Here is a 144,179-nt window from a genome sequence, read left to right as displayed (position 1 = left end):
GCAGGGATGGGTTCATAAGTGATACAGCTTAGAAGTAATATAAATAAAAATTGTTCTTCATTCTTTAAAATGGAGAAGCAAATTTTGGGTAAATTGTTAGGATGTCGTCCAGAACACCTGAGTCAATAAAATAGTTACACAGTTGGTGGTACAAGAGGCCAGGAGGTCTAAAGTCCTTTACGGTTTCACATTCATCAATATAGTGTTCTAGTGAATGCATTAAAGGCTTATCACAGAGTTTACAATCTGAGTATTCTGGAACAAATCCACAAGGACCGTGACGAGGATTCGAATATGCATCACGTTATTGTGATCTCTGTGTGCGAGTATTCTGGTAGTGGCTCAGCCTCACTAACCTGCCAGATGTGTCTATAGCCAAGGTGAATTCGTGCAATGACTACATCACATTGCCTGGTTCGGTTACTGTGCTGACCATACAAATACATATTATTACAAAACTTGTCATAACTTTTAATACGGCAGCTTTCAGGTCTCTGGGCATTTCTTAGTTCTTCTAAATCTGAATTAATTTCTTTAATTTGTTTGTTTCTAATAACTGCATTAGATAGTCCAAAGTCATAATCAATGTTTTCTTTCCTGCAAGCCTCATTGGCCAATCGATCTACAAAGTCATGTTTCCAACTCCAACATGGGATGGGATCCACACAAATTGTATACAAGAGTTATTATCATTGGCAAAAATTACATTCCATTTAATATTACAAGCTACTTCCGACATACATTACCACTGAACTACATGTCTATAACACATCTCTAACCCTGACCATGGGCAAGGGAAGAAAATGTATATATGCTGGTTACCGTTGTAAATGTGCGCCCACGTCTCTGGTGGAAACTAATAAAGTAAACTCTCCTCCCCCTCTCCTATCCCTCTTCCCTCCTCTCTCTCTGTGATGTTGTTTCAATGTGCAGATTTGGAACCAGTCCCTCTAATATTTCCCAAGTGTAAATTATCATCTGTTGTGTTGGTGGTGAGGGTGTTTGGCCTGGGGCTGCTGCTGGTGCCTCTTGTTTACCTGGAGAAGGCTGGGCGGCCGCTCCCTGGTCCCTGACCCAGGCCTAAATGATGGGGGCTGCTCATTACCCCAGGGGTGGACCTATATGTGGTCCACTGGTCCTCCTGGCTCACCACCACAACCACCATCTCCCTCCTCACACAGCCACTCAGCATCCTCCTTCTTCCCCGCTTGATCATTCTCAGTTGTACCTCTGAATTGGCTCTTACAGGTCGCTTGGATGGCGACATCTTTTGTATAACTTAATCTCTCTCTTTGGTTTGGGTTTTTCACTCTGCAGGCGAGGAGTCACAATAACGTGGCTAAAGTATGTTGACCAGACCACACACTAGAAGGTGAAGGGACGACGACTTTTCAGTCCGTCCTGGACCATTCTCAAGTCGTTATTTTCACTCTGCCTAATTTGTCTTGGGTTTATTTTGCACATTTTACCCATAGGTGTTGTCGGGTGTTGGGAACACCTTGGCTAACCCTAGCTGAGGCGCTGCGTCAGAGGCCGTGGCACCTTTACCAAGCTACATGTGGCAGGGCCGGCGTCACACACTGGGATGTCGCTAGGGAATAATGGCCAAGCTCCACAGTCACCGTTAATGTATTTGTCGCACTCTTCCTCTTGTATTGTATCAAACAAATTCACTTATATCGTCGGGAATTTGAAGTCTGGTCTGAAGGATGCGAAACGTCTCAGAAGTGTTTTAACTAGTGCTTACGTGAGACTTCAAACATTTTTCCAGACCACCAATATGGTATTTGGTAGCAATTATTCTTGATTTAGTGTATATATGTGTGTGTGTGTGTGTGTGTGTGTACTCACCTAGTTGTGTTTGCGGGGGTTGAGCTCTGGCTCTTTGGTCCCGCCTCTCAACCGTCAATCAACAGGTGTACAGATTCATGAGCCTATCGGGCTCTGTCATATCTACACTTGAAACTGTGTATGGAGTCAGCCTCCACCACATCACTTCCTAATGCATTCCATTTGTCAACCACTCTGACACTAAAAAAGTTCTTTCTAATATCTCTGTGGCTCATTTGGGCACTCAGTTTCCACCTGTGTCCCCTTGTGCGTGTTCCCCTTGTGTTAAATAGACTGTCTTTATCTACCCTATCAATCCCCTTCAGAATCTTGAATGTGGTGATCATGTCCCCCCTAACTCTTCTGTCTTCCAGCGAAGTGAGGTTTAATTCCCGTAGTCTCTCCTCGTAGCTCATACCTCTCAGCTCGGGTATTAGTCTGGTGGCAAACCTTTGAACCTTTTCCAGTTGGTGTGTGTGTGTGTGTGTGTGTGTGTGTGTGTGTGTGTGTGTGTGTGTGTGTGTGTGTGTGTGTGTGTGTGTGTGTTGTATATGTAGAGGTGGCTGTATATATGGTGCGTTGCGGCCACTACTTCCGGTGTCTTTGGGTACAAAGCCAGTAGGGGGGAAGGTGAGATGGGGGATGGGAGGAGAGCATAGCAACAGCTCTGAGATGGGTGTTTGGTGGTGTGTGGTGGGTCTAATGCTCCTGGGTGTAGTAGCGGCAAGTGTATGGGTGATGGTCTCTCAGGTGAGGAAGGACCCTTGCCTTCTCCCTGGCCTCCAGGTATCCCACCTCCACCCTCCGTGTCCTCCCATATACTGGCCCACACCTCTATACACTGCTCCGCTCCACAAACATGGAGGACACCGAGCAAGAAGAGAGGCGGGTCTCCCGAGAGCAGTGGGGGTGAGAGCCCAGGAAATATTGATTGTGGTGTGGGATGCGTGTTGCTGATGAGTCCCATTGATCACCTTGTGAGGAGGAGCAGTGTTGTTCTCCGCCCACACCACGCTCCTCTCCTCACTCCTCTTCACACTCCTACAACACCACTCTACCACAACACCCACCAACGGGGCCTTGTAGCCTGGTGGATAGCGCGCTGGACTCGTAATTCTGTGGCGCGGGTTCGATTCCCGCACGAGGCAGAAACAAATGGGCAAAGTTTCTTTCACCCTGAATGCCCCTGTTACCTAGCAGTAAATAGGTACCTGGGAGTTAGTCAGCTGTCACGGGCTGCTTCCTGGGGGTGGAGGCCTGGTCGAGGACCGGGCCGCGGGGACACTAAAGCCCCGAAATCATCTCAAGATAACCTCAAGAAGGTCACAATATTCCCGGGTCATAACCCACTAAGGTCACAATATCCCGGGTGATAACCCACCAAGATCACAATATCCCGGGTGATAACCCACCAAGATCACAATATCCCGGGTGATAACCCACCAAGATCACAATATCCCGGGTGATAACCCACCAAGATCACAATATCCCGGGTGATAACCCACCAAGATCACAATATCCCGGGTGATAACCCACCAAGATCACAATATCCCGGGGTATAACCCACTAAGGTCTTTTCAGAACACCATAAAGTAGCGGTCACAACTGCAAGAAAAGTGACAGGTTGGATAACAATGACCTTCCAAACAAGGGATGCCATACCAATGGTGATGCTTTTTAGTCACTAGTGCTCTCTAGGGTGGAGTATTGTTGCACTCTAACAGCAGCATTCAGAGCCGGAGAAGTTGCTGACCTAGCGAGCGTGAAAGATCCTTTACCGCTAGAATCCACTCTATAGGTCATCTTAATTATTGAGACTGAATAAAAGTTCTAAATCTGTATTCTCTAAAGCGCAGGGGAGAGAAGTACATAATAATCTACACGTGGAAGATATTAGAGGGGACTGGTCCCAAACCTGAACACAGAAATAACATCACATAAGACAAGTAAGCATGGCAGGATGCTGTTCAACGTCCTCCCAGCGAGCACAAGAAATATTGCCGGAACAACCGTGGACATCTTCAAGAGGAAACTAGACCATTTTCTCAAAGGAGTGCCGGACCAACCGGGCTGTGGTGGATATGTGGGCCTGCTGGCCGCTCCAAGGAACAGCCTGGTGGACCAAACTCTCACAAGTCTGGCCTTGGGCCGGGCTTGGGGAGTAGAACTGCTCCCAGAACCCCATCAAGCAATTCCTCCAAGTAGTGCCGGACCAACCGGGCTGTGGTGGATATGTGGGCCTGCGGGCCGCTCCAAGCAACAGCCTGGTGGACCAAACTCTCACAAGTCAAGCCTGGCCTCGGGCCGGGCTTGGGGAGTAGAAGAACTCCCAGAACCCCATCAAGCAGGTATCAACCAGGTAAGCAGGTAACCGTACTTGTCCAAGTGAGCCAAGTACTGGCCCCAGTGGTGGTGCATATGGCAGCAGCCTCCACTCATGTACTGACTCACCACAATACTTAGGTCATTATCAAGGTGCTTGTTCTTCTTCTTGGTCTTCAGGTACATCCATCAGCAGGACACGTGGCCGCCTCTCCCGTGTCTCCCTTGATTTGTCCTCAACACTTTTCTCTTCATAATGTTAACCATTTTTCCTTGTTCTTTTCAGGAAACTGTGAACCATGTCTTTCTGGTGATGGAGGTGAGTAGAGCTGTGTTTGGTGGCAGAGTTGTGGAGTGTGGCAGAGTTGTGGAGTGTGGCAGAGTCGTGGAGCATGGCAGAGTTATAGGTAGTGGCCATACAAGACCCAATATATGTATAAGTTGTATTAACACCAAATTATCGGATACAACCTACGCTTCCTCAAGGCTGATAACAGTGTATACATCACCTTGAGGAAGGATGGAGCTTACATCTGAAAATTTGGTTTTAATACACTATTGCGTCCTTGCTTCACCTTCAAGCACTAGGGTATTGTAGTGTGTCCATCATGAGGTGGTGTGGTGTCTGGGTATGTGGTGTTGATATAATACAAGTACTGTACATTGCATATAGGCATCATGTGTGGTGATAGATGGAGTGTATTGTGTGGTGTGATGCATCTGGTGCTACTGGCATGGTACACATGCACTCCCACCACCTTTACATTTATAATATTTTATCTTGTCATTACCTTTATGTATTTAATTGTATTGTAATTATAGTTATGAAGATTTGTATAATGTTTTAACAAACTGACTCTTACATTAGGTTTTTTGTAAGAGTTTGGTGGTTCAGAGAAGCTTGAGGGTGTAAAGCACTGACTCATCTGTGGTATCTTTACAGTACTGTAACGGGGGCGACCTGGCCGACTACCTTCATGGTGAGTACCCCACACTCCGCCCCCCCCCCCTCTCCCTCCATCCTCTTAACCTCCACTAACTTACATCATATATAACTCTTCTTTCCCAGAAGCTTCTTGTGTTGAGTCGACTCTCAGAGGAATTAGCCGGGTCAGACTAGCGCTCCTCGACGTCCGTCCTCTTAAAAATAACGTTGCCTCTCGCTCGTATGTGCGCTATGGCCAAAACTGGCCGGAATTTTAAATAAAATCGGCTCACGAAAGTGATGTACTGTCCCGTTTTCTGTTTGAGTCCTCTTGCGTACTCGGAAAGGTTAGGAGAGGAAACTTTCAATTAACATTTTTCATGACGTTTTTGAAACCTAATGAGAATTTCCTGTCCCCCTAACCTACCAGAGGACCCTTACCTTACTGTTTTGGAAAAAAATCCAAAATTTATTTTCAATTTCTTTTTATTTTCTAATTTCGTCCAGTTTCGGCCATACGGGCAAACGGCCAAACGGCCAATTCAGCCGTAATTGGTAAGAGGACAGGTTGGGTGGTGGTAGTATACCCTTCACTAGTGTGTGGGTGAGAGTACTAATTAATGCCAAAATATGTTTGCTGGGTCAAAAGCTCTTGATCACCACGTGTATAATTTTCACATTTAGTAATCCCTGGTGTACTTACCTAGTTGTGCTTTCGGGGGTTGAGCTTCGGTTCTTTGGTCCCACCTTTCAACTGTCAATCATCTGAGGTACCAGAAGATCCAGGCTCATTATAACTTAGTGTTTATGGCATAGATATTTTGTATGGAGAGTTGTGGCGATGACTGATGACTCTTGTGATGTCTGAGGGCCAGATTCACCAAGCAGTTACACAAGTACTTTACCAACGTGTACATCTTTCCTCAATCTCTGACGGCTTTGGTTACATTTATTACACAGTTTACAAGCATGAAAACTTCCCAATCAACTGCTATTATTGTTATAAACAGCCTCCTGGTGCTTCGGAGCTCATTAAATGTTTAATAATTGTAAACAAAGCCGCCAAAATTGAGAAAAGATGTACAGGTTCGTAAGTGCTTGCGTAACTGCTTCGTAAATCCGACCCCGAGGTCTCAGACCTTGCGTCAACACGCACCCTCACTTATAATTACAGTCTTAATACTATCATCATATTGCAGTAATGATACACGAGGTTGTTACACATTATTATCTTTATTATAGCTATATTCTTTTGTTTGGTCCGCAGCAATGGGCACGCTGAACGAGGGCACCATATGTCTCTTCCTAATCCAGATGGGTGAGTACCACCACCTGGGGACACCGGGCACCACCTGAGTAACTATATCTAAAGAGAGAGAGAGAGAGAGAGAGAGAGAGAGAGAGAGAGAGAGAGAGAGAGAGAGAGAGAGAGAGAGAGAGAGAGAGAGACAGACGGAGAGAGAGAGCCAGAGAGAGAGAGCCAGAGAGAGAGAGAGAGAGCCAGAGAGAGAGAGAGCCAGAGAGAGAGAGAGCCAGAGAGAGAGAGAGCCAGAGAGAGAGAGAGCCAGAGAGAGAGAGCCAGAGAGAGAGAGAAAGAGGTGCAGATATAAAGTAAAGAAAGTAACTGATATTGTTGGTGGTTGTACAGCGGAGTCGATGCGAGCGTTGTACGGGAAGGGCATCGTTCACCGCGACCTCAAGCCCCAGAACATCCTCTTGTCTCATGATGGCAAGCCTAACCCACCACCTGATAAAATCACTCTCAAAATCGGTAAGTAAAGACCTATAGTCATTATGGAGATACATTAGGTGTGTGACTGCCTGCCATGCTTACATCTCCCACTCTTGACCAGACCACACACTAGAAGGTGAAGGACGACGACGTTTCGGTCCGTCCTGGACCATTCTCAATCGACTTGAGAATGGTCCAAGACGGACCGAAACGTCGTCGTCCCTTCATCTTCTAGTGTGTGGTCTGGTCAACTTACTTATTGTGACACATCGCCTGCACTTGAGCATTGGTATTTGTACATTGTCAAACACTGAGAGAGCTGTTGTCATCTTGCCTGTGTATTTAGAACGTTGGGGCTGAAAGTCTTTAAGAGATCATGTAAAGGACTAGTCTCTTCCAAGGCATTCAGTTTTGTGTGCGAAGAGTTCTTAATAAGTTGGCGGTATTCTTGCTCTTGTAATATATATATTTGGAGAGCGAGAGTAGGTTCGAACCCTCATCACGGCCCTTGTGGATTTGTTCATTTATATGAAGAGCTCTTATCTTTTGTTTAGCATTGGTGACGCTTCTATAGGTTTGTCTTCCTGGGGCCAGATTCACGAAGCAGTTACGCAAGTACTTACGGACGTGTACATCTTTCCTCAATCTTTGACGGCTTTGGTTATATTTATTAAACAGTTTACAAGCATGAAAACTTCCCAATCAACTGTTGTTATTGTTATAAACAGCCTCCTGGTGCTTCGGAGGTCATTAACTGTTTAATAATGGTAAACAAAGCCGCCAAAGATTGAGATGTACAGGTTCGTAACTGCTTTGTGAATCTGGCTCCTGGACTCTGGTCCGTCTTGTGGCCATTATATTAGAGGCGGGACAGGTTGAGTAGCAGAGGCACCTCTCCCCAGGGTGCAGTCGCACCTCCACAGATCTCCAGTATCAGCTAATGATACTGGTAATGGCTCAAAAGGGCCACCACTTACGGTCTATTCATGCCCGTGCCACCTTTTGGGTGGCTTAATCTTCATCAATCAATGGGTTGAGTAGTGTAGCATCAGTGTCATCTGCCCTTTAATAACCGCTCACCGGAAAAGTATGAAATCGTTAGTCTAACAACGAGAACAAGATGCCCACAATTAACGGCAAAAATATTACTTATTATTTAATTAATATCGTTTGAATTTTGCACACGTTTTGAGAATTAATAGGCATATTTGGATGGGGTAAGGACGCTAGGATAGTTTTGGTTCAAAATACCCAAAATTCTTGTGTTGAATTTATCTTTAAAATGCATAAGAAAGGAAAAATTAAAAACTTTTTTTTTATGTAGCAAGAGGATAGGTTGGTGATGAGGTGTAGAGTAATATGGTCCACGTGCCATGAGGTTATAAGCGATACGCTGGGATATATGGATGAAGGTGGATTAAATATTCGGGTAGAAGAGGAACTTCACTTCCATCCTTGAAGAAACTCCTAAGACCTATGCCACAATAGAAATTCCAATAGAACACTGTTATTAGGCTGTCAGAACATGGTAAACAATCTTGTTACCCAAGTGTTAAGGGGTCAGGAGTTTCCCAATAGGACAAAGAAATAGGGGAAGGACTTTGGAAGGTTTCAACGAGTTGCGGAAAATTTAAGAAATTAAAACCTCTCTTGCATCCTATGTAGCCACTATTAACTCTTAAGCCCTAGTAAAAATATATATTATTTAATTTTTTACATGAGAAATATAGTGATTGGCAGGCAGTAGATGTGTGTGGTGGCAGAGCCTCATGCCAAATCAGTTTTTATTGGTAATGAGCACAGTAGGAGAACGTGTTCCTTTATGTATGTCATGGAAGATTTCTACACGCGGTTTGAATATGTATAAAAAAAATCAAACCTCTAGGATTAAAACAAATCGTTTAGATTGGTGGGTTGAGGGCCCTTAACACTTGATAGAGAAGATCCCTAATTGTATGGTTTCATATCCTGTGTGAATGAGGTCAGGGGGTAACTTAAAGTTATGGGTGGTGGGCGCGCCCTTGAGCGGTAACAAGGGCGAGGAGAGGCGGTGCAAGTCTGTGCAGAATTGCATCACTGGTGTGGCCAGCCAGGAGCAGGCTCGGCTGATGTCACCTCCGAGTGAAACTTGTGAGAACGGGTGAAAGCTTGGCGCATTGGAAAGTTGACTCAAATGAGTAAGAATACAGGTTTTAAGTGCGTATTACTTGTGTATCTGATGCCATTGTGATTATTACGAATTTTTGCGAATGTACAGCTGTGTTTGATTGCTTCTGACCCACCAAAATGTATCTCAACTAGTTGTGGAAAAAGACTAATCATTGAGGGAGACGGAGATACTGAGGGAGCGAGTGTGGTGCCAAGCTGTCTGGCGGGTCCAAACTGGTTCTTCTAACCAAGCTCCGTATTCTCAGTCTGTTGTTTGTTCCCTAACTAGTGCTACTCTACCCAACAATAACACGTGTCATGTTGTTGTATATAGCTACACAGTAGTACATTGTGTAAAGTTATGACCATGGCAGTATTCGTGTTCACCTTAATTGTTCACTAGAAAGATAACAGCATACAATATACTGACGGCTAATGTCATCAACAAATTCTGTCGAGGGGATAAATTAATTGAATTTAATGGAATGAAATTTGTTAATATAGATTGAGAGAGAGAAAGATATTATTAGAGGTGAATAGTGGCAAGGTGTGTGTGAGAGGTGCTGGGTGGGTGGCACTTGTGGCACTGGCGCAGTGTGGTGCAGGTGGGTGCCGGGGCCGCTCGCTCACGCTCCTCCACACTACACTAAACCTTCCTCCTTATAACAAGAATAGAAAGCAGTCTGTGCAGAAATATATATATATATATACACCTGAGGATATTGTGTTAAACTAGAAATTGCGTGATATTGGCACAAATGGTTAATACGGTAAGTACAGTATATGCATCTTATTAGTGGGGGACACTAGTTCAGTATTTATTTTATTTATTTATTTATATACAAGAACGTACATTGGGGGTTAAGAGAGTACATAGTAATGATGATTTTACAGTCCTTTAAAGCCTCTAGCACCCATAGTGTTTCCAACTTATCTTTAATCTAACAGGTAATTTTAAGTAGATAATTTCCAACAAAATTGACAAATAATGTTTACAGGTACATTGTTAGACATTTTGGCACAATAAACAAAGAATAGATTAATACACAATAATGACAATACTGTACACTATAATTACAAAGATGACTAGGTACATTTAAGTAAAATTTGAGGGTATCATTTGGTTCATTGTAGCACAATTTAAGGATCATTTCAAGGAATAATGCAGTAAAATATGTACTCAATATAACAACTATGATATCAGATGATATCAATGATTACAATGGAAAAGTTATAGCAAGCCATCCTCCAAATTGACAGTACGTTATAATACTAAGTGTAATAAGTACATTTCCTGACTGTCATACATAGTACATAATTGCACCTATGGGGCTGTTACATTTACCTCCCCATTTAATTCTCCTCGTTTTCTGTTAAGACACTCGGAATTTTAGGATGAAGTTTTAAAGTTCAGTTTGCTATACACAAGTTTTAAATATCAGAATTTTTTTTTCAGTTATATCAAACAATAGAGATTTTATATAAAATTTGAAAATATCCTGAGTTACTTTACAAATTATTAACATACTTTAGTTTTGTTTTATTTGTTTTATAAAACTGTAATATCAATATAGTTATAGGTTAAGTAGTAATTGTAATTAATTAAGAAGCAATAAAATGCTTATCTTCAAAAACTAAGACGGATAGGTGAGGTCGTGTTTTTTTAGTCAGCTTTTCAGGTAAACTCAAATATTCACAATATATTTGACAGTACTATTTAATACTAAGTGTAAATAAGTACAATTCATGACTTTCATACATAGTACATAATTGCACTTATGGGGCTGTTACATTTCCCTCCCCTTTTTGGAGGATGGGCTGGGCTTAGGTACATATATTGGGGGATTGGATAGCACTAGATACAGTGCGAGTTTAAAGCACTAGGTAGGAAAACTATGAAGATGAAATTAGGTACGTTTTGTTTTTGTTTTTAAATAAGGCAAAAGTTGGACAGCTTTTCAATTCGTTAGGGAGTAAGTTCCATAGACTAGATTAAAAGTATTATTAAAAGCCACGTCAGACTGTCGTTTGGGTGCTTGTCTATATATTCTAATGATTTGACAAATTATTCACTGTTGTTGAAATCTTGTATATCCTACCTACCTTGTGTAGCTTCCGGGGGATCAATGGCCCTGTGGCCCGGTCTCCAATTTAGGCCTCCTGGTTGGTCGTCTGGTCAACCAGGCTGTTGGATGCTGCTGCTCGCAGCCTGATGTATCAAGCATAGCTTGGTTGTGCTGTGTTTATGTCCTGGTATATAATGAAATATAATTTTATCAAGAATCATAAATGTCATAGTAGTACCATACCAGAGATCACATGTTAAAAATAGTAGTAATGTATATACTGTACTGTAGTTCATTACCTGATGATTACTTCATGAAAGCCATGAGGTAAGATCAATAAATTCAATGACAAGTTTTTAATTGCCAATATTGTAGATGCCATATTCCATCAGGTTGTGGTGGGTGTGCTGTTAGAAGAAGGGGTTGGATTCTGTTGTAGGAACATGTAAAGGTGATTGATGAAGATTAAACCACCCAAGAGGTGGCACAGGCATGAATAGATTTTTTTCTATTCCTTATAAAACAGAATGTTTTTATTTCTTACTAATAATAATGAATAGAGTAGTAAGTGGTAGAATTTATTTTTTTTGAGCGAATGAATACTGTGTGTAGAGGTTGCATTTAAATCGTCAGGCAGCTATCGTAGGGAAGGACACTGCTTGACAGTATTTATGAGGGTGTCCAGCTGCAGGACACACTTTTTTTGACCAGAACAGTGGCAGTGTTGATGGCTTCGGCTGGTTCCTGCAAGATTCAGGGACTTAAAGCTCTTCTAAGATCATTGGTTGTTTGACATTCTAGGACATAGTGAAGTAGTGTGTGAAAGTGAAACTGTTATATGGTGGGTGTGTGAGGTGTGTCCATGAGAAGTGTTGCACCAGGTGTGGTGGTGCAATGCAACAAGTGTTGTTCCCTTGCCAGTGTTGTGCAGTACGCTAGGGTGCCACACACATTTCACATGCTCCACCTGCTACCTGCCTCATATATTTCCTATCAACAAGGTCAAACTGTAAACCAAGGTTACTGCACACCTGTTTCTCAGTGATCAAGATAGAGTTTGTTCGAAATCCTGATTGAATTTTTGAATAGTACATGTACTTGGTGTTCTAGACATTAAATGTATCTCGCACGGACATCACTTGCACACACCATAATACAGTACGAGTAAATTCAATCCTGCAACTTGCTATAAAGTCATTTGACATGAACGAAGATGGAAATTTTAGCACTTTACAGTTAAGTGACATGTTTTATTACCTTCTAATATACCTATTTATACAAGAACATACGTCTAGATTCTTGTTACAGGTCATTTCTTAATCATAAAATACTTGTGCTCCTGGTACAAGTTGTATAAAGGGATGGAACAGGTTGTCATAAAAATGTCATACGATTCAGTACATACAATTTTCCCTAAACCAAACCAAACATTACTTTTTTAAATTCAAAATATTGAATTGTCAATTTTTGTTTGTAAGCTATTTAAAGTTAATAATGTTGGCATTTATGATGATTATTTCTGAGAAAATCAACTGATTTTCTCATTGATATCATATAATAAATTGATAAGCTATTTAAAGTTTGCTAACATCATTAGACAGATTGTTCTGGTAACCAATATACTCAGTAAGACATAGAGTACATACTGTACTACACTTCCTTACTTGATTCAACAAGACTTAAGTATTCTGTGGTATTTTATTTATATTTTATGTGCTCATATGTTGCCCTCCTGTTATTTGGCTGTAGGGTAAAAACAATTGCTTATTTTGCATTATGAAAAATAAAATCTAATCTTTTAATTTTCACCGATCAGCTGACTTTGGCTTTGCAAGATTTCTCCAAGATGGAGTAATGGCAGCCACATTATGCGGTTCTCCTATGTATATGGCTCCAGAGGTTATCATGTCAATACAGTACGATGCCAAGGCCGATCTCTGGTCATTAGGCACCATTGTGTTCCAGTGTCTTGTTGGCAAGGCACCATTTCATGCCCAAACTCCACAGGCTCTGAAGCAGTTTTATGAAAAGAATGCCGATTTAGCACCAAGGTTAGTGTTAGAATTTATGATATACAGTATATAGCATTCATTTATCCTCATACAGTATTAAAATTTATTAAGGAGTACTTATCAATAATACTTTCTGTAAAGGTTTATTATTTACTGTAAAAATATGATTTAAATTTTAGTTATAAGACAGTGATAGTGTGTGTGCTCTATTTTCTTTGGTATTATACATATAGAAGGATGTAGTAGTTTAAAGATATGAAGCAAACTAAAACAACTACTGTACAGTACTATTTTTAATTTACCAGAATACCTGCTGGAACGTCACCAGAATTAATAGATCTTCTCATGGGGCTTCTAAAGAGAAATGCAAAAGATCGAATGGACTTTGAAACATTTTTTAATCATCCATTTATGCTTCTGAAAAGAAATGAAAAGAAAAGTACTGATGAGAAGGCAGCCTCGAGTAGTGGCTCATCTTCTGTGCCTATGCCCACAACCTTACCCACACCTGCAGCTACACCAAAGCCTGTTAAACGTGGTGGAACACACACACAACACACACAGCCAGCTCCAAGCCCACCTATTGGTAAGTTTTCTAGATTCACTTATTTATCTTTTGCAAAGCAGTAACATTTAAATTTTTCTTCTTTCACAGAGATGGGTTCCAAATAGCCAAAATAATGTAGTACTGTATATTCACCAAATTTATTCTGTATTAATGTTATTATTTTGTTATCGTAGGTCAAATTCTTGCGTATTTTGTTGATATTAATTTCTTAACATTGATTTTCAATAAACAGGTAACCTTCCCCCATCACCAGAGGAACTTCGAATGAGCATTGACCAACGAAGTGGGAATGATCTTCCTTCAGCATCTCCTGTAGTTGCCACCAATATACCAAAACCCACGCCTGTACCCAGAACTGCAAGTACACAATTGCAAGAGGAAACAGAAGACTTTGTTATGGTTCCTACTCATATCCCTAATGAGCCAGAAGCATCAAGAGTTCCACAAGGGTAAGTTGATGTTTTTTTAATTAATGTCAGGAATAAAGATAATATTTAGTTAGTGCTTGAAATCTATTGTTTCTGTTTGACCGTATGTATGCATGCATGTATGCTAGCTGCAGTATAAGGAAGTTCAAGTAATTGAGTTGAAAGGATATAATACATAATGAATATAAAGGAAAAATACATGTCCCTGCAGTACATAAATTTTCACTATCCAGTACGACATTAACACTTTGACTTGTTTTGCTTTTTAACACTTTGATTACTGTTTTGCTTTTGTAGTTTAAGCGAGTTGCAAATATTTGATAATGGATAACCATCTAGAAAAAAATAGTAATTATGATCTACCAGAATAATTAACTATTCTCATGTACAATGCATAACTGGGGAAGCATGAATAGATTTATATTTACGAAAGCACTTGACCTGCTACACGTACTTACTTAATTTTTCCTTTGTAGTTATGTTTTTTAATTATCCATCTCATGTGATAAAAATTATTATGTTGTATATCAGCATTGTGTGCTAAGACATAAAAGGCAATTACAGTATGTAGAAAATCCGATCCTAAAACATGAAAAAACACCGTCTCTATGTAGATGAAAACTGGTGTGTGACACTGATTGCAGTGACAGTTTAGCCGAGTGTACACCATTATGTATGCGTAGTGTTGTTTAATGTGTAAATAACAGCTTAAATATAAAATGAAGATTAACTGAAGTGTAAGAGCTTCGCGTTCATTATTATCTACTTCTAGGTGGGGTGGACGTGTTCTGGCCAAACCAGGAGGGGTGGTTTACCAGAAAAATCCTCCACAGTATGGTCCCCTCACACCCCAAGTCCCTACATCTCCCAGACCTTCTCATCTTCCAGTCCAAGGTAATATTCCTTATGTTTAGAATTCCATGTCTTATCTGAATGGTTTAGAAGTCATATGTCATTCAGAAAACCTTGAAACCTTGAAAACCATGCTCCTTGTGGATTATCTGATATTGATTATTTGGTAATACTGTAAAAGATACATGTACCTGTATGTATTTGGCTACCAGAAATAGTAACAATGCATTCCAGGTATCCACATATTAGAAGCAGAGGATGCATGCTTGTGTGTGTAATTATTCTGTTCATTGCTAATTACATTTGTAATTGTAATTCATAACTAAGTAGTTGAATCAATTGTTGCATAGGTGGTAGCAGTGGTAGCACACACTCCAGCAGTAGTAGTGAATCTTGTCGATCCGGAGAGCCTGTCCCTGTTCCATCCCAGCGAGCTACGTTTCAGCAGATGACCTCTTCTGGCTCTTCAGATCAGATATCTGCCACACTCCAACCCGAGTCTCCTAGACATCAGGGAATGTCGAGTAATCGACCCTCGCCTCCACCTCGCTCACAACCAATTAACATGCGTAGAGTGTCTGATCACAAAGCACCTGATGTTGCTTCATTGTCACCTCCTGCTGTAAGTCTTATTCATTTGTGTATATTATTTTATTTCTAATCATATAACAAAAAAAAATTTGCCTAATATTCATAAGATTTTCTTGTTATTATTTAGAGTTTTTCCATTTACCTTTCTTACAGGTTCAGTTCACCATTGGTGATCCTCCTATGGGAGGGCGGCGAAGGTCAACATCAGGGAGTTCATATTCAACAACACCACCGACGACTGTCGGGGTTACTGGTAATGATTTGTTTATTTTGTGTACAGCTTTAATACACTGGTAATTGTAAGCTAACAGGTACCCTCATGTGGTATTTGATTAATGCACATTCACTTGTTTGTCCTCACTATATTACTTTCAGAGTATTGTTGTTTGATTTTGAACTGTTGTATCATTCAGAGCAAGATTTTACTGCTAATATTTACTCTTAATTTACTCTATAAATTAATCATTGTAAAACTCAAAGGAATCTCAAGTTAGTAACTTCTAATATATGTATGCTTCATTGCTAATTTATTCTGTATTGGAATTTTTGCCATGAAATCACCATTTAATATTCTGTATTAAAGTTTATCTTGAATTCACCTCGCCTACCAGCTCTTAGATCACAATTCATGTATGGAATATAAATATTTTAATATACTGTAGAGCAGTACAGTGCTTTTAAGCAGTATCAGACGGCTATTATTGTGTAGATAATGTATTCTTCTGCTGCATTAACATGCAAGACTGACATTTAAGAGGCCTAGTGTTGTTCTATCATGTGATAGTGTTGCATCACTATCAATGTGTTGCAACACTATCACTCTCTTGCAGTTGTACAGTACATCACTTTATTGGTACGATACCATTTGATGCCATCTATCTTGCATTAATGTACATTTTGGTGAAACTTGCATTTTCAACTAAAATTAAGTATGATATCAGTAAACACTAGAAAATATTAGATTTATTAAAATTATTGCCTAAAGTTTCCTAAGAAACTGAATATCATTTTCATTATAATAGTACAGTACATACATTATATGAGTGAAAGGTGAATTTGGTTCCACCCCAACATTATGACACTCACTTGATACATGTTATCGTACATAAATTTCCAGAATTTAATATACTGTGACAATGTCAGACCACGGAGGAAAATTGAAACAGGAATTTGATCAAGTACTTTCGTATATTAATACATCTTCAGAAGGACTCCTTCTGAAGATGTATTAATATACGAAAGTACTTGAGGAAATTCCTGTTTAAATTTTCCTCCGTGGTCTGACACTGTCACATTTTTAATCATGTGTTTATTTTCGTGATATACACAATGAATATACTGTATATTAACAGAGTGGGAAAATATGCAAAGAAATCATATTAACATGGTGTATGTATCAATGAGAAAATTAGTAGGAGCCATGAGGAGGAGGAGGACCCACTCACTGGATACTCCCAAGCACGTGCTAGACTGTGATATGGTACAAAAGTAATGCAATCTGGAATTCAACTGAATATTCTAGGGGCCCCCGAGGCTTCCACTAAAACCAAGTCAGTGTTATAAATTACCCGCATACACCTGCACACAGCCAGAGTGTATGCGAGTGATACGTTAAAACTCTGGCTTGGTTTCAATGGAAGCATTAGGTCTGTAGTATATTTTGGTTCTAGTGGTATAGGGCATGAACCTTCATACCCAGTATGAAGGTTCAAATCCTCCTCATGGCTTCTATTAATTTTCTCAGTGTGAAATTTAAAAAATGTTTAATGTTTAAAATGTTTTAAAAAGTAGTGCTGTCCTTAATTAATATGCTGATGTGGGTTAAGTACTGGTGTTGGCAATGTTAAGATAGATATTAACACTGTATTGGTTATACACAGAAATCACAATAGCGTGATGCATCAAATGAACAAATCCACAAGGGCCGAGTTTTAGTTTTAACCATATCGTAGCGCAGTCGATTGAGGCAGCGTCTGGGATGCTCTCAGACGTAGGTTCGAACCCTCGTCACAGCCCTTGTGGATGTGTTCACTGTATTAGTGTATTATATGGTGTGTCTCTTGCTTGTTACTATGCCACTAGTAAATTAATAAGGTTCATTGGGAGTAACGTATGATTAGATCATTTATGATTATGTCCTGTATTAACAAACCAAAATTCTTAGTGCATTTACTATTTATTAATTAAATTTAAATAATGATTTTTTTTACAGGGCAAGCATAATTTACACCTGCTTTTGTGATGTTTGTGTTGGGAAAGTTGTCTTATTCAGCTGTATTATTCGAACCCATATATTATTATTCCTACCATATTGTAGGTAGTAATATGACATAGTAACAAGGGCTTTGTTGTACCGCAGGTAACACCCAGGTAATCCCAGGAGGTCGTCTCACTCCCACCAACTCACCTTTACGTCAGTCTGGCCGTCGTACACCTCCTTACGTGCCTCCCCAACTTTTCTCAGCTCCCCCTGTGCTGCCCCCTATCCTTGGCTCTCCCACAAAATTAGGTTTTGGCCAAGATAACCCTGCTGGTGACATCTGTGGCAACACCACCAACCTGCCTCACACAGCCCCACATCGTGCTATTACACTTCCTGAGATGACCTCTGTATCACGTGACCTCTTTATGGGTCAGTAAGAGTTTGCTCCAGTAGAAGTCAATTGCTTCACTTTGTTTTGTGTATTGTTAGTGCATAAATGTGAAATTATGTTCAATGTAAATATTTTTTGTACAAGTAGAAGTTCTGTATTGAATTTTGTATGTCATTTTCCTTGTGGGTATTGCTTATCTGCCTATGTAGGTTTTTGTAAACAGTTAAACTAACTTGCTAAATAACACCATCACTAACTTTTTACATCTGATTTTGCCATAGGTGGTGCACAAGATATGAGTGTAGATAGTAGTGGACTTCAGCGATCGCGAACAGAGTCTCATCTCTTGGAATGGCAAGCTCGTGCTACGAGTCCACCTAATCCTGGGAGACAACTTGTACAATATGGCCAGTCTGCACCAGCATTCCTTTTGCAGGGTACACCATTTAGTCAAGCGGACGGACAAGATACTGTAGCTTTCTATGCACCCCCTCTTCATCAAGAAACTCTAATGGAGGTATTTATACAAAAATTGAGTAAATTGCAAATATTATGTCTGGCATTTTAAACCTGCTGATATTGGTGATATATATTGCACGTTACATACAAGCACCCTTTCATAAAGATTTATTAATTATTATTATTATAAATTATAATGAATTATTTAGTTTCTTGATACATTTTGCTACATCTTTTGATGTTTTTAACTTGATAAATAATTCTCTTTTCTTTTCTCTGACTAGCGTGAACACAATGAAACATTAGCCAAGCTAAACTTTGTGCTTGCATTGGTAGACTGTATCCTAGAATTGGCTCGCTCTCGAGCAGCACCAATCACAGCCTTACGACAAAATACTACCATGAGAGAATCGGTATCTGGAGGTTAGTATACTGTCTGGAGCATTCGTTCTGAAATTTATCATTGTTATTAGCCTATTTTCGGTGTTCGTGGTGTGGCCTGGTGTGTTCAGGATGAGGAGAGGAAGGCCAGGGAGATGGTGGCTTGCAGAGTGATTGCCTGTGGATGATTCTTAAAAGTTGTACTCTAGCAGCCTGGTATGAGGACAACATTTTTCATGGAGAATAAGTGTGAGTAAGTGGAGATTTAGTGTGGACGATTTACAGGATAGGGTAAGGGACAAGGTTGGGTGGAAGAGGTTTATAAGATTATTTGTATGTATTGTGCTCAATATGACAAGAGGTGGGATGCTACTGCAATGCAGTGATTCTTATTTATCTGTGATTTAATATCTATAACCTTCTTTTATGATATTCACCTTATACTCTGCTGATGCCTTCCCCCCACTCTGTAAAAATTGGAAATATTAAGTCCATTAACTCTCGAGACTGACTTGCCAAAATGACTTTACATGTAAAGTGATTGTTTTTCTTGGTTGGCTGCTCTGGCTCTTTCACAGTATTCTTTATTTAATGTAGTTGACAGTGTATGTCAAATATATTAAGTGTTCCTACTTTTTCAAATAGCTTTTTTGTTAGATTACTGTAAAACTAATTTTGCAGGTTCACCTAGAGATTCTGATGGTTCTATAATGGCAGCCCCCCCACCTGAGTGGCAGCGAAGAGCAGAGCAGCTGGTACTCTACGTCAGAGCCTTGCAATTGCTGTCTTCTGCACTCACTCTAGCAAAACACGAGAAATCAACCAGTAGACTACAGCCCTCAAATGCTGTGAAGAATGGTAAATTTAACATCCTGTATACAGTACAAGTATTGCACTTCAAGATGATTTCAAAATTTTCTCAAGTACTGTAGAAATAATCTTAATTTGTTACAAATGTTCACTCACTATGTACAGAGCTTATTAATTATAATTATCATGTTTTAATATCATATCTATTCCATTTCTGAGTAGGATAGCAAATCCAACCTCTCTCATTTATGCTTATGCCCCTGCAAGTTTACACACAGGCTCCATACCATGCTTTCATATGATAACCTGACTTTTTACTTTCGTGTCTTGTAATTTGCTTTCAGTCTGATACATCATGTTAGTGTTATTACTCTCTGTGTAAAGATATATACTTCATGGAATACACTCCTCAAGGGTCTTCACATGCCAGAGGTTCAAACTCTATGACCCCCCACTGTTACACCAGTTCCTATAATTATCTTCCCCTTGTGGTGTAGCATCTTTAACAGCAAAGTGTCTGCACACTATTTGAGTTTGTCTAGGTCTTTCTGCTGTACTTAGTTACAGCAGAAAGGATGTACGTACATCCTAACTTAGTTTTGTGTCATCTGCAAACATAGACATATACCAACATGTTCCCTTGGGTAAGTCATTCACATAGATTAGGAACAGAATGGGCCTAGGACTGATCATTGGAATACTCACTTGATATATCCCTCCAGTTTGATTTTTCTTGAGCTGTGTTTAATGTGTGTCAGGTATTCCCTTAAGCAGTTCGATGTCTTTCCAGTTATTCCAGCTTGCGTCTACCATTTCATATTCATGTCTTTTAGGGAGAACAATATCAATTAATTGCCGACTGTTCAGAAACAAACATAGGCAACGTAGTTTTATTTATCTTGTTGTATCTTACTGACCCTGGCACAAAACTTTTATAGTTTCATCACATGATTTTTCCCTCTCAAAATAATACTGGCGCTCTACTACAATTTTTGTCCTTTCCAGGTGTTCCACCATTCTCCAGTATTTTCCATTGATAACTTTTAGTGACAAAATTTTAGTTTGATGCTTCCTGTCTGGCCACTTTCTTGTATATAGGAACTATGTTTTCCCTTTTCTATATTTCTGGAAGTTCTGCAGTCTCTAGTGTTTTACTGAATATGGTGAAGATATAACTGTGGGTAACATTGTTGTGTGGTGATGCTGGGTAAGGATTCTGTTTTGCGTAGTATCAGTGAAAGGGTACCATGCTGTCTTCAGTATTTATAACCAAGTTTTTCTATACAGTATTACTATATTCATGTCTTCTTTGGACGAGGGCATCTCCACTAAGCAATGATAGTGGTATTAATGAATGCTTTACTGTATTGCAGTTGTGGGTGTGCTAAATGACAGATTTCGTCAAGCATTGAGTATCTGCAAGGAATTGAACAGTTCTGGAGCAGTGACAGCAGTAGATCCTAAAACATCCACTATAACAGCTGACAAATTAATTTACAATTATGCTATTGAAATGGTGAGTATTATAATTTTCTACCTCTAGACTATGAGTAGGGTTTGTACAGTTCACCAGCCCATCTGCTCTCCATAAGATTGCTTTGCATGCACAAATACTTTTTTGGACATCCAGGGTTATACAGAAAACTCTTGATTTTTAATGGTGAAATTTAATGTGGTATGCTTTATGTTAGACATGTTTCTGTGCAGAACCCATCAGTGGCTTTCCGTAGCTAAAGACACCAATTCATTAAAGCCACTAGTAACAATTAGGCTTCTGATGACTTTTGAATGCCTATCAAACACACAGGAAATTTTTGATGCTCTGGTTTGGAGGGTAGCTTCTAAAGTGTCCCTGTCATACTGTTTCAATGTAAAGGGTATCAATGAAACAAGAGATTGGCCCAGTGCTTGTAAACAAATCATGATGATCCCTCCATAAACACACATTTATTGTAATCCTGAACATTAATAGATGCCAGACCTGTTTACTGTCTTAACAGAATCAAGTTAATGAATATAATGTAGTTGTATTTGTGCATTTCTACACATTGATTCCTGTTGAGAAAATTATATGCAGAAAAGCGGACAATAACTCGAAACAATTAAACTGTACACAGCATGGGGCCTGACAGACAGCTGGATGGACAGCGCTTCGGATTCGTAGTCCTGAGGTTCCGGGTAGAAGGAAATAAAGGGAATTTCAAAATTACCCTTGAAATAGAGGGAATACAGAGAACATATACGGCACGCATAGACATGATAAAGCACCTAAATTATTGAGATCGTCTCAAAGCTCTCCAAGTGTACTCACTAGAAAGGAGACGAGAGATACCAAATAATATACGTACACATGGAAAATACTGGAGGGACAGGTCCCAAATCTACACAGTAAAATAACAACATACTGGAGTGAATGATTTGGAAGAAAATGCAGAATAAAACCAGTGAAGAGCAGAGGTGCCATAAACACAATCAGAGAACACTGTATACACATCAGAGGTCCGTGGTTGTTCAACGTCCTCCCAGCGAGCATAAGAAATATTACCGGAACAACCATGGACATCTTCAAGAGGAAACTAGATTGTTTCCTCCAAGGAGTGCAGGACCAACCGGGCCGTGGTGGGTATGTGGGCCTGCGGGCCGCTCCAAGCAACAGCCTAGTGGACCAAACTCTCATAAGTCAAGCCTGGCCTCGGGCCAGGCTTGGGGAGTTGAACAACTCCCAGAACCCCATCAAGCAGGTATCAAGTAGGGTTCGATCCCCGGTGGAGGCAGAGTCAAATGGGCAAAATGTTTCTTTCACCCTGTTGCCCCTGTTACCTAGTAGTAAATAGGTACCTGGGAATTAGACAGCTGCTACGGGCTGCTTCCTGGGGGGGGTAACAAAACGAGGCCTGGTCAAGGACCGGGCTGCGGGGACGTTAAACCCCCGAAATCATCTCAAGATAACCTCAAGAAGCTTGCTGAGTGGACAGCGCTCGGGATTCATAGTCCTGAGGATGGGGATGCTAAGCCCTGAAATCATTTAAAGATAACCTCAAGATAATCAGCACAATAGGGTTTTAAAGACTTGTAATATATTCTCCTGTTAGGAAAAAGTAAAATAAGACCTTTTATTTTTAAACTTTATTCCCCCCCCCCCAAAAAAAAATTGACGAAAGTTGTGTGTATCTTGTGAGATGAAATATAAGAAACAAGTGGATTGTATTGCCACTGTCAAGAGAACTGTCAGCAGGGTGTGATGTGTTGACTTACCCAGATCAGGACAATCTCGGCCACAGGAAATTAAATCCACTTTGAATATGGTTTTGAAAAAGTATTACTACTCTCGATATAGTTTTTCAACATTAAGATTTTAACTGTTTGTTAGAAATATTAATTTGGTTTAAATTATATTCAAATTTAAAGAAAATATAACTTTGAGTTTATGACTTTGGAATGGTAAAATCACCAGTATTTATTAACATTACATTTTTGTCCATTTTTCATTACTAAAATATATAACAAATATTGAGTTTGTTTATTTGATCAATTATATTAATCTCTATATATCTTTCATAGTGCCAGAGTGCGGCACTAGATGAACTCTTTGGAAAACCAGAGGAATGCTTCCGACGATACCAAACTGCACAAATCCTCCTTCATGCTCTGGCTCAGCAAGTAGCACACGACTCTGACCGTGATCTTCTCACACGCTACAAGCAGGCCGTCGAAAGACGATTATTTCTTCTTCATGAGCAGGGAGTTGTGCATGCATATAATACAAATGAAGCATAGTAAACTGGAAACAGGTGTGTGTGTGTGTATTTGTAAATAATTCACTCTCTCACACACACACACACACACACACACACACACACACACACACACACACACACACACACACACACACACACACACACATTATTATTATTATTATTATTATAATATATATATATATATATATATATATATATATATATATATATATATATATATATATATATAATATTATATATAATAATATAATGAATTTTGTTTTTGTTTTTTGTGTGTGACACTACTACAGCTTACATTTTTTTTTTTTTAGAAAACTGCTTCCACTACAGAGACTTTAAACAAATTAAAAATCATTGGAGGAAAATAATGACTTTTTTGGCAGGATTGACTTTAAGGGATGTAATGCTGAAATAAGTTCCGTTTGACATTTTCAGTGCATTCATTGTTAATACAAAATGGGAAAAACCTCAAAATTGTTACAGGGCCACAGTTTATTTTTTTATAATATGGAATTGCCAGCTTTATCATGCCCATTGATGATAAGTTTTTAAGGGTTGATAGGTGGGTGGTATTAATTTTTAAAGGAATTTATTCCCAGATGTTGAAGTATACACAGGGATGCTTTAATTTATGACCAGTATACATTAGAAAATATTGTATTATTAACATGAAGTTGAAAAAAAATGCTTCCTAATTTCTCAATGTATGTAGGAATACTGTCAGTTTAATAATACAAAATAATATGATGTTTGTGCATTGCCAATTTGAAAATTGTTTGAGGCTGATGATACACTAGTTACGAAATGGTATGGCACATAATAATGACTTGTGTAATTAGCAATGTTCTGTGTGCTTTATATATACATCCCTGTACATGAATATTATCACTCAAATAAGCTTTGACTGAAACTAGCATATATATATATATATATATATATATATATATATATATATATATATATATATATATATATATATATATATATATATATATATATATATATATATATATATATATATATACATATATATTACACACAGTATATATAACACACATGCATATGTACGTGTATACACACTGTATAACCTCACTTAGCTGGACTATTTGGGAAGGACCTCTCACTGGATAATCCAGAATTCTGGTTTATCTGGTGAGGATAATTCTGGACTAGAAGAATTCTTACCGGGGAAGTCCAAAAACGACCATATTCACAATTTTTTTTCTATAACCAACATAATTTGAATTTCCTCACATACTATAAATGAAAATTAAAATTTAAAACAGAAACTTAAGCTTCCCTTATTGTTGTTCATCATCTTATTTGATAAAGTAGATCTTGAAATGTAGAAAGGAGACGAGGGAAGTATCAAATAATATATATATATGGAAAATACGGGAGGAACAGGTCCCAAATTAACACAGTAAAATAACAACATACTGGAGTGAACGAAAAGGAAGGAAACAAAGAATAGAGCCAGTGAAAAACAGAGGTGCCATAGATACAATGAGAACACTGCATTAACATCAGAGGTCCACAGTTCAACATCCTGCAAGCGAGCCTCAGAAATATAGCCAGGACAAACGTGGATATACTTAAGAGAAAACTAGATAGTTTTCTTTTAAGAAATGGCCGGACTAACCGGGCTGCAGTGGATATGTGGGCCTGCGGGCCGTGCTAAGCAACAGCCTGTTGGGCCAAACTTTCAGAAGTTAAGCCTGGCCCCGGGCCAAGCTTGGGGAGTAGAACTACTCCCAGAAGCCCACCGAGATACTGTATAGTTTTTAAACATTTACGTATCCCAGTCTTCGGTTATCCAAATTTCTGTCCAAATTTGGCGAAGTTTTGCCAAAAAATTATCCAGATGTGATTTGGGCCAGATAACGCAAATATTTGATTCAGGCGGCTTTGGATAACCGAGCTTATACAGTATGTATGTATGTCGTATCTCATAGCCAGAAATGAATTACTTGGCTTAGTATGCAAAGGCCCAATTTGCCTAACAGGCAGAGTGATTTTTGTTTTCAAATACTGAATTTCTTTCTAAATTGGTTTATTCCAGGTAATGTTATTATATTAAGCACATGGATTATTGTTTGTTAGGTAATAAATAGGGTAGGAAGGTTAGATAACGTTTGATCAAATTTCATGATTTTACATCCAAATAAAAAAATATTAAAATCATGTATAATATAGTGGAAATTTTTATTATTCCATGATAAAAAATTTGGAAAAGTGTAATTCAGTTTTTTTTTTATATACTGTATGTATATATGTATGTATGTGTGTGTATATATATATATATATATATATATATATATATATATATATATATATATATATATATATATATATATATATATAATATTTTATATATATATATATATTATAAAATAATATATAAAGTCAAAACTAACAAATTTTATGAAACCTAACGAACCTAACCTTTTCTAACCTAAATCAGTATCAGTAATTCATGTTCCTAATATAATATATATTAATATTGCTAGGAAAGAACCAATTTAGAAAGAAATATTTGAAAATAATGAAGATCATTGTTCCCGTTAGGCAAGTTTATATATATATATATATATATATATATATATATGTCGTACCTAGTAGCCAGAACGCACTTTTCAGCCTACTATGCATGGCCCGATTTGCCTAATAAGCCAAGTTTTACTGAATTAATATATTTTCTCTATTTTTTTTCTTATGTAATGATAAAGCTACCCATTTCATTATGTATGAGGTCAATTTTTTTTTATTGGAGTTAAAATTAACGTAGATATATGACCAAACCTAACCAACCCTACCTAACCTAACCTAACCTATCTTTATAGGTTAGGTTAGGTTAGGTAGCCGAAAACGTTAGGTTAGGTTAGGTTAGGTAGGTTAGGTAGTCGAAAAAACATTAATTCATAAAAACTAGGCTTATTAGGCAAATCGGGCCTTGCATAGTAAGCTGAGAAGTGCGTTCTGGCTATTAGGTACGACATATATATATATATATATATATATATATAAATATATATAAATATATATAAATTAACACACTCCCTAATATAAAGCAACTAATACCTCTTTGTTTGTAGCCTTGTTCTATACAACAATTGTTACCTTGAGAATTTCTTGGTACAAATATTTTTTCAGCGGAATAAATGAGGATACACATTGAGCTGTACCATGTGTGATTGGTATAACATCAGTTTGTTTGAGACTATTATTCCTAGCATGTATATTATGTGGAAAGATGAGGAACATTACTTAACAAATCATTCCTCTTGTCAGCTTGTATCTGATATCATGGGCTGACATGACTGATGTTAACTGTAACTTGTGTGAACTAAATACAGTAATGGCAGTGTTTGAATTAATAGCAAAGATACCATAATCTAGAATACAAGAATTATTTCAAATATGGAATAATATATAATATTTTATTTTTTTCATAAAAAAAAATTAAGGTTTCGGTGATTACAAAATACTGTAGCAATTTTTGCCTTAGTTAAAAATAATGCAGTAGTTTACAAAGAATGTAAAGCAAATATGAGAGTGATATCATGCTCGTATATAGTAAGTTAGGTAAGAGTTTAGCAGTGTGTAGCAGTTACACACCAATGCTGAAGTTATCCACACCTGTAAACCAAACATTTCTCTGTCCTTGGTTTGAAGTTTACCATAATACTTTTTTTTTTTTACTTGTTGTTAAATTAAATATTGCTTCAAGTTGATAGAGAAGCATAATGTAAGAAACAGCTCATCCTTTATACAGTAGTTAGACTATTTATTTGTGAATTTCCTTATACTATATAATGCATTGGAATTTGATTATCACCTAATTAGATAGTATGGAATTTGTCTTTATTTTTGTGCTATTATGTGTCATACCCAAAAATTCTAAACAAAATGTGATAGGGTGGTTTGTGAATAATAATAGTATTGGTGTCCTTATACTGAGGGGTAGTGAATGTATCAAGTGCGTATGGATCATACTATACTCCTGATGCTGTGCTCACCTTCACTTTCTTTCATGGCCAAGAGGAAAGTGTTCGTTATGTTTACTTTATCATGTCGGTATTATTTGTTGAAAGTTCTTTTTAAGAATTTGTTCTGTGTGTACATCATCTGTAATAATTCATTGATTCCTGTGCTGCCAAGGAGGTATATGGCATACTAGCAGGCTGCAAAATTGGAAACTGGCAGTTGATGAGCATTTAGGTGTCTGGAAGCATTGCTCTATTGCATTAAAAGTAGCTGGTTTATTAAATTTTCTTCCCAGTAATGTTACTTGCAGTGTCATTTACAAACATATGCTGAGTGAGGAGTTTAAAGCATTGCATAGGATGCCATTAAAATTTTGAAGATGTCAATAAGAAGAATTTTCATAATATTTTTGGATATCTTCTCATTAGTTTAACTTTCTCTTTGAGAAGGCATGTAAATAATTTTATATCAACTTAGTTAACATGTGACTTGACAAATCTGAATTTATTTTACTTTATTTTGTCTTTCAAATTTATATACAATTACTCAGGAAAAAATAGCTTAAGATTCAATTGCCACAAAGTCTTTTGTTCTACAAGTATGTGTATACATGTATATGTGAGTGCGAGCGTTTCATTTAAATAATTATCAATTGTGTTACTTGCTTGCGAAGCTTTGTTTTGTGCATATGTATTTTTATATTATAGCAAGATGAAAAATAAGTAGCAACAATATATACTTTTTTTTTTTTAGCTCCCCACCTCAAGTTACATTGTTAGTGTAATTTTGCAGAATATGTAGCAGTAATATATGTATAACCTGGTAAGTGATTGACAGCCGTGAACAGATCCTTCTTATTGGCCTGATAATTACAGTCGTCTCCAGAACGGTGAAAGTAAGCTTGGACTAGATCATTTTTCTGGTTATATATATTTTCACTTTTGGTCGGCACAGAATATAAAACATTGCTCGATATAAATATTTATCTGCATATTTTGTATTCCTGGAGTCACAACAAGAAACCTCGGTGTTTTAGTAATAGTGACTTTCTCCAGAGACTTATGGAAAAATCACTTGTAAAAGAAACGATGTGATGCCCATGAGATTTGAATCTAGCCCTGTAACACTTAGCCAAGGAAGATTTTATATATATATATATAAAATATGTATGGTTGTCAGTATTTTGCTATTAAGCTATATATAAAATACTTCGTGAGATGTATCTTGAGGAGGTGTTCATTTATTTGTAAAATGAACTGAAAGGAGTATGAAAACCTTATTAATGAAGTAATGGTATAACTATGATTTACATAATTTCCATTTGGCGAATGAGGACATGAATCAATCAAGAGTATTTGAGTAAATGTATTTTGTTTTGTGAAGAATCAATTCCCATGTTAGTATGAGAATGGTTAGTTTTTTAATTTAAAGTTTTTCTAGTCGATTAATTTGTATGTGGGCATTTTGGGTGGGTATGCATTGATCATGGTGTCATACATGAAGACACTAGCTCTGCCAGCCCAAATAATTTTAAGGGACATGTGTCTCTCAAGATCTCGTGCTTAGTTCATAGTTTGTTAATAGTACATAGGTAAAGAGTTCACGACAAAGGAGTGCATTTTATAATATGCATGCAAATTACGTGTATGTATATTTATGTAACACACATACTACATTTATCATGTATACACACATACACTTGCATACCTAAATCCAATCTACCTTGGGTAATTACTGCAATCCAGTCTACATTAAATAGGCTTTGTTCTCTGTAATTTTCAGACTTAACATGACTTCAGTTGCATGTATTGGAACAATGAATGTTAAAATTTCATAGTTCCTGTCAGTCATTTTGTGACCTATTAATTTTAATTGTGCAACCAGTCGTGAGCAAATTGCCATCCGAGCAAGACATGCCAATGTCATCAACCTATACCGACTCAAAATATAGGTAGTGGCAGTGGCTGTTGCAGTGGTGCCTGCCAACCACAGCATCTGTGATCTGTTTGTTTTTACGTTAGTGAGATTTTTTACAAGACGACTCATTGCATAACTGTAAGAGCTGCAAGAGCAAAATACTGTGTTATGAAATGGTGTCTGTACGAGAAATATATATTTCTTGTTATAATGCTGCTCTGCCTGTGTTTATTTCTGTGCCTATTATTTAATTCAGGAATATAAGAAGACTTGAGTAGTCAGTGTGATGGCTGACTTTGTTAAGTTAATGAAAAGAGTGGAAGTTATGTGTGGATGACTCTGATGGGGTATTTGATAATCCCAGATGTAGACTAGTTGTTTGTCATCAGAGTTGCCCTGCCTTTGTAGCAAGTATGATGGCACACTGCAGTATTACAAGACCCAAAATAAATATTCTTACACATTCTGTCAGGTTTGCAGAGGATTAGCAAGTTTGTTACTTGGTCAAGACATGAATACAGTTAATGGTCTCTGTTCCTGTTTAACCAGTTGCAAATTTTGCAGTTAAGTGTACAGATTATAGCTGAAAAATTATTTTAAAAAATTATAAAATATCAAAATAACCAAAAAGAATACTGCTATGTTTGGCTGGCATAGCAGCAGGGCATAATGCAGGTCCTGTTATGCACTAGATGCCTTTATGTACATGTGAAGCAAATAAACAGCATTGTGTAGAGTATCTTACCTATTATAGGCAAGTTTTGGGTGGGGTACAACCATCTCCTATTAGCTCCTAGTCATGTTGATATACAGTAATGAGTCTTTAAGGAGCAGATGGCCACCAGAGATAGGGTTATGGATGTACAGGCTACCCTTAAAACCTGTATTTGTGTACATATTTGATGAGGATGCAGGTAAACATTATTTACTCTTGCAACTAGTACAATGCCCTCCATGGGCTGTCATTTTATATTCTTATTATAAACACAATAGAGCAAAAAAGAAAAGTCAAATAAAAACAAAATCTCATTTGTCTTTTATTTTCCTTAATAAAAAGATTGCTTGCATATTTTCAAGTTTTGTATTTGATGTAATAATAAGGAAACTTAAGTACAGTTTGTAATATTTTTAATGAGCCTTTGTAAAAATAAATGCATCTATTCATAGTGTGGTGCAGTGGATGATGAGTGTTTCTCAGTCACTTGGTTAGTGTAATTGGTGTGGTCAGTAACTGGTAGTCGATTGTGCAGAAGGTCTCGTCCATAACAGGCTTCCTGTTCCCATCTGTTAGCCTGAAACTAACTTCCATTTTCAATGGGGAGAGGATGTAAATAACCTTTCAAACAAATCAAATACCTTCTAGTTTTAAATACTGTACTTGACACCACCTAAGGAAAGAGAGAAATCAAAATGTAGGGCTGAACACGTAGTGCATTGTACTAAAATGATTTCAAAATTGTATAAATTGCCAGGGAGGAAGGAAAGGCAAGAGTGACATGGAGGCTGCAAAAGATTTTTGAAAAAAATTATTAATAGGTACAATACAATGCATGTGTGATGATGCAATGCTCAACATGGCTCGTTAACTTCCTATTTGAACATGCGAGTACTGTATTTGTGGAAAATGAAGCTAAGGGAATGTGGCGAGTGGCTAAATTGGAAAAATTAAGGGGCAAAGAGAAGAAAAAAATTTGGGTAATGGTATCCGTGGGTCACGGACAGGTCCTGATTCAGCAAACAGCAATGACACCCGATTGGCAACACTGTTCTAACCCCTGACCTTCCCCATTAACCAATATTATCCCAGAACAAAAAAAAAAAAAAAAAGTTTGATTTTTTTTTCTTTTTTCTTTTTTTTCTCTTCTTCGTCTTCGTCGTCTTCTTCTTTTCTCTTCTCTTCTCTTCTTTCTTCTTTCTTCCTTTTTCTTTTTTCTTTTTTCTTTTTTCTTTTTTTTAAGAACATGTTGAACCCTATTTGCCTTCACATGCAGACCACACACCAGTGGCAATGAACAGTATGCAAGTAATGTATACTAATGCAGATATAATGACCAAGGTAATGAGCTTCCAAGAGATGGTACTGCACATCACTGCATTTGCAGAAACTACACTTATGTAAGCAGTGAAGAAATTGGTTTAGGGAAGTAGCACTGCAATTGACTATACAAATGTTGATTTGAGAAAAAAATGTTCATTGTAGAAATGTTAATCTAAAGGACTTAACTAGATGAGCAATCTCCAACTAAAAGTAGGATGGCCTAGAAAGAACACAAATAGGGGGATAGGAAATGGATTGATAGGTAACACAGACAGGTCACTTGATGATTTTGATTGTTTGCAAGGACGTTAATGGAAATGAAAGACCTACACGGAGGAGTTGGTGCACTACTATAAAGGTGTTTCCGGAAATGGCACACAAAGTAACAGAAATGTTAGACATTGTATTGTCACAGACGAAGAGGATAGAATATGAGGAGTTGCTTGGGGGACCGTACCACAGTTACTAATAAGCATGTTATCAGATTAATATTTCTTTGGGATTTAGCTTTTGGAACTTTTGTTTACTTAAAAAGTACAATTTTTTTTTAACTTGTTTTGCTAGTTGTTTAAACAAATATTTTAGCAAAGACATTTGTTTGGTATTAGTAGAAAACCAAAGATATAAATACAGCAGTTACTAGTAAAAATATTAATATATATTTCAAATAAAAAATAATGAAATTTGGTCTTTTTTCATAATTTAACACTATGAAGCTTTATAAAGTAATATTATATTCATAAAAATCTAATTGCAAGAACTTTATTGACAATATACTGTTTAAAATATGAACTTGTGTATACATTAGATTATTAAAATTCTTATTCCGATACAGTGCTGTACTTTGGTTTGAGACTTAAATTTCAAAACATATATTACCAACCATTAGAGATGACGTGTATATTGGCAAAGAATAAACTCTGAAGAATGAATATACAATTTTACATATGAGACTTACAGATCAAATTAATATGATTTGCTAAAAATCTAGCACAGTTTCTGAAGCTTTAAGCATTCTGGATTACATAGTGAAGCTAAAAAGGTATGAGCAGAATTTTAAACAAATAGGCAAAACTATAGGATATAAGACTTCATATTAGAAATCCAGTGGCATAGCAAAGCTAGAGGCAAGGATAATAAAAGGACTGACTGGAGGCAGGAGTTAAAATAAGTATGTACTATCACAAAAATGGAACAAAAAAGCAGTGTAAAGGGAAAAGTATTATGTGCAGAAATAAGTACAGTATGCTATAACAGGGTCAAGATGGAACAGAGAGACAGTTTGAAAATAACATTGTGGCTACAGCAAAAGAACCATGAGTATTATACAGCCATGTAAAGAAGAGCTTGATAGAAAGAGAATTGGCACAAGTGATGATGAAAGAGGGGACACCATTATTTATGATACGATACAATGAACTAAATGAGGAGGTAACAAACACCTAGAAGAATTAGATGAAAATAAAACAGTAGGATCCTATCAAATTTTGCCTTCGACATTGAAAGACAGCAGAGATACTAAGCAACCCTCTAAGGGTCTAATATATCATCAGCTAATGGAAAACTGCAAATGTGGTGTCGACACTCTAGAAAGGAGTCGATACACATGAGGTCTTACATAACTATTACAGCCCATTATCACTTGACATGCATCCCATTTTTAATATTGGAAAAGATGATCAGAAAGACAATAATCGAACATTTATAGAGACAAACTTTGTTCCCGAGTCATTATATAGTTTCAGAAGGTAATTGAAAGATATGCTTGCCAAACCTGATAATAATAAGAACAATAATAGTAATTGATGATGATTGAGTTCTGTGACAAGGTAATGATATACTGTATCCCACAAAATTATACCTCACAATTGAGGAATCCAGATTTGGTCCCCTGCATGAGAAAGAAATGGTTAGGCACATTTGCTTTCACCTGATTACGCTGTTCACCTATCCGTAAATGTGTATCTGGGAGTTAGGCAACTGCTGTAAGGATGCATTTTGGGGAGAGTCAGCAGTTCAACCTTGAGGTGATCTCGATGCAAGCCTAAAGCACTGTACAGACATGTACATGTTTACTCTCCTCAATAGAAATAATTCATTGTGTGATACATATAAGGAAAGGTCGGTAATTGGCCCGGGTAGACCTAGATAAATCTAATAGACTCCTCTAGAGCTAGATTCCTCTGTTCCTGACTATATTACCTGAATTTACCCGAGTCACTAACACTTGTGGTCTTAAAAAGGACAGGAAGCCAGCGACTTATTGAAGGTTCCCCATTTCTTTGATATTTTCCAGTACATATAGTACAGAACATGTACTATACAGTACTGTACTATACTAGTACAGTACAATAAAGGCGCCGGAGAAAATTTGTGTGCAAGGACTAGGCTATAGGAACGTTGCGCTTAGCGAGCGCTTTGGCCTGGGTTCGTATCCTGGTCGGGGAGGATTGACTGGGCGACAATCCTTGAATAATTTGATTTCTGCAAATGAAATTTATCTGAGGGGTCACTGACATATATTGATCTCGACGAAAGAAAGGATTAGTAGAAATTCTAAGAGAGAATCAAATAGTTTCCGACTTTCATATTATTTCACCTGTCAGCTAATGATATTAGGTGAACATGCTTGTGCTTTAATTTTATTTAGTAGCCCCTCATATATAATATGGTATTAGTAGTAGAAGTAGTACATTGTACTACCTAAGCTTTTAATCAAAACAAAATGCATAAATTCATTCAAAATGATCTGCTACCAGAAATTTTAGCCAAATATCCCCAGTTTGCTAACTGTAGGTAGTAACTAAGTGATTGTAACCTATCCACCGCTGCCCACTGGATGGGGGGCGGTGTGCAGGACAAACATATAACTTGTGACACTATCTCTCCACATATGTCAGTTGCTTAATTTAGAACCTGTACTTGAGGTCGATCTCGAATCCATTGTTGATGTGATGACTTATATTGAATTTTGTAACTAGCTCATCAAGATTGTAACTTGCTTAGCTAAATGAATTGTGGGGTTCAGTCCCTGAGCCCATTATGTGCCTCTGTAACCCTTTCCACTACCGCCCACAAGATGGGTATGGGGTGCATAATAAATGAACTAAACTAAAAATTCACTACACAATTGAGGTTCTTATTTGCGTCTTATTTCATTGTAAAAGGAGTTAATTTCCAAACAGGGTTGTATAAATAAATCTTATCTTATCTTAGCATTCAATTTTGTACGGTAATTTTTCAAACTTAAAATGTAAATAGCTATATATATATACCCCCTCTAAATGAAAAATGGCCTAATTTAACATATGTGCTAAAAATATTAACATAAATAATTCGTTTGTTAGATAACAAGATATTCATAGCAATAAGGTTTCTTGGAATGGCCTATAATGCACGCAAATACTAGTTTACGCACTTTTCGGGTAGTACGCCTGGAATTTCAAAATGGCGTTCAAACGGCGGTTGGTCGTTGAAGGTTCAGCTGGTCAGTACAGTCGCTGCCGCCAAAGCGACAACATGTACCGCTGATTTCCGACATCAACAACATTGCTCCAGGTAAGAGTGATAATTCTTTTTGACATATTTATATCTTATATATACACAGTATATAGAATTATATAATATAATGGGGTTTTGTGTATGGAGTTTGCTTCGAACAATGCCTATCAATGTTTTTTTTTTTTTTTTTTTTGAGATATATACAAGAGTTGTTACATTCTTGTACAGCCACTAGTACGCGTAGCGTTTCGGGCAAGTCCTTAATCCTATGATCCCTGGAATACGATCCCCTGCCGCGAAGAATCGTTTTTTCATCCAAGTACACATTTTACTGTTGCGTTAAACAGAGGCTACAGTTAAGGATTTGCGCCCAGTAAATCCTCCCCGGCCAGGATACGAACCCATGACATAGCGCTCGTGGAACGCCAGGCGAGTGTCTTACCACTACACCACGGAGACTGCGGAGAGATGTTAGTTTAGTTCGTTTATTATGCACCCCATACCCATCTTGTGGGCTACCTTGAGGTGTCCCCGCGACCTGGTCGTCGACCAGGCCTCCTGGTTGCTGGACTGATCAACCAGGCTGTTGGACGCGGCTGCTCGCAGCCTGACGTATGCGTCACAGCTTGGTTGATCAGGTATCCTTTGGAGGTGCTTATCCAGTTCTCTCTTGAACACTGTGAGGGGTCGGCCAGTTATGCCCCTTATGTGTAGTGGAAGCGTGTTGAACAGTCTCGGGACTCTGATGTTGATAGTTCTCTCTGAGTACCTGTTGTACCTCTGCTGGGCGGTAGTGGAAAGGGTTACAGAGGCACATAATGGGCTCAGGGACTGAACCCCACAATTCATTTAGCTAAGCAAGTTACAATCTTGATGAGCTAGTTACAAAATTCAATATAAGTCGCCACATCAACAATGGGTTCGAGATCGACCTCAAGTACAGGTTCTAAATTAAGCACCTGACATATGTGGAGAGCTAGTGTCACAATTTATGTTTGTCCTGCACACCGCCCCCCCCATCCAGTGGGCAGCGGTGGATAGGTTACAATCACTCGGTTACTACCTACAGTTAGCAGACTGGGGATATTTGGCTAAAATTTCTGGTAGCAGATCAGGTCCCCCATTTGTTCCGATTTTTTTTCAAATTGGATTTTACAATTCAAGTGTTATGTTATTTACTGCTTTAGCAGATAGGCGGTTCCATGGGTTTATAACCCTGTAGGTGAAAATATAGCTTATGTTTTCAGTCCTACACTGCGGCTTGTTGGACTTGAAACCGTTGTTCCTTGTTTGTGTTCCATCTGACCTTTTGAAGTTGTTCTCTGGATCCATATCTTCGAAACTGTTCAATATTTTAATAGGCAGGCGATGAGTCACAGTAACGTGGCTGAAGTATGTTGACCAGACCACACACTAGAAGTTGAAGGGACGACGAGTTTCGGTCCGTCCTGGACCATTCTCAAGTCGATTCAAGTCGATATTTTAATAGTTTCGGTGAGATCCATCCTGGCATGCCTAGTTTGCAGTGTTGTTATCCCTGTGACCCTCAACCGTTCATGGTATGAAACTAGACCTCATTCTGCAATTATTTTTGTCGCCTGGTGTTCAATTTTCTCCATGAAAGGTTGGGCGCGGGGTGGGTTCTCTGTCGGGCTCCAAGTGGGTTCTCTGTCGGGCTCCAAGTGGGTTCTCTGTCGGGCTCCAAGTGGGTTCTCTGTCGGGCTCCAAGTGGGTTCTCTGTCGGGCTCCAAGTGGGTTCTCTGTCGGGCTCCAAGTGGGTTCTCTGTCGGGCTCCAAGTGGGTTCTCTGTCGGGCTCCAAGTGGGTTCTCTGTCGGGCTCCAAGTGGGTTCTCTGTCGGGCTCCAAGTGGGTTCTCTGTCGGGCTCCAAGTGGGTTCTCTGTCGGGCTCCAAGTGGGTTCTCTGTCGGGCTCCAAGTGGGTTCTCTGTCGGGCCCCAAGTGGGTTCTCTGTCGGGCCCCAAGTGGGTTCTCTGTCGGGCCCCAAGTGGGTTCTCTGTCGGGCCCCAAGTGGGTTCTCTGTCGGGCCCCAAGTGGGTTCTCTGTCGGGCCCCAAGTGGGTTCTCTGTCGGGCCCCAAGTGGGTTCTCTGTCGGGGCTCCGGGGTGGGTTGTCGGTCGGGGCTCCGGGGTGGGTTGTCGGTCGGGGCTCCGGGGTGGGTTGTCGGTCGGGGCTCCGGGGTGGGTTGTCGGTCGGGGCTCCGGGGTGGGTTGTCGGTCGGGGCTCCGGGGTGGGTTGTCGGTCGGGGCTCCGGGGTGGGTTGTCGGTCGGGGCTCCGGGGTGGGTTGTCGGTCGGGGCTCCGGGGTGGGTTGTCGGTCGGGGCTCCGGGGTGGGTTGTCGGTCGGGGCTCCGGGGTGGGTTGTCGGTCGGGGCTCCGGGGTGGGTTGTCGATCGGGGCTCCGGGGTGGGTTGTCGGTCGGGGCTCCGGGCAGGCTTTAGGTACTCAACTGGCGGGCTCCAGGTGGGTGTCTGTCCGGCTTCGGGTGGGTTCTTGGTAGGGCTTGGGGGGGGGGGGGTGTGGGTACTTGCTAGGACTTGGGAGGGTGTGGGTACTTGGTAGGGCTTGGGGGGGTGTGGGTTCTTGGTAGGGCTTGGGGGGGTGTGGGTTCTTGGTAGGACTTGGGGGGGGGGGGTTCTTGGTAGGACTTGGGGGGGGGGTGTGGGTTCTTGGTAGGGCTTGGGGGGGGTGTGGGTTCTTGGTAGGGCTTGGGGGGTGTGGGTTCTTGGTAGGGCTTGGGGGGGTGTGGGTTCTTGGTAGGGCTTGGGGGGGTGTGGGTTCTTGGTAGGACTTGGGGGGGGGGGGTTCTTGGTAGGACTTGGGGGGGAGTGTGGGTTCTTGGTAGGGCTTGGGGGGGGTGTGGGTTCTTGGTAGGGCTTGGGGGGGGTGTGGGTTCTTGGTAGGGCTTGGGGGGGTGTGGGTTCTTGGTAGGGCTTGGGGGGGTGTGGGTTCTTGGTAGGGCTTGGGGAGGGGGGTGTGGGTTCTTGGTAGGGCTCGGGGGGTGTGGGTTCTTGGTAGGGCTCGGGGGGGGGGGTGTGGGTTCTTGGTAGGGCTCGGGGGGGGGGGGTTCTTGGTAGGGCTCGGGGGGGTGTGGGTTCTTGGTAGGGCTCGGGGAGGTGTGGGTTCTTGGTAGGTCTTGGGGGGGGGTGTGGGTTCTTGGTTGGGCTCGGGGGGTGTGGATTCTTGGTAGGGCTCGGGGGGGGTGTGGGTTCTTGGTAGGGCTCGGGGGGGTTGGGTTCTCTGTAGGGCTCGGGGTGGGTTCTTGGTAGGGCTCGGGGTGGGTTCTCGGTAGGGCTCGGGGCGGGCTCCAGGTACTCAACTGACGGGTTCCAGTTCACTCAACTGGCGGGCTCCGGTTCATTCAACTGGCGGGCTCCGGTTTATTAAACTGGCGGGCTCCGGGTGTTTGACTGGTCGGGCTCCGGGTGGGTGACTGTTCGGGCTCCAGGTGGGTGTCTGTCCGGCTTCGGGTATGTTCTTAGTAGGGCTTCGGGGTGGGTTCTTGGTAGGACTTAGGGTTGGCTCCCGGTCAGGCTCAGGGTGGGCTCTTTCGGGTTCGGGATGGGCTCTCGGGCTTGGGGTACCTCTGTAGGGCTCGGGGTAGGTTCTTGGTCGGGCCCAGGGTGGGTTCTCTGTAGGGCTCAGGGTGTTTTCATGGTAGGACTAGGGGTGGGTTCTCTGTAGGGATCAGGGTGGGTTCTCTGTAGGGATCAGGGTGGGTTCTCGGTAGGGCTCTGGGTGGGTTCTCGGTCGGGCTCGGGGCAGGCTCCAGGTACTCAACTGACGGGTTCCAGTTCACACAACTGGCGGGCTCCGGTTCACTCAACTGGCGGGCTCCGGTTTACTAAACTGGCGGGCTCCGGGTGTTTGACTGGTCGGGCTCCGGGTGGGTGACTGTTAGGGCTCCAGGTGGGTGTCTGTCCGGCTTCGGGTGGGTTCTCGGTAGGGCTTGGGGGTGGGTTCTCGGTAGGGCTTGGGGGTGGGTTCTCGGTAGGGCTTGGAGCTGAGTTCTCGGTAGGGCTTGGGGCTGAGTTCTCAGTAGGGCTTGGGGCTGGGTTCTCGGTAGGGCGTGGGGCTGGGTTCTCGGTAGGGCTTGGGGCTGGGTTCTCGGTAGGGCTTGGGGCTGGGTTCTCGGTAGGGCTTGGGTTCTCGGTAGGGCTTGGGGGGTGGGTTCATGGTAGGGCTTGGGGGGTGGGTTCTCGGTAGGGCTCGGGGTGGGCTCTTTCGGGATCGGGATAGGCTCTCGGGCTAGGGGAACCTCTGTAGGGCTCGGGGTAGGTTCTTGGTCGGGCTCAGGGTGGGTTCTCGGTAGGGCTCGGGGCGGGCTCCAGGTACTCAACTGACGGGTTCCAGTTCACTCAACTGGCGGGCTCCGGTTTACTAAACTGGCGGGCTCCGGGTGTTTGACTGGTCGGGCTCCGGGTGGGTGACTGTTCGGGCTCCAGGTGGGTGTCTGTCCAGCTTCGGGTGGGTTCTTGGTAGGGCTTGGGGTGGGTTCTTGGTAGATATTAGGGCAGGGTTCTTGGTAGGGCTTGGGGGTGGGATCTTGGTAGGGCTTGGGGGTGGGTTCTTGGTAGGGCTTGGGGGTGGGTTCTTGGTAGGGCTTGGGGGTGGGTTCTTGGTAGGGTTTGGGGTTGGCTCCCGGTCAGGCTTGGGGTGGGCTCTTTCGGGATCGGGATAGGCTCTCGGGCTTGGGGAACCTCTGTAGGGCTCGGGGTAGGTTCTTGGTCGGGCTCAGGGTGGGTTCTCGGTAGGGCTCGGGGCGGGCTCCAGGTACTCAACTGACGGGTTCCAGTTCACTCAACTGGCGGGCTCCGGTTCACTCAACTGGCGGGCTCCGGTTTACTAAACTGGCGGGCTCCGGGTGTTTGACTGGTCGGGCTCCGGGTGGGTGACTGTTCGGGCTCCAGGTGGGTGTCTGTCCAGCTTCAGGTGGGTTCTTGGTAGGGCTTGGGGTGGATTCTTGGTAGGTATTAGGGCTGGGTTCTTGGTAGGGCTTGGGGTTGGGTTTTGGTAGGGCTTGGGGGGGTGGGTTCTCGGTAGGGCTTGGGGGGTGGGTTCTCGGTAGGGCTTGGGGGGTGGGTTCTCGGTAGGGCTCGGGGTGGGCTCTTTCGGGATCAGGATAGGCTCTCAGGCTTGGGGAACCTCTGTAGGGCTCGGGGTAGGTTCTTGGTCGGGCTCAGGGTGGGTTCTCGGTAGGGCTCGGGGCGGGCTCCAGGTACTCAACTGACGGGTTCCAGTTCACTCAACTGGCGGGCTCCGGTTCACTCAACTGGCGGGCTCCGGTTTACTAAACTGGCGGGCTCCGGGTGTTTGACTGGTCGGGCTCCGGGTGGGTGACTGTTCGGGCTCCAGGTGGGTAGGGCTTGGGGTGGGTTCTTGGTAGGTATTAGGGCTGGGTTCTTGGTAGGGCTTGGGGGTGGGTTTTGGTAGGGCTTGGGGGGGTGGGTTCTCGGTAGGGCTTGGGGGGTGGGTTCTCGGTAGGGCTTGGGGGGTGGGTTCTCGGTAGGGCTCGGGGTGGGCTCTTTCGGGATCGGGATAGGCTCTCGGGCTTGGGGAACCTTTGTAGGGCTCGGGGTAGGTTCTTGGTCGGGCTCAGGGTGGGTTCTCGGTAGGGCTCGGGGCGGGCTCCAGGTACTCAACTGACGGGTTCCAGTTCACTCAACTGGCGGGCTCCGGTTCACTCAACTGGCGGGCTCCGGTTTACTAAACTGGCGGGCTCCGGGTGTTTGACTGGTCGGGCTCCGGGTGGGTGACTGTTCGGGCTCCAGGTGGGTGTCTGTCCAGCTTCGGGTGGGTTCTTGGTAGGGCTTGGGGTGGGTTCTTGGTAGGTATTAGGGCTGGGTTCTTGGTAGGGCTTGGGGGTGGGTTCTTGGTAGGGCTTGGGGGTGGGTTCTTGGTAGGGCTTGGGGGTGGGTTCTTGGTAGGGTTTGGGGTTGGCTCCCGGTCAGGCTTGGGGTGGGCTCTTTCGGGATCGGGATAGGCTCTCGGGCTTGGGGAACCTCTGTAGGGCTCAGGGTAGGTTCTTGGTCGGGCTCAGGGTGGGTTCTCGGTAGGGCTCGGGGCGGGCTCCAGGTACTCAACTGACGGGTTCCAGTTCACTCAACTGGCGGGCTCCGGTTCACTCAACTGGCGGGCTCCGGTTTACTAAACTGGCGGGCTCCGGGTGTTTGACTGGTCGGGCTCCGGGTGGGTGACTGTTCGGGCTCCAGGTGGGTGTCTGTCCGGCTTCGGGTGGGTTCTTGTTAGGGCTTGGGGTGGGTTCTTGGTAGGTATTAGGGCTGGGTTCTTGGTAGGGCTTGGGGGTGGGTTCTTGGTAGGGCTTGGGGGTGGGTTCTTGGTAGGGCTTGGGGGTGGGTTCTTGGTAGGGTTTGGGGTTGGCTCCCGGTCAGGCTCGGGGTGGGCTCTTTCGGGATCGGGATAGGCTCTCGGGCTTGGGGAACCTCTGTAGGGCTCGGGGTAGGTTCTTGGTCGGGCTCAGGGTGGGTTCTCGGTAGGGCTCGGGGCGGGCTCCAGGTACTCAACTGACGGGTTCCAGTTCACTCAACTGGCGGGCTCCGGTTCACTCAACTGGCGGGCTCCGGTTTACTAAACTGGCGGGCTCCGGGTGTTTGACTGGTCGGGCTCCGGGTGGGTGACTGTTCGGGCTCCAGGTGGGTGTCTGTCCGGCTTCGGGTGGGTTCTTGTTAGGGCTTGGGGTGGGTTCTTGGTAGGTATTAGGGCTGGGTTCTTGGTAGGGCTTGGGGGTGGGTTCTTGGTAGGGCTTGGGGGTGGGTTCTTGGTAGGGCTTGGGGGTGGGTTCTTGGTAGGGTTTGGGGTTGGCTCCCGGTCAGGCTCGGGGTGGGCTCTTTCGGGATCGGGATAGGCTCTCGGGCTTGGGGAACCTCTGTAGGGCTCGGGGTAGGTTCTTGGTCGGGCTCAGGGTGGGTTCTCGGTAGGGCTCGGGGCGGGCTCCAGGTACTCAACTGACGGGTTCCAGTTCACTCAACTGGCGGGCTCCGGTTCACTCAACTGGCGGGCTCCGGTTTACTAAACTGGCGGGCTCCGGGTGTTTGACTGGTCGGGCTCCGGGTGGGTGACTGTTCGGGCTCCAGGTGGGTGTCTGTCCAGCTTCGGGTGGGTTCTTGGTAGGGCTTGGGGTGGGTTCTTGGTAGGTATTCGGGCAGGGTTCTTGGTAGGGCTTGGGGGTGGGATCTTGGTAGGGCTTGGGGGGGGTGGGTTCTTGGTAGGGCTTGGGGGTGGGTTCTTGATAGGGCTTGGGGGTGGGTTCTTGGTAGGGTTTGGGGTTGGCTCCCGGTCAGGCTTGGGGTGGGCTCTTTCGGGATCGGGATAGGCTCTCGGGCTTGGGGAACCTCTGTAGGGCTCGGGGTAGGTTCTTGGTCGGGCTCAGGGTGGGTTCTCGGTAGGGCTCGGGGCGGGCTCCAGGTACTCAACTGACGGGTTCCAGTTCACTCAACTGGCGGGCTCCGGTTCACTCAACTGGCGGGCTCCGGTTTACTAAACTGGCGGGCTCCGGGTGTTTGACTGGTCGGGCTCCGGGTGGGTGACTGTTCGGGCTCCAGGTGGGTGTCTGTCTGGCTTCGGGTGGGTTCTTGGTAGGGCTTGTGGTGGGTTCTTGGTAGGTATTGGGGCTGGGTTCTCGGTAGGGCTTTGGGCTGGGTTCTCGGTAGGGCTTGGGTTCTCGGTAAGGGCTTGGGGCTGGGTTCTCGGTAGGGCTTGGGGGGTGGGTTCTCGGTAGGGCTTGGGGGGTGGGTTCTCGGTAGGGCTTTGGGGGTGGGTTCTCGGTAGGGCTCGGGGTGGGCTCTTTCGGGATCGGTTTAGGCTCTCGGGCTTGGGGAACCTCTGTAGGGCTCGGGGTAGGTTCTTGGTCGGGCTCAGGGTGGGTTCTCGGTAGGGCTCGGGGCGGGCTCCAGGTACTCAACTGACGGGTTCCAGTTCACTCAACTGGCGGGCTCCGGTTCACTCAACTGGCGGGCTCCGGTTTACTAAACTGGCGGGCTCCGGGTGTTTGACTGGTCGGGCTCCGGGTGGGTGACTGTTCGGGCTCCAGGTGGGTGTCTGTCCGGCTTCGGGTGGGTTCTTGTTAGGGCTTGGGGTGGGTTCTTGGTAGGTATTAGGGCTGGGTTCTTGGTAGGGCTTGGGGGTGGGTTCTTGGTAGGGCTTGGGGGTGGGTTCTTGGTAGGGCTTGGGGGTGGGTTCTTGGTAGGGTTTGGGGTTGGCTCCCGGTCAGGCTCGGGGTGGGCTCTTTCGGGATCGGGATAGGCTCTCGGGCTTGGGGAACCTCTGTAGGGCTCGGGGTAGGTTCTTGGTCGGGCTCAGGGTGGGTTCTCGGTAGGGCTCGGGGCGGGCTCCAGGTACTCAACTGACGGGTTCCAGTTCACTCAACTGGCGGGCTCCGGTTCACTCAACTGGCGGGCTCCGGTTTACTAAACTGGCGGGCTCCGGGTGTTTGACTGGTCGGGCTCCGGGTGGGTGACTGTTCGGGCTCCAGGTGGGTGTCTGTCCGGCTTCGGGTGGGTTCTTGGTAGGGCTTGTGGTGGGTTCTTGGTAGGTATTGGGGCTGGGTTCTTGGTAGGGCTTTGGGCTGGGTTCTCGGTAGGGCTTGGGTTCTCGGTAAGGGCTTGGGGCTGGGTTCTCGGTAGGGCTTGGGGGGTGGGTTCTCGGTAGGGCTTGGGGGGTGGGTTCTCGGTAGGACTTTGGGGGTGGGTTCTCGGTAGGGCTCGGGGTGGGCTCTTTCGGGATCGGTTTAGGCTCTCGGGCTTGGGGAACCTCTGTAGGGCTCGGGGTAGGTTCTTGGTCGGGCTCAGGGTGGGTTCTCGGTAGGGCTTGGGGCGGGCTCCAGGTACTCAACTGACGGGTTCCAGTTCACTCAACTGGCGGGCTCCGGTTCACTCAACTGGCGGGCTCCGGTTCACTAAACTGGCGGGCTCCGGGTGTTTGACTGGTCGGGCTCCGGGTGGGTGACTGTTCGGGCTCCAGGTGGGTGTCTGTCCAGCTTCGGGTGGGTTCTTGGTAGGGCTTGGGGTGGGTTCTTGGTAGGTATTAGGGCAGGGTTCTTGGTAGGGCTTGGGGGTGGGTTCTTGGTAGGGCTTGGGGGTGGGCTCTTGGTAGGGCTTGGGGGTGGGTTCTTGGTAGGGTTTGGGGTTGGCTCCCGGTCAGGCTCGGGGTGGGCTCTTTCGGGATGGGGATAGGCTCTCGGGCTTGGGGAATCTCTGTAGGGCTCGGGGTAGGTTCGTGGTCGGGCTCAGGGTGGGTTTTCGGTAGGGCTCGGGGCAGGCTCCAGGTACTCAACTGACGGGTTCCAGTTCACTCAACTGGCGGGCTCCGGTTCACTCAACTGGCGGGCTCCGGTTTACTAAACTGGCGGGCTCCGGGTGTTTGACTGGTCGGGCTCCGGGTGGGTGACTGTTCGGGCTCCAGGTGGGTGTCTGTCCAGCTTCGGGTGGGTCCTTGGTAGGGCTTGGGATGGGTTCTTGGTAGGTATTGGGGCTGGGTTCTCGGTAGTGCTTTGGGCTGGGTTCTCGGTAGGGCTTGGGGGGGTGGGTTCTCGGTAGGGTTTGGGGGGTGGGTTCTCGGTAGGGCTTGGGGGGGTGGGTTCTCGGTAGGGCTTGGGGGGTGGGTTCTCGGTAGGACTTTGGGGGTGGGGGTTCTCGGTAGGGCTCGGGGTGGGCTCTTTCGGGATCGGTTTAGGCTCTCGGGCTTGGGGAACCTCTGTAGGGTTCGGGGTAGGTTCTTGGTCGGGCTCAGGGTGGGTTCTCGGTAGGGCTTGGGGCGGGCTCCAGGTACTCAACTGACGGGTTCCAGTTCACTCAACTGGCGGGCTCCGGTTCACTCAACTGGCGGGCTCCGGTTCACTCAACTGGCGGGCTCCGGTTCACTAAACTGGCGGGCTCCGGGTGTTTGACTGGTCGGGCTCCGGGTGGGTGACTGTTCGGGCTCCAGGTGGGTGTCTGTCCAGCTTCGGGTGGGTTCTTGGTAGGGCTTGGGGTGGGTTCTTGGTAGGGCTTGGGGGTGGGTTCTTGGTAGGGCTTGGGGGTGGGCTCTTGGTAGGGCTTGGGGGTGGGTTCTTGGTAGGGTTTGGGGTTGGCTCCCGGTCAGGCTCGGGGTGGGCTCTTTCGGGATGGGGATAGGCTCTCGGGCTTGGGGAATCTCTGTAGGGCTCGGGGTAGGTTCTTGGTCGGGCTCAGGGTGGGTTTTCGGTAGGGCTCGGGGCAGGCTCCAGGTACTCAACTGACGGGTTCCAGTTCACTCAACTGGCGGGCTCCGGTTCACTCAACTGGCGGGCTCCGGTTTACTAAACTGGCGGGCTCCGGGTGTTTGACTGGTCGGGCTCCGGGTGGGTGACTGTTCGGGCTCCAGGTGGGTGTCTGTCCAGCTTCGGGTGGGTCCTTGGTAGGGCTTGGGATGGGTTCTTGGTAGGTATTGGGGCTGGGTTCTCGGTAGTGCTTTGGGCTGGGTTCTCGGTAGGGCTTGGGGGGGTGGGTTCTCGGTAGGGTTTGGGGGGGTGGGTTCTCGGTAGGGCTTGGGGGGGTGGGTTCTCGGTAGGGCTTGGGGGAGTGGGTTCTCGGTAGGGCTTGGGGGGGGGTTCTCGGTAGGGCTTGGGGGGGTGGGTTCTCGGTAGGGCTTGGGGGGGGTGGGTTCTCGGTAGGGCTTGGGGGGGGGTTCTCGGTAGGGCTTGGGGGGGGTGGGTTCTCGGTAGGGCATGGGGGGGGGTGGGTTCTCGGTAGGGCTTGGGGGGGTGGGTTCTCGGTAGGGCTTGGGGGGGTGGGTTCTCGGTAGGGCTTGGGGGGGTGGGTTCTCGGTAGGGGTCGGGGTGGGCTCTTTCGGGATCGGGATAGGCTCTCGGGCTTGGGGAACCTCTGTAGGGCTCGGGGTAGGTTCTTGGTCGGGCTCAGGGTGGGTTCTCGGTAGGGCTCGGGGCGGGCTCCAGGTACTCAACTGACGGGTTCCAGTTCACTCAACTGGCGGGCTCCGGTTCACTCAACTGGCGGGCTCCGGGTGTTTGACTGGTCGGGCTCCGGGTGGGAGTCTGTCCGGCTTCGGGTGGGTTCTTGGTAGGGCTTGGGGTGGGTTCTTGGTAAGTATTGGGGCTGGGTTCTTGGTAGGGCTTTGGGCTGGGTTCTCGGAGGGGCTTGGGGCTGGGTTCTCGGAGGGGCTTGGGGCTGGGTTCTCGGTAGGGCTTGGGGGGTGGGTTCTCGGTAGGGCTTGGGGGGTGGGTTCTCGGTAGGGCTTGGGGGGTGGGTTCTCGGTAGGGCTTGGGGGGTGGGTTCTCGGTAGGGCTTGGGGGGTGGGTTCTCGGTAGGGCTTGGGGGGTGGGTTCTCGGTAGGGCTTGGGGGGTGGGTTCTCGGTAGGGCTTGGGGGGGTGGGTTCTCGGTAGGGCTTGGGGGGGTGGGTTCTCGGTTGGGCTTGGGGGGGTGGGTTCTCGGTAGGGCTTGGGGGGGTGGGTTCTCGGTAGGGCTTGGGGGGGTGGGTTCTCGGTAGGGCTTGGGGGGGTGGGTTCTCGGTAGGGCTTGGGGGGGTGGGTTCTCGGTAGGGCTTGGGGGGGTGGGTTCTCGGTAGGGGTCGGGGTGGGCTCTTTCGGGATCGGGATAGGCTCTCGGGCTTGGGGAACCTCTGTAGGGCTCGGGGTAGGTTCTTGGTCGGGCTCAGGGTGGGTTCTCGGTAGGGCTCGGGGCGGGCTCCAGGTACTCAACTGACGGGTTCCAGTTCACTCAACTGGCGGGCTCCGGTTCACTCAACTGGCGGGCTCCGGGTGTTTGACTGGTCGGGCTCCGGGTGGGAGTCTGTCCGGCTTCGGGTGGGTTCTTGGTAGGGCTTGGGGTGGGTTCTTGGTAGGTATTGGGGCTGGGTTCTTGGTAGGGCTTTGGGCTGGGTTCTCGGAGGGGCTTGGGGCTGGGTTCTCGGAGGGGCTTGGGGCTGGGTTCTCGGTAGGGCTTGGGGGGTGGGTTCTCGGTAGGGCTTGGGGGGTGGGTTCTCAGTAGGGCTTGGGGGGTGGGTTCTCGGTAGGGCTTGGGGGGTGGGTTCTCGGTAGGGCTTGGGGGGTGGGTTCTCGGTAGGGCTTGGGGGGTGGGTTCTCGGTAGGGCTTGGGGGGTGGGTTCTCGGTAGGGCTTGGGGGGGTGGGTTCTCGGTAGGGCTTGGGGGGGTGGGTTCTCGGTTGGGCTTGGGGGGGTGGGTTCTCGGTAGGGCTTGGGGGGGTGGGTTCTCGGTAGGGCTTGGGGGGGTGGGTTCTCGGTAGGGCTTGGGGGGGTGGGTTCTCGGTAGGGCTTGGGGGGGTGGGTTCTCGGTAGGGCTTGGGGGGTGGGTTCTCGGTAGGGCTTGGGGGGTGGGTTCTCGGTAGGGCTTGGGGGGTGGGTTCTCGGTAGGGCTTGGAGGGTGGGTTCTCGGTAGAGCTCGGGGTGGGCTCTTTCGGGATCAGGATAGGCTCTCGGGCTTGGGGAACCTCTGTAGGGCTCGGGGTAGGTTCTTGGTCGGGCTCAGGGTGGGTTCTCGGTAGGGCTCGGGGCGGGCTCCAGGTACTCAACTGATGGGTTCCAGTTCACTCAACTGGCGGGCTCCGGTTCACTCAACTGGCGGGCTCCGGTTTACTAAACTGGCGGGCTCCGGGTGTTTGACTGGTCGGGCTCCGGGTGGGTGACTGTTCGGTCTCCAGATGGGTGTCTGTCCGGCTTCGGGTGGGTTCTTGGTAGGGCTTGGGGGTGGGTTCTTGATAGGACATGGGGTGGGTTCTCTGTAGGGATCAGGGTAGGTTCTCGGTAGGGCTCTGGGTGGGTTCTCGGTCGGGCTCGGGGCAGGCTCCAGGTACTCAACTGACGGGTTCCAGTTCACACAACTGGCGGGCTCCGGTTCACTCAACTGGCGGGCTCCGGTTTACTAAACTGGCGGGCTCCGGGTGTTTGACTGGTCGGGCTCCGGGTGGGTGACTGTTCGGTCTCCAGATGGGTGTCTGTCCGGCTTCGGGTGGGTTCTTGGTAGGGCTTGGGGGTGGGTTCTTGATAGGACACAGGGTGGGTTCTCTGTAGGGATCAGGGTAGGTTCTCGGTAGGGCTCTGGGTGGGTTCTCAGTCGGGCTCGGGGCAGGCTCCAGGTACTCAACTGACGGGTTCCAGTTCACACAACTGGCGGGCTCCGGTTCACTCAACTGGCGGGCTCCGGTTTACTAAACTGGCGGGCTCCGGATGTTTGACTGGTCGGGCTCCGGGTGGGTGACTGTTCGGGCTCCAGGTGGGTGTCTGTCCGGCTTCGGGTGGGTTCTTGGTAGGGCTTGCGGTGGGTTCTTGGTAGGTATTGGGGCTGGGTTCTTGGTAGGGCTTGAGGGTGGGTTCTTGGTAGGGCTTGGGGGTGGGTTCTTGGTAGGGCTTGGGGGTGGGTTCTTGGTAGGGCTTGGGGGTGGGTTCTTGGTAGGGCTTGGGGGTGGGTTCTTGGGGGTGGGTTCTTGGTAGGGTTTGGGGTTGGCTCCCGGTCAGGCTCGGGGTGGGCTCTTTCGGGATCGGGATAGGCTCTCGGGCTTGGGGAACCTCTGTACGGCTCGGGGTAGGTTCTTGGTTGGGCTTAGGGTGGGTTCTCTGTAGGGCTCAGGGTGGGTTCTTGGTAGGGCCCAGGGCAGGTTCTCTGTAGGGATCGGGATGGGTTCTCGGTCGGGCTCGGGGCGGGCTCCAGGTACTCAACTGACGGGTTCCAGTTCACTCAACTGGCGGGCTCCGGTTCACTCAACTGGCGGGCTCCGGTTTACTAAACTGGCGGGCTCCGGTTTACTAAACTGGCGGGCTCCAGGTGGGTGACTGTTTGGGCTCCAGGTGGGTGTCTGTCCGGCTTCGGAAGGGTTCTTGGTAGGGCTTGGGGGTGGGTTCTTGGTAGGGCTTGGGGGTGGGTTCTTGGTAGGGCTTGGGTTCTTGGTAGGGCTTGGGGGTGGGTTCTTGGTAGGGCTTAGGGTTGGCTCTCGGTCAGGCTCGGGGTGGGCTCTTTCGGGTTCGGGATGGACTCTCGGGCTTGGGTTACCTCTGTAGGGCTCAGGGTAGGTTCTTGGTCAGGCTCAGGGTGGGCTCTCTGTAGGGCTCAGAGTGGGTTCTTGATAGGACTCGGGGTGGGTTCTCGGTAGGGCTCTGGGTGGGTTCTCGGTCGGGCTCGGGGCAGACTCCAGGTACTCAACTGACGGGTTCCAGTTCACACAACTGGCGGGCTCCGGTTCACTCAACTGGCGGGCTCTGGGTGGGTGACTGTTCGGGCTCCAGGAGGGTGTCTGTCCGGCTTCGGGTGGGTTCTTGGTAGGGCTTGGGGGTGGGTTCTTGGTAGGGCTTGGGGGTGGGTTCTTGGTAGGGCTTGGGGGTGGGTTCTTGGTAGGGCTTGGGGGTGGGTTCTTGGTAGGGCTTGGGGGTGGGGTCTTGGTAGGGCTTGGGGGTGGGGTCTTGGTAGGGCTTGGGGGGTGGGGTCTTGGTAGGGCTTGGGGGTGGGGTCTTGGTAGGGCTTGGGGGTGGGGTCTTGGTAGGGCTTGGGGGTGGGGTCTTGGTAGGGCTTGGGGGTGGGGTCTTGGTAGGGCTTGCACATGTTGGTGAACAGCGTTGTTTAAAAAATAGCAAGACATGGGTTGACATTTAGGAGGTAAGTTAGGTTACATGGAGTTAATTTGGCAGTACTTGGTTTAACTCTTAAACTGGTTGAGAGAGGTACAGCCTTTGACTTGATTCGGGAGGTCATTCCACATTCTGGGTCCCTTGATTTGTAGAGCACTTCTAGTTTGGTTACACACAGCCAAATTGAGTAACAGGAAGAGGTCTTGGACACAAATTTGTTCCATGCTAAATGTAGAGGAATCAGCTGAGTATTCCTCAAATAAAATAACTTGCCTCAGCTTATAAGGTAAATAAAATAAGCATTTCTCAAATAAGTAGCTGCCTCACCTCACTGCTACATAGCCTTCCCGGCATGGTGCCTTCTTTTGATAATTACTTGTTCCACACCCAAATTGTATAACAGGAAGAGGTCTTGGACCCCTACTTCCCTCTCTCTTTTTTAATAATCTATATAGTCATAATTACAGCTTTAAGTATTCAATGAATAAAGTTTTTGACATTTTTACCCTTTTCCTTACCTAACATCATTTGTGCAGCATATTTTTATTTTATGTCTCACCCAGATTTAATTTCAAAACAAAACCAAACTAAATAAATTAGAAATGGGTATGTATAGCTAAGGTACACCCTTACTACTAGGTGAACAGGGGCATTTGGTGATAGTAAATGATCCCATCAGGCAGGGCTCATCACCTTCTCTCATATTTCATGTTCACCAGTGTTTATTTACTTAATAACTACTGGTATAATATCTTGCTATTATAAAACTAATTCTACTATCATCAAACACATATTTACTTCAAGTTTCAAGCAGAGAATGCATATATAACTAACACGAAGGATTCCTCTTCACTAGATTCACCAGCTATAATATTTTGGTCATGTTCCAATATCATAAATCGATCCCAGTGTTATGTAGTAGAGAAAAAATGACTTATATCCAGCTTACGTAAAGCTACGAGTGGTCGAAACCACACTTAAATCCCGGAATGAACTTACAAGGTTTTTCCACTTAGGGTAGTTAATTGAATACGGACGTAGCCGCCACGAAGGCGCTAAGACGGAAAACGCTCTTAGCTAAGAGGAAAAACCTTCGTAAGTACCTTCCTGAATCCGGCCCCTTAACTATAGCCTCTGTTCACTCAGCAGTGAATGGGTACCGTTGTTAAACGATTTGGCGGGTCGTATTCCGGGGAAAACTAGGATAAGGACCTGCCCGAAACGCTATGCGTACTAGTGGCTGTACAAGAATGACACAACTCTTGTATATATAAATAAATACAATATAAATAAATAAATATAATAAATACAAAAAAATATTGCCTGAAATGCTGTGGGTATTAGTGGCTTAAGGCATAATATGTACTATAGCTCTATCTAGAAATCCAACATTCTCTTATGTAACTCATCTTGTATGTATATACTTTTACCAGAATAACCATTTATTTATTTATTTATTTCAAAGTGTGTTGAAAGAGAACCATGCGGGAAGCTCTGTAGTGTTTACATGTCAGTTGTTGTGGTGACTCCTGGAGGAGGCGGCCGTGGCCTCGTCACTCTTCCTCCCACACCACCACGCTCCTCTCTCCCTCTTGCTGCATTTTGCCTCTGGATAATATTTCCAGTTAGTTGCTCATATTTTCGGGAGGATTTGTTGACTAAATGAGGTTCCTCGAGTTGAATATATCCCCAGATATGCTGAAAGTAGACTTTGGTACGGTAACTAAAGGAAAAATTTTAGTTTATAAATTTAAACTTACGTTACAGTATTTTACATGAGGGCCACTAACACTAGTGGCCTTGACGACGACAGGAAGCCGGCTTCTATAACACACTATACTATGACACTTATGTTATACTATAACACTATGACCTTCTATAACACACTATATAAAAATGTGTGTTTAGTAATCCTAAATGGTTATGCTAATACAAATTTATCCTCTATTTACCTAGTGGCTGTACAGTTATCCTGGTCATTAAAAAACATTGAACTTGAATACAGCATTTGAATTTTTATTACACCTTTGTATTAATTAATTAATTCTTTTAATTTTCAGGTTTAGAAAGCTCTCATGTAGTGTATTGACATTTTCATAACTCTACAAAAGTGTTAACTAGAGTATGGCTGAAGCTGATGAGGATTCGACAGAAATATTGAAAGATTTAGAAAATGAGAGAGATAATGAAGATGAGAATGGTAAACGAGAACATCTTGTGACAGATATAAAATACACTGAAAAGGAACTTGTAGAAAGTTATCAGATTACAGCTGAAAGTCTTACGGAAGAAATAAATAGTGATGATAAAGTAGTTTTAAATGTGTCTGGATTGGCAGAAAGTAAAGATCCACCAGATAATAATCCAAAGTTAAGCTCTAAGAATCTGTGTGATGATAGTAAAATAACTTTTCCTGAGAAATTATGGGTCCATGATACAAGTCAGAGTGTCTCATTTACGAGCGTTAAAGATAATATTTGTAAAGTCAATTTTGGAAATGAAGATGGCGATATTCAAGAATTACGAGATGTTGAAAGGGAAATATCACCAGAATTGACTAAATCTAGTGAAAAGAATCAAATTCATGACACAACCGTGGAGAAGAGCGTCATAATCCAAAACGGTGAATGTAAACATCCAGTAGAGATAAAAGTTGGAAATAATGACTTTTCAGATTTAAAAAAGTTATCAGAAGAAAAATCTGCTAGCACAACTTGTTCACCTACACAAGATGACAATGAAGACAGTAAAAAAGAAAGTGAGGAAAATGAGGATTTTGAAACGGAGGGAGAGGAAGAGGACTCTGAAGATTCACCATTGGTGCACACGAGGAGAGAAACAGAGACCGAAACTGAAGACTCTGATCATGATTTTCCCACTGAAGGATTACTGAAGGAACTACATTTTCTTAATGCCAGGTTAGTTTTTATTGTGTGGGGTGTTAATATTTGGATAGAAGAGAGTGTGATAAGTTCTTCCTTTAATGCATTCCACTTACTGATCACCGGTACAGAATACAAGAATTACTGTACATGTTCAAGATTTAATTGTATATCCAGTTTGCACTAATGTCTTCTTGTCATATGTCCCTTAAATTTAATATGCTGCCCTTGTCCACACTGTATATATCCCTCAGAATCTTGTATGTTGTGATCATGTCTCCTCATAGCTGAGTCCTCACATATCTGGTTGTAGGTTGGGGTTGCTGCCAAATTACTAACCAGAAATTTAACAGAGTAATATTTGGTAGTTTTTCTCTTTGAAGTGAAGTACGGTTCAGTACAGTATTGCATGGAGGAGTTATTTTGAGTGTTCTGTATTGTAGTTGAATGAACCTTTTGATGATCATTCTGGGTTGGATTGAGATCTTCAGTGTGTCTTATTTTATGCATACCAGGTTGGAACTACTTGAAAAAATGTCACCTCTATTCTGAGGAGAGCTGAACACTTGTCTAAGGATGCAACATATTGACTTGCTCAGAAAGGAGTTTGTTTTTTATCTATGCTCAGACCTTTTTTTGTTTTTCATGACAGCTGCGAAAGACCATTAGCTGAAAATAATGCTGCACTACAAACTCATAAAACACCAAAGAAGCAAAGAAAATTAGATTTTGGGAATGTATTAGAAGATGATACTCCGACAAATATTGTAAACCAAAGGGTGTCTCCAAGAAAAAGAAATAGAAGTAGCACTCCATCTCCTGATAAGTCCCTCAAGTTGGTGGCAGGTTTGTCTTCTTTTATATATTTAATGTTTTATTTTAGTAGTTTTAGTCACATTAAGAAGCAGATCATAGATTAATTGAGCACAAAAAAATGATTGATATGTAACCACTGCCTGGTAAATTTAGCTTTGATTACAGACAATAATGGTTATAGAGCTGTGGCCTTAAAGCTTCAACTTCAACAAACCATAATGTAGGACAGAAAATAGATGATTTTTTGTTTTGATGAACTCGATATACATGTATGGGGCATACATGTATGTACGGGCCGGTGGCTAAGTGGACAGCACGCTTGATACGTAGCCATGTGGCCCGGGTTCGATTCCTGGGGCTGGCATAAACAAATGGGCAGAGTTTCTTTCACCCTGATGCTACTGTTACCTAGCAGTAAATAGGTACCTGGCAGTTAGACAGCTGTTACTGGCTGCTTCTTGGGGGTTGGGGGTGGAAAAAAATAGTAATTGTTGATTGAGTGGCGGGCCGAAAGAGCAGAGCTCAACCCCCTCAAGCAAAAAAAAAAAAAAAAAAAAAAAAAAAACTAGGTGAATACATACATACAGAGGAACCTCGGGTGACGAGCAGCCCCATCTACGAGTATCTCGTGGAAAATTTGTCTCGATTGACGAGCTTCTGCTCGGTTAACAAGAAAACTATGTGGTGCGGTTCTTGCAAATTCTTGGGCAAATTCATTTGTACGTTTCGAGTACAATTGAAAACAGTAAAACAAAACATTTATAATAATTACATGTATTATAATTACGTTATAAAAATGTCATATTGATGCTTTTCGGGGGTTGAACGGATTAATTTTATTTCATTAATTTTAAATGGGGCAAATTCGTTTCACTAGATTAGCATTTCACATGACGAGCTCAGTGCCGGAACGGATTAAATTCGTTAACTGAGGCTCCTCTGTATGTATATATGCGAACAAGCTTGAATGGTCCCCAAGCCAATATGCAACCAAAAATTCTTCACCCCTGAAGGATTCGAACCCAGACAACCAGGGCTCCATGCATTTTAATGTATCCAGTACTTAACCCGCTAAACCACACTGTTCAAAAGAATTGGAAGTCGTCAGACCCTAAACCCAATCCTTGACAGCACTTGGTGGTCAATTTTTGGGACAGATATTTCATTGAATCACCTTGCATGTTAGTACTGTCGGGTAGATCATCCAAGTTCCTCTAATGATCATCTATAAAAATGAGAACATGACTTGGTGATTTCATGGGACAGAAGTCGGAAAATGCAATTAGCAATAGAGAAGTTCAATGGCAGTCAGGCGATTGCTTTCCTTCTTTGCTAAGTTGGGAACAGCACATAAACTTCCACACGGCTTTGCTGCCAATTTCAGAATGGCGATCATCGCACCAGCATCATGGGTGGTTAGCTCTTCTCTTTATGTAGCATACTCAGAGATGCATACACTAATGAATTGACAGATATCATAATGAGATAGAACCAGTAAAGAGCAGGGGTATGGCACAATCAGAGAACACTGCATAAACATCAGAGGTCCACGGTTGTTCAGCATCCTCCCAGCAAGTATAAGTAATATTGGCAGAACAGCCATGGACATATTTAAGAATAAACTAGATAGTTTTCTTCAAGAAAACTATCTTGCCGGACCGGACCAACCGGGCTGTGGTGGATTTCTGGACCTGTGGGTCTCTCCAAGCAACAGTGATGGACCAAACTCTCACAAGTCAAGCCTGGCCTTGGGCCAGGATTGGGGAGTAGATGAACTCCCAGAACCCTATCAAGCATGTATCAAGCAGGTAAACCAATAACAGAGCAGCTCTTGATATGCTTAGGGAGAGTGGAACTTCCCCAAACTGGTAAAAAGTTTAAAATATTCCAGAAACTAGGGAACAGTGTATGAACTGATGCTTGGTGTACTGACCTGACCTCTACTCTCAGGCAATCCCTTGAAAGATACTCTCAGTATCTCTAGGGATTGCCTGAGGGAATACCTAGAGAGATACTAGGTAGTAATGAGAATCAGTACCACCAGACTACATCTTCCCCCCCATCATTCTCTTCCTCACAGCTAAATACATGTGTGGTAAGATAGCTGATCTTCTTCCTCTTGTAGCATATCCTAGCAATGACGTAAGACAGCCACCATAGTATTGCTGAACTGCTCACATTGTGCCGTATCTGTAGATAGTAAACACAACAGTCCTAGCTGCAGGCAAAGCAGCTTGAGGACCTGTGCACAAAGTGCACAAGACAGCAAATCCACTCCATTGCCTTGTCATGCACAACCCTTGCACTCTTCAAGGCAATGAGAATTCCACATCTCTCACACCCTCCTACAGAGATTACTAGCCTCTGTTCTCCTCCACCCCTGGCAAGTGCTCTTTTTTATTTTTGTTCTCTATGGTGAGATTGTAATGGAGAGCCACTGATGAAGCACTCCCAGAACACTAGTGTTGAATGTACTGAATTACCTCTTTCTGATGGGTCTGAAGTGGCTTCCTAGATCCTCCCTTCCTCTTTTAGGTGTGTCGATTTTTGCTCTTAGTCATTTAATGACTTGACGAGTTGCACTGGATGGTCTGAGGGCTTCCGGTGCTACTACTTGGCAGTGGTCAGTTGATACTAGCAGGTGAACACCCTAACAACTGTGTGCTTCATTTTCAGAGTTGTTTAGATTTGATTTACCTTACATCCCCTGCTCTCTGCACCTCTCTGCTGGAGCCAAGTTTTGGCCTCTGGTCTCCAGTACGCTGTATGTCTAATGATATCCCTGGAAGGCCTGGTGTGATGATGTGTGTAGAGTTACACAGGTGGCTATCAACTTGGAGTCACCTTGAACTCACTAGAAAGAAGTGTTTCATTACATTTAATGCTGTTTCTGTTAATTTACAGGTTCTAATTGCAAAAAGTTCAAAATTCCCAGCACAACACCCTTCAAGTTTCAAAAGTCACAAGAAAAAGTTAATGTTGTCACAAAGCAGTGTGATGGAGAAACTAGTGATGAAGAGTCGGATGATGATGGAGGCCTTACTATTGTGGCACACGAAGATATACCACAGAAGAGAAAAGGCATGACTTCCCCAGCCAGGTCAAAGAAAAAAGTGTGAGTATTCTTTATATGGATTTATGGGCATGAAACATTTTATTGCAGGTTCTGTATCTTATGCTATTTTTCCCAGTACAATGTATATCCTTGCCACCTATTATTACACATCCTTTCTAATTACAACAGTACTTCAGATATGGCTTTAATTGCACTGCTATGTACTACACAGTTTGCCAGTATTGTACTTGTATATAGGCTTTATGTCCTGCGTTTCTATAGCACATTATCACTAGCTGCTTAATTTTGAATAGCACATATGACTCTTAAATTGTTCATGCTACTTTTGAGCAATTTGACTTAAAGTGTTGTCTTTTGACATAGCTTATAAGATTTTTATCCTCAGAGCATTCAGATCTTAAAAACCTTGCTGATTTTGTTTCATAAGAGCAGCTTAGAAAGCTGACATTTGTGATTAGCCCAAGGTGAGGCTCTCCACCCTGGTGGCCAGGCCTTTCAGGAGTCAACTCCCAAATACTCTATAGAAGATTACTCTGTGCAAGGGCAGCATTAACGGGTACTAAGTGAAGAAAATTCCTGAGCGCATGCAACCCAAAACACAACAAAATCCAAGCCCACTCAACAAGCTAGATTGAAAACACACATGTGAAACTAACACTAAAATAAAGAACAGTACCAAAAGCAAATGGCCACTGCAGGACAAACAAAGTCCAAGGATGGCTGGCACTTAGCTTGAAGCAAAGAGGGCTTGCCCATGATTAGCAGACAAGAACACCTTGGGTAGAACTATTGTTCACTACATCATCAACAGAACTGAAATGGGGAGCCAACTGAGGACTGGGGATGGGCCACCTGGTGGTGGTAGTCGATACCAATGCATTTTGAACTAGTTTGAGTGAATCCCTTGTCCTGTGTAAACTGTTTGCAGAGTTGTTTATCAGTTTTGAGGCTTTGTTTTCTGTGAACCCTACAGTTTTCTGTAAAGCTTCTCTGACTTTCTGGAGTCATTTTCTGGTGGGGTGTCAAATTGTCACTTGCTCCCTACACTTCTATGAGGAGGCTATGTTCTGGCTCTGATCTCTGGCAGGCTAAGCACAACTTTCACAACTGATGTGGCCTTTTAGTATGGAGTAATCTTAGCAAGATAGCCTTCTGGAATCTACCAGGGCTCCTCCAGTAAGAAGCATTTCATTATATCTGATGCTGGGTTTTTAAATATTTCACAAAATTTATACTTGAGTATACAGTAAGTGATACAATACAGTTAGATTGTGAAATTTTTGAAGAAGTTGTTCTGTGCTGCCACACCATTTTGTTTTCTTCCTCTGCTGGTAATTTGCCCAGGGATTTGTATTTATTTTTATATTATATTTAGTGTTTGAAAGTTGAAAAAATATCTGCTAAGAGTAAACATTTGTGTACTACTACAAAATGTCTGCTTCCTCTGGCAAGACCAACCAGAGGACGAAAAGGTATGAGAGTGAGCTGGTCTTTTGGGGGTGGATAGAGAATTCTCCATTATCTTCCCTCCTTAGTTTACATTGCAGTACCATTAACAAAGATGTAACAATGAGAGAGCAGGTTGACAGATCTTGGCATGTTCTGTGGTCTGGGTCAACTATGTGGGTACAATACTATATTCAGAAAACAAAGCAGGGACTGCTCAGACAGTAGTTTAAAGATTTTCAATACCCTAATGTTTGTTTTTTCCAGACGTGGTGTGGAGGGAGATGTTCCACAAGAAGTTATAGAGTTAATACAGTCCGGTATTGATGAAGTCCTTGAAGAAAAAGCTGAACGGACACACCTTACTGCTATCCATGTAAAAAATATCATAAAGGTATTATGGTTTTGTCACGTTTGATTAATTTTCATATCTTAAAGATAACAAAAAAGTAAATAAAAATTTTTGTGAATAAAAATGTTTAAATTCAGAGTTAGTGTATGAATATTTATTTTCCTCAAAGTACAATATACTGTATTGTTAGGTTATTTATATTTTATGACAGTAACAGTTTAGTATACTGAAACTAATATATCACTAATGCTCTGTTCAGTTCTTATATGAGTAAATTTAGTTTTCAGAAACCATTTGTATGTTGTTAATGATTTGTATTTTTGCAGAATGTGATGACCGATGAGAATGTATTAGCTATGGTTCGTAACACAATATTGGGCATTCACGGTAAAGGCGCGGAAACATCTGCAGTATATGAGCAGACACTAACAAGAGCCAAAACAAAGTAATACGGTCTTACTGACATTTGAGTTAATAGATAGATAATAAATCATTAGCTCTTGGTTTTCCCTATAGAAACACTAAGAATTGTTAGACATATTTTGTATGTAAATATATATATAGTGCTCCCTCTAAAATCAGCTCAAATTATTCCGGACCCGATTTGTGTTGATTTGAAATTCAGATTTCGAAAAAGTTACATTGTAGTACAGTATTTGAATATTTATCACAAAATTTCCATATGTAATGGATGTTTTAATGTAAAACTTAAAATGAAAATGAACCATAAAATTGTTGTAATTATGCATAATAGGTACCCATTGCACAAATTATTTGTGTTAATGTTGCAATTATCTAGAAATGTCATGGGAACATTATTAAAAGAATTGTTATTCATATCAAAATGTTTAAAACATGTTCAAAACACTCTTTATCTCAAGATTTTCTATGGAATATCTTGGGAACTAATTCAAATAAATGACTAAGAAGGTATGATTTATTGACAAACCCAAAATTTCCAGGGAGATATGGCAAGTGAATTTGACCCAGTGTTTAGTCGTATTCATTATATTGTTGTCCAGATTTTCGAGGGAGCACTAACTTTATTTTCCAGATAATTTGGTACAGTAGTAACATTGAGGTGATAATTTAGTCATTTATATATTTCTTCATAACTAATATACTGTATTGTGTTGTCTGTAGGTAGAAGTACACATTTTGCACAGTAAATGAACAGTATCACTAGTTAAATCATTTGGAGCTTGGATATTATAAGGTCATCAATATACTTGCTTACATGATTTGTGGTTCTTTCTGGAGTGATTTTAGTTCTGCACAAGTACTCATAGAGAGACCTGTACACTATATGTAAGATGTCATTTGCTATATAGTCATTCTATACAATTTAATTTATCAGTTATTGCAATTATTTTTTGTTCTATTCCTTAATGAAACATGTGGCAATTGCTTTACATAAGTATCAGACACATTCATACCCTGTTTAATGTCACCCTCACAGTGTTGATTCATTGTAATGCTATATACATGTAACTTGAGTGTTAAAAAAATCTTAGTGTAAGTAATGTTGAATATGTTAGTACAGATATGAATGTGGACTGTGTGTACTTTGTGTTTGTGGAGTGGAAGTGTAGTTGATTAGGAGAATGTTGTCTCTTCCCATAATGTTTTACGATACTTTGTCATAATACTGTAAAATATATTGTAGTTGTTCATTGTACTTATATGAATGTAGGTTACTGTATGTTGGTCTTCCCTCTTAAATTATTACAAAAAACTCAATCTCAATGTGTAGTGTCTTCATAAATCAAATCAAATGTGTGGTTCACATTAGAAAAGATTATTGTAAAGATTAACATCATCCATCACTGTCAAGTCCTCCTTCCTGCCTAAAGATAGGGAGAGAGTAACAGCTTTTCAAATGATCTTGCCATCTAGCTAGGAAGGAAAATGAGATGTTTAGCGCCATACCAAGGAGATGTCTTGCTATGGCAACAAGAAGTACAACCGTAACAGTCGTCTCGTAGCTCTAGCCTACCCCTATGACAGATTTCAAAATTTAAACTATATTTAATGTAGAAAAGTAAAACTAAATTTTAATGTAGAAAATTCATTTAACTGTGTTAGCAGTTAAGTTCTAGTATGCCTTTGACCTTGGCAGAGAACTGATGGAGCAGCAAGCAGCAGGAGTTGGAAGTGGAAACATATGGGCAGGACTCTCAAACAGCAGTGCCGGTGGGAGCACCTCCCTTAACCCTGAGACTCAGGCACTAGCCACAACGGATTTTCCAGAAGAGGATGAAGATGAGGAATACCGACCAGATGTTGATGAACATGTAAGTAAGTCTTGGATTTTTTAACTGGCCATTGGACAAATAAATTTACTCTTGAAGCTGGTAAATTACTATATAGTACTGTATGATATAAATTAAAATGTTTTCAGGCAAACAGGATGTTGGACTTTATTTCTAGAAGTGGTAGCAATAAGACAACTATAAAAATTAACACAATTCATTTGAATGAGTACAGATAAGGATGACAATGTTAATCCCAGGAATTAAAAATCTCCCATATGAAAAGATATAGAGAAAAGTTAAATTATATTCTCCAGAAAGGCAAAGAGTTAAGAGTAATATGCTAGAAGTATACACACACAGTAGAAGGAAGAGTATAACAAATGGTATATTAATACGGTGTTATATATATAAATACAAATAGATTATGAAATATTGGATAAGTTTAGATTCAGTAGAAACCTGGGTAAATACTAGCTTGGAAATGGGTGATTATTTCACAGAACAAATTACCTGGTAATGTAATAGACACGGGATAGTTTCATTGTTTCAAGAGTAGGTTAGACAGGTATACGAATATATACTACCTTACATGGGCCAGTAGGCCTTTTGTAGTTTTCATTATTTTAATGTCATGTACACACTGATGCTTCTAATTAACTGGGTTGTTTTGGCAGTAGTCAGCACTTGTTTGAAAAAGTACACCAAATTACCATACCTAACCCAATCAAACAAGTTTATCCTATCTATCTCGTGATGAACGAAGTAAAATGAAAAAATAACAATGTTCATTAATGTGAGAACTGTTTTTGAGCACATGTGAGGTAACAGTTTTGATGATAGCCACTTGTTAAGGGTTATGGAGCAACCAAGTAAGTCTGATTAGTAATGTAGTGCTCGTGTTCTCAAAGCCTATATTTTTGTTAATTCAGCAACCAAAAGGTTAAATAAATTATATTCAACATATTTGACACTGAAACTGATTTATTAACTGTGGTTTGGTGCATTCACATGTGGAAATATATTAACAAAACTGAAGAAATCCACAGCAATACAATGAATAAATTATGAGGAAAGATTAAAGCATGTTCATGCTCTGGGCATGTTCACACTGGAAGACAAAAGCAAGAAAGGCAATACAATAAGCATAAACAAATTTGCGAGAGAAAAAAATAACTTAAAAGTAGAGTTTTTGAAACCAGAAATAAGTAGAACTGGGAGTCATGGGTCATGGTTGTATTCTCCACAAGATGAAAAAAAAGAGGCAATTTTTTTTTTTTTTTTTTTCTAATACAGTACTGTAGAGGGGATTGGGTGGCGGAGGTTAGAATAAATTCCAAGAGAAGTTTGTGAATGCTAAAGTCAATGGAACATTCACAAATTATTGTGTTTTACGACACATACAAGGAAGACAGAACTCTGAGACCTGTACATCTCTCTTATCTCTTACTAATTCAGTAATGGGTAACAAGAAATAGGTCGAGTAATAATATACCTGTATATACAAAAGAAAGATCTGAAGATAATTTTAATATAATATAAGAAAGTTTACCTTGAGAAAATCGCTGCAGCAGAGTTGGGAATTGAGCCAGCATTCTGGCGAGTGTCAGGATGCTGACTCAGTCGCCACTATGCTTCAGTGATTTTCTCATTGATACATCGTGCTCTTGTTATTTCCTTGTGTAACTGTTTACATTGTTGTGTTTTCCTTTCAGTTCTTCAGTGATGATGAGAGTTTGGTATCCACTGGTGTTGGTAGTGAGACTGGGTCACCAATGACTCCATGCACGCCTTCCTCTTATGTGCATACAACTCCAGGTTCTTTTAATTCTCTCAATACACCACACTCTTCCAGGTGAATACAGTATATTGAGTCATCATTGGTTTGTTACTGCAAGTTTTGCAGATAAAGTTCTACAGTTTTGCTTCATCTGTTTTTATTATTTACTGTAAACTTTTGGTTTTGAACAGGCAACTTTTCCACGAGACCACATGTCAGACCAAACCATGTAATATTTGCAGGGGAAACTCGCTCTAATGAGCCAAGCTCTAAAGAATTCCTGGATGTCCAGACAGATTGTGTTCAGTGCAAATTGTTCAGTGGAACAAACACATCTTCAATTAAGTTAGGATTTATCATCCAAGCCATGGCGGAGATCAAGCATTGGGACGAGGCTGTGTAAACAGTATCTGTGATTCACTTAAACTATTTTACAGTGCTTAAAAGCTTTTAATCAAACATAAATATAAAATAATATTGACAAAAAATACAATTATATGTCATAATCTTGCCTCACAGGTTTAATAGCTATGACTAGGTGGCACAGATTAAGCATGAAGGAAAAAGTGTGTAGACTGTATTTTTTCAGACTGTTTTCTCAGCCTACTTCCTGTTGTTTTAGATAACCAGATCATCTTCCCTAATTATAGATGAGCCCAAACTCATTTAACTCGTCTAGTAAAAGAGCGTTGGCTTATGCTAATGCCCTTTGTCCATTTTATTTCTGAGTAGTTGTAATAAAGTCAGCCACACTTTTCACTTGCCTGTTCTAAGTTTCATCTCTGGTGTTGTTACAGCATGTATATATGTTGCTACAGCATGTATATATGTTGCTACAGCATGTATATATGTTGCTACAGCATGTATTAATTATATGTTGAGTAATCATGATGAAGTCACCAGTGCATATTATTGTATTTTTCAAATGACTAGTAGCACAGTACTGAGTATTGTCATATTTTCATAATTTGTGTGATGAATATATTTTATGGAAACTTTTATTGGTAAGGTATTTAATGTGCTGCATTTCATCAAGAAACTATTAAGTTTATGCCAAAAATGTCAGTTCTTCTAAATATGACTTATAATATGAATTTTCTTGTTACTTATCTCTTATGTTTTCTATCAGAATGAGCACACCAAGAAATCAGCGATTAATGGTCTTAAAGACGCCGAGTGTGCAAAAGAAAAACGTTCAGAGGATCCTTGATTTTGATACTGTGAAAAGTAAAGAGGTTTGTTACCATTTTAGTATGGTTTTCATATTTAAAGGAGCTGTGTATTAGTAATATATCTAACTTTTTACCCAACAAGGTGTTAAATAAAAATTAAATGAATATAATAATTTGTGCTACATTCATTTTACTTTGTATTTGAATTTTTTTTTTATTTTCTAAATTTACATAAAATTCAAGTATTGTGTGAATATGAAAAGTCTCTTTTTAACCAAGTTACTTGAATGCTTCTTTAAGAAGATGGGTTCTGGTTACATTCAAAGTAGATCATAAGAGTATGAACAGGGTGACATTCTGCTCCTTCACAACAGCGATCCTTTCAAATGTTGTTGGGTCATCCTAGTGTTAGGGAAGGTATGGAAGAAAATGTCATTTGACATGAAAACATTCTTTTGAAGCCCTGATAGGAATCACAAAGACCACCAAGTAGCATCTCACTAATACAGTACTAGTTAGCTCTTCTGTTTTTTTCTCTGGCTGACACCAGATGGCAACACCCACATAAACACCCAGTCCTTCCCTGTACCTTGAGCTTAATCACAGTCTAACTTTCACAAGGAAAATATCTGTATTCAGGGAAACCAGGAATTCCAGCTGAGCTAGTGCAGAGCCATGTCTCTCCTGACTCGGTTACAAGGTAACCAGAACACATCTTGAAATAAAGTGCATCCAAGTAGAATGGCTCATAAATGTAAGTGTGCTCTTTGAGAGATTAGATATTGCATTACTTTCATGATGGGAATACGAGTAAAAAAAAATCCAACATGGCCAGTGCAACATAAATAGTTCTTATCCATTATTGTGAATGCACAGGAGATATGTATTAAATGATATTAATTAATCTAGTGCTTTTGTGTTAAAAATATTTTTTAGTAAAAAATGGAGATGCAGCACTGAATGATGTTCTAGTTCTAGGGCCAAGATAAAAACTTTTAATAATTGTAATTGATTAATAAATTTTTCTAATATATTAACAATGTCATTGGTGCCAGATGATGATAGTATGTGATAATATTGTAAATTATAATATTCACTTTTCAGGAAGTTGTAAGCCAGAGAACAAGATCCAAGTTGCCATTGACAGAAACTCCACTAGAGTGTTTAGAAATGGCATTTAAACCCCCTGATGTCACAAATGACATGTATGAAACTGAAGTTGATAATGATGATTGGAAGACATTCCTCATTGACTTCATTCATCCACTAAGTATGAAATGTTTATATTCAATATGATTTTGCAAAGTAGTCTACTTGCACTTCACGTAATATACTTCACGTATATTCCACGTACTGTAGTTGTGGACTTGACACCTTTTGTTTTATATGTTAAGTCTTTCTATTATTAATGTGAGGCATTTTGTTCTCCACATTAGACTTTCCTGCTCATCAGGCATTTGCTGGTATTGAGCTTAATAATTAATATAAGTTTAATTAATTTATTATTACATTTTTGTTATGACAGAGAACCCAGAAGCTGGTGAGGATGAGGAAGCTGACCCGGAGTACAACATATTGGAAGATAAGGAGGATGCGTTGGATTTGAAAGAGGAAATGAGAGGAGATAGAGCTGTTCAGATTTCAAAGAAGGAAATTAATGAGCTCATGATCGAGCTTTTTGACACACTTGGCAAAAGTGAAGGCACAGATGCTCTTCGAGTGCACCTTTCTCAAAATAACAGCCAGAAGGAAGCCAAAAAGTCTCAGTTTAAAACATCTCAGGCATGTCAACCAGATGAGAATAAGGTAGGTGATGTACATCCTTAGAATGTGCATACATAGAATGAAACAAGTGGTTTATTATAAAAACACATTCTTATGTACTGGTATTTGTGTATTTTATGTAAAGATTTACACCAATCTTTCACAATCTCTTGAGTGCTTTATCAGGGTGTGAGTACATGGTTAGGACGAGACTTACATCTCGGCGGCTAATATGGTTGCTACCCATCATTCAGTTCTCTTGTCCTACTTGACCTCCTGATCGCGTAACCTCTATTCCCGACTGCCGATGTACTCGCGGAGATGTCTTCTATGGATTTAAAGTCGGTTTTCCTTTCCATCATCCTGATATTGCTTGGGTACTCCCTTATCCAGTGGAGCACCTTCTTTGTTACTCTTGCCTGTTTCTTCAACTTAAGTAGTAGTCTCTTATGGGTCACTTAAGTGAAACACTTTGTCAATCCAAAAATATGCAGTATGCCCATCACTCTCATTCTTGTCTAATTTTTTTCCCCTTGGTCATAGAATTATTTTAAACCTGTGAGGCAAGATTTACCTTTCCTGAACCTGTGTTGATGTTATTCTATTTTTTTTTTCTCGCAATCTTCTCCATACATCCATACAAGTTAGGAATTCTGACCAATAGTTTAATGTTTCCTATCTGTCTCACTCCTTGTATATAGGGACTACATTAGCTGTCTTCCAACTTTATGGTAGTTCTCCTGTTACCAGTGACTTCTTATATACCATGGAGAGTGAGAAGCATAGTTCTTCTGTTCCCTCTTTTAGTATCAATGGTAAGTTTCCAACTGGACCAACAGCCTTTGTCCAGTTCCAGCAAATGCTTCCTTACCATACCATTGGTAATTTCAAAGTTCTCCAGTGATGCCTGATTTAATGCCCTCTCTTACTTCAGGAACTTCTTGCTCTATTGTGAAGACCTGCTAGAATATTTGTTGAGTTCCTTCCACACCCCTCTTGTCATTCTCAGTGAACCTGTCTGCCCCTATCCTCAGATTTATTACCTATTCTTTTACTCTTGTTTCCCCTCCTGATGTGGGTGTGAAGCAGTTTGGGATGGGTCTGTGCTTTAATTGCTATGTCATTTCATTCTCTGCTTCTCTTCTCACACTGAAGAACTTATTCCTGACCCTCTGGTATCTGCCTCTACTCTCTTGTGTTGTTATTCTTGTAGTTTCTCCATGCCTTTGTTCTTAATTGCTCTGCATCCTTGCATACTTCTGTATTACACAAGTATATTTAATTTATTAGGTCTGATTCACATTAATTTTGTGGTGAATTTGTCTGAAAAGTGAAGGAAGTATTAAATATTAATTTATAAGGTATTTTAATGCTTAAACTGTGGGGAAAAAGTTTCTCAAGTGTGTCTGAAACATATTCTTAGATTTTTATATAGCATAAAATTAGGCTTGAGTCAGTTTTCTATTAAAGTTTTCCCCATGGAATTGAAGGGCTTCCTGTATTAGAAATCACACATGTTTCAGGATGATGCATCTTCTGGAGCCATCTGGGTGGATGTTCTCACAGCAGAATTTACCAAGGCCCAACTACAAATTCTTCAGTGTCAAATGATTCAGCATGTTCAACTCCTGGCTACGTCATCACTACTGTGTTATGGCACCTCACCTCTGACCTATGTGGCTAATGGTTGCCTAGAGCTCCTGGTTAGTTCCATGTATTTGAATTATATTATATTGGATGAATAGGAGCAAAGCTAGAAAATGTGAGAATGTGAATGTTTGTTGAGTGAGTACAACAGTTAATTTCTGATAATTTGTGTAGTCATCGAAACTCTCCAGAACATAGTTTATTTATAGTTGTATATTATCATCAGTATTCCTCATTATCATCATCATCCCAGCTTCAATTTCCATGGAAAAAGAGGCATCAGCCCAGGGAGAAAGGAACAGTATAGTAAAACAAGGTTTTATGTACGGAATACACAAAATACATCACTCATTAATTAACTATATCCCTCCCACAATGGCATCACAATAAACAAGCATAATAGGATTGAATCTCGTAAGAACTGTTAAGCTTGGGTTACTGTTCGGTATGGATTTCCATGCCACATTTTCTAACCATGATGGATATAACAGGTCATGTGTGCAAATCTGTACAAGTCATATTAATTCATTTTGTTGGGGATAGAAAACACATATACGGGGACAGGAAACACATGTACGGGGACAGGAAGCCTATGTATATTTATGTATGTATATACCTTATGCCTGTAACACGATCCCCCCAAGGTCGAAGTACTGATCTATTCCTACAAGCAACCCCACAACTGTGGCCTTACTCCCAGTTAGCTATTTACTGCTAGGTGAAAGGAAACGTGCCCAACCATTTCTGTCCCTCCCAAGAATTGAACCCGGGATCCCCGATTATGAATCGAGAACAAAGCCAACTGTACTAAGATGACCCTTATTGAAAGGAGACTGTATGTAAACTTCCCTTCCTAGCTAGAAAAGTATGTAGATATAATCTGAGCCTTCCCTCCAACCCTTTGAACTGGTCCAACTATTAAGAGATAAAAATGTAAACTAGGAGATTTGGGTTTCTTGGTGGCTTGGTTGATTTCAACATGGGTTGAATTGTTATTGAAAATTTCAAATTGAATCTTTACTCTGTCTATTCCTTTCATACTTATCATGATTAGTGCCAATTTTATTTTGAAATTTGCTGGAAATTTCCCAGTCAGAAAATGGTAATTCTTCCACAAAAAGTATTTTAATAACCTTATAAGTTCAAGATGTTATTTCAGAAGAGCAGTCTATATATTTTCCAAGACATGTTATTGTTCCTTTATTATATTATAGGAAGATCTAAAGAAGAATGCAGAGGAGAGTGAATTCAAGGAATCCTTCTTTCGTCCATTTAACCTAGAGCCAGCCCTAGAAACCCTAAAGAACATACAGATGAAGACAGCAGATAATCCTATCAGTGACGTACAACCGTATGTTCTATGCACTTTCTTTTTTTTATGATCATATTCAAGAAATGACAGATAATGAAGGTCTTATATGAGGCATCTAGTTACCTCATTATTTTAGCTGTATGTTCCTTAAAAATATTTTAATTTTGATATGTATGACTCATGTTTAGATGATCACATTGATATACAGTAGTTGTAGATGAATTCAGGCTGTCTATATCATTGGGTAACTGTTTTGCAAATACTGTAATGCAAAATAAATAAGAACAAATTATTGAATAGAATACTGCAAAGGAAATTATAAAATTTTACATGAGTAAAAATGTAGATATGAAATGGAAGAAATCAATTTGGAAGTGTGAATGTTTGTCATTATTTGGTTGCAAGGGATAACAAAGAGGGAATCATACAGATGATTTGTGATGAAGACTGTCACATGTATTGGGCATGGATAAGAAATGTTTTATGATAGCTTGAACTAATTGATGGGTAAAATGATTATAAGGAAAGCTCAAGGAAAGGAGGAGGAAAGAGGCTACAGTGATGGAAGGAGAACAAATGTTTTGTAAGGAGTAAAGTTGAGAATGCATATGGAAGATCACAAAATTTTATATGTAATGAAATGTGACTTTTTTGTTTTTATTTTATTGATATATACAAGAGTTCTTACATTCTTGAACATCCGCTAGCATGCATTGCATTTCAGGCAGGTCCTTAATCCTAATTTTCACACACACATACATACATTCCCAGAAAGCAGCCCGTAGCAGTTGTCTAACTATTAGATACCTATTTACTGTTAGGTGAACAGGGGCATCAGGGTAAAAGAAACTCTGCCCATTTGTTTCTGCCTCCGCCGGGGATCGAACCCAGACCTACGAACCTTGAGCGCTGTCCACTCGGCCGTCAGGTCCCCTGTAGATGTGGAAAAAATATATGTGAAAAATTGCATAAAAACCTCTCAAAGTTTTATTTCAGTATATACCTGCCACAAGAAACTAGGTGTCAATAGTGAAAAATAGTGAAATAGTCCAAGAAATCAGTTCTGTGGAAAATTGAAGGGATACACTAAATTTGAGCAGGGAAAATAAAGTATACAGTATAAATTATTTATTTATTACTGTCATACACATTTGTTTTTGTTTTTTGTTATTGAATGATTGGCTGTATAATCTATAATGCCAAGTAACCATTTACTCAACTTTTATTACAGAGAGAGTTGTACAGCAGATTTGAATCCAATAGTAATTGAAGCAATATTGGAATCATCAGCTTTTCCATATCCTCGCTTGCTCCCGATTCGTATGTTCAAGCTCCAAAACACTCGTGGATTTAAGAAAGCAGTTTTTGTCAAATCTGAAGATATGTGAGTACTGTACTTTCAAGTAATTATTCGGTTTCCTACAAGTCTTATATCTACTGCTAACTGTGGATTAAATTGGTGATTTAATGATCTATTTTAATGATCCCATGATTTATTTTGTTCTGAATATTCCTCAGGTAAGGCTCATATTTATGTACAGTTTTCAGTTGTATCGTTGCTATACTGTGGTATAAGAAAATATGTTTGTATTTGTTACTGATTTTTGGATAACACTCATAATTTGTTGTATATCCAATTTAGATGTCACGTAGAATGTTTTGTATATGGCTTAAATAGTTTTTTTTCAGTCTGACTATTCTTTTAGAAATAGTGTAAAGATTGGTTTTAATCTTTCAGGTTAATTGCATTAGGTTTGGAACGTTATTTGGACCCCAAATATCACCAAGAAAAGTGTAGAAAAAGTCAACCCCATCAACTTTTGCAGGCTCTTTCAATGACAGTGGAAAATATTTTAGTGGGTAAAACCTTGAGCCAAGCTACAAATAGGATTAAGAATATTCGATGTCGTGCAAATGTTGCTCCTAATAATCCTGTATTGGTAAGTATTGGTCCTGTCATCTTTATTGTTACAATGATAACTGTCATCATGTTGACAAAACCACACTCTAAAAGATGAAGATGACGACGACGTTTCGTCGTCACAATCGACTTGATAATTGTCCAGGACTGACCAAAAAGTCATTCTCTCTTCATCTTCTAGTGTGCGGTTTGGTCAACACATCGACAGCCACGTTATTGTGATTCATCATCTGCAACTGTCATCATGTCTAAGCATATTTGTTCTTTCACATCATGCCTGTAGTTTTATTTATATCTATACAGTGTGTACATCTGAAAGCTAATTTTCTCTGTAACATCCTTAATAGGGAGGAAATGAATATTGGCTTAACCTGGCAACTGAGACTGGGCTGGGGTGGAGTGCCAACTCATGTAGTGGTACCTGTGACTCATTTTAGATCTTGAGGTAAATTTGCAAATAAAGACACTACATATTTTGGCATAGTTAATATTATTTATTTGACTTTACAAGTTAAATGTCTTGTACAAATGTTGTTTTACTTACTGTATCCCATTATATGTTAGGTTATTTTCATATTTTATTATCCAGTTATAAGATTAATCATATGATCAGAGCTGACTCATATACTATACCTTTATCATTTGTTTACAGTTTGCAGCTGGCTGTGTTCTTGACTTATAACAAATCCAACTTCTTAATAGGAAAAAGGTTAAACAATATAGCTTTCAGAATACAATTTTATTACATTTGAAACAAAATTACTAGATAGGAAAAAACAAATTTTGCAGATGCAGAATAAGGACAGTGTTATGACAATGACAATTGGCAATGTCAATGACAATTTATTTATTACTGTCCTAAACATTTGTTTAGGATTAAACAAAATTAATTGGGGGCTGAATAAATCAATTCACAATAGAACGTGAAATAATGGTTATACTTTGGAGAAGTTTAAGTCAGAAAATACTTGAATAAATTTTGGTTTAAAAATGTTTGATTAATTTATGGAACATGTTGTCGGGTAGTATAATAGATGGGGCGAGGAAGTAGGGAGGGTCTCACAATATCAGTTCCAACTGAGATACCAAGTAGACAAATAAATTAGTGGAATTGATTATAAATACAAGCTGCCTCACTTGGGCCAATTGGCCTTCTATAGATTCCTTTATTTTCATGTTGTTAAACAGTAGATAGAAAAATTATGGTTGTTGGTTTGGGTATTTTATTGTTTTTATTAATAAAGTTATTCTCTACTGTATTTTGTAACAGAAATATCTTGAAACTGGTCACTTGGATCTACCACCAGCAGAAATAGAATCATCACTGCCTTGTGTTCCTTGTCCTGTTCAGAACTTTCCAGAGGCATCCTTGAAAGAACCATACCGAAAGATGTTACAAAAACGTAATGCTGCTCTAAAACGTATGATTCAAGAAGTATCTCTGAAAGCGGCAATGGCACTAGAGAGAGAAGAAAGAGAAGCAAAGTTTCGTGGTGCTACAACTTTACCAAAATCGGTATGAGATTATTCAGTGTACAGTACAATATATATATATTAATTAATGTGTGTGTGTGTGTATTTTTAGTTAATTTCTTTAATAGCATAAGGGAATCCTCTTTTTCAGACTTTATTTACCCTTTCTCAGTTGGCAGTAGAAAGCTGAGATGAGACGTGTCATATATTATGTTGGTGCTGTTAAGGGAGCAAACTTCCATATAACTCAACATATATAATAACTAGTTATTGATCTAAAATTTATTCTTTTGCATTGCTGGCTTTTTTAGCTATTGGTGTTTTGAAATGAGTATCACACCAGAAGTTAAATAATTCCCATATAAAGTAAATTGTTATTGTGCATCAGAATGATTTGAGCCTAACTAGTAATCTTATTTGAAACATTACATCTAAGCAGTGTTTTTTTACACAAGTGGGTACAAGAGTTGATGACTTCTGTCTTATCGGAACAGGCTTATAGCTCTTGCTTTCCATATATGATATTAAACTTTACTAGTTTTCCCTAGATCAATTTTTTGATGGGTTTAAAACCCATCAATTGGTTTAAAACCAGGTCCTCAGTTACTGCTGGATGAACAGGGGTAAACAGTTTAGGACTGTGATCCTTACCAGTTAAACTAATATTCATATATAGAACTTTAATCTTCATATCAATTAAAATACATAAATCAGTATTTTGTATATGAGAGTTAGCAAAAGGGTTCCGAATATTTTAAGTATTGGGGCAGTGATGGAGAATACTTAGTCAATTGTAAGCATTGATTTTTATTACAACTCATGATAAGATATTGTCTTGTTTTACAGATCCAAAACATTTTGATAATTCAGTCTGGTGGTAGTGGTGGTGGTGGTGGAGGTCAGCAAATGCCAGAGTCAGCAGCTACAGCACAGCCATTCACCGCCTACAGCTGCATTGTTGATTCAAGTGTTATTCATGACTCTCCATCTGTTAATCTCTCACAAATACAAGTTGTAAGGATGCCAAATTTGCCATCATCAAAGTGCAAGGCACAGACTGATAGTCTAAAGCAGCGTGGTTATCCTAGTCATAGCAATCAGTCTACTCCAGGTGATAGTTGTAAACCAAATGGTACTGGTGATCAGTCCTCTGTCAGGACACTCAAGGACAATACTGAAAATGACTCTACTAATTTAGTGCCTTCTAACTCTGAATCGACTGTAGTGTCATATAATGATCAAGAATCAAGTGTAGTGTTTGTGGATAGTGTGCAAGATGAAGAATGCAACAGAAAGAATATTGGAGAAGCAAGCCCTCCCTCGCCTATGAAGACTTCAGAATTGGAAAGTAAACCATTAAAATCAAATGTTGAATTGAACGATAAGAACCATGATATCACACAGTGTATATCAGAGGATGGTGAGAATCGTGTTTATGATAAAGCATTTAATGTAGACAAAGAGGAAGATGTTAGTCAGAAACCTGGAGATGACCTTGATAGTGGTATAACAAGTGACAATGAATCTTTACCAGATTTAAATGAAAGACCAAAAGAAAGTGAAACTTTTGGTGAAATTAGGAAGAAAAATTACAAACCTTCATGTTCATCATCAGTGGAGAGGATAGAAAGTGGAGGTTTGGAGAGTGTTGCTAGAACCCCACCAAGAGCACACTATAGTACACCACCTGATACCCCATCTTCATATGATATGCCTTCCTTTCTAACTACTCCAGGTAAGTCAGATGAAAATGATGGTTTTGTCTCATCACTCCATACTCCAGTTATCTCAACTTCACCAAGTCAATCTCTCACCACACCTGTAAAGGTAATACGAGAAATTAAACAAACGGATCTTTCCTCCATTCTTGGAAAAAGTGAAGTGGAGTTAACAAATCTTTCTTATGATAATGGAAATAACTCTGCACCTGCAGCCTCCCATACATCATCTGCATCACCGTGTGACACCAGAGGCTCACTTGAGTCAAGTATTCTAGTGCCCCTAAGAGAGGGAAATAAAAGAACAAAGTACAATGAAAAAGATAATCTTAAAGATGATGGTAAAACTTCCTTCCCGGGAAAATGTAATTTAGTCATCCAAAACACTGCATTACAAGATCAAATTGGGACACAAGAAAGGGTATCTACACTATCCCAGGACCAAGCTTCCACCCAGAGCAGCAGTATAACTCTTGTAACATCAGTTTACCAAAGCCCAATATTCTCCGCTGGGGTAGATGAAGTCAGTCCACTGAATTTAATTCACATCTCTCCACAAAAAACAAAGGCATCTTATAGAAAGATTTCACCTGCAAAAAATTTTAGGTCACCAATTAAAACCTCGCCTCTAAAGCAGGTTTCACCCATTTTACGTAAATATCACAAATATTCCAAAAAGAAGAGACGCCTAATGTCAAACAAAAAGCTTTCTCCAATTCTTCCTAAAATATCGGTGAGTTGACATTATTTTGTGGGTTTTTAGATAACTGTTGGATTTCATATAAATTACCCTAAATATTGCCTAAACAATGCAATGTATTACTTACTGTGATCACTTACTGATTATTAATGGCCATAATGATGTATATATTAAGGCTACATTGTTATGCTGTTATATATATCCAGGCTACACTGTTATGCTCAAATCCACAAGGGCCGTGACAAGGATTCGAACCTACGTCTGATGTGCACTGTTATGCTGTTATATATATCCAGGCTACATTATTAAATACCATTTTATGGCTGCATTATTATATACAGTATATCAAGACTGTTATAAAGATTTGTGATAATATGTTCATTTTTATGAATCCCTGTATACTCGCTTAGTTGTGCTTGCGGGGGTTGAGCTCTGGCTCTTTGGTCCGTTGGTATGTATATATATAACATATACATACATACATACATATATATATATATATATATATATATTTATTTATTTATTTATTTATTTATATTGCAGGATAAGTCAAACACTGAGAAGAGAAGATTGGCACCCAAAGTTTCCAAAGCTTCAATTGTCCACGATAGCATCAGAGGAAGACATCCTAGAAGAGCTACAGGGTAACCCATTACATGTAGTTTGTCTTGGCATTTGTGTCTATATAATTTCCTTGCAGCTCGATCAAAGAACAACTGTGCAAAAATACAATTTTAATAGCCTTACACAAAAGATACTAAGATGCCACAGGTCCTAACTGAGACACTTAAGGTTAAAGTTGCTATCATCCAGCATTTCTGAAGTGTGTATTCAATACTCAACTCATCCTTCTATTTAGATAGTTGTTTTTGTAACTATGTGCACCATAGTACAAACATTGGCGTACTAAGCAATTAATTGGTAGAATTTGGTACTATTCACTTTATAAAGTCCAAAAAAATGTAGATAAAAAACAAGCTTAAATATGCCTAGGGCCTAGTATAGCACACACATTCATATTATATTAGGCCTCAGATAGCATGTATTAGGCCTAGGAAGGTTAGGTTAGGTTGTCTTGGCAACATAAATACAAACCCTCTTCTGGTTTGTCCAAATTCACTAGTACAGATTTCTACTTTTTAATTCTGTTGTACGTCAATATGTGTACTACTATGGTCCTCATAATTACTATAAGTACAATACTACCAAAACAGGAGGATGGACTGCCTAACGACAGTACTGCACATGGAATTATTTGGCAACAATGATCATGTACAGTATTTGCTGGCTAGAATATGCATATAATTTACAAGGATGTTTTGTGGCAAGAACAATTTTAGTATGTATTGTCATACATTTATTGAAAGTTACTTTAAGGGGATTTGTGTGGGAAAACACGATTTTGGGCATGTAAATACAATACTCTATATATATTCGGTTGGTGGAGAACTAAAAACATTCATCCTATTTACTGGAAATATGGTATTTCCCAACATGCTAGTGTGTAATCTATCTTATTCTGCTGCTCCCTAAGTGTACGACTAGCAGCAGAATTAGAAACTTTGAACCTGTCTCTGCAGGGTCATTGATGTGTTATTGGTTAGTTCAGTCCGAAAACACTGGTGGCACAGTAGTTCATCCATTAATTCAATGCCCTTCCAAACTCTTTCCTGGCATCACAAGTAATTGCTACAGACACACTTTGGATAACTATCATTTGGCCTACTTTGGTACCTACATCAACCACCACCACCAGGTGGCATACTTGGATACCTAGACCAACCACCAGGTGGCATACTTGGATACCTAGACCAGCCACCAGGTGGCATACTTGGATACCTAGACCAGCCACCAGGTGGCATACTTGGATACCTAGACCAGCCACCATGTGACGTTTTGAATATCTAGATCAGCCACCAGGTGACGTACTTGGATACCTAGACCAGCCACCAGCTGACGTACTTGTATACCTAGACCAGCTACCAGATGGTGTAGTTGGATACCTAGACCAGCCACCAGGTGACATATTTGGATATTTAGACTAGCCACCAGGTGGCATACTTGGATACCTAGACCAGCCACCAAGTGACGTACTTGGATACCTAGACCAGCCACCAGGTGGCCTACTTAGGTGCCTATACCAACCATCAGGTGGCAGTACCAGTCACTATTACACTCTTCTGGGGTTAATTCACATACAACATTTCCTGACTGTTACATGCAAGTTGTCAGGTTTTTTCCATTTTCACTAGGACAATTGTTGATATCTGTGCTGAAAGCTTGCCTAGTCTATAGTACCTAGTGAGTATGCTTTACAGGTCTCTAAATGCTCCTGAATGGGTTTCTGAGCCACTGCTGATGATGCACATACGTGGCTTTGCTTTGTGAGTCTATATTACCTCAAAAAGATTTGTTCTAGTTGGGAATCTAGGTATATAGTGTGCCCTAATTAAGGTCTCCATTGGTTCAGCAGTGTACGTGGGAACACAAACCAACTTGTGTACCCCTCGGATCTTGCTGTGGTTATGGTCATGACCGTGTTCACTAGGGTCTTTTGCCCTTTCCTGTCTGTAAGTTGGATTTGATTTGGGCAATTTTTACTTTGAGATTCTCGTTATGTAGGTAGTGAAGAGCACAAAGTATTGACATCAATGTAGAGGAACATCAAGAAAAACATGAACTTTAATAGTAGTTACAAGGGCTTTGTTTGCCAGATGTATTCTTGAAGATGTGGATGAAAAATGGTTTCCAGTACTTCTTTCAGTGTTTCTTCCACCTGTTTACCATTCTTACTGTGTGTGTGCTTTTGTACTTTACTTTAATCTAATTGCATTTCCAAATTCTTCTGATATGCTCAACTGGAAAAGATTGTCTGTGTCCACCTGTCTGTTGTTTGCAAGAATAATCAAAATTGCACCCATCTTGTACACAAAGCCATTTCCTTTGTTTATGAAGTTTTATATTAGAATAATTTTTAAAATATATTTTGTGTGTTTCCAGACCAGAGAGTTTTCTTCGTGGAAGCAAAGTCACAGGCGATGGGGATCTTCTTCAGCTGGACGATGAACTCATGGATGGTAATACCTCGCTCGGCTCCGCCTCTAACTTATCTCGGCCATCTACACATGTTCATCAGAGTGAAGAAGAATTTGAAGAATATTCTTTGGAGGATGAGGATGAAGAAGATGAAGATGAAGAAGAGGAAGATGAGGAAGAGGAAGATTTAGAAGCTGCACAAGTTGGTTAATTGTTATTTGCCAATTTAAACTGATTTAAATTACCTGTAGTTACTTAGCACTTATTAGGTACCCCCGGTACATTATGAATTCTCTAACAAACAACATGATAGCATTTTTCATCACCATATAATATGATTATGAAAATTTATGAGATAGAGAGAATGAGTGAGTAGATAGTACTTACTGCATTAATTATGAAGATGAATGCAATGGTCATTAAAAATATTTTACTGAATGCTTGATTAATATTTCTTGTTTGATTAGGATTTTAAAGCTCAATGATTACAGCAGAAATCAATATTTGTTAAATAAAATAAATATAACGTTTGATAATACATTTTTTAGCAAAGAGAAGAGCATCTGGCTGCCCTGTTAAAGGCCTCATCCACTATAACATTAAGAAGAGGTGGTGGTGGTGGTGATGGATTTGATAAAAGATTGAGTTCTGTTGAAGATTTGGGCCAGGGGGAGAGAAAACTTACAAAACAACAGCGAAGACTTCAGGCACGCATCACTGCCCTTTCTAATGTTCCAGATACTGTCAGCCAAGATAAGTGTAAGTAATTTGCTTTTCTTATTGCTTAAGTTTTAAGTATAGTAAGCAATTTGTATGGCAAGAGTACACAAAATATTGTATCTTAAGAAATTGTTTTATGACGAGCAAGATGGGTTCCGTGCTTCAAGGGATTCAAGTGCCATGCCTCATTTGCCATTGACAATTCTAGTACTGTACTGTAGAGAATTTGTGTACAAGAAATATTGTATGGTTTACATTTATGAATTCTGAGTAAGCATATGCCAAAATGAAAAGAAAATGGCTATAGAATGAGGAGTGTGTCGGTTATTGAATGCTATGAAGATTCTTTATGAAGGATGTCCAGCATGTGTTAGAGGTAATGGTATAATGAGTTACCAAATTTTATATTGATGTAAGAATATGTCAGAGTTATGTAGTGTTTGTGGGGGAAGCCCCTTTGGCTCCCCGGAGCTATCCAGGCTGATATGTATATTATTAGACTTTGGCATCAGTCAGGGTGAATGGAGTTCTAGGCCTACTGGGGACCACGAGGCAGAACCTGGCCCTCAGAGAGGCACGAGGAGCAATGGCCTATAGCAGAGTCTTGGTTTCAGGCGCTGCTTGCTCGGTGTCCGAACCCGGAAGTTTTTCTGCAGCTTCGCCTCTTTCAGCAGATTGGTCTGGTCCGTTACGAGACTGGTTCGATCTTCTCCTTGAGTCTTTGCGTTTGATCTTTTTGGCTTGAGTCTATCACCATCTGTATTATTCACCATCTGTATACTGGGGTGCCGAAGGGGCTTACCCCAGAAAACCAGCGTTGAATGTAATGAAATGCCATTTTCTAGGTGCGATTCGAAGGCTCCCGGGCAACCCTCCCTTCCCCAAATCAGCGTTTTTTGCGTGTTTTTGACATCCAGCCTCGAACTGGGGGTGTGGATAGACTTCGTGAGTGGTCTGGGGGTTCCCCATTTCCCCCTCCCGGGAAGGGGGGAGCTGCACAGACAAGTAGCATTGCACGTGTGACGTCATGCTTATTTGATCGTTTTCATTTGGGGAGTTCTGTCCACTTGTTAGTCTTCTGTAGTAGTTTTAACCAGAATAGCGGTTTGTTTTGAAGCGCTTACCTTTCTGGGTGCCTGACCCGGTCGATGGTAGAGATAGACTGCTCCAAATCACATGTGCACTTCTATAGGCCATTGCTCCTCGTGCCTCTCTGAGGGGGCCAGGTTCATGCTCGTGGTCCCCGGTAGGCCTAGAACTCCATTCACACGATGCCAAAGTCTAATGATATACATATCAGTCTGGATAGCTCCGGGGAGCCTCTGGGTATCACCCAGAAAAGGGTGTTTCATTACATTCAACGCTAGTTTTTTGTAGTTGTTCAATATATAATAGGAATTAAAAGTGAATTTAAAATTTAATCTGTGTATATCTGCTAGTGGAGAACAATATGGATGTATTTACACATGGATTAGTTAAGACTTGTTGGCATGTGTGGGAAAAGGATGCTATAATAAATATGGACAAAAGTAAAATAAGTTTTCAGCTCTAGAACTGTTTAACTGATAGGCACTGAGGTCGACAAGTAATCGTAGTGTGTGAAAACTGTAATACACTGGTTTTCAGTTGACATTATTTATTACATCATTTATGTCTAATCAAATTTCTGATGTTTTCAATCAGTATCTAAGTTGATTTTTAACTTACAAAATCTTGAAGGCAAAAGAGATGATTTTAATTTTCATTTGCAATTACAATACTGTATATGAAGTATGCTCTTTGTTAATTTTTTGTCAACTGAGAGATTTCATGTTGTTGGGCTCATTTAACTATTTTGCAGACCCCTCGCAGTCCTCAAAATTATTATCTGTAGGTTGTATTTGTGGGGAAGAATGTAATGATTTAAGTTATATGCTTTATTTCAGTTATGGCACAAAGTTACCTAATGCGAGTTCGAGAAGCATTAATGGGGAAAGATCCTGTAGCTTTCAAAGAGTTCTTGTGTATGCTTAATGAGTTCACAGAGACTCCAGGCAAGAGTCCCATCCAACTTTATACTCAGCTGTGTGAGGTATGTTTTAATGAGATGTTTATCCTACCTTCACCTCACAGTTGTCCACACTCCAGAACTGATCTTGACCTATTATCTTGAGGTTATCTTGAGATGATTTCGGGGCTTTAGTATCCCCGCGGCCCGGTCCTCGACCAGGCCTCCACCCCTAGGAAGCAGCCCGTGACGGCTGACTAACACCCAGATACCTATTTTACTGCTAGGTAACAGGGGCATAGGGTGAAAGAAACTCTGCCCATTGTTTCTCGCCAGTGCCCGGGATCGAACCCAGGACCACAGGATCACAAGTCCAGTGTGCTGTCTGCTCGGTCGACCGGCTCCCCTGTAACCATTATCTTTACCCTGCTTTCTGTTTTAACCACCATCAGTTTCATCAGTGCTGGCTCTCATGTTTAGAAGAGCTTTTGTCAGTAAATAGAAGAGAAAATTGCATATATAGCATATGTCCTTGCTAGAAACTTTTGCCATGGTGAAGAGTTTTAAGTCAATAGGAGCTTTGTTTATTTGGCAAGTGAAATATTTTGAACTTCCAAGCACCAGTCAAGAGGATATCAGCAGTAACCTGTGTAAAGATTTATCCTTAGTGAAACACGTTGAACTGTTTTCTTATTTTGTAAAGTACGTAGTTTTTATACATGACCTGCCTGCAACTACATGTGATGGCAAGTGTAGGTTTCTATATTTGTGTGATATGAGTACGGTAAATAAAAAATTTAAGCATATGAAAAATAGGGATAATTTTATGAACCAAAAACTACATATAAGATAATAATTAATTCAGTATCATTTCTCACTTCCATCGTGAGATGGTATCAGCCCAGGAAAGAATGGGAAATGATAAATTGAAAATAGTTAGATATACTGTACATGACTTGTCCATTGCTTTTATCATCCACACTATAGCATGGCAGATAAACAAGTACCACCACACTCCAGTAGCATCCCACTAGTTCATAAGACTAGGTGTACGAGCTCCTCATGTAAGGTCAGAGTCAAGTCAATATCCTTTGACCATTTAAAAAAGTTACTGTATTGTTACTGTATTACTGTTATTGTAAGTGAAGTAAAAAAAATACCATTACAGTATTAAGTTCATTAAAAGTTCAATGGTATAATGTGAAAGGTTAGATACTCATCTTTAAATGGCATCACACTTAAATGCAATACTTACCTAGATATTGACACGCCTTTCAGCACTATTGTACAACATTCCTATAATATCGTACATGGTGTCCACAGTCCAAATGGTCAATAACTGGCATCAACTATGAAAATGTTCAGTTTCTTGTTTTGTGATAGTCACTGATATTAATGAGCAAGGTAGTATAATATCAAGTGTGCTTTGGTTCAAGTTGACTCATTGGTTTGCAAGATAACACACCTGCACTCAAGACATACAACACTGCATTACAAAGGATGAGTGTGCGTAACTTAGGCAAGGCATTCCGCATCATCAAAGCCTAATCCAAAATTCACCACTAGGGACACAAGCTCAAGAAGTAACTGAGCAGAGAGTAGCTAGCTCCTGGGTGGCCAGATTACAGATGGTATTCACCACTTTAATAAATTCTACTAAATAAATTCCTTTATGCCAGTGCAATTTGATGTCCATTATCATTGTAAAGACATATTAGAAAGCGAGCATTTGACCAGCAATTGAAGGTTGTTTTACCGATATAGTTATGAGCCAATTTAATACACAAATACTATGCCGTAATTGTTATTTTATTTTGCAGGTTTTAAAAGATTATCCAAATCTCACTGAAGAATTTGTGTCCTTCCTTCTTCCCCAACAAGCAATGACACTTGGCAAATTTGCTCAGTATTGTGCTATTCATCGAATGAGAGACTTTCTTGAAAAGTTGGAGGTTTGTATTATTTTATAAGTGTTGAAACTTTTCTAATTCAGTTATAAAATTAGAATTTGTGGTACTGATTAATGTAAACAAACTAAGTAGTTTTATTTTTGTTTGAAATCTACTATTCTGAATTTTGCCAATGGGATTTTGATGCAATACTCCATCAAAATACTGTACTGTCCATACTGTTAATCCAAATCATATGGATCCCACCTCCATATAAGTTAGCCAGATTTGTGAGTTAGCCAACTTTTTTACTGGAAAAGTTAAAAAGATCATATTCATGTATTGTTTTAATGTAATCTGTTATGAACGTAGGTCACCACATTTCATTCAGTAGCCAAGCAACAAAATTGAAGGAATCCAAGTTGGCTTTGAGTTGCGGAGTAAAACACTCGAATTTAAATTTATTCAGGTTTCTTGTCTAGCAAAAATCAGTTACTCAAATTGGCTTTGAGTTATCGAGTAAACACTTGAATTCAAAACTGTACTGTATACAGTATTCTGGTTTCTCATCTGGCAGAAATCATGGGAACCTGAATCTCCCCTTGGGTTAAAAGGACTAAACAAAAGTAATAAAAAAGTTCAAAGTGAAATATTGTAGCTTAAGATTTAGGTTACAGAACTGCAACTTACCGAGCACTTACTGTATTGAAAAAAGTATTATCTATTTTTGCAATATTAAAAACAATGTTTCCAGTAAAAACTGACAAAAAACTGACGGTTGTTTCTTGAACTAATCGTTCCATTTGAGAGAGATTTTACTGTACGGTATTAGTATGTATAAAGTACTGTAGTATCTATAATATGAGTTAGAAAGCCAGATTTGGGATACTACTTTGAGTGATGTATGAAGTTTCATGAAAGGAAATTTGTCCTAACCATTTATCAAAGTGTGTTACTCTTGAGGTAATAGACCAGTGACCACTGTCAGCAGCCAGTGGAAGCAGGACATGGAGAAAGTAATATTACAAATATATTTAATTTCCCATAGATGCCAACAATCTTCAGTATATTATTGCCATAATATGCATATTTACATATGTTAGTGAAGTAATTATTAGAATGAGCAGTAAAACTACATGGCTACCTGCAGGAGTCGAGGTGGCCAGTCTCTTGGCATGTACAAAAACTTTGGCCACTGACATCATATTATTAATATCCCTGTAAGTACTGCAGCTAGAGACTAGATAAGTCACTTTAAAATTAAACCTTTTTACCTAACATGATTATCTGTAAAGGTAATTCTTTAAAAGGCATTTTGTATTCCATCTGGAAAGTGATTACAGTAATTTATTTAAGTGGCTAAGAACTGGCAATCTTACTCATTTTAAATATAAATCTACTGTTCAGTTACAGTTCTGCAAACAACCAAAGTACATTCAAAAAATTATACGGCTACTCCAGTCCATGCATAGTGATCCTAAGCTGAATATTGAAGAAGTGAAAGCTGCAATGACGCCTCTTCTCAAGTATCCACATCTAGTAGAGTGTTTTACTCAGTGTTTTCCTTCACAGCCTCCACCTCCAAGGTTAGTGTACACAAAATTGAAATAACTACACATTCTGGAATTTCTTTGCTTTATTAATGAAAAAATAGTAACTAGGTCTTATTTTGCATTTGATATGCAGGGTTCGGAAATACAGTACTGTAACTGTTAAGGCAAATTTGATTTAAGTTAGACTGCTGAGTTTTAGTTAAAACTGTGGCATTTTTGTATCATTTATTGAATTAAATATATCCAGCAGTACATACACAACAAATTCTTAAACCTTTACTTGTTTGACCGTTCAAAGGAATGTCAAACTGGAAAATTTAATATAAAACAATATTGGAAATGAAATCATAGAATTGAGCGAATGGTCTCTGTAATGACATTGAAATATATAGCCGCGTATCTTCATTTAAATGAATTTTTCAACGTAGGTTTGTACGTACAAGTAATATAAAGTATAAATGATGAATCTTGGATGTAAAAATAGTAAAAATGATAAAAACTAATTTTGAGCAAGTATGCTATCGTTGTCTTCTCTAGCCAAGAGCCTGAGTGCACCCAGAACACTGCTCACCACTTCACTCCCATACTTTCTCAATGATATTTAATTAAGAATGCATATAGCTCATCATTACCTAGAGCCTTTCCACATTTCAATGTCTTGATGGATGATTTTTAAATTCTTTTCAGCTTACAAAGTGATTTTGAAGATATATCATTAGAAAATCCAGGAACTCCTGATAGTATGGAAAGGTTGGTTCTACACGATGAAGACAGTCACACCTCTCCCAACCAGTGTGTGTGCCCTTGTCATGTTTCAGTCTCCAGCCCACCCACTAGTAATGTAGTGGCTCAGAGTACTGCAGCAAACTCTGGACATCACAATCACTGTCGTTCATGTGCATTGAGGGTTAGTATTCACTGCTTTTAACCATTTCAAATACCATCTTTATTTCTGGACAATTCTTATATTGTACCATGCTATTCACAGATCTCTCATCAGTTTCAGTCTAATTGACTATTATGATTTTCATGAGTGTTTGATGGTTAAGTCCTATTATTGTATGTATACACATATCTTGTGAATTTAATTCACATCTGTACATAGTTTTGAGAATGGAATTTTTCCGTCTTGAATATTTCTGCCGGGGAAATGCCATAGTCCTCTTGTGACTGCTTAGTCTGTTTTTCCACCTTCCACCATCTCTTTCTCATCTTTCTTTGTAGTAAGCATTAATTACTACATATATTTTAAATGTAAAGGATAATCTTTTATATTTTTCTATAATTTATATTTACTTAATTTATAAAGATTTATAATTAGACATTAGCCTACTGAAAATAATAGCACATTATATAGGAAATTTGATAATAGCAGTAATACTGTATAGTAAAAAAGTTATACTGTACCTGGTAGATATTAAAAAAGTGAGTTTTTTTTTATTTTTTTTACTGGGAAGTCCATCCTGTTGCCCCATCTTTATAACTTGAGAAAAGTAAGGTTGATTGCCTTACATATTAGTGTGGCAACACCACAAAGTCTTTCTTATTACAATTTGTATTGCTGGCATAAAAATGAATGATAATACTGTATACTATTGAACAAAAATGATAACATCTTTTTCACACACAGGTAGTAATAAATTTCCAGGTGTGCTTTATACTAGTTAGAATTTTTTTTCAGTTTTCTGAGGGTCGGATTTATCTACAATGTGGTAAAACTCTCCGCCCTGCTAAGGTAACTTATCAAGCAGAAGATGTTAAAAAGGAGGAAGTTGATGAAAAATCTAGCCATGGTCAAGCAACTGGAGGAAATGTTCAGACTGGAATTGACTGCAGTGAAACATCCACAAAGGTCAAAAGTTTAGGGAAGGGAAAAAGCTCTCATTCTAAGGATCCCAGTGACAATGTACATGTAAGGAGCAAAGAAAATTCAAATAAAATGGTATCTAACAGTAGTTCAAACAACACGGTACATGTAAACAATACTAGCACGTTAAAGAGCAGAACAGTTGTTTTAAGTGAAGAAAGATATGCAAAGGAGGATATCTGTAGTCAAGGTGAAAAGATAGATATCGCTGTTAGAATCAGAGGTGATAATGTAGACAGTGTTACAGAAATAGTTAGCAGCAAAAATATTGATAATACATGTTGTAAAAATGACTGCATCTTGGAGGGGAAAAATCATAATGTAAAGAAAACCTGCGTTAATAGAAGTTATGAGAAAACGGAAGATAATTTGTGCACAGACCCAACTTATGCAAAGTCGGCCAGTCACAGTAGAACAGGTTTGTGCCAAACAAATATGAGGCTTTTAAAGGGAAAAGTTAACACTGACAGCACTAGTAATTCTTTCGGGAGTAAAGAATTGTCATATCTTTCCAGTTCCACTCCAAAAGAAGTTGTAAACAAAAATCCTGTATTGCGATCTTGCTCAAACATAAACAATCTTCAGCATTTTTGTACAGTAGGTGAACTTCTTGATCAGCATGTGAATGTGATAGATGAACGTAATAAGCCCAATACCAATGCGATGATTATAACAGACAAAGCTCAGCTTCAAAACGAACATAAGGCTACATTTTGCCACGTACCAATCAAAATATCGTGTGAAACAGAAACTCAACAGAATTTAAATTCAAATTTTATACTGAATAAAGAACCATCATCTGTGCTCTATTCCGGAGGCAATAAAAACTCATGCAGGACATACTTGAAACATTGTAATTTATCGAGAGATTCCAAATCATCCTCAGATAGCACAAGCTGCTCTTCTTCAGCATCATTTGCAAAAGCTTTAGTAAACCAATGCACCTCTAATACAGAAGCAAAACGGCTATATAGAAACTTTTCAGAAAGTTTGGACTCTTCACCGGGAAAATTATCCTCAGGGAGTGTATCAAGTGTTCCTGCTACACTCACAACCTCCTCATCTTGTAACTCTGTCAGCTGGACTAAAGAGGAAGACCGAATGATCCTGACTGTAATACAACAAAAGGGTGTTAATGACGTTGCATTTCAAGAAATTGCTGATGCTCTTCCTTCAAGAGACTATAATGAGGTTAGTGAGAATACTTGATGTACATTTGAACCACTTTAATGATCTTTAAGCAATTTCATTCAAAATTCTTATTTATTAATTCATAGTAAAATTTTGTCATTTGACTAAATCATATTGTTCATTAGAGCATCATGAATTGGCATAAGATATCTTTTTTTTTTTTTTTTTTTTAATTTTCTCTCTTGTATAATCCTAAATAAATAGTATATCAGTTCTGCCTTCTATATGTTACGATACAATTTCAAATTTATTTTGTTGATTATAAGTTTCCTTTAAATGTTTTACCTGAAATATTACAACTTTTAGATGACTTCACTGGTGCACATTCACTTTGGGATGATCCCATTGCTTTCACCATCTGTTGGAACCCTTCTTTTTGTTGTCCTTGTCAATTTTAAATATTGACAAGACTTGTAATCTCTTAAATTACCACATCATGCTTGTATTGATCTTTCTTTCTGCACATCTTCCATTTACCTTGAGCTAGATTAACAGGTCTTTGGTGACTTCCACAACAGCAACAGTTTTCCCATATCCTTATCCCACAATTTTTTTTACATGACCTGCCCCTTTCCACAGATGGCATTTGACAGAACAGACTGGAAATTCTTTACAATCTTTTTATTCACTGCACAATAATTCTTTCTGTTGTGATCTATGCTCTTATAGATAATCTTGCTTGATGCTGCCCTCTCCTCCACCTCATTATACCTCTTGCAGTTGAAAAAAATTCATTCCTGAGTGGATTTTGCCCATGCTGCCTGCTTTTAACATGCAGACTCCTGCAGATATCAGATATTTATAATTGTTAAACAAAACTGGTGCTTTAACCTGCAGGGTTATTTGTCAGGCTAAAAAGGAGAGTTGGAAATTTTGTTTCCACTTAACACCGTATTCGAAAGATTTGAAAGATTATGGTACACTTATTTGTTTCTGATGAAGCAACTATCGTTCATGTTATTGATTCCGCTATTACCAACTAGTGTTGTGAATAAGCTTGGATCCCTGTTCTCAGCCATTAATAAAGATTCCCACCTCCCTCATGTATGTTTCGCTATAATTTCCCATTTTGAATAAAACCCTTTTAACTTTAATTTCGAAAATTTCTTTTAGTCTTTCTGATCTTCAGTCTTCTGTCATTTGGCCACACCTTGGCAATAAGCTCTGATTTTATTCACTAAAAGATGCTCCTCCATTCCCCTTCCCATATCTTAGAATGTACATAAGAGACTGATCCGTCCCCCGACGACTGGCGCAATAGACTTGTCCTCCCCCAATAAGAAACCCAATACACTGGGTACTTTACCCAAAAAATTTTGTCCATTGCCCTAACCAGTTGTGTCTGAAACTTGTTTAACTCTTAGGCAGAAGTTATAGTCAAATGGTAATGCGGTTACAGTATCATCATGAAGATTTAAAAAATTATTGTCTGGGTTTTATATGTATGATGCAAATATGCTTATAATGGTCTATGTGGATGTAGTGGAGTTTACCTTGACCCATGAAAAAACCTGCTATCTGATATCAACCTGATATCAACCTTTCTGGTTGATATCAGCAGCAATTAAAAGTTCTCCCAAAAGTGGAAACTTTTTCTACATCTTCCTCTTATATGCGTCTATCCCAAAAAGCCAGCTTCATTTGGAATGCATCCTTTTTATTTCTTAGTGTAAAAATATTTATACAAAACTCCTGAGGAGAAATATTAAATTCGTTAAGAAGTCTAAATGTGTCCGCCATATACGAAAGCTTAGCCATGCATTCCTCATTCAATAAAGGCTCTGCTAGGTCAGTTTTTGCTCTCGCATTAACTGCTTTACTTCTTCCCTCAGTTCGCAAAAGTGTGCAAGAACCCTTCCTCTTGGTAACTACCTCACTTCTGCGTGGAGAAGACATTGGTGGTGTGATACTCTCACACTGACCCTCTGTGTTGAGAGAGTATCACCACATCAACACTGTAGCACCCAAATCATGTAGCAGCTACATGATTCGGCCAAAATTTTCATGGACCACCAGGAAATTTCAGTGAACCGGAGCTGTTCTGCGGACCTCAGGTTGAAGAACAGGGACCTAAAGCAAGTGTATGACTCGACCTGGAAATATACATGTTCAATTGGATTCTTTTGACCTCTGAGAGCAATTTGTCACTCTTCACTCAAAGCTTTCCCTCAAGCCTGACCACTATCTTTGCCTCTTATTTCCTCTCCTCTAATTCCTGTATTTAAAAAAAAAATCTTTAACAAATGTGTTGGAATACATATTGCACATGTCAAGCTTATAAATTTATTTTTTCTCTTTCAGGTATTTGATCGCTTTAATGTACTAGTGAGGTTAATGATGGATGAAACAGATGTAGATGATTCTATGTCCGTCAGCAGTGAAGATAGTACAATATAAATTTATATGTACAGTATTTCAAATGTGTTCCAGTTATATATTTTTAACCAAAAAATTTTATACATTAAATTATTTCTCAAGGATGGTTGTTTCAATAAGTGTCCATATCTTTCTGATTATGTACATTTGGTACATAATCAGTTAAGTAATCCTAAATTACATAGTTTGGTAGAAACAGTAGTACAGTACTACTATATTGGCAGTACAGTACTAGCTACGCTTGATAATCCAGATTATGTGGGGGCCCCACCCCCATTTGAGTTAGCCAAATTTTTATCTGGAAAGTTCGAAATTAAAAAGAATTTAATTTATTCAGGTGTTCACCAGAAATCTTGGTAACCTGAATTTTTATTTGAGTTGATCTGTCAAAAACTTCCACTCAAATTTATTCGGATTACTCAAAGATTCGGATTGCTGGAATTCAGATTACCAAGCTCATGCAGTAGTTTCTTTTGATAATTACTTGCTTATTGGTAGTAATAGTAGTTTTTGTACGAAACTGCTTAATCTATGTGTTGTAGTTTGGTAAGTCTTGATCAGTGAAGATGCCATGAAAGTGGATTCTTGTGTTTGTCTTGCTGATCCACTGAACTACCAGGCCCTTAATGTCACAGTATCTATACTATGTGTAACACAAATGCTGACACATACATATGCTGTATATATGCGGAAAAACAATATGTGAAGAATAGAGAATGCTAAACGCGTTTTCAGATTAATTCGCCTTCATCAGAGCAAGGTAGAATGATGAAATGACTGTTTCAGCTCAGTTCAATTCAGAGGTATGCCACTAGGCTAGTCCCAGAACTAAGAGGCATGAATTATGAGGAAAGACTGCATGGACTGCACCTCACGTCGCTGGAAGACAGGAGAGCTCAGGGAGACATGATCACTACCTACAAAATTTTGAGGAATTGGCAGGGGCATATAAAGATAAACTGTTTAATATGGGTTGTACGTGAACAAGATGGGACAGGTGGAAACTGCCCAAATGAGTCACCGGGAAGTTAGAAAAAACTTTTTCAGTGGCAGATGGAATGCATTAGGCAGTGTTGTGGTGAAGGCAAACTCCATACAGTTTCAAATGTAGATATGATAGAGTAGTAGTAGTCCTACAGTAGGCTCAGGAATTTGTATACCAGTTGATTGACAGTTGAGAGGCGGACCAAACAGCCAGAGATCCACCTTCCACCCCCCAAGCACAACTAGGTAAATACACAGCTGTGAGGCGGGCATGGTCACTGGGGTTTGTTGTTGCCTCCAGGAAAGCTGTGACTACTTCGTCTATGATATGATACAGATATCCCAGCTGGAGTGTTTGATTGAAGACAGGAAAGGTGGGACACCAAAGCCACCAAGTCTGACTGGAAGACTGGCCTGCTTCCACTGGGTGAGTGGCCTCGATGAGGACAAGAAGTCGGAGGCTTGTCAAAGACTCCCCTGTTTGTCATGATTTTATCGAGATAGATATTGAAATTCAATTTATTTTTGGCAGGTAGGCAGTTCCATGAGTTTATAACCCTATGGGTTTCCAAATATCTGTTTTCTGTCCTACACTGTGGCTTGTTGAGCTAGAAACTGTTGCTCCTTGTATGTGTTGCATTTGACTTTCTAATGAAGCTCACTATGAACTCTTTGACTCCTTGAGGATTCGAACCTGGGTGGCTAGTGGTTACCCCACTGGCTATCCAGTACTAATACCACTCCACCATTGATTGTCTATGTTCTGCAACCCACAGGCTTCCACATGGGTTCCATCACCATCCATCACTCTGCAACGCTCAAGGTGTTGTGTACATATTGGGTACAGTTTATCAGTGGATCATTGAGAATGCTGGGATCGTGCCAAGTCCACATTTATCTGAATTTACCTGTCACTATCTCACAGTGGCCTCGATAAGGACAGGTTGCCGGCAACTTGTCTAAGGTCACCCCACATTTGTATTGATGATTTTGTCAAGCTGGATGTTACAATTCAACTGTGTTTTGGCATTTATGGCCTCAGCGGTAGGTGGTTCCACGGTTTTATAACTATGGGTGAAAAAGCATCTCCTGTTTTCTGACCTACATTGTGGCTTGTTGAGCTTGAAACCGTTACTCCTTGTTTAATGTTACATCTGACCTTTTGAAGAAGTTGCTTGGATCAGTATCCTCCAAACTGTTCAGTATTTAACAAGTTTCGATGAGATTCGCCCTGTCATGCCTGGTTTGCAGTACTCACCTAGTTGTGCTTGCAGGGGTTGAGCTCTGGCTCTTTGGTCCAAGTCTTTGGCTCTTTTGCCCTGTGGCCCTTAACCATTCTTGATATGAATACTTAATTCTGGAATAATTTTTGTTGCCCAGTGTAGAACTTTCTCTAGAGCAGCAGTCTTTCTGAAAATGAGGTCTCCATGCTTGAATACAATAATCTAAGTAGAGCTCACTAGAGTTGCGTTCTACTGGAATATACAGTTGAATAACAACCACCTTTTTCCTGAAGTCAAATGTTCGTTTTATTAATCCTAAGGTTTGATTAACCCTTTAAACATGTGCGAGACAAAGCTTAAATGGCCCCAACGCTATAAATCTTTACAAGCTCCGACCCCTCGAGAACTGAAACAAGTGTTAGCAGATGAAGGATGTTGATGGAGCCCATGTGGAGGCGTGTTGGTGTCGTCATTACTCAAGCGGTACGTCTAATTATTGATTTATTTACTTACTTATTTATATTTTGAGTACAGAGACTTGATGTTTTACAATGGTGATCGCACCTCAGTTTACCAGTGTCTCCTGCCTAGTAACTATCGCGCCTGAATTCTTTATAAAGCATTACATTTGTTTTGGGATTTTTGGCTATTTGAACATAAAATTTGTTATTATATATCTTGCCATGAGTCCCAAGAAAGCCAGTGGTAAGGTTCAAGCCAAGAAAACACATGTGAGAATGACCATAGAGGAAAAACAAGAGAGCATTCATAAACGTCAAAACGGTGCACAGGTTGTTGAACTAGCTAGGCAGTACAACAAATCTATGTCAACAATATGCACTACACTTGCTAAGAAAAAGGACATTATGAGCGTTTAAGTGGCAAAAGGCATATCAACAATCCCGAAACAAAGAACACAAACACTTGAGGATGTTGAAAAGTTTTTATTAATTTGGATACACAACAAAGAGTTAGCAGGTGATACCATTTCAGAGGCCATCATTTGTGAGAAACCAAGGCATTTGCATGAAGACCTTTTAAAGAAAACCCCTGGAACGAGGGGGAAAAAGATGAATCAAGTTTGAAAATGTGAAAAGTTTGTGTGACAATAGAGCCTCGTGGAAAACTTTTGCTGTGGTCATTACCTGGTGGAATGCACCCAGGATGGAGTATCAGGGCTATACATCTTTTAAATCATAAAAGTAATAAACATTTCCCATCAACCTTACAAACAATATTAACCTATTTTCATGTATTTCCCCCATGTGCATTTTAACAAAGTTACTAAATTGCCTTTATCATTCTGTAAAATTTCAATTACAGTATACTGTATATAATTTTGTTAGTATAAATGGACTGAATATTCTGAAATCACTATTAATTTTACAATTTCAGATTCAAAGGTGGTCTGGACACCCACTTTGGTCAGACAGGTGAAGAGAGCATTTAGGATAGTTCGAAGAGATGAAGATGGTCACAATTGTGTTTGAAGAGGCAAACGCCCCCCTTTGCTTCTGACATTATGTTCAGCCTATTGACCCCTGCACACCTAACACAAGGTAGGTTGAAAACTCCTCCTTCATGTCATTGGTTCATTAGCCAGAAACTTAGGGCCCATGCAGGAATATCCCTAAAAAAAAAAAAAGTGGCCCCAACAATGCACCCTCCAAGTCTGGAGGATGAGCAGGAGCATTGTCGAGAAGCAGGCCCTTTAGTGTCAAACTTTTCTCTTGCAGATATTTTTTGATGGCAGGGCAAACCACTCTACATCACAGTTTTTCTGCACGTTATATATTTTTTAAAACTCTTGGATTTTCGGAATGATACACGAGCAAGGGTTTAATTTTCAAATCGCCACACAGCACAAGAGTTAGCCTATCCTGACACAAGTTAGCCCAAGTTAGTTTGTGTCCGGGCAGTGACGTCTCCTCTTGGGTAATGTATGTCCTCTTCGGCAATTTTTTCCTGAATAGCCATGTCTCCTCACAATTAAACACTTGTTGTGGAATATATCCATCAATACAGTATCTACAAAATCTTTAAAATCACGAACAAATCTTTCAGCCCCTACTTTGTCTGAGCTGGCACCCTCACCATGCCTCACAACACTATGAATACCACGTCTTTTTTCAAAATTATTCAAACCATCCCCTACTCACCTTAACCTCTTTCGTATCTGCAAAACTCGTTCTAGGGGTTTTCTTTATAAGATCTTGTATGAAGATTTCATTGTTGACCAAACCACACACTGGAAATTGAATAGACGACGACATTTCGATCCGTCCTGGACCATTATAAAGTCGATTGTGATGAGATGAGGGAAGCAAGAGCATTAAGTAGGCAAGAGAGAGAGGTGAGGAGATGGCAAGTATGTACGTATGTACATGAATAAAACATGTACATACTTATACATAACGTGTGTAAATAGTGTAATAAACACAATAACAGTATTTTGGGAGGAGGAATGTTGGCGAGTAATGTGTTGGAGGAGGGAGGGAGGACTGGCAGGGTGTGGCAGCTCACTCATGTTTTTTGGGCTCACCATACCAACATAGTGGATCGTTATGGTGAATACATACGTAGATGGGTATATACAATGTGTGTATATAGTGTAATAACAACAAAAGCACTGTTTGATTGTAGAATATGTCGCATACATGAGGCCCATAAGTTTGAGCATAGCGATGTTCTATACTTTGAATTATATAAATTCCACAAATTACACACTTTTAAATAATATTACAGCAAAAAAAAAGAAGAAATGAATGAGAAACTTCAAAATAATTGCGCAACATTTTATTCGCAGCAACTGCCGTCGCACGGGGTGGCGGGGCCGACAGACCCCCATCGCTCCAACGCTCAGCGCCCATAATTTGCTCAACTTCCCAGCTCCATCGCAGCTAAAGTAAGTCACATACAATATTTTTTGTTTAGTTTCCCCATGATCAGACTCTGCATTTTAACAATATAAGAAGATAAAAAAAATTTTGGAAAGAATTTATTTCTTGTGCACCAGGGTGTTATTTGGAGACAGAGCAGTTCAGTGGTTAACTACTAAATTTTTTTTTCTCCCACACACGCACCCCCCTAGGAAGCAGCCTGTAACAGCTAACTCCCAGATATCTATTTACTGTTAGGTAACAGGGGTCATCCCCTTTTGTACAAAAAATCTGCTAAAGCTTTTAGGGCTAATCTTTGACACTCGTTTGTCTTTGTCGCGCCATATTTTTTACGTTCGCGTTGAATGCTCTAAGGCCCTTAACTAACTTTAGGTCATGTCCCATACTTCTTGGGGAGCTAATCGACACTGCTCCTCTCTTTACATTCCTCTCTCGTTCTGTCTAAACTCGATTATGGCCCTGTTTACTCGTCTGCTTCTCCTTCTACCCTTCACCATCTGGACACACTGCATCATACTGGGTTACGGCTCAGCTCTGGTACCTTTCCTTCGACACCTACCCTAAGCCTGTATGTTGAAACTGGCGTCCTGTTTCTACAGGATCGCCATGATTGCTACTGTCTTCTCCACCTTGCACGGTCCTTACAGCACCCTCACTCTTGCTTATGTCATGCCTTGACCTTTACCCATCCTGTGGTTCCTGTTCCCCTTCACCACCTATCTCTTTCTGTACGGTTGTCTCTCTTACAAAATGCTCTTTCAGTTTGTGTTACCAATATTTCCCCTCGTGTCATTCCGTCTTTGCCCCTATGGAGGGGTCCCCGTTCCTAAATTCTGTAAGCCTTGACCCACATGACTAAAACTTTTACCCCTCCTACAGTTCTAAATCACCTTTTCCTTGAACACTTTTCTTCACACTTCCATTCTATTTCCGTCTTCACCAATGGGTCTTAAGTCTGCAGACGGTGTAGACTACTCTGTTGTTTTTCCTGACTGCACCTTTGTGTCTCCTGCCTCCGGAGACTAGCATCTTCATGGCAGAACTTTATGCTATTCTCTATGCTCTTCATCAACTCTTTTCTCGCTGTCAATCCTCCTCTGTATTTGTAGTTGACACTTGCAGTGCCCTCATGGCTCTAGAATCCTTTAATCCAGTCCATCCTTTGGTAGTTGAAATTCAACATTGGCTGTTTCTTATCTCCAGTAGATTTAAGACAGTGGAATTTCGCTTGAGCACTTTTCTTCGCACTCCCACTCTATTTCCATCTTCCCTGATGGGTCTAAGTCTGCGGATGGTGTGGGCTACTCTGTTGTTTTTCCTGACCGTACTTACATGTGTCGCCTCCCTTCGGAGGCTAGCGTCTTTACGGCAGAACTTTATGCTATTCTCTATGCTCTTCGTCTCTTGCTTTCTCATTCTCATTCCTCCTTTGTGGTTGTAGTTGATTCTCGTAGTGCCCTCATGGCTCTAGGGTCCTTTAATCCTGTCCATCCGGTGGTCATTGAGATTCAACATTGGCTGTTTCTTATTTCTAGTAAATTTAAATCAGTAGAGTTTTGCTGGGTTCCCAGCCATATTGGTGTTTCAATGAGCGTGCGGATGCTGCCGCTAAGGAAGCTATCCGTTCTTGTCCCATCTCCCGTAAAGGTATTCCTTATTCCGAGTTTTATCCTGTTATTCATTCTTCCCCGTTGGCAGGGTTGTTGGTAACAAGCTGCGTACTCTCAAACTTAGTGTGTCCCCATGGCCTTCCTCCTACCACCGTAACCGGCGGTGGGACACTGCTTTGGCACGGCTGTGGGTTGGTCATACCCGCTTAACCCACGGTCACTTAATGGAGCGCCGCCCTGCTCCTTATTGTCCGAATTGCGTTGTCCCTCTTACAGTTGTGCATATCCTTGTTGAATGTCCTGACTTCCAGGACGAGCGTGTGTCTTGCTTTCCGACCGTCCCTCGTCCCTCGATAGAATTCTAGGTGAATAGGATACTTTTGATATCGTTCGCCTTATGCGTTTTTGTTCTCGTATTGGCATTCTTGATGATATTTAGCGCCCTCTGATTATTTCGCACTTTGGTGCCTTCTTTTGCTAATTACCTTACCTTCATTGTTGTTTCATTTTAATGTGGTAGTTGTGATATGGATTGTTCTGGCTCACGTGCAAGGTCTTGGATTTTTTTCTGTTTTATATAAAGAAATTGCCAGTCTTGTTACTATTTGTAGAGTTAGAGATCTGCATTAAGGCCTCAATATTATATTCTTTTTTTTTATAACATGTTATCAGCAATTTTTGTGGTTGGTAATATTTTGATTAATGTCAGTGATGTATATGACAAGGGTTAAGACCCCTTGTGGTATGACAGCATTTTTCCCAGTCATTTCTTTAACAAATGAAAGGGTCCACGTAACCATTCTTTTGTCCTTTCTACCATGTACCTGTTTGTTGCTTCTTGGTCTTTCATTTGGTACTTTGGCTATTAAAACAATGGCCTTTGGTAATGTTGCAAATTACCATTTCTAAAAAAAGAGCAGGTTCATTAGGCAGGGTTTGTTTTTAGCAAAGTTTTACAAAAAAAAATTCTATTCCTTCAGGACCTTGCAGATGTTAGGTCAAACTAATTGACAGTAATCTGTTTTGCCCTTTCAAACAATGGTAGTTTTAATCTAGGTAAAATATTTCAGAATATCTGACAAGTTTGGCAGACAAATCATTTAAGAGCTTTGATTAAGTTACCAAAGACTTTGTGAAAACCATGTTGTATAGATGCTTGTGTCACTTTTCAAATGTTTTGTAAATTTAACAATGATCTTTAGTTAATTTAATCATAATTTGTACAAAGCTTAGGTGTTGCATAGCTTGCAATTTACTTTCAAATATGAAAACTAAAATATTGACTAAAGTTTCTTCCAATTTAATATGTCAGACTAATTTGCAATATTTGTTAGTTTATGTAAGTTGAATAGGTAGTCCACTTTTACATCTTTTCAATGCATTTTGCATGCACCTATGTAACAAGTTACAAATAGGTGTAAATTTTACCAAGTATTTATTTTCAAAGTAAAAGAATTTCAGATGTTTAAACATTGCATCAATAGTAGTAAACAATAATTTCCAGCATAATTTCAGGATAAGGTATATAAAGTAGTTTCATTAAAATTGTTTTATTTAATAAGTTTTACATATAGTATTTATAACACGTCTAATATTTATTACCATTTCAGGTAATGAGACAGATGCTCCTAGATGAACAGAAGATCCAAAAGGCCAAGACAACTCCAGAGCCAATCACCTGTAAAAGAAAAATAAACATTAAACAGGGACACTTATTATCACCAATGCCTAATAATAAGCCAAAAAAATCCTAACACCCAATCTTTTAATATTGGGTCAGCAAGGCCAATCCCTTCCTCTGATGTTAGTGCAGAGCTTGTTCCCTGAATGGGTGCATTACATCCACCACTTTAGTGCCATCAACACATTGTACAGATGCTTTACTGAAAGCACTGTACAATGCATGCCAGACTAAAGTTTTAGATGCAAACAAGCCCTGTGAGAATTAACAATGTAACCATTGTTAAGGGTCCCTAAACCTATGCAAATCTAGTCCATCTATTAGATGGGTAGTAGAGCAAAGCTCTGAAAAAGCCAAGCCAGAGAAATCTGCAGGACTGCCTGGTCCCCTTTTAGGAAATAGGGTAGGATCAGTACAAACTGCATCATCCCCTGTGGGTTGTAACAGTAGGACATGGTTACACCTATAAATGGACTAGATAAGAGAATTCAGATTAGGTCATTGATATAGCTAAATCAAATTCAAACTCACCCACTTTTGTAGATTTCATTTTGCAGAGTAAAGGAGCCTCACTCCAAGCCAGTCCATGCATCATAATCACTTTCACCTGAAAAATATTTCAACAAATTAATTTCAGATTTAAAGCCAATCTTGCTTTACTTTTCAAATTAGCATTCAGTACTTTACAAATTCAGATGGAAAAAATTTCTTTAAGGAATTTACCTTTCCTACATATTCTAGTATCAGTAGTAAAGATCTAATTTAGCAATATAAATATATATGGCATCAATTTGCCAAGTTTCAGTAAATGTCCTTTGAGAAACTATCCACAACTGCACTTCAATGGCAATTTACATTTATCTTTAGCCAATGCTATATTGTTTAAGTTATTACTAATTTTTTTACTTTTATGCAAATCTATTCAGATTAACCTTTACTACAACACCTGATTCTGTTTAAGCAAGTGACAGGGAATTCTGGAAAACTATAAATTTAAAACCAAGCTAAAGTAAACATTGAATATTTTTTTTTTTACTTTCAAGGGAAAAATACCATCACTTAGAACAAAACTTTACCTGCCATTAACTTTATTTGACTCATGATTACCCTTAACAGTGTTAGACATTTATAGATTAAAGCTTATTTAACAAACATTTAATGTTAATTAACTAAAAATTTATATTTCATTAAAATTAATAAAACACCCTCAACTATGCTGTTTAAGATCTAATGCCCCACATTACAATTTTCACAATTTCAACATACCATTCTATTCAATACATTCCTGAAAGGACTAAACTTGCAGATATGGTACCCCACTAGCCTAAGCCTAGACTTCCATACCCTAATATTTAATAGGTTTTTAGCAATTAACTTCTACCCTCCAATTCCAATGTACACAACACTACTTACTGTAGATCTGCAAGTATTTTCCTGTAGCTCTTTGTTGCCAGGACCTTCCACAACCTGTCATGTGAACAGTAAATATTACTAAAAAGTTATTTGCATAGCGATGTCATTTTGTTCATACCTGTACCACCAGTTGAACAGTTGCCTTTTAAATGGCACACTAAGTATCTTTTTGTCCTATCTATTAATTACAAACAAAGCTTTAGTCATGAACATTTTTCTGGAACATTGCAAACAAACTTTAATTTAACAACCATGTATAACATTTTAATAAAAGCAATACAAAATATATATACAAATTATTATACTTTTGCAAGAATAGGCACTGGCTTATGGCAAAAGATTCTGTAGCAATAGAACTAAGCCACACTTCCTCCCAACTGTTCAGTGTCAAAAGGGAGGGGGGGGGGGTGTTCATTTACTGTACCACTTACATTTTAGTGTGGGCTTCATCCACTATTCTGATGTTAGCTGGAACATTTGTGCCAGCTGCTGGTTTGAAAGGGAGGCATACCATGTGTCAATTCAGGAAGCTTTCCACGTTCCTCACTACCATGTTGGGAGGCAGTTGAAGACTAACCAATCAACATCACAGGCTGGAGAGCAGTGCCAGCTCGGGGAGAATTTACCACCTGCAAAAAATTTAATACTCTTAACAATCTACAACATGTATCTCATCTTTACCTAGCCCCCAAACCTTACATTTGTCAGCATTAAACTGCATCTGGTAGTCTTAACCACTTCAAAACTATATAGGGCATCGGTATTTTTTATTTGCCAATTCTGCAACTATTCCAGTCTAAACCATAATCTTGCGAATAACCGAGGTCCAAGGAGACCTTTTAGGCACTACTTACAACACTTCTCCCAACTTAACCCCATTTATACTAATTTCCTTTGGTATAGCCATGACCTAATCAACTTCAGTCAGCATTCCCAATGATCCGAGCCCCTATCAATTTTGCGCCACTATCAAAATCTCTGCTGAACAAGGTACACGAAATCACAAACCTTATCACCATTTCCTCAACTATGCAACCTAATTCATGAACATTTAGTAATAAAACTATGCGATTCATGTATCTAGTCATGTTTCTCAAAAAGAGTAGACAAATGGCACTTGCAATGTTAGATTCTAGTAACTTTCCTCACAATAGACGAAGCTAATTGGTCACTAACTTAAGCGTTAAAGTCAACTCAAACTCTTCCTTTAAAACTTGCTATATTAGGAACTTTCCACGACCGGCCTTTACCCGACAATTAAATAGGGTAAAGACGGTATATTAAATGCAGTAAAACTACGGTAAATGCTATATGATAAACTTGCATTCTTTAAGCATAGGCTGCATAGTAAGTGAACTAAACTAAATGTTAAGCACCCTGGCAAACCACTTCGTTCTATTCAATTTCTTTATTTAATCACTTTGTCCGGCTAGAATTTAGATTAGATTAAAGTAACACCCTCCCTGGTAACGGCTGAACTAGTTAACTAAATACAAATATTTAGGTAAAATACTTTCATAAAACCCGTCTACTTCCCCCACCAGTAGACTTGTTCAGCTAAAGGCATAATGTAATGTTCCACTTTAGTAAATAAACACTTAAAAAAACACTACCCCATCTGTGTAGTTACCAGTTACCTGACATTCTATGCTTAAAATAACCCATCTATTCCCCATAATTGTTCGATATAACTTACCTCTCACCCGCTGGTCGAGTACACAGCAGTATATATCCTCCTCCATCACTCACCGCGTGGATACTATTTCACTCTGGCCGCAAATTGCCTCAAATCACCTACGTTGTCCATAAACATATATAGAAGAGCAACTGACCGTAACACCCGTATAGCGATCAGCACATAACGTGGGAACATTAGTAGTACTGCTGTCAAAACACAGATGGCGCCAGGACAAACGGTAATTCCTATGGACTCGCCTAGTTATGCGTAGGGAATTGAGCTTCAGCTGTTTGGTCCCGCCCCTCAGCTGTATTCACCTAGTTGTACTCACCTAATTTGTGCTTGCAGGGGTTGAGCTTTGATTCTTTAGTCTCGACTCTCAACCGTCAATCAACAGGTGTACAGGTTCCTGAGCCTATTGGGCTCTATCACATCTACATTTGAAATTGTGTATGGAGTCAGCCTCCACCACATCACTGCTTAATACATTCCATTTGTTAACTACTCTGACACTGAAAAAATTCTTTCTAATATCTCTGTGGCTCATTTGGGTACTAAGGTCCCCTTGTTCGTGTTCCACCCGTGTTAAAGAGCTGTCTTTGTAACTATCAAAATGCATATATCTTTGCTTTCACTTCAGTTATATTTATGACAAGGGATTTAAAATTTGCCTATATTTCTGCTTCTCTGATGACATTAAAAACTTTCGTTTATTACAGTATCTACATAAAATTAACATTTATCTTCATTAGGTTGTAGTTCTCATCAATAGGGAGAGCGTCGGTAAAAAAAAAAAAAATTGTTTAAATATAAATATCTTTCCTCTCTCAATAATATGCCCGAAACGCTATGCGTACTAGTGGCTTTAGGTATTGTATGTACTAGCTCTATCTATAAATCCAATATTATGTTTGTAAATCGACTATTTATGTACTTTCCTGAATAAAATGAACTTTACTAATATCTAATCTCTGTGACTAAAACGTAAGAACGACTTTATCTATGCCTTTTTGATAACATATACAATTATAAGCTTTATTAGTGAATCTCTATTAATTAAACAATATATCAGAGAGTGTGTAAGGTTCGGTGTTCCATGTGCGAAGAGACATGGGAGATTTTACATCAGTACAGTAAATGTTTTAAGTAGCGAATGCATACTAACGAATAACGATTTGTATAGACCAACACTATTGTTCTATGAAGTCGATTTAACTTCCAGACATGTATTTTTCAATAAGTCTTAAATATTTTCTGGCTAGTTATGTTAGATATTATTAGAAATGCGTATTCTACTTGTTAATATAATAAACTAAATTTGCGATCATTTAAGGAGAGAAGTGCGACGACTGGATCACTGTGTACAGAATGTTGATATGCCAACAAACACTTTCCAGACAACAATATATCTTGGATAAGTCGCTCCACAACATTGACACCTGGACCGTTGACTTCCTATGAGGCCACATATTTACTTATTTCATAATGGAAGTATATTATTTTATAGTAAATATATGTTTTCTCGTGTTCTGCATTAAGCAACAACATTATAGTGAATAAATATACCATATTTCTTCATTATTTAAGTAATGCTAGGAGGCTTTGAGTAGCTTTGGGTCATTAGGTGAACAGAATCTCCAATAGATGGGGCGAGAGTCGCGCTATCTCTCGCCCGAGCGAGAGTCGAAACTTATTTTAGAATTGATATATCTTTGTCCTCCAACAAGATATATATCCTTTGGTGCACTCACAATAACGAGCATATCTCTGTCTTTCTGAAGGCATATAATATTTTAGGCTTTATAAGCGTATCTTTGTTAATTACACACTATTGGCAAGTGCGTAGGCTTCTGCATTCCATGACCGACAAGCTACTGAATGCCACTATAAATACGTATGTATCTTCACTTGAGCTTTATATATGTCTATGTTAAAGTATTTAAAATGAAGCTTATATTTCTATCTTTCTTGAGACATATAAAACATACGTGTTTATTAATGAATTTACGTGAAATAAGCATTGTTCTGAGAGAGAGTTGCTCTGTCGATCAGTCTGTGCGGGGTCGGAGCTCGGCGATTATTAAAACACATGTATCTTCATTAGAACTTTATATATATCTATGGTAAAGTATTTAAAATGAAGCTTATATTTCTATCTTTCTCAACACATATAAAAACATTTGCGTTTATTAACGAATTTACGTGAAATAAGCATTGTTCTGAGAGAGAGTTACTCCGTTTCTCGATCTGTGCGGGATCGGAGCTCGCCGATTAGAAAAATACACGCATCTTCGCTTTAAATACAAATATGCCCATGGTAAGGCATTTAAAATGAGGATTATGTTTCTATCTTTCTTGAGACGTATAAAAATCTTACGTTTATTAACGATTCTGCGTGAAATAAGCATTGTTCTGAGATGAATATTGCGGATTTCCGGCTCTACGACCGATGAAAAATGCAACTTATATACAACTACAAATATCTTTAGTTCTACTTTAAATTTTGTCCTGAAAGAGTTTTCATATATAGATCCAGTTTCTGCCGTTCTTCTGACATAAAAAGACCTTTGGTTTAATAAGTTATTAAGATGTTTTCAACAATATTACTAGGGCGTTCACCGATTCTAACATGGGCGACCCTTTTGGAAACGCAACACATGGGTTGACCTGATTGATATATGGGTCAGATTCCATTAAGGTTCGGAACAATAACACACTCGCCTGGCACTTCGCGTATCTATTCCAGTTTAGTCCATGTACAGTACCATTCATTTGTATACAATTTATGTAATTTTACAGTTTCCTGCAATATATATATTATACATACATACATTATACGCAAGAAGGTTATTTTACAAATTATATATTTTGTAACTTGACCTAACAATAAGGAATTTGATAATTAAAAAATGTTGAAGTAGCCGTGATTGGTGTAACTAGGGCACGTACAACAGGAAATGCCTTTTCATCCACAGGAATATAAACCCATGGAACCACCTACCCGCCAAAGGCGTAAATGCCTCTGTTACACTTTAAATTCCACCTGGGGAAATAAATGATGGGGACTGGTCAAGTCGTATACTGCAATTTCGGATACCGGGCTAGAAACAACTTCGTTCACTGAGAAGTTTGTACATACAAACCATTCCGTTCGTATATGCGCTGGTTTGTGTTCGCTGTTGTTCTCGTCTGAATAAATATATGGCACTTGTTCATATAATTAGCGCTTCCATTATTAGAATTATTTATCCATTATAGTTAACGAATGGATTGTATTAAGCAGTGATGTGGTGGAGGCTGACTCCATACACAATTTCAAATGTAGATGTGATAGAGCCCAATAGGCTCAGGAACCTGTACACCTGTTGATTGACGGTTGAGAGTCGGGACCAAAGAATCAAAGCTCAACCCCTGCAAGCACAAATTAGGTGAATACAGCTGAGGGGCGGGACCAAACAGCTGAAGCTCAATTCCCTACGCATAACTAGGCGAGTCCATAGGAATTACCGTTTGTCCTGGCGCCATCTATGTTTTGACAGCAGTACTATTAATGTTCCCACGTTATGTGCTGATCGCTATACGGGTGTTACGGTCAGTTGCTCTTCTATATATGTTTATGGACAACGTAGGTGATTTGAGGCAATTTGCGGCCAGAGTGAAATAGTATCCACGCGGTGAGTGATGGAGGAGGATATATACTGCTGTGTACTCGACCAGCGGGTGAGAGACAAGTTATATCGAACAATTTTGGGGAATAGATGGGTTATTTTAAGCATAGAATGTCAGGTAACTACACAGATGGGGTAGTGTTTTTTTAAGTGTTTATTTACTAAAGTGGAACATTACATTATGTCTTTAGCTGAACAAGTCTACTGGTGGGGGAAGTAGACGGGTTTTATGAAGATATTTTACCTAAATATTTGTATTTGGTTAACTAGTTCAGCCGTTACCAGGGAGGGTGTTACTTTAATCTAATCTAAAAATTCTAGCCGGACAGTGATTAAATAAAGAAATTGAATAGAACGAAGTGGTTTGCCAGGGTGCTTAACATTTAGTTTAGTTCACTTACTATGCAGCCTATGCTTAAAGAATGCAAGTTTATCATATAGCATTTACCGTAGTTTTACTGCATTTAATATACAGTTTTTACCCTATTTAATTGTCGGGTAAAGGCCGGTCGTGGAAAGTTCCTAATATAGCAAGTTTTAAAGGAAAAGTTTGAGTTAACTTTAACGCTTAAGTTAGTGACCAATTAGCTTCGTCTATTGTGAGGAAAGTTACTAGAATCTAACATTGCAAGTGCCATTTCTCTACTCTTTTTGAGAAACATGACTGATACATGAATCGCATAGTTTTATTACTAAATGTTCATGGATTAGGTTGCATAGTTGAGGAAATGGTGATAAGGTTTGTGATTTTGTGTACCTTGAGTTCAGCAGAGATTTTGATAGTGGCGCAAAATTGATAGGGGCTCGGATCATTGGGAATGCTGACTAAAGTTGATTAGGTCATGGCTATACCAAAGGAAATTAGTATAAATGGGGTTAAGTTGGGAGAAGTGTTGTAAGTAGTGCCTAAAAGGTCTCCTTGGACCTCGGTTATTCGCAAGATTATGGTTTAGACTGGAATAGTTGCAGAATTGGCAAATAAAAAATACCGATGCCCTATATAGTTTTGAAGTGGTTAAGACTACCAGATGCAGTTTAATGCTGACAAATGTAAGGTTTGGGGGCTAGGTAAAGATGAGATACATGTTGTAGATTAAGAGTATTAAATTTTTTGCAGGTGGTAAATTCTCCCCGAGCTGGCACTGCTCTCCAGCCTGGGATGTTGATTGGTTAGTCTTCAACTGCCTCCCAACATGGTAGTGAGGAACGTGGAAAGCTTCCTGAATTGACACATGGTATGCCTCCCTTTCAAACCAGCAGCTGGCACAAATGTTCCAGCTAACATCAGAATAGTGGATGAAGCCCACACTAAAATGTAAGTGGTACAGTAAATGGACACCCCCCCCCCCTCCCTTTTGACACTGAACAGTTGGGAGGAAGTGTGGCTTAGTTCTATTGCTACAGAATCTTTTGCCATAAGCCAGTGCCTATTCTTGCAAAAGTATAATAATTTGTATATATATTTTGTATTGCTTTTATTAAAATGTTGTTAAATTAAAGTTTGTTTGCAATGTTCCAGAAAAATGTTCATGACTAAAGCTTCGTTTGTAATTAATAGATAGGACAACAAGATACTTAGTGTGCCATTTAAAACGGCAACTGTTCAACTGGTGGTACAGGTATGAACAAAATGACATCGCTATGCAAATAACTTTTTAGTAATATTTACTGTTCACATGACAGGTTGTGGAAGGTCCTGGCAACAAAGAGCTACAGGAAAATACTTGCAGATCTACAGTAAGTAGTGTTGTGTACATTGGAATTGGAGGGTAGAAGTTAATTGCTAAAAACCTATTAAATATTAGGGTATGGAAGTCTAGGCTTAGGCTAGTGGGGTACCATATCTGCAAGTTTAGTCCTTTCAGGAATGTATTGAATAGAATGGTATGTTGAAATTGTGAAAATTGTAATGTGGGGCATTAGATCTTAAACAGCATAGTTGAGGGTGTTTTATTAATTTTAATGAAATATAAATTTTTAGTTAATTAACATTAAATGTATGTTAAATAAGCTTTAATCTATAAATGTCTAACACTGTTAAGGGTAATCATGAGTCAAATAAAGTTAATGGCAGGAAAAGTTTTGTTCTAAGTGATGGTATTTTTCCCTTGAAAGTAAAAAAAAAAAAATATTCAATGTTTACTTTAGCTTGGTTTTAAATTTATAGTTTTCCAGAATTCCCTGTCACTTGCTTAAACAGAATCAGGTGTTGTAGTAAAGGTTAATCTGAATAGATTTGCAAATAAGTAAACAAATTAGTAATAACTTAAACAATATAGCATTGGCTAAAGATAAATGTAAATTGCCATTGAAGTGCAGTTGTGGATAGTTTCTCAAAGGACATTTACTGAAACTTGGCAAATTGATGCCATATATATTTATATTGCTAAATTAGATCTTTACTACTGATACTAGAATATGTAGGAAAGGTAAATTCCTTAAAGAAAATTTTTCCATCTGAATTTGTAAAGTACTGAATGCTAATTTGAAAAGTAAAGCAAGATTGGCTTTAAATCTGAAATTAATTTGTTGAAATATTTTTCAGGTGAAAGTGATTATGATGCATGGACTGGCTTGGAGTGAGGCTCCTTTACTCTGCAAAATGAAATCTACAAAAGTGGGCGAGTTTGAATTTGATTTAGCTATATCAATGACCTAATCTGAATTCTCTTATCTAGTCCATTTATAGGTGTGTAACCATGTCCTACTGTTACAACCCACAGGGGATGATGCAGTTTGTACTGATCCTACCCTATTTCCTAAAAGGGGACCAGGCAGTCCTGCAGATTTCTCTGGCTTGGCTTTTTCAGAGCTTTGCTCTACTACCCATCTAATAGATGGACTAGATTTGCATAGGTTTAGGGACCCTTAACAATGGTTACATTGTTAATTCTCACAGGGCTTGTTTGCATCTAAAACTTTAGTCTGGCATGCATTGTACAGTGCTTTCAGTAAAGCATCTGTACAATGTGTTGATGGCACTAAAGTGGTGGATGTAATGCACCCATTCAGGGAACAAGCTCTGCACTAACATCAGAGGAAGGGATTGGCCTTGCTGACCCAATATTAAAAGATTGGGTGTTAGGATTTTTTTGGCTTATTATTAGGCATTGGTGATAATAAGTGTCCCTGTTTAATATTTATTTTTCTTTTACAGGTGATTGGCTCTGGAGTTGTCTTGGCCTTTTGGATCTTCTGTTCATCTAGGAGCATCTGTCCCACAACCTGAAACAGTTCATATAAATGTTTGTAACAGAATTTCATAATTGAAAGTAAAAAAAGTTACAACACAAATAACTGGTAACTGTACTTCATCTAATTGTAATATATAATTGAAGTTTAAATATGCTTTTTCTTTCAGACTATAGATTAGGAAGTCCAGAACATCCTAGAGTTTGAAGGTGGTGTTTGCTCGACATTCAGAATCGGGTGAGTGTGGTAGTAATGATAAATTAAAGATTTGCATTATATAGTAAAGTTAAACAATGTAGCATTGTCTGAAGTATCTTTCTCCACTTAATTGTACTAAAGAAACTTAACTTGAATAGCCATATCTACCTTTTTAATTGCTTGATTAGCATTAATAAAATTTAAAATTTTAGCCAATTTTAAAGGAACACTACCATTGTGAATTTGCAAAAAACTAGAGTAAAAAGCTGTATTTATAAGCTAATTTGGTTAAATGTTTCAGGTACTTTGCTAGATTACAATGGTATCAAAGCAGCGAGTGGCTGTTCTACTCTGCACATCTATGAAGCTGGTATGTTGAATTACATGTTTTAGCTATGTAAATTGTATTACCAATATGGGGATGCAGGGGTGGGGGAATACCAACTTTAAATTATAATTGAAAATAAGATTTCAGTATGCTACTTTTTAAATTGTTACCAAATTGTTACTAAAAGGGCTTTTTTCTAGAATCAATAAATGAAAGATGGGGTGGGGGAAGTAGGTAAATAGTGTATTTTGAAAAAGGCAAATATTTAAGTTTAAACATTGCTGTGGGGAAAAATTTTATTAACCATATTAAATGTTTCATTGACAGGTTGTGGAGGGTGCTTCCAACATAACTTCAGGAACAGTGTACAGAAAAATTGGAACTTGTATGCTACAGAAAGTAGCACAGGGGCTGGCCAGCTGAGCAGACAGCACACTGGAGATGTGATCCTGTGGTCCCAGGTTGAATCCTGGCAAGAAATGGTGGGCCGAGTTTTTCACCCTATGCCCCTGTGAGTTAGTCAGCTGTAATGGGCTGCTTTGTGGGGGGGACTAAAGGCCTGAAATTGCAAAGATACTTTTGCCCTCTATCATTAGTTTAATAAGTAGTATTTAAATAGTGAAGGGGCCTGGAAATGGGGGATAAAAACTGTAGTTCTAGGCCTTGATAAGTGGGTACAATAAAAGTTTAGTCCTTGCAGGAATTGTTTTGAATAGCAAAGAAAATTTAAAATGGTAATGTTACACTTTATTCAATTTAAGAATTGAGGGTATTTAGAATGTTTATTTAAATGGTAATTGGTTTGCTTAACTTTGTTCAGTTACTTGGTTCTAAAATAATTGGCTAAAAGTTTTTCCATCTATAAATTGCACACAAAATAGCGTGATGCATCAAATGACCAAATCCACAAGGGCTGTGATGAGGGGTCAAATGTCCCATGACATTTAAAAAAAATTGCAACAGGGAGGTAAATTGACCTCATGGATTTGTTCATAATTAAAAGTTAAAAAAAAAATAATGGTACAAGAGACAAATTAAATATTGACTAGTAACTGTACTTCATATTTTTGTAATGTAACTAGTTTAAATAGGCTTTTTCTTTCAGAATAACAATTGGGAAGTCCAGCTGTTCATCCTAGAGTTTGAAGGTGTTGATTGCTTGACATTCAGAATGGGGTTAGTGTTTGTGAATATTTTAAATAGAAAAATAAGTAAGGCATCAGTGGTTGCATGTAGATAATGTAAAGTAAAAATTCTTTCTGTACTTTAAAGTACTTGTTAAACTTAAATAGTTTGAGTAGCCATATCTAAGTCTTGTGCTTGATTAGCATTAGTGAGAATAAAATGTTAAGGCACATTAGCCATTTGAGTTTGCAAAGCAACTTTTAATACAAAATTTATAAGCTAATTTGGTTAAATGTTTCAGGTGGTAATGGAGATTATGATATCAAGGAATTGACTGGCTTAAGAAGTGTAGCTGTTGTACTCTGCACATCCAATAAACTGGTATGTTGAATTAAATGTTTTAGCTATATCAAATAATTAACTTGGTTTCTTTTTTATCTAGTCCATTTATAGATGTGTACCAAAGTCCTACTGTTACCACCTGCAGGGATTGATGCAGTTTGTACTGATCCTACCCCATTTCATAGAAGGGGACCAGGCAGTCCTGCAGATTTCCCTGGCTTGGCTTTTTCAGAGCCCTGCTCTACTACCCATCCAATAGATGGACTAGAATTGCATAGGTGTAGGGACCCTTAACAATGTGCAAACATTGTTAATAACTACAGGGCTTGTTCACTGAAAGAGTGGATACATCCAGAGGTTTAGTGCCTGGAACATGATGTACATAGGCTTTACAAGAAGCCTATGTACATCATGTTGAGGGCATGGAACCAAAAGATGTGTTCCACTCTTTCAGCCAACAAGTCCTGCCTCAAAATGCAAATAAGGGGTAGGCCTTGCTGGCCCAATCTTAAAAGATTGGGACTTAGGGGTTTTGGTAGTAATTTGTATGTGTTAGTGTTAATAAAATGAGTGTCCCTGTTTGATATACTTTATTTTTCTTTTACAGGTGGTTGTTGTCCTTGGTACTCTGGATGTTTTCCTGGCCTTTGAAGTTGTTTGGAGTCTTCAGTTGAAACCTCAACCTGAAACAAATTTGTCAACATTAGTTATATTGTATACTATTTAATAAATCTTTTAATGAAAATACTTTATATACTTTATCCTGAAAGTAGCTATAATTTAATCATGCTGGAAATGAATATTGCAAACAATATCTAAAAAAACTTGCTATAAAAGTTTATATAAAACTATAATAAACAAAGGTATAATACAAAATATAAAGCTAATATAAACTTATAGCTTTATATAATTAAACTTAAGTTTATAAGTATATATAACCAAGTTATAATAAACTTGTTAAACTTTATTATATAACACTTAAATTTGTTAATTATATAAAGCTATAATATAAACCTAAGTGTTATAACAGTTGTTAAACTTTATTATAAGTATATTATAACTTAAGTTTAATTAAAGCTATAATAAGTATATAACTAAGTTTTTATTAGCTTTATATATTTTACCTTTAAGTAACAAGTTATATATAAAAAGGTAATATTATACCTTTTTAAGCAACATATTTTATAGGTGAAAACTAATTTTGACAACTTAAAAGCTTTGCATACCAAACTACTCATTTTTATAGTTATCAGGTTAAACTGTGAAAGATAAATTTTACCCATTATTTTAATAGTTAATTTAATCTAACAAATTTCACTTTTAACAAATGTATAGACTAAAGTTAAAGCTATGGAACATATTGATTAGTGGAAATGATGTAAAGATTTACATCAATGATAAGATTAAACTAAATTAGCTAAATTTTTTTCCCCACAAGTGTCACAACTTGATAGGAAACATGAAAGTGTTTCCTAACAATATTGTCTAATGGTACCAAACCCTTCAATTTTCTACGAGTCTAAGAAGAAAAGAAACAAAACCATTAGACATGTCCAATCTGTTAATATAATGATGCACTGAAGTGTCCTACCAAATATTAGTAATGAACACTAAATTATTCACACCAGACATCCCATTACCACAAATGTTTCAAACTGCTGAAGATAACTATTTCAAGATAGTGTATATATAAACTATCTGCCTATAACAGCACCATAAATGGGAAGAGCCTTACAAACTAACATTCAAAAAAACTTCAAATACCTGGAATTCAATCCAAGCTATTAAATGAATTGACAGCCAAACTTACTGCCACTTAAACTCGCTACATAGATTTCAAATGTTACTCAAATTTTTGAAACTGCCAAGCAGAAAACTTTCAAATTACTTTGACCTCACATCTGCAAGGTCCTGAAGGAAAGAAACATTAATATTCTTGTAAAATCAACAAAACATTGGTTTGTTAAAAACAAACCTGTTCACAATTTTTTTCTGATAACCAGCTATTCAAACACACACACTGTGTTTGATAAAGCACCATATCAAAGGCTAGGAGTGAAATATGAAGCACATGGAATAAAGGATAAAAAGATTGCTTAATTAAAACAAATAAATTAAAGCTTCCTCTGAAACAGATTTGACTGGAAAATACGGCATGAAGCGTACCACAAGGGTCTAAACCTTATATACCTCAATGACAAATCAAATTATTACAAACCACATCAATTTTGCAGATGACACCAAGATTTATGGTATAGGGAACTTGAAAAATTGATATCGAGCCCTTACAAAGATCTACGGGAACTCTAAAAATGGTTACAAGACTGGCAAATTCTTATTATTATATACAGTATTTAACATTGCAAAACCTTACAGGTGAGCCAGAACAATCCATATCACAACTACCACATTAAAATGAAGAAGAACAATGAAATAAAGCACCTTTGAGCTAGATTCCGTCATTAACCAAAAGTTGCTCCAGTAAAAAACAAAAAACCCTAGAATTAATCAAGCTACCTTTTGACTTTAACGAAAAGAAGGTAATTATTCTAATGTCCAAACATTTATACACAACATATCTATAATCACTTAGATAATTGAAGCCAAGCATGGAGACCCCCCACCTTCTTTACAAAAACACATCTACTTTCAAACAACTTCAACACTGGCCAACAAAAATATTTCTAAAACTAAGTCAACTAATAACAGGAACAACCGAGAGCCACGACAAACACTCCAACTCTCTCCTACACCAAACTCTTATGCTATTAATGATCCAAATTATTTTGATATACGTCCTACAGACGAGTCCAGAGATAGGACGATCTGGCGAGTAAACTGAAGCGCGATACAGGTGTCAACGGACATCAGTCAGCCCACTTGTCACCACAGGGGATAAACTAATAACATTATAACCTGCAATTTTGTATGACTCCTTGTGGCCATTTAAATCAATAAAACCCAGGGTTGTGGCAATGTTTTAGCATAAGGTAAGGCATACAGGAATGCCTGGTAATGTCTAGTCCTTGTATGTGCTTTAGGCAACCAAACTGAATAACAACATTGCTCGTGTTAGACTATTTTATCCGAGTTTCTTATTCGGTACAACCTTTTAAACCCAAATAGGAATGCGCTTTAAAGATCCATTTATTTGGAGATTCTACTTACCACAATCTAAATTACCGGTCTCTGAAAGTACTATGAGATAAGTTTAACTAGATGAGTGTTTGCCTATCCACACCCACATGAGGAATGTGACAACACTGAATAAAGAAAGGGGCTTTGAGCATTCAGCATGCAACAATTTGACATGACATAACCAATATAGCCAGGTCATACCTACCCCTCCTACATACCCCCTAACTCCTTCCCCCAATCCCATCACTCCTGCCCTCCCTTCTACGCCCCTCACTCCTACCCTCCCTCCTGCCCCCTCAATCCTCCCTCCTACCCCCTCAATATGCCCCTCCTACCCCCATCACTTTTGCCCTTTCTCCTACCCCCTCACTCCTCCCCCCTACCCCCTACCTCTCTCCTACCACCTCCCTCCTCACTCCTCACCTCCTGCCCCCTCACTCTTACCCCATCAATCCAGCCCTCCCTTCTACCCCCTCACTCCAGCCCTCCCTCCAATCCCTTCACTCCTGCCCTTGCTCCTCCCCCTTCCTCCTACCCCCTCACTTCCTCCTGCCCCCTCCCTCCTACCCTCTCATTCCTCCCTCCTACCCCCTCCCTCCTTTCCCCTCCATCCTGCCCCTCCCTCCTACTCCCTCACTCTTCAATACCCCCTCATTCCTCCTCCCATTCACTCGTACCCCCCCTCACTACTACCCCCTTGCTATTCCTCCCCCCTAACTCCTCCCCTTTCACTATTCCTCCCTACCCTCACTCTTCACCCTCATTCCCCCTTCCCTCCTCACTCCCCCTTCCCTCCTCACTCTTCCTTCCCTCCTCACTCTTCCTTCCCTCCTCACTTTTCATTCGCCCCTCACTCCTCCTTTCCCCTTCACTCCTCCCCCCCCCCTCATTCCTCCTTCCCCCTCACTCCTCCCACCCCCCCGTCACTCCTCCTTCCCCCCTCACTCCTCCTTTTACTCCATCCCCGCTCATTCCTTCCCCTCCCTTCCCCCTCCCTCTTACCCCTCACTCTTGCCCATCCTTCTTCCCTCCCTCCTACCGTTCTTCCTGCCTCTCCACTTCTCCCTCCTACCCCCTTCACTCCTCCCCCTCACTACTCTTCCCCATCAATCCTCCCCCTCACTAATCCTTCTCCTCACTCTTCCTTCCCACCTCACTCCTCTACCCCTTCTCTCCTCTACCCTCCTCACTCCTCTACCCTCCTCACTCCTCTACCCTCCTCACTCCTCTACCCTCCTCACTCCTCAACCCTCCTAACTCCTCTACCCTCCTCACTCCTCTACCCTCCTCACTCCTCTACCCTCCTCACTATTCTACCCTCCTCACTCCTCTACCCTCCTCACTCCTCTACCCTCCTCACTCCTCTACCCTCCTCACTCCTCTACCCTCCCTCCTACCCCCTCACTTCTACCCCTCACTCCTTCCCTCACTTCTACCCCCTCACTCCTACCCTCCCTCCTACCCCCTCACTCCTACCCTCCCTCCTACCCCCTCACTCCTACCCTCCCTACTACCTCCTCACTCCTACCCTCTCTCCTACCCCCTCACTCCTTCCCTCCCTCCTACCCCCTCACTTCTTCCCTCCCTCCTACCCCCTCACTCCTACCCCCCCTACTACCCCCTCACTCCTTCCCTCACTTCTACACCCTCACTCCTGCCCTCCCTCCTACCCCCTCACTCCTACCCTCCTTCCTACCCCCTCACTCCTACCCTCCCTCCTACCCCCTCACTGCTTCCCTCCCTCCTACCCCCTCACTTCTGCCCTCCCTCCTACCCCTCACTTCTACCCCCTCACTCCTACCCCTCCCTCCTACCCCCTCACTCCTACCCTCCCTCCTACCCTCTCACTCCTACCCTCCCTCCTACCCCTTCACTCCTACCCTCCCTCCTACCTCCTAACTGCTTCCCTCCCTCCTACCCCTCACTCCTACCCTCACTCCTACCCCCTCACTCCTTCCCTCCCTCCTACCCCCTCACTGCTTGGCACTACGAGAATCAACTACAACCACAAAGGAGGAATGAGAATGAGAAAACAAGAGACAAAGAGCATAGAGAATAGCATAAAGTTCTGCCGTAAAGACGCTAGCCTCCGAAGGGAGGCGACACATGTAAGTACGGTCAGGAAAAACAACAGAGTAGCCCACACCATCCGCAGAATTAGACCCATCAGGGAAGATGGAAATAGAGTGGGAGTGCGAAGAAAAGTGCTCAAGGAAGAGGCTTTTCAGAATTGTAGGAGGGGTAAAGGCTTTAGTAATACAAGTCAAGGACGTACAAAACTTGGGAAGGGGGACTCTCCACGGAGGTAATGAAGGAACAATACGAGGAGAAACATTAGAAATATGAACAGAAAGAGAATCCTGTAAGTGAGATAACTGGACAGAAAGTGGGAGACAATGAAGAGGAACAGGAACCACAGGAGGAGGAAAAGTCAATGCACGACAGAGGCAAGAGGAAGGATGTTGGAAGGACCGCGCAAGATAGTGAAGACAGCAGCGATCACGGCAGTCCTGGAGAGAGAGAAAGCCAGTGTCAACATACAAACTAAGGGCGGGAGTCGAACGAAAGGCACCAGAGCCGAGACGCAACCCAGTATGGTGCAAAGCATCGAGACGGCGAAGAGTAGAAGGAGAAGCAGAAGAGTATGCAGGGCAACCATAATCGAGTTTAGACAGGACGAGAGAGGAGTGCAAATAGAGGAGCGTGCGCCATCCGCTCCCCAAGAAGTATGGGACCAAAACCTTAAGGAGGTTAAGGGCCTAGGAGCATTCAACTCGGAGGCAAGAGATATGGGCTGACCAAGACAAACGAGTGTCAAAGACTAACCCCAAAAGCTTCGCGGAATCCCTGTACACAATGAGATGACCATAAAGCAACAACAATGAAGTAAAGGTCCTTTCAGTAAGAATCTATCATTCACTGAAAGTTGCTGCAGTTAAAAATAAAAGAAAATACAAGTCCCTAGAAATAAACAAGCAACCTTTTTGACTAAGGAAAAGAAGGTAGTTATTCTACTGTATAAGTCTAAGTATTCACTTAGATAACTGTATCCAAGCATAGAGGTTCCCCCCCCCCTTCCCTTTCAGAAAAACATCTACTTTCAAAAAAGTTTAACATTGGCCAACAAAAATGATTCCAGAACTAAATTGCCTAATACCAGGAACAACTGAGAGCCATGACAAACACTGCAACCCTCTCCTACCCCCAAGTCTTATGCTATTTATGATCCAAGGTAATTTGAGATACAATACTGTACTTCCTACAGACGAGTCTAGTGAGAGGGTGATCTCCTGGCGATTAAATTGAAGCACGATACAGGTGTCAACGAACATCAGTCAGCCCACTTGTCAGCACAGTGGATAACTAATGACATCATAATCTGCAGTGTTGTATGCCTCCCTGTGGCCATTTAAATCAATAAAACACAGGGTTGTGGCAATGTTTACAGCATAAGGCAAGGTATAGAGGAATCCTGGAATGCCATGTAATGTGTAGTCCTTGAATGTGCTTTAGGCAACCAAATTGAATAACAACATTTCTGGTGTTCGGCTATATAATCCGACTTTCTCATTCGGTATAATGTTTTAAATCTAAATAGGAATTCACTTTAAAGGTCAATTTATTTGGAAAGTGCTAACCAGATTCCAAATTACTGAGCTCTGAAAGTACTACAAGGCAAGTTTAACCGAATGAGTGTTTGCCTATCCATACCCCCATGAGGTATGTGACAACACTGAATAAAGAAAGGGTCTTTGAGCATTCACAGTGCAGGTATTTGACATGACCAATATAGCCAAGTGTTAAAGATCATTCTAAGCAGTTCTGCACAATCCATATACTATCAATTAATATAATTGTACAATGGTGCTTGGTGGATGATATTTCCTATTAAAACTCATTGGACAACTGTTTGTATTAGACATTTTAAACCTACAATTGGTAGCCCTAGATATCGCACTACAGTATTAATTACAAGATGAACAATGTAAAATCAATACCACAACAGCAAAGGATGACGGCTTTTCAACAACCGACAAACACACAGGTCTAACACCAGCCATCCCGAGAGAGGACGTCCCAAGCATGTACACCCCACAACTTTACATCACCTTTGCTACCTCACGCGAGCACGCAACAGCATGAGGATGCCATACTCCCAAACCAACTCCATGCACTTTGAGGCTTTAACAACTCAACATTTAAAAAGTTGATTTAAAAAATCAAACACCTGAATTTTTCCCTAATTAAATTTACTAGGGAAATGCACACCAAGCCATGAAACTTACAATGAAGATGAACAAACTACACACAACTGTCACCAAACTTCCACATACCACCCCTTCTCACTCCTGCCCTCCCTCCTTAGGTGCTCTGATTGGCTGAGCACCTGAGCCACCACCACTCACCTCTTGTTGCGAGAGCCTAAAGCATGTTTGGTTGCACTTTAAAAGTTCCCGAGTGTACTCGCCTAATTGTGAGTACCGCCTGCCCGGTTCACCATTTTGTTTTTCAATCTACCTCAATTTACCCCTTTACAGTCAAATATTATGCAAAATTCTGTTTAAGACTTGTCCCTTCTTCACTTAAATAACTGCTTTGGCCATCTGCAATCTTTCTAGGTGGGTAACAATGACTCTTGAGGCCAGAAAGGACTTATCAAACGGCGATCATAACAATACGGTACACACACAAGATCACAACCTGATATACACCAAGCAGAAAATCCACTGGAGCTGTGAGGCGACGTAAACCCTTGCCCAAGGCACTGGCAGCTGCATACTCTACCACAGTATATTACTGACTTTGTAAAAGTCTTACAACCGGATTTCCCCATAAATCACAGCAAGTTTTGAGGCCACTCCTTGAGTCAACGTCTTACGTAAGCCCTACAAGCACTCAGGTGAAGGCTGAAGCAGTTCAACATCATACGCCCCAACTTCAAATACACAGTTGAGAGGCGGGACCAAAACGTGATTTTCTGTGTGTGCCTGAAGTTGGGGCATACGGTCTTGCTTCACCCTTCACTTTACCCTTCACCGGCGTACTTCAGGGGTTTTATTTAATACTTGGACTGGCTTCAGTAGGGCCTCCAGACTTTCTGTGGCTTCACAAGTGTCACGTGAATCCCCTGCATAGCAGTGGAACTGCCTTTTCCCTTCACCTTCAATGCCTCTGCACTGGAAGTATACATCTACACCAGCCCAGAAGAGTCATCAGTCCTGCCACCTCTCCATACCCCCCAGGGCCTGGCACGGCCTGGTACGACTCAGAGGCAAGCCGGGCGCCACTGCTAACTGGCAGTTTGTCCCCACAAACAAGCAGTTAGCTGCTTTCAACTGACAGTGGTATAGCTCAACACAAAGGCACCGCCAGCCACAACGAGCAGTTTGCTAGTTGACCAGATGTCCACCTCGTGTTGACACTGGATGAGTCATCACCGCCGGACTATATAAAGAGCGCTGCCTCCCTGGAGAGGCAATCTCTCCCTTAGTGCTCTAGGATCACCTTCGTGTCTCTAACCAGTCGTCCGCTTCCAGCCAACGTCGTGTGACTCATGCCATGGTGGTATGGTAGCTGTCTTCAGAACACCAGTATATCTTCATACTTTTATTCATTGCTTATAGTTTATTTTTTGCATTTAAGGTCATACTAACTTGTTCACCTTTGCACTACATGATAGTCAAGTATTGTCATGTGTTATTTTTGTTCATTACTATTTCAGTAAATTGTTTAATTATTTATTTGATAATTTTCATTTGTTTCCACATGCAACTTATACACTGCAAGGCCAATAGCAGCATTTCTTTCATTTATGCGAGGGAGAGCCATACCATCTTGGTTCAGTATAGCTGTGATACCATAACCCGTCACACAAGATATCCAGTTGTAAGACTTTTACCATCAGTGGTGGTAGAGTATGCAACTGGCAATGCCTTTGTTACAGGTTCGCTTCATCGCACAGCCCCAGTGGATTTTCTCACACATTTGAATACATGAAACAACTTTATTTGATACATTCCAAACCAAAGTACTGTACAGTACAGTAATTATCAAACCATCAAATGTGTGGGATAATCATAGTGCGCTAAATATCACTAACGTCGCCAATACAAGAACAAAAACGCATACGGCGAACAATATCAAAGGTATTGAATTTACCAAGAATTTTATCGAGGGACAATTGACAGTGAGGGATGGTCGGGAAGCAAGTCACGTAAGTCCTGGAAGTCAGGACATGTAGAGACAACGGTTTGGACAATAAAAAGCAGGGCAGCGCTCCATTAAGTGCCCGTGAGTTAAACGTGTATGACCAATATACAACCTCGCCAGAGCCGTTTCCCACCACCGGTTACGGTGGTAGGAGGAAGGCCACGGGAACACACTACTCTTAAGAGCACGCAATTTGTTACCAGTAACAGAAGACCAACAACCCTGACAACGGGCAAGAATGGGGAAATGAATAACTGGGTAAAAGTCATAATAAGGAATACCTTTACGGGAGATGGGACAGGTGCGGATAGCTTCCTTAGCGGCAGTGTCCGCACGCTCATTTAAGAACGCACCAATATGGGTGGGAATCCAGCGAAATTCCACTGTCTTAAATCTACTGGAGATAAGAAACAGCCAATGTTGAATTTCAACTACCAAAGGATGGACTGGATTAAAGGATTCTAGAGCCATGAGGGCACTGCAAGTGTCAACTACAAACACAGAGGAGGATTGACAGCGAGAAAAGAGTTGATGAAGAGCATAGAGAATAGCATAAAGTTCTGCCATGAAGATGCTAGTCTCCGGAGGCAGGAGACACAAAGGTGCAGTCAGGAAAAACAACAGAGTAGCCTACACCGTCTGCAGACTTAAGACCCATTGGTGAAGACGGAAATAGAGTGGAAGTGTGAAGAAAAGTGTTCAAGGAAAAGGTGATTTAGAACTGTAGGAGGGGTAAAAGTTTTAGTCATGTGGGTCAAGGCTTACAGACTTTAGGAACGGGGACCCCTCCATAGGGGCAAAGACGGAATGACACGAGGGGAAATATTGGTAACACAAACTGAAAGAGCATTTTGTAAGAGAGACAACCGTACAGAAAGAGATAGGTGGTGAAGGGGAACAGGAACCACAGGATGGGTAAAGGTCAAGGCATGACATAAGCAAGAGTGAGGGTGCTGTAAGGACCGTGCAAGGTGGAGAAGACAGTAGCGATCATGGCGATCCTGTAGAAACAGGACGCCAGTTTCAACATACAGGCTTAGGGTAGGTGTCAAAGGAAAGGTACCAGAGCTGAGCCGTAACCCAGTATGATGCAGTGTGTCCAGATGGTGAAGGGTAGAAGGAGAAGCAGACGAGTAAACAGGGCCATAATTGAGTTTAGACAGAACGAGAGAGGAATGTAAAGAGAGGAGCAGTGTCGATTAGCTCCCCAAGAAGTATGGGACATGACCTAAAGTTAGTTAAGGGCCTTAGAGCATTCAACTCGGACGTAAAAAATATGGGGCGACAAAGACAAACGAGTGTCAAAGATTAGCCCTAAAAGCTTTAGCAGATTCTTTGTACAAAAGGGGATGACCCCTGTTACCTAACAGTAAATAGGTATCTGGGAGTTAGCTGTTACAGGCTGCTTCCTAGGGGGGTGCGTGTGTGGGAGAAAAAAAAATTTAGTAGTTAACCACTGAACTGCTCTGTCTCCAAATAACACCCTGGTGCACAAGAAATAAATTCTTTCCAAAAAACTTTTTTTCTCTTCTTATATTGTTAAAATGCAGAGTCTGATCACGGGGAAACTAAACAAAAAATATTGTATGTGACTTACTTTAGTTGCGATGGAACTTGGAAGGTGAGCAAATTATGGGCGCTGAGCGTTGGAGCGATGGGGTTCTGTCGGCCCCGCCACCCCGTGCGATGACAGTTGCTGCGAATAAAATGTTGCGCAATTATTTTGAAGTTTCTCATTCATTTCTTCTTTTTTTTTTGCTCTAATATTATTTAAAAGTGTGTAATTTGTGGAATTTATATAATTCAAAGTATAGAACATCGCTATGCTCAAAATTATGGGCCTCATATATGCGACATATTCTACAATCAAACAGTGTTTTTGCTATTATTACACTATATACACACATTGTATATACCCATCTACGTATGTATTCACCATAACGATCCACTATGTTGGTATGGTGAGCCCAAAAAACATGAGTGAGCTGCCACACCCTGCCAGTCCTCCCTCCCTCCTCCAACACATTACTCGCCAACATTCCTCCTCCCAAAATACTGTTATTGTGTTTATTACACTATTTACACACGTTATGTATAAGTACGTACATGTTTTATTCATGTACATACGTACATACTTGCCATCTCCTCACCTCTCTCTCTTGCCTACTTAATGTTCTTGCTTCCCTCATCTCATCACAATCGACTTTATAATGGTCCAGGACAGATCGAAATGTCGTCGTCTATTCAATTTCCAGTGTGTGGTTTGGTCAACAATGAAATCTTCATGCAAGATCTTATAAAGAAAACCCCTAGAACGAGTTTTGCAGATACGAAAGAGTTTAAGGTGAGTAGGGGATGGTTTGAGAAATTTTGAAAAAAGACGTGGTATTCATAGTGTTGTGAGGCATGGTGAGGGTGCCAGCTCAGACAAAGTAGGGGCTGAAAGATTTGTTCGTGATTTTAAAGATTTTGTAGATACTGTATTGATGGATATATTCCACAACAAGTGTTTGTGAGGAGACATGGCTATTCTGGAAAAAATTGCCGAAGAGGACATACATTACCCAAGAGGAGACGTCACTGCCCGGACACAAGCTAACTTGGGCTAACTTGTGTCAGGATAGGCTAACTCTTGTGCTGTGTGGCGATTTGAAAATTAAACCCTTGCTCGTGTATCATTCCGAAAATCCAAGAGTTTTAAAAAATATATAACGTGCAGAAAAACTGTGATGTAGAGTGGTTTGCCCTGCCATCAAAAAATATCTGCAAGAGAAAAGTTTGACACTAAAGGGCCTGCTTCTCGACAATGCTCCTGCTCATCCTCCAGACTTGGAGGATGCATTGTTGGGGCCACTTTTTTTTTTTTAGGGATATTCCTGCATGGGCCCTAAGTTTCTGGCTAATGAACCAATGACATGAAGGAGGAGTTTTCAACCTACCTTGTGTTAGGTGTGCAGGGGTCAATAGGCTGAACATAATGTCAGGAGCAAAGGGGGGGCGTTTGCCTCTTCAAACACAATTGTGACCATCTTCATCTCTTCGAACTATCCTAAATGCTCTCTTCACCTGTCTGACCAAATTGGGTGTCCAGACCACCTTTGAATCTGAAATTGTAAAATTAATAGTGATTTCAGAATATTCAGTCCATTTATACTAACAAAATTATATACAGTATACAGTAATTGAAATTTTACAGAATGATAAAGGCAATTTAGTAACTTTGTTAAAATGCACATGGGGGAAATACATGAAAATAGGTTAATATTGTTTGTAAGGTTGATGGGAAATGTTTATTACTTTTATGATTTAAAAGATGTATAGCCCTGATACTCCATCCTGGGTGCATTCCACCAGGTAATGACCACAGCAAAAGTTTTCTACGAGGCTCTATTGTCACACAAACTTTTCACATTTTCAAACTTGATTCATCTTTTCCCCCCCCCCCCCTCGTTCCAGGGGTTTTCTTTAAAAGGTCTTCATGCAAATGCCTTGGTTTCTCACAAATGATGGCCTCTGAAATGGTATCACCTGCTAACTCTTTGTTGTGTATCCAAATTAATAAAAACTTTTCAACATCCTCAAGTGTTTGTGTTCTTTGTTTCGGGATTGTTGATATGCCTTTTGCCACTTTAACGCTCATAATGTCCTTTTTCTTAGCAAGTATAGTGCATATTGTTGACATAGATTGTTGTACTGCCTAGCTAGTTCAACAACCTGTGCACCGTTTTGACGTTTATGAATGCTCTCTTGTTTTTCCTCTATGGTCATTCTCACATGTGTTTTTTTGGCTTGAACCTTACCACTGGCTTTCTTGGGACTCATGGCAAGATATATCATAACAAATTTTATGTTCAAATAGCCAAAAATCCCAAAACAAATGTAATGCTTTATAAAGAATTCAGGCGCGATACTTACTAGGCAGGAGACACTGGTAAACTGAGGCGCGATCACCATGCCACCACGCGCTAGGTCAGCCCATACGTATATCAACAAACTCCTTTCCCGAGGCAAAGTTTGTAACCCGATTCAAATTTTTCGAAGAAATTAGGCTCGTAACCCGAAAAGTTCATAAATATTCATTCGTAAGCCGAGGTGTCACTATATATAACTAAAAAATTAAACTCAGGATTACTTTCAACCCCCACCCTTTTGCTCTACTCCATCGCCACCTACCTTCACCCCCCTCTATGATGTACTCTTCCATAGACACCTACCTTTGCCCCCCTCCTCCCCTCTACTCCTCCATCATCACCTACCTTCACACCCCCTCCCTTCTCCTCCTCCAGCGTCATCTTCCTTTCACCCTCCTCTATGATGTACTCTTCCATAGACACCTACGTTCACTGCATATAATGCAATTTCACGAGCGTGAGAACTACGAGTTCTCTAACCACTCTCACACTCCTACTCTCTCACCAGTGAGGGGGAGGGAAGGAGGGAGGAAATGAAGGAAGAAAGGTGGGGGAGACAGAATAGGCAGGGGGGAGGAGGGCCTAGATACATTTCTTCCATATAGATAGGTAGACTGAGGGAGAGCTGCTTGCCAAGAGCCCTATCAGACAGGCTTCCTATTCCTCAACCCTCCCTAATATGCCACATCCTGGTCAGGACAACTTGCTCGATTGTTATTCTTGGTGTGACTCGAGAACTGACCTCGAGGCGGGGCATGGGCATGGATTATCTCCCTGGGGCACGCACCTCCCTGCCCCAGCTCTCTCTCTCTCTCACACATAATCTATCAAGGGTCTAACATGAGGTCATTGTGCCTACCAGCAGTGTATATGTCCAAGGCTGGCCACCTGTCTGGACCATTCAAATGTATAAACACGTAATTAGTCTATTAAAATTATATATAATGCTACAATTATAAATGAATTTGTTCATGGTCATTCGTTTATCAGTATTTTAATATGAGGTATATATACGCATGTATGTATACGTTGACATACACATATATGATTATGTGTATGGAATGATTATGATTATGTGTAATCATATATGATTAATAATAATAATAATAATAATAATAATAATAATCTTTATTTAGGTAAGGTACATACATAAAGAGATTTACAAAGTTTGTTGGCTTTATAGATAGAGCTAGTACATACAATGCCTAAAGCCACTATTACGCAAAGCGTTTCGGGCAGGAAAAACATTAATGACTACAGCTTAAAACTAATGGGTAAAAAGAAAAGATGTGATGAGTACATATAAAAAATAGAGGTAAAAGAGGGGGGAACATTGTTGAAAAAGCAGCACAAATACAATTACAAATTATTACAGAAAATTACATTCAAACAGCGTTGATTTGAAAAACAAAAAAACAAAAAACATACATGGGTTGACAACAGGGGGGTAAGGTGGGTTACATGGAATTTATTAGGTATAGCTTCGTTTTTAACTTAAACTGGTTGAGAGAGGTACAGTCTTTAACATGGTTGGGAAGGTCATTCCACATTCTGGGCCCCTTGATTTGTAGAGCATTTCTGGTTTGATTTAGTCGTACTCTAGGAATATCAAAACTGTATTTATTTCTGGTGTGGTGCTCATGGGTTCTGTTACAACCTTCTATGAAGCTTTTGAGATCAGGATTGGCATTATAGTTTAGCGTTTTATATATGTATAATACACATGAGAGAATGTGCAGTGACTTAATGTCTAACATATTCAGAGATTTGAGTAGGGGTACCGAGTGATGTCTGGGGCCAGAATTGGATATTGTCCTAATAGCAGGACAATATTGTCCAGGACAATATTGGCAGGACAATTAGGATATTGTCCTAATTATATCTAATGGAATGCATTAGTAAGTGATGTGGTGGAGGCTGACTCCATACACAGGTTCAAGTGTAGATATGATAGAGCCCAATAGGCTCAGAAACCTGTACACCTATGAGGGGGCCTCGTAGCCTGGTGGATAGCGCGCAGGACTCGTAATTCTGTGGCGCGGGTTCGATTCCCGCACGAGGCAGAAACAAATGGGCAAAGTTTCTTTCACCCTAAGTGCCCCTGTTACCTAGCAGTAAATAGGTACCTGGGAGTTAGTCAGCTGTCACGGGCTGCTTCCTGGGGTGTGTGTGTCTCTGTGTGGTGTAAAAAAAAAAAAAAAAAAAAAAAAAAAAAAAAAAAAAGGTAGTTAGTAAACAGTTGATTGACAGTTGAGAGGCGGGCCGAAAGAGCAAAGCTCAACCCCCGCAAAAACAATAAGAAAAACACAACACAACTAGTAAACACCTGTTGATTGACGGTTGAGAGGTGGAACTAAAGAGCCAGAGCTCAACCCCAGCAAGCACAATTAGGCGAGTATATGAACGAATGCACATGTACACTTTCAAATGAATTAAGATACCTTGAGATACACAATGACTTAGTTTAAATAGTTTAAACACATTATGGTACTGATTTTGACATGCTGATGTCTGGAAGGGAGAGGGGGTGTGGGGGGTTATTGTCTGAGGTGGAGGACCAGAGGAGGGGGTCAGTGGAAGGATGGTGGCTGGAGGGATGCCATTGTTCTAATGGTTATGGAAACAATTATTGATGGCAGGAATTCAGTGGGTGTGTACTTCACCCGCACCATCACCATACTGTGCCCTGCTACAACCCCCCCCCCACTCCACCCATGCTGTGCGGGGCGTATTACACATTATGGGATAACTGACTGTCTGTCCATTCCTGTCTGCTCGTTATGCTGCCCTTCCTTTTGAAAATTGTCTGCTTTATCGACTTCCTTCAAGACCACACGTTAGCCTCTTATCATGCCCTCTTACCACTCTCAGGGAGCCGGCTCTTCTATACAATAGTTACCACTCAGTCCCCAAGGTGAAAGAGTGTCCGGGCATATGACTTGTTACGTGTACTTATTTGCGATTCGTTTGGGCTGTCACGTGTGGTGATTAGTGTTGGGTAAGGCTAGGCCAGGTCAGGTCAGACTAGGCCAGGTCAGACTATGCTAGGTCAGACTATGCTAGGTAAGGCTAGGGCAGGTCAGGTCAGACTAGGCCAGGTCAGACTAGGCTAGGTAAGGCTAGGCCAGGTCAGGTCTGGTCAGGTCTGGCTAGGCCAGGTCAGGCCAGGCCAGGCCAGGCTAGGCAGGGTGAGAGAAGTAAAGCGGCAGGTACTTACGTTTCCGAGAAAGTAGCGGCGGTAGTATATTGTTGATTTAGATTCGACGACATCCTGAAGCTAGTAGGTGGCGGCCTCATCGCTCTCGAACTTCTTGTTGTTGTAGGGGATACGAGGCACACCCAATATCCCCCTTACATTGATCACATCGCACACTAATATTTTTACTATTTCGGACACCAGATTTGTCTGTTTCGTATATGTATAATTGTTCAATATTAAAACCACAATAGAATGCTCTAAGTACTTTCGTATATTAATACATCTTCAGAAGGAATGGTTCGCTCTGAAGATGTATTAATATAAGAAAGTACTAAAGGAAATTCCTGTTTCAATTCTTCCTCCGTGGTCTGACACTCTTATTATATATTGTATATACTGAATTATATATACTATGCTTATATAATATATACTGAAATATTGTTACATTTAACGTATGAAACAAAGTATATATCTGTATTTTTAATAAAATATAAAACATTAATATTTATCAACGTATCTCTGTGAATTACATAATTTATCAGTATTGTACAGCCTGTGATCTCCACCTGGCTGGCCACCGATACCTAAGTAGCTTTCATGTGTCCGGACACCGGCGATAGGATTGTATTATTTAACTTTAAAGAGAGAGATATTTCTTGAAATGTTGTCACATTAACGTCTACATCTTCCTTCCTTCTGACATATAGATTTTAAGGTTAATTAGCATATATGGAAATAAATTACACAATTTATAGGCTGGTGTGAAGGGTTTCACACTCTTAGAGCAAGCCATCAAGAAACTGTACAGTATCAAATGCATATATCTTCGCTTTCACTTCAGTTATATTTATGACAAGTATTTAAAGTGTAGCTTATATTTCTGCCTTTCTGTTGACATAGAAAACTTTCGTTTATTACATTATCTAGATAAAATTAGCATTGATCTTCAAAAGGTTGTAGTTGTAACTTCCATTATAAACAACATTATTATTGCAAACAGTAGGAGTTTCAAAGTCTCATTTGTATGGATACCTTCTCATATAGGTGTTGTCCAGCATGATGACACAAACAAGGCAGCTAAAACTGAATGTGATAAGCCTGAAGTTGAGTGGGATATGGGCATTCCAATCTCTTCTGTCAAAGCCGCAATATTTTAGGAAATTAGGGAAGACAGAAGAGCAGTCACTGACACACAAAAGCCAGAAAGCAAGAGTATAAAGAGCTATGACATGTTTATGTGCCTCTGCAACCTTTTCCACTACCGCCCACAAGATGATATATGGGGTGCATAATTAATGAACTAAACTAAGTAAACATGTTTAGAATCGAGAATTATATGAACGGACAGCATAAAACTTCCACTAGTGTCACAATGACAGTGTGACATTGTAATTGCCAGAATTAGGCTAGGATATCGATATGTATCGCAGGTGGCTGCAGTGGTGAAATATGGATCTCAGAATACAATCTCTTCAGATGTGATAGGAAACACCGGCTTCAGGGTGGGGTCAGCCTCTACATCAAAGACACACTCATCTGTACTGAGCTGCTAAACACCTGAAATGATATGGTGGAAGTGCTGATAGTCAAAATAGAGATCCTAAATGTAGTTGTTGTCCTTGTATATAAGTCACCGGAGGCAAACCCTCAGCAGTTTAAAGACCAACTAATGAAAATAGAGCACTGCTTGGAAAACCTCACAAATCCAGCTCCGAACATCATCCTGCTTGGGGACTTTATCCTACGGCACCTGAAATGGAAGCACCTGGCTAATACAGTAATATCAGAAAGAATACCAGGAAGTAGCCTAAATGAACAGGCACATGAAAATGACCTGCTACGGATGTGCGATAAGTTTGCCTTAAACCAGCAAATAGTAGAACCAACTAGGAAGGAGAACACGCTGGACCTCATTTTCACTAATAATGATGAGTTGATCCGGAACATAATGATTACAAATACCTGTTACTCAGATCACAACTTAATTGAAGTTCTGACAACCATGGGGAATGGACCTTCAAAACCAGTCCAGATTCCCGGTGGAGGAGATTTCAGCAAATTCAACTTCAATAATAAACGGATAAACTGGGAGCAAATAAACCAGGACTTCACAGAAATAAACTGGGAAGAACAGCTAGGAAATGCAAACCTGAACCAGTGTTTGGAAAAAATAAGCTCAGTAGCACTAGAAATATGTTCAAACCGCATACCCCTAAGAAAAACGAGAAAGAGATGCAGATTGGAACGGGAACGTCGTTCCCTATATAGGCGAAGAAAACGAATCGCGGAACAACTTGAGAGTCGCACCCTATCTCAAGAACGGCGAAGAAGGTTAGGTAGAGAAATAGAAACAATTGAACTCAAGCTACAAGAATCATACAAAACCCAGGAGAGGCAAAGAGAGCAAAAGGCCATCAGTGAAATAGAGAGAAATCCGAAATATTTTTTCTCCTATGCAAAATCAAGATCAAAAACCACATCTAGTATCGGGCCCCTGCGAAAGGGAGATGGAACTTTCACCGATGACAACACAGAAATGAGCGAGTTACTGAGGAAGCAGTACGACTGTTTTCAGCGAGCCATTAAATGCACTAAAGATTGATAACCCAAATGAATTTTTCATGGATATGATACCAACATCAAATCATATATCAGACGTCGCCCTATCCCCACTAGATTTTGAAGAAGCCATAAACAGTATGCCTATGCACTCTGCACCAGGCCCGGATTCTTGGAACTCCATATTCATCAAGAACTGTAAAAAACCACTATCGCAGGCCCTTCACATTCTGTGGAGACAAAGCCTAGATACTGGCGTTATCCCTGACATACTAAAAACAGCAGAGATAGCACCACTCCATAAAGGAGGAAATAAGGCAGAGGCAAAAAATTACAGACCGATAGCACTAACATCGCACGTCATAAAAATTTTTGAGAGAGTGCTAAGAAGTAAGATCACAAAATACATGGAATCACAGCATCTCCATAACCCCGGACAATATGGTTTCAGAACAGGGCGCTCTTGCCTGTCGCAGTTGCTGGACCACTATGATATGGCATTAGATGCTATGGAAGACAAACAAAACGCTGATGTAATTTACACAGATTTCGCAAAAGCTTTTGATAAATGTGACCATGGTGTTATTGCACATAAAATGCGTTCAAAAGGAATTACCGGGAAAATAGGCAGATGGATCTACAATTTCCTGACTAACAGAACCCAATGTGTAATAGTCAACAAAATAAAATCCAGCCCATCAACCGTGAAGAGCTCAGTTCCCCAGGGTACTGTGCTTGCTCCAGTACTTTTTCTCATCCTCATATCGGACATAGACCAGAACACAACCTATAGCACTGTATCATCCTTTGCAGATGACACTAGGATTTTCATGAGAGTTGGCAACATAGAGGACACGGCAAACCTCCAATCAGATGTAGATCAGGTCTTTCTATGGGCTACAGAAAATAATATGGTGTTTAACGAGGATAAGTTCCAGCTCATGCGCTACGGAAAAATATAAAATATAAAAACAGAAACCACGTACAAAACTCAGGCAAATCATAACATAGAACGAAAAGGCAATGTAAAGGATCTGGGTGTACTCATGTCGGAAGACCTTACCTTTAAAGAACACAATAAAGTAGCCGTGACAACTGCAAGAAAAATGACAGGTTGGATAACAAGAACTTTTCACACTAGAGATGCTATACCGATGATGATACTTTTCAAAACGCTGGTGCTCTCTAGAGTGAAGTACTGCTGCACAATGACAGCCTCTTTCAAAGCTGGAGAAATTGCTGACCTAGAGAGCGTGCAGAGATCCTTTACTGCTAGAATCCACTCAGTAAAACATCTAAATTACTGGGACCGCCTAAAGAGCCTAAATCTGTACTCCCTTGAGCACAGGCGGGAGAGATACATAATAATTTACACGTGGAAAATAATTGAGGGGCTGGTCCCAAACCTGCACACAGAAATAACACCACATGAGACCAGAAGACATGGCAGGATGTGCAGAATACCCCCGTTGAAAAGTAGAGGTGCAACAGGTACTCTGAGAGAGAACTCTATCAACATCAGAGGCCCGAGACTGTTCAACACGCTTCCACCACACATAAGGGGCATAACTGGCCGACCCCTCACAGTGTTCAAGAGAGAACTGGATAAGCACCTCCAAAGGATACCTGATCAACCAGGCTGTGACTCATACGTCAGGCTGCGAGCAGCCGCGTCTAACAGCCTGGTTGATCAGTCCAGCAACCAGGAGGCCTGGTCGACGACCGGGCCGCGGGGACACTAAGCCCCGGAAGCACCTCAAGGTAGGTAATGAATTTAAAAAAATATCATAAAGACAGTTGCAACTAAACTTTCCAAACAAGAGATGCCAAACCAATGATAACACTAGTACTCCAAGGTGGAATACTACTATGCATTAACTATTCCATTAAAGGCCTGAAAAATTGGTGACCTGGAGTGTTCCAAAAAATCATTTTTCCATTCAGTGTAGCTCAAATTTTGGAGAACACTTAAAATCTCAGTGTTTCCTGAAAGGATAAATCATAATCTACCTACAAAAAATATTATTGACTGGTTCCACATCTGTACTAGCATGCCAAAAATAACCCCATTAAGAAACATATCAGTATAGTAAGTGATGACTTCGAACATAAAGGATCCAAAGGTTCTCAACATCCTCCCTCCAAATACAGTATAACAGGATTTACCAACAGGCTTCTAATTGTGCTCAAGTAAGAAGTTGACACATAACCAACAAGAGTTATTTGACCCACCAGTTGCAAGAACCAACAATTTGATAAGATCACTAAGAAATCTGGCTATCCTCCAGACAACAGTGACCACCACAAGGTAGATAATCCATGTAGTAAGCTGCAGTAGTCATCACAATTTAGTTTGATAATGCATGTGGCGTATGCATTGCGGTTTATTTTAAGCACCTTGTCAAGTAAATAAAAGAACTAGTAAAAAATTAAATACGGTAGCCATAATGACTGTTTATCAGAGAATTTGCAGTAAGACAAAACTCATCAATTATACTGTTTAAACTGATGCTCTATTTGCTTGGTTATGCTCCCTAAGCGTTACAGCCTCAGACATCATTCTCGGGTCCTTTAGATGTTGCTTTCCTACTTTCAGTAGATTTTATTGTGTTTTGTACTTAATATTGTTTTCTATCTAAAGGATAAATGACACCAAGAAATACAATCATTCTTTTATTTTTAGCTTTTTACACATCCTGTATATACAACAGCCATGGGAATTTTGGTAAAAACTTGAAGCCCATTTTTTGAGATTCTGCATCTTCAACAATATTGAGCTTATCACAAGAACCAATATGGCTTGTCAAAATATAGCTCACATCAAAATTCTCGAAAATATCTATTGTAATTAATTTAATTTATATCAGGTATATATATTCAAATTAGAGACCAGAATAATAATTTGTAAAAAAAATCATTAGAGCAAATTCTGAACTTATAAGTATATTAGCATTACAACTAGAGCTTAAAGCATGAAATTATAATTACATACTTTGGAAATGTATGACCAACATTCATCTTAGCTTCAACATTCATAAGTCTAAAACTAGAGACAAAACATAACTATGTACACATCATCAAGTCCAGAATACAAAGGAAACAAGTGAAAATAAATATTAATAAATTTGGCCATAAATAATGATGCACACAAATTTTTGGCATCATTGTAGCTGGTTATTCAAGGCAATTGTATCTTGTTTTGTAGCTAATTTATAAATGCTTTTAAGTATAACAAAAAAAGATATTATTACCTTTAAAATACAGCTGATAGGGATTCTTAAAAGCAAGATCAATATGAAAATAACTAATGCCTTCAAGCATTTTATACCTCCAACTTAACAGTTTATTTAATTTTAATACACAAACAAAATAATTTAATTAGAGCCATGAATCGAGTTATCGCAAACACAGTATTAAAACCAAGCCGTATTGTAACTACAGTATTTACATGTAAATAATCTGAATATAAATATTAATGGCAGCCGAATCAAAATCCCATTCAATAAACTGAGAAGCACCTGGATCAGGTATTGAGGCTACTAAAATATTGCTGGAGCTAGCTAGTCTCATGGGGCATCTTGCGGCAGAATCCTCGGCTCCTCAGTGCAGTCATCACACCGATGCTGCTCTAGGGCATCACTTTCTCAACAACCAAGCATCAAACATAGTAAATCATATACAAGGTTTATCTTGCAGTTCTACATTGTTTTGTAATCTGCAACTACACACCTTTTATATACTATGTGTATGTGTGTGTGTGTCTATGTATATACTGTATATAATTTATACTGTATATATATAGATATGGTATATATAAATATATATACAGTGTATATAAATATATATACTGAATGTCATATCTAATAGCCAGAGTTGCCTAAAAAGCTGAATTTATTAAAATTTTCCTTTATCAAACATTTTAATTTATATACACGTATTTATAGATATAATCTTTAAAAAAAACAAGATATGCAAACATTTAAATTTAAACTAAAACTAACTTAGCAAACCTGGCCTAACCTAAATATGCCTAGTATTCTTTAACTCTGGTGCCTAACGTAAATAAAACTAGGCCTAAATAAATTAGTAATTATTATACAGCAATGTCAATTAAAATGTATTGACTAATTTGTGCAGATATGCAAGAAAATACAGTTGCCTAACAAGCAAATTGGTCCTAGCCTAGTTATTCAGTTCTGGCTATTAGATATAACATGTATGTTAAATATGCACATGTGTCCTTACAAACATACATTCAAGTTCATTAGCACTTGATTTATTTGGTAAAATAACTGTTCACTGGACAATCTACTGACCTCTCAGATATCCTTTGAAACCATGCACATTGGGCACTGGTAATGACTTGAAATTAAACAGCTGTCTTCTGTCATTACTTAAAAACTAAGCTCATACATCAGACATGAAATGTTAATAAAGTTTTAGGTCAATTGGGCCCATGTGTGTGTTCAAAACTCTCAATAGTTTAGAACCAAGACTTTATCACCCATTCACATCTATGTGCGAGTTTAGCATTTATTGGTTTCAGCCATGGCATTGCAACTTGCTGTTATTATTTTATAAAACAAACTCTACAGCCAAAGGCAAATAATGAACTGGATCAGTAATAAAGTTTTATGTGGCTAAAAGCTAATTTCAGGCTAACTAGACCAACAGTTATCATCAGCCATTATGCTGGTTTTACAACTATCAACACTCTACTTGAGCACCAAGGCTATGATGTTTTTTAAAAGGCTGGAAGCCCGTAAGGAAGTTTTTATTTCTTAATATACATTACTTTGCAACAGGTTTTCAGCCTGAAAACTGCATGTCGAAGGTACCACTGAAATTGTCACAAGGGTGAAATCAGATAGCATCAGGTCTATGAAAGAGTGAGTAGTGGCACCCATCTGTGGGCTTGGCACGTATGTCTATTAGGCATGAGATAGGACGGCTCCTGTAAAGTGTGGGCGGAAATTACGGCAGAAATCACTGGTGACGGTTGTAAGCTCAGCTTAAATTTGCAGTTAATGACTAAAATTCTACAGAACTTTATGCCACAGGTAACTAGAAGTTTGAACTTCTGTGCTGAGATAGCTTAAAGTTTGAGCTTTTTATATGCCAAAGATGGTTGTAAATTTGAACTTGTATAAGCTAAGGAAGACTGGAAGTTTGAAGTTCTAACCGAGGATGGCTGGAAGAATTATGGTTGTGGTAGGAGCAGTTATGTCCTTGTAAGTCTTTGTAAATAACATATTTCTTTTTGGTATTTGTCATTGTTTTTAAGGTCATGAGTGATTAGAACATTACAATGAGGATATCCAATTTGATTGTCATATTTCAGAAGATAAAATCCAACAGTCAATATTTTCAACAAGTTATCACAACAAACAACAAAACACCATTACCTCCAGTTGCAAGAATCATGGAGAATTGTAAAGTTTTTCTATACAAAATAAAATTCTTGATAAAATAGTACACAAATACTGATTTTATGGATTTGCTTTCCTACTACATCACAGTCTGTGTATTGTGACCTGGAATTAAAGTTTAGAAGTAACATCACATTTTTATTTTCAAGATTTGCCCTTAGTACCACAAGCATCTGGCTTTTTATGCAGGTACAATGTCTAGTAAGAAGTACACTAGTGAAAAAACTGGTACCCCCTGAGAACCTAACAAGTAAAATAGTTTATAGCCCCGAGGAGCTCGTGTAAGGGACCACAGTGGTGAGGTTGTTTGTCCCTCTTAGAGGATCATACCACTGGAAGCATTGCTATTGAAGCCGTTTATATCTTTGGGGAATGCACTTGTGGTTAAACTAGTATACAGTACAGTACTTAAGAAGACCTCGTTGGTGTGAAGCAGCTGGTACATTTAAGAGACCTCAGTGAAGTGCATGGCCCCCTCAGGGAAGCCTCAGTAAGTGCTTGGTTCCCATGCATCTACCGCAAATTGTTTAGTCCTCAGAAAGACCATTGGGATAAAGAAGGCACGATGGAAGATCGCTATTTAGTCGAGCAGCAGTAAAAGGCAGTCACACCAGTGGTACTGACTCTTGATTTCTATGACAATTCAAAGCCCTTATCACATTTTGGTGACTTCTTGGACCCTGCTTTGCCACCTTTGATACTGCTGGGGAACTTTTTTTATATATATTTTTTGAAAGTTAGTGACAGCAAGCTAAGGGCTATATATATATCGATCATATATGCAAAAATAAAAAATGGCCACTCCAATTTGTGACACCTACTATTTTGACACTAATACATAGCACTTGTAGTTTTGAAAGCACTCTTTATAGTCATCTCCATGAATCACTACGTCCATAACTTAAAATAATTAATATTACAGTCAGGTCTTGTGCACAGAACAAGTACAGGTACAATTGGCTGTTTACATGAATTTTGCACACAGCAGCTGAGCACAGACAATAACTGTGCACAACAGTGGCTGTGCACAGAAACACCTCTGCACAGGTACAAGGTGTGCACACAACACAAGCACACCAACATGGACTGGGCAGCATCCTCCACACATCTGACTATACAAACATAAAATCTAGTCTAAATGCCCGACAAATGGCATACTGTATTTACAAAAATAAAACTATTAAAAAAATTCCACATTAACTGTGGAACATGTTGTCGATAAAAATGCAGATACAGCCTTTTAACAAAGTTATATGTGAATGTTTGGCTAACCAACAATGTCGGCAGGCGGCAAATTTGCTGTTGGTACTGTATTGATTTTATTGAAGAATAGATCTGGCTAAGAAGCACCCAGCAGCAGCACAGAACAAAATGTCTCTGATAACTATAAGGAAGCAAGTCCCAAGAAATAAAGGTTATGGGATCTCTGACCCCACCCTGCCTGACCTGCTCTGCACTATAACTCTGGGGAAGGGAAGAGGTCGACAGTTTGAGTCACACTTCAATCATCATCCTTCTTCTCGGGTTTGAGATCAACCATTGCATGGAGTTCCTCCGGCGAGTAACTGCAAGACGAGACAAATATTAATTTATTTTTTTTTTTTATTTTTTTTTTTACATTTCCTCAGTGATTTATGTTAATTAGAATTAGTTTTATAACAGGACAGCACAAGAAAAACTTGATCTTAACACACAATACTCTTACAATATCTTCTAAAATACAAAGTTCAACAATGCCATCTATATACAGTACTGTATAGTAATTAGTATCATAAATAAAATATCAAGGGGGAACAATTTTACTAGACTTACCCAAGTAGTGACTGGAGGTCACAGACAAATCGGTAAACATATCGCTTGCCAGCTGTCTTGTGAATTATGTTCTTGTCATAATAATACCGCAGACCTCGGGACAACTTCTCATAGTTCATCTTAGGCTTGTTCTTCCTCATGCCCCAGAGTCGCGCAACCTCATCTGGGTCTGTTAATTTGAACTCCCAGCCATCACCTGTCCAAGAGATGTGTTGCTGCTGTTTCTTGTCTGTAAGCAGCTCCAAGAGGAACTGCCACAACTGGATAGGTCCAGAGCCAGTGAAACAGGGACCACCATTACCAGTTTGGTACCCCAGCGCCGCAGAACTAGGGCCAAGGAGGCCAGGGGGAGGCTTAGTGTCCGGGGTAGCAACATCAGCACGAGTTGGTAGATAGTGAGCTAAATTGGGGCCCCCAACACCACTGTTGATCTGCGAGAGGTCATGTCCCTGCGCAGCTGCTGTCGCCCATGGCTCTGGTAGCGCTTGTGGTACTGTCTGGAACTGTGGGTCGTAGTGCGGCGTTGAATAACCATCAGGGTACTCATGTGTATACCTGTGGGTGGCTGTGGGCTGTGGGTACTTGAAGTAGGACAACCGATACTTGTCATGGAGACTGTAAAAGTCATGTGCAGATGGGTCGAGGTAGTGGACAGCAGGGTGATGGGAATCAGGCAGTGTGTGGTAGGGCTCTGGGTCAGCTTCGGTGTAAGGTTGGGGTACGAATCCTCCCGGGGAACCCTCTGATGGGGGCTCGCTCACCGCACCCATGCTTTCTGCACTTGGATAGCCACCTGTAAAAAAAAAAAAAATCTTAATTTTCTTGGCAATAACTAAGTTCATATAGCTCTTACATTAGTAATAACTAAATATTGTGTGTTCACATGGAAGGCAATGAATGTAACTGGGTTGGCACATTTCAAGATACGAATAGGGTAATGTAAAGAGTAATACAGCAGCACCTCCAAAATAAAACTTCCTACCAATGTTGACAGGAAAGTTAATTCTTTAATTTATGTTGAGTATCAAAGTGGCTATTTAATGAACAATTTTCAGCACTTTAACAGTATTCTAAGAATATGATTTTAATAGAGGTACAGTACGGATCAAGAATACATATTAGTGTACTCTGGCACAGAGTGTATAATTACTTTAGTGTAGTCAAATGATGAGAGCTATGTTCGTGGTGTCCCAATTTTCCCAGTACCCTGTCGCATGATGCTTTGAAACCACTAGTGACAATGTTGGCATCCACTGTCTTTTCACTTGTTCACTCTGTTTGCAAAGAAAAAAAATTCTGCAATTTGATTTTTTTAGTTTAAATCTGTCATCTTATTCTTGATGTTGCAGCATTCCATCTGTCTGTCAAATCTGTCATCTTGTTCTATGGTGTTGCATGCTTGATTTATCAAGCAATTTCTCTTTATCAATTCTGCCGTTTGTGTGGTGTAATGGGCGCGCACATATGTATAGGGTGCACACATGTATGTAGGGTGAGTGGATGTGTTGAGGGCGTAGTAATTAAATTATTGAGAGTAACCAAAAGTGTCCTTGATGATTTATGTTCGAATCGTTGATCTATTTCTACGTTCTTCACTTGGAAGTTGAAAATTAACTCTTTAAATGTTATTTTACAACTGTATTGGCTGGACACTGAATGATGCATTTCATCGAAGCTTTCAATATCTTAAGAGGCAAAAGGTAAGTAGATTCTTCAAGAGGAAACTAGATTTATTCCTCCAAGGAGTGCCGGACCAACCGGGCTGTGGTGGGTATGTGGGCCTGGAGGGCCGCTCCAAGCACCAGCCTAGTGGACCAAACTCTCACAAGTCAAGCCTGGCCTCGGGCCGGGCTTGGGGAGTAGAAGAACTCCCAGAACCCCATCAACCAGGTATCAACCAGGTAGATACAAATGAAATGAAACAACAGTATTGTAAATAACTGTGTAGGGTAAGGTTGAAGTATTACTCAGTCGATGCCTTGGGGTTCTGGGAGTCGATGTCGATGATGGGGTTCTGGGAGTTCTTCTACTCCCCAAGCCCGGCACCGAGGCCAGGCTTGTCTTGTGAGAGTTTGGTCTCTCTATATATTAACCAATATTTGGTTAATATTTTTGTTGTTGTATCCCTCAGTTATTTCTTTGTTCATCAGGATATCACTGGTGATTTTCTGGTTGTAACACCTTGTCAGTTGTGTGCTGTATCAGATATCTTGAGAGGTCTTGCCTATATATTGAAATCCTTGGAGCTTGATTTCTTGCAGGAAGTACCGGACCAGCCAGGCTGTAGTGGATACATGAGCTTATGGGTTGCTGCTAGCAACAGCCTGTTGTACCAAGTTATCACAAGTCGAGTCTGACCTCAGGCTGGACTCGTGGCGTAGAAGACCTCCCGAGACCCTATACAGGTAACACAATCCCTCCCCATGTGGGCATGTTAGGACAGACGACATTCATTTCATTAGAAACTTTTGAAACGAAGTGGTAGAAAATGTTTGAATGCATTTTAAGGAAAAGTTGCATGACATTATAAAGATATTACTTTTTAAGAAATCCTCAAAATGGCAAGAGGTGACGCATCCGGATGGGGGGAGGGGGGGGGGTGTTCACAGGTATGACGCACAGGAGGGTCACAGGGTTACATTGCAGATACACACAACTTCACTGCTTCAGGCACTTGCACCTATGCAACACCCACTCATCATGCTCTCTACAACAGCCACTATACCTCATCACTATCCCCCTTGCACCTATGTAACTCCTACACCCATCCCTCTAAATGGCCCTCCTCCCTCCTACAACCCCCATTCCCTCTTACACCCTACCTATATCCCACTCGCCCACCCATTACCCCCTACACTACCCATTCCCCTACTACATTACCACCTTTTCCCTACACCAGCCGTTCCATAACCCACCCACTCCATACATCAAGTATAGAAAACATTCATACTTGATTAAGACAAAAATTAAATTTGAAATATCGTACAGTTTGTCAAATTATCCATGTTCAAAGAAAAGTAACTACATTTGCAGGTATATACTTAAGTCAATCCATCCTCCAAAAAATGATAGTACATGTAGCTATTATGAATGGTATATAGTAAAGTAAAATAATAGTAATGGTAATAATGGTATATAGAGTAAAATATATGGACAGTACCTCCCCCAAACCCCAGAAAGAAACACTTTTGTGTTTCTTTTGTAAAATTACTTTTGTAAAATTAATTTTTGCCGAGGGCCCGAGGAAGGCGGTAACGACCAAACAGTTCCAAGACCTATTATAGTTAATTAAGCTTAAGATTGCAAGCGCAATCTTAAGCCTATCTTGTGGTTATCTTGAGATGATTTCGGGGCTTAGCGTTCCCGCGGCCCGATCCAGGCCTCCTTTTTGTTACACCCCCCCCCCCTCCCCCCAGGAAGCATCCCGTAGCAGCTGACTAAGTAATTATCAAAAGATGGCACCAAACCGGGAAGGCTATGAGCAGCTGACTAATTCCCAGATACATATTTACTGCTGGGTAACAGGGGCATCAGGATGAAAGAAACATTTTGCCCATCTGTCTCCGCCTCCACCGGGGATCGAACCCGAAACCTCAGGACTACGAATCCGAAGCGCTGTCCACCCAGCTGTCAGGCGCCCCTGCGCAGATGTACTTGACAGTGTCAAGACAATAAATATCGACTAAACATTGTGGTGGTGCTAGCAAAATTGCTATTGTAACCTTTCTTTCATAAGTCTTAAGGTAGATTATACTTACAAATTCCAAAAGTCTGTCAAATTACATATAAAATTCCGAGACAGACCTGTTTACATTTAAATTTACATAATTAAGACAATATATTATGTAACGTTAGATGATATTTAAGTTATAATAAATATGTAATTATTTATGTAAATAAAACTCAGTAAATCGGCGAAAAAAATATTTCCTTGGAAGACAGTGTTGGCTTATTTAAACGCGCATGTCTAGCTTCTTGCGTTGTGCGCATAAACAATTATGCACAACGCATCAGCGTCGCATTATAGAACTAGCGACTATTTTTCCTTGAATGTAATCAAATGTAAACAACAATCTATGAAAGTTTACTCTCGCTATCCATAAAACTCCCGCTGGATTCGCTCTCTACAACCCTAAAGCAATAATGTAGTGAATAACTTACTGTACGTATGTCGCAATTGAGGCTTTACACCATACAGCGTCCAGCATACCATGTTCCTGGTTGCTTACACTACAAGACTTGAAGTATTGCACCAGTGAGATTGTTGGTCGGCGTTCTCTGCAGCAAAAGGTCTCTTCGTGCGTTGTTGTATGTCGCTTACGATCACATTAAAACCAGGAACTCGCGAAAAACATGGCTTTGACAATTTATTCTGGAATATCTGTAAGTGTAACTAAAGTTAACACTAGGCAGAAATGTGAAGTGGTAGTCGACGTTCCAGAGGGCCATCCACTACCAGCTACTCCAGGATGGCGCTGGAACTCGACTGGCATCGCTTCTAGTCCCTCACTCCTGCGCAGTCCTCCACTAAAACCCCCCTCACATTTCAAGAGCCAAAGCCCTAATCAACTTAATGTTAATTCCAGCTCTTGTGAGCCTCCGGCACAAAGGCGATACTGGGGTCGTGGGTACGAGTGTGGGTTATGGGCCTCTTGGCCTCTTCCCAGCAGTAATGGCGGCAGGTGAGTACAAGAAGAACCTACTTCCCAGTCGTTTCGTTGCCACTTCGACCCCGCGACCTGTGCATTTTCTAATCTGCTAATTGGGTTACGACCCTTGACCTGTGAGGGGTATTGTGCCGGCAGCCACTCTCCAAAGGTACCAGCTCGCACGCACTTATTTCATAAAGTCTTCCCTATATTGCACCCGTATTTTAACTTGGTGACAACAGAAAAGCAAAGATATAGTCAGAACATTTGAAGCTTTTTGTCTAACACTCTCAGCCGTTAACTAGCGGAAGCAGGTCACCGCAGGGTACATCTCCACGAAAGGCTGCCAACCGTCACAGGCTCACATCAAAGCTATAATTCAATTGTTAAGAACGGATGATTTGCGATATGCTTAAGAGTTTTTATTTGTAAGTCAGCAAAAAGGCACTCGTAATTTGCTGAGAGGGCAACACTCACAATGTGCATTAGCTCAGAGATTCAATTGTTATGCATATTATAATTTGTTATTACTGAAGAAATGACTATGTTAAGTCGTGGCAATAATTTACAGAAATGATAGGATGCGTTCTCTGCGAGTATGGTAGAAACGGCGAGTGGTTTCAGAGTCCTGATACGAGGGACCTTCGCCAGGTAAGAGGCACCAGAGGCACCACTAGGGAGGCAGGCTGATCGACACCATGAGCCCGACGCTGCCACCACAACCTGCGACGTCGAGAGGTGAGGATACCCTCGGAATAACCCGAGGCTGACACAACCAGACTGTAGTGGATATGTGGACCGCTCCAGCCTGTTGGACTAAGTTATCACAAGTCGAACCTGGCCTCAAGCCGGGCTCGGAGAGTAGAAAAACTTTCGAAACCCTCTCTAGGTATGCTCCAGGAACAAGGTATGGAAGAGGACAGCTTGAACTTGCTCCAGGAACAAGACAGCTTACGTCGCAAGCTGCCTTCGAAGCAACCCAGACGCAAAGATAATTTGGACAATAATGTCTCAAGGACAAAAACCTGATAAAAGGTTTACCTGCCAACTTTTGAAGCTCTTCGGGGACTATTTTTTCTGGTGATACTTAAGTTAAGCTGACGAACAATGATAAAATTATTTTTGATTAGCACCTTCATCACTTTATTTTTCGCTCATCAGTTTATGCTGCGTAGAAAGCCTAACTGCTGGGAACTGGCTTTTTTGTTTTTTCTCCCGGTATTAAAAAAAAATTTAATTTCAAAGTTCTCTTGCACATCCAAACCAACAATACGTAAAAATACATACAGTATAAATATAAATATATGTATGCCAAACACATCCGGCCCAAACACCCGGGTAATATGACCCTACAAAGTAACCTGGACGCCTTGGAAGACGGGCTGAAGACGTCATCTGCACACCGCGAGCGAGCGAGCGAGCGTGACTCTTTTCAATATTACAACTTTTGTAAAATAAGTGTTCTAGCGGAGATTGAGAATTCCATCCCACTTGCACAATGAAACTTGAATCGGAATCCTTTTCTTTCGTCCTCTTGAGACAATCACATCTTCGGAACAAGGAGTAGCCGGAGGCGGCTGCTGCTGCTGCTGCTGGTAGAGTCCATTTACTGATTGATTTAAGCCGCTCGAGGTGACAACAGTGTGTGTGAGCTAGGCAAGGTTTGTAAGCTGCTACTTGGGAGAAAGCAAGGAAGCTGTTGCTTGGGAAGATACCTAAAGTCTAGTAAGCTAGTCGAGGCAATAAAATCCTGTGATAACCTTACGAGATCCTACAGGAGGAGGACGACGTCGTGCCCAAGATGAGCAAAAATCAAGCATTATTAGACCAGAACTATATAAGTCGTGGCGAATGCTGGGACAGAGGTAAGTCACAGAGCTGCAGGCAGAGAGCAAAGCTGGATCAGACGAGACGCGGAATATCCATACCTGGAGCATACCTGGAGAGGGTTTGGGGAGTTTTTCTACTCCCCGAGCCCGACCTGGGGCCAGGCTCGACCCAACTGTATGATTGGATATTTTAAATGATGGATAAACAAGATAGATGAAGGAACGTGAAGCTCGTGTGAAATAACACAATACCAGGTGCCAGGTGAAGCAGCAACAGGCCCACACGGGGAAGGGAGACACTAATCATCAACAATCATGGTCACACCTAAGTAATCAAGCTATAACGATAGAAAACATTACTTTTACTTCTCCATTTATTTGATATTACTATAAAAATAACTGAAAATCGTGAAGGTTCCAAATTGAATATATTGTGATACATTTGCCTCTTGGTAAAATATAATGTTCTACTACATTTCCCGATATCTACTATCAGTGCTTCAGATAATCTTTTTTGTCAAAGTATGCGGGACTAAAAAAAAAAATTACGGTGCCTTGTACCCGTCGTGACCTGCTATGATAGCTGGGCCGTACCAGAGACATTTTCCAGGGATCGCGATGTGACCTGGGTTTATGGTCTCCACCAGGTCGTGACCTGTGATGAACCAGGCGCCCTGTCGTGACACGAACTGGAACACCCCACGAGCGCCGCGGCGGCGGAGAACGGAGCAACGGAGATGAGCGTCGCGACGGCGCAGTAACGACGTGCGGCGGCGGCGACGGCATCTCGCCAGAAGCTGCGCTCCTCCGCCGAGGTCAGGCCGGGGCGGGAGGTCAAAGGTCAAGCTCCAAACATTATGATACTAACCCAATTCACAGACAATTAAAGGGAAACTATCGTGTAAGGCACCGACCTCTGGCTGCCAAAGAGCGCATGTGCCTCCTTCCCTCCGCCGCCTCCAGTCACCACCCAGCGCCCTCTCTCTCACCTCCCCGACACATTCTCTCACCTCCACCTTCCCCAAAAAATTAATCCTGCCAGCCAGAGGTTGCCATAGTAATCAAATCCAATAGATGGCGTTTTCTCTATATAGAGAGCTGGCGCCCCCGTAGAGTTCTGTAACAGCCATTATCCTCCCTTCATATAGTCTAGGGTAGCTGCACAATTGTAGATGAACCTAAAGGTGATAATAATAATAATAATAATATTAACGACATTTGGCACGGTAGCTTGTATTATCATGGATATAATATGAATAATGATGGTCTTGTAGAGACTGGTAAATAATGGAGCTGACAGTGATGATCAGGATTATTGATAAAGCTTATAATAATGGTGAAACGGTCGTTAATGATCAATTACAATAACATAGGCGGCCAGAGGACACAAACAAACAAGCACTAAACACATCTCTCAATTTCTGTTGTAATGTCAGTCTTTTTTGTTCATCCCCCCATACCATTTTTTCGTCTCGACCAATCACAAGCCGCCACTGGGAGAAGTCTTTCGTGACTGGCATGGCTTTCCCCTGACAGACTGAAAGACCTTTCAACTTTCTATACGGGATAACCGGCTGGGTCACCCAGAGTCGAGACAATTCCAGACCTCTTCTTTGCTTTGGTTTACTGTAAATTCCCCCCAAAGCCAATTTCCACCCATTTATAAGCCCTATTTCTGGCAGTTTTGTGAATATTGTTACTCTAGTCCTTGTATTTATTTGTATTAGTGATATTGTTTACTACATTACCAGCTGTTGTAGTTTTAATAGGCCATACAGGAGCCACTTTTGACCATAGGGGTCACAATAATTTTAGCCTACAAATTGTCTAGAAAATTTTAATTTTATTTTTTCTATTTTATAAATTCCTAAGATAAATATATATTTCTAGATACAGATAGAGCTTCTGAATCTATGAGTGACGTATAAATCATCACAGTTGTGGCTGGACCGCACCGGTACACGACTACATAAACTCCTTACACAAAAACTAGCATCAAATTATTGTCACTTGCATAGGCTATATATAATATTGTAATTTAAATACTTTGAATTACAACATAATGCATAACAAAATCGTTGTAAAACATATTCAAAGAAAACTTTTTTTTTTGGGGGGGACGGAATTATTTCAACTTTTATAAATGTTTACATTAGATTTTACAATCTAATGTAAAACTTTCTGAATAAAGTTTGAGAACAGTAATATTTTAGAGATTCGGTCTCAAGTTCACACTGTGATTGTGAGCCGCATGAGTAGGTGTAAGCATGCTCCATAATGACTCTAAACATGGTTGATTGATTGATGAAGATTAAGCCACCCAAGAGGTGGCACGGGCATGACTAGCCCCGTAATCTTAACATAATCTCACTTTTTCTCTTATAATCCATACTCCCCATTACTCGTGCGTTTGGCAGAGGAGACGGCGGAGGCCGCACAATGCTGCCCTCTGGCGGAGTCCTCCAGTATTTTCCTCCAATATAATAATGTTTTCTGAGGTGTTCGCCACATCTGATTTATCCTTGACTTGTAACGATTTTATTTGACCAACAATTAATTATTATTAACTTGTAATTGTAATTAAGCTGGTTAGAATGATCCAGAGGAAAGATGAGGCTAAGCAAATGTGCGAGGTACAGGTCTAGGTCAGTCAAATATTAGGATGCAT

General features: G+C 40.6%; 3 protein-coding genes and 4 long non-coding RNA genes across 21 annotated transcripts in view; 4 read left to right on the top strand and 3 right to left on the bottom strand.

Moving 5' to 3' along the window:
• Atg1 (serine/threonine-protein kinase unc-51-like protein Atg1) overlaps positions 1-24,917 on the top strand; it is a 130,146-nt gene extending 105,229 nt beyond the window's left edge. Inside the window, exons 4-19 of one of the 3 annotated variants that reach the window (XM_045737468.2) lie at positions 4,439-4,471; positions 5,096-5,132; positions 6,345-6,395; positions 6,726-6,848; positions 12,840-13,074; positions 13,341-13,621; positions 13,836-14,052; positions 14,804-14,925; positions 15,234-15,505; positions 15,628-15,727; positions 17,834-18,106; positions 18,350-18,585; positions 18,812-18,950; positions 19,590-19,766; positions 21,092-21,234; positions 23,280-24,917. In XM_045737468.2, coding sequence (XP_045593424.2) covers positions 4,439-4,471; positions 5,096-5,132; positions 6,345-6,395; positions 6,726-6,848; positions 12,840-13,074; positions 13,341-13,621; positions 13,836-14,052; positions 14,804-14,925; positions 15,234-15,505; positions 15,628-15,727; positions 17,834-18,106; positions 18,350-18,585; positions 18,812-18,950; positions 19,590-19,766; positions 21,092-21,234; positions 23,280-23,495 — 2,655 coding nt within the window. In that variant the 3' untranslated portion in view covers positions 23,496-24,917. Of the gene's footprint in view, positions 1-4,438; positions 4,472-5,095; positions 5,133-6,344; positions 6,396-6,725; positions 6,849-9,521; positions 9,728-12,839; positions 13,075-13,340; positions 13,622-13,835; positions 14,053-14,803; positions 14,926-15,233; positions 15,506-15,627; positions 15,728-17,833; positions 18,107-18,349; positions 18,586-18,811; positions 18,951-19,589; positions 19,767-21,091; positions 21,235-23,279 lie in introns of those variants that run through there. The other 2 variants (XM_045737469.2, XM_045737470.2) reach the window with 2 other exon arrangements.
• A 9,721-nt stretch (positions 24,918-34,638) lies between these two features.
• mute (muscle wasted) lies at positions 34,639-88,535 on the top strand. 6 transcript variants are annotated; one of them, XM_045737474.2, is made up of 26 exons: positions 34,639-34,976; positions 51,564-52,421; positions 53,038-53,231; positions 56,106-56,316; positions 57,991-58,117; positions 58,402-58,520; positions 60,195-60,369; positions 62,043-62,182; positions 63,237-63,342; positions 64,384-64,549; positions 64,805-65,085; positions 66,567-66,746; positions 67,905-68,041; positions 69,234-69,386; positions 69,741-69,942; positions 71,194-71,439; positions 72,243-73,847; positions 74,358-74,458; positions 76,815-77,052; positions 77,399-77,609; positions 79,496-79,641; positions 81,378-81,509; positions 82,854-83,032; positions 83,687-83,906; positions 84,681-86,057; positions 88,359-88,535. In XM_045737474.2, exons 2-26 carry the CDS (start codon positions 51,628-51,630, stop codon positions 88,452-88,454), a joined length of 7,536 nt encoding a protein of 2,511 aa, XP_045593430.2. In that variant the 5' UTR covers positions 34,639-34,976; positions 51,564-51,627; the 3' UTR covers positions 88,455-88,535. The 6 variants fall into 6 exon arrangements, with proteins under 6 accessions (XP_045593430.2, XP_045593429.2, XP_045593431.2 ...); XM_045737473.2 differs by lacking the exon at positions 34,639-34,976 and adding an exon at positions 51,015-51,127; XM_045737475.2 differs by lacking the exon at positions 34,639-34,976 and adding an exon at positions 51,016-51,217 and having other exon boundaries at positions 82,860-83,032.
• A 2,646-nt stretch (positions 88,536-91,181) lies between these two features.
• LOC138369504 (uncharacterized) lies at positions 91,182-98,042 on the top strand. The gene is made up of 3 exons (XR_011229838.1): positions 91,182-92,199; positions 93,447-93,545; positions 96,761-98,042. It is a non-coding gene; the product is annotated as an uncharacterized lncRNA (long non-coding RNA).
• LOC123755181 (uncharacterized) lies at positions 96,685-103,063 on the bottom strand. Of its 2 annotated transcripts, none has more exons than XR_011229831.1 (5): positions 102,924-103,063; positions 98,676-98,873; positions 98,245-98,298; positions 97,363-97,438; positions 96,685-96,828 (listed from the first exon to the last, which is right to left on the bottom strand). It is a non-coding gene; the product is annotated as an uncharacterized lncRNA (long non-coding RNA). The 2 variants fall into 2 exon arrangements; XR_011229830.1 differs by lacking the exon at positions 102,924-103,063 and adding an exon at positions 99,941-101,137.
• On the top strand, positions 101,357-109,520 carry LOC123755034 (uncharacterized). Of its 7 annotated transcripts, none has more exons than XR_011229837.1 (11): positions 103,141-103,642; positions 104,708-104,905; positions 105,274-105,327; positions 106,136-106,207; positions 106,748-106,835; positions 106,952-107,019; positions 107,282-107,350; positions 107,636-107,819; positions 108,414-108,484; positions 108,735-108,814; positions 109,383-109,520. It is a non-coding gene; the product is annotated as an uncharacterized lncRNA (long non-coding RNA). The 7 variants fall into 7 exon arrangements; XR_006772462.2 differs by having other exon boundaries at positions 106,136-106,211; XR_011229835.1 differs by lacking the exon at positions 103,141-103,642 and adding an exon at positions 101,357-101,816 and having other exon boundaries at positions 106,136-106,835.
• On the bottom strand, positions 106,717-125,587 carry LOC123755033 (uncharacterized). Its single transcript, XR_006772460.2, has 5 exons — positions 125,252-125,587; positions 121,063-121,227; positions 119,721-119,819; positions 109,365-109,458; positions 106,717-106,815 (listed from the first exon to the last, which is right to left on the bottom strand). It is a non-coding gene; the product is annotated as an uncharacterized lncRNA (long non-coding RNA).
• A 4,865-nt stretch (positions 125,588-130,452) lies between these two features.
• The window catches only part of LOC123755035 (protein C-ets-1), a gene marked incomplete at its 5' end in the record, with an annotated part of 23,570 nt that continues 9,843 nt past the window's right edge, over positions 130,453-144,179 (bottom strand). Inside the window, 2 exon segments of the mRNA XM_069332776.1 lie at positions 130,453-134,786; positions 135,034-135,826. Of these exon segments, the coding sequence (XP_069188877.1) occupies positions 134,723-134,786; positions 135,034-135,826 (857 nt within the window).

This window comes from Procambarus clarkii, chromosome 28 (assembly GCF_040958095.1).
Source record: "Procambarus clarkii isolate CNS0578487 chromosome 28, FALCON_Pclarkii_2.0, whole genome shotgun sequence".
In the NCBI taxonomy this organism is placed as follows: Eukaryota; Metazoa; Arthropoda; class Malacostraca; order Decapoda; family Cambaridae; genus Procambarus; species Procambarus clarkii.
The sequence above is the reverse complement of the archived record's forward strand: the minus strand, read 5'-3'. Positions and strand labels throughout refer to the sequence as shown.

Bases quoted from the DNA above. Each gene is read 5' to 3' on its own strand.
- mute (XM_045737474.2), top strand. From the start codon at position 51,628: ATGGCTGAAGCTGATGAGGATTCGACAGAAATATTGAAAGATTTAGAA. The intron at 53,232-56,105 runs GTTTGTCTTCTT...GTTAATTTACAG, and splicing joins GTCCCTCAAGTTGGTGGCAG to GTTCTAATTGCAAAAAGTTC. The intron at 83,033-83,686 runs GTTAGTGTACAC...AATTCTTTTCAG, and splicing joins TCACAGCCTCCACCTCCAAG to CTTACAAAGTGATTTTGAAG.